Here is a 143,318-nt window from a genome sequence, read left to right as displayed (position 1 = left end):
AAATATCACCTCTGACACATGTAATATCAAGTTCCCATCCATGCTTGGGCCTGTTTATAGACACTCTGTTCAATCTCACTAATGTACCTCTCTGCCTTTTTACAGGAAAAACACTATATTACTATAGCTCTGTAATAAATCTGATAAGCAAAGTCTCTCACTTGGTTTTACTCAAAATTTTACTATCATTTGTGACCTTTTAGTTTTCCATATAAATCTTAGAATTATGATTTGTTCCATATAATCATCTATTAGAGTAATTTTTGCAAATACATTGAATTTATAGATTAGAAAAGAACTAACATTTTAAAAATATTCAATCTTCCAATCCAATATCAAGATATGCCTATTCATTTACTTAGATCTTTTATGCCCTTCAATAACACATGACATTAATTTTCATAAAGTACTTGCACAACTTTATTATATTTACTCCTAGGACATAGTTTGTTGCTACTACAAAAGGCATATTTTGCCTATTACTTTTTATGATTATTATTACTATTGTATAGGAACACTATTGATTTTCAAAAGTTGATCTTGTGTCTGGAAATTTTTCTGAACTCTCTTATTAAGTACTACAAGTTTATACATTCTTAGATTTTCCTTGTCGATAATTGGGTCTTATGTAAAAAATAATATATTTGTCTCTTCCTTTCAAGACTTAAGCCACCATTTCTTTTCTAGTCTTAATGCATGGAGGACCTCCTGCACGATGTGGAATAGAAAATGATAAGAGTGGGTATCATAATCTTGTTTCTGACTTTAGCACGTATATCTAAACCTTTCAGAATTTATTGAGATATTTGCTATCAGTTTTTGGTAGGTTTCCTCAATCACATAGTGGAATAAACAGCTAACTGCTTCCCAAAATCCAGTCTCTTCTTTTGCCTTGGTAACAGAATTCTGACAAGTATCCTCAGCTAGAACACAGCCTTCCCAGCTTCCCTTGCTGCTAGGTGTGGCTTTATAACTAAATTCTGATTAAAAGAGATATAACTAGAGGCATTTTTATGACTTTCAGAAAGCTCCTTAAAAGAGAGGAGGCGAACTATTTTGAGTTCTGTTTTAACTCCTCCATCCAGCTTACCATGCAAATGAGACAGATGGAGCAACCACCTTGGACTATGAGGTGACAGAAGCTGTGAATTAGGATGGTGAATTAGAAAGACAGAATTGATGGGTTCCTGATGATCATAGAACCACAAAACTTGGCCTAGACTGCCTATCTTCAAAATTAATTCACACAAAGGAGAAATAAACTTCTCTTGTGTTTAATCCCCTATTATGTTGAAGTTTTGTTAAGTCACTGGTCTTTATGTTAGCAGATACACAGGTTTAGAAACTTCTCCTAGTCATGTGCTGAGCAGCAGAGCCTTCCCAAAGCAGCAATTAAATCTAGTTTGCATTTTTTCCGCACTTGCAGAACCAACTCCTTCATGATTTTACCCTAGAAACACCTCTACTAGCCAGCCATAATCACCTCCTAAAAGTCCAAGTTTCAGCTCCTCAGGACCCCTCCTTCCAGGTCTTTCCTTTGTACCTCCAGCTCTATCTAATTATAATTATATCTGCTTCCTGTAGATCCTACTGCTGTGAGACCTTAATGTTCTCTGTTTACCTTTTCGGTTACTTAGTTAACAGATTAATACCTACTTCATAATTCTCTATATTATATTATATCTACTAATTTATCTCTATTAAAATAGTGAGAACTTCCAGCTCAAGCTTGAAGATATAGAGAACTGGAAACAGCATTGCTCCCACCCTTATAAGAAAAAAGCCAAAAAAGTAGTGACTTTTCTTAAATCTATGAGAGAACTGAGATCACAGAGAACAACTAACCCAATATCTGGAGAGAAACAGGTGCCTGTAGGGAAAAACAAGACCGAAGCATTTGCTTACCTAGGACAGATGTTGCTAAATACCATATAAGCCAATGAGAAGATTTAACTAGAATTTTTTCTTTTTTTTTTTTTCTTTTTTTTTTTTTGAGACAGAGTCTCACTCTGTCTCCAGGCTGGAGTACAGTGGCGCAATCTCGGCTCACTGCAACCTTCGCTTTTTGGGTTCAAATGATTCTCCTGCCTCAGCCTCCCGAGTAGCTGGGACTATAGGCGTGTGCCACCATGCCCAGCTAATATTTGTATTTTTAGTAGAGACAGGGTTTCACCATGTTGGCCAGGATGGTCTTGACCTCCTGACCTTGTGATCTGCCTGCTTCAGCCTCCCAAAGTGCTGGGATTTCAGGCGTGAGTCACAGCACCTGGCCTAACTAGAAATTTTTAATAAATTGTAAAGTACAATGGGAGGGTAGCATGAAAGAGTAAAGCCTGTAGGGAGCGGAGAGGCACATAAACAGAGGAGTCTACATTCTCTTGCATCTTTTTATTCCGGGAACCCCAGCTGGTTCTCACAGGGAACATGGGTAAGAAACTTGCTAAAGCTCTCTCCCCATCTTTGCCTGGGGAAGGGAAACAGCAGTCACTGGAAAAAAAAAAAAGAAAAGAAAAGAAAACCTCTACCCAGACCCATGTTCCCTATCTCCCCTAGTTTTTTTTTAAAAAAAGCCCTAGTCCACAGAGGACAGGTAACAAAATGATAGCCTTAAAACACTGGTGGAAACTCACTGCAGCCAGGGGAGGTCAAATAAATAAATAAAACCAAACAAACAAAAATCCTGTATCCCCAGAGCGGAGGAACTGGAGTATAACAAGGCCTAGTATTATAAGAAGCAGCAAGAATACTTTTGGAGACCACACTTCCAAGACCCAGGTTCTCAGTACCTGCCTAAGAATGAAGCTAAATTCATACATCAAAAAACATTTCCCTCTCCTGTCCACTAGCACCATGCTAACAAGTGTCATGTAAAAATAACAGTGGAATACAACTGAGAGCTGCAAGAAATTCATTCTCTCTGAGGGGCAGCACAGGGAGATAACTCAAAGCCAAGTGGGGAGCAGCCCTCAACCCAGCCCAACTACTAACTAGATTAACACAAAACCCCAAACTAAAGCCCTAGCAAAAACAAAAGCATGTGCATGTCCAAGCATAAAAATATTTACCCCAGTTTCTACTGACTTACACATTGTGCCCAGCTTTTAATAATAAAAAAAATGTGAGGCATACAAAATGGCAAGACAAAACATAACCTGAAGACAAAAAGCAATAACCAAAACTAAACTCACATATGACATGGAAATTGGAAATATCAGACAGGGAATTCAAAATATGTATGGGTAATATGTTGAAAGGTTTAATGGAAAATATAGACAATATACAAGATCAGATTTCAGCAGGAATGAAAACTGTAAGAGTCAAAGGAAATAGTATAAATTTAAACCACAACAACAGCAGTGAAGAATAACTTCAACTGTTGCATTGGTGGATTCAAAACAGCTGAGGAAAGAAACAGTGAGTCTGAAGATAGGTCGACAGAAACTACTTACTGCAAAGAAGAGTCACTGCAATAAAGAGTCATAGCCTGTCACCCAGTTTCCAAACCTTAAGCAGTTCACAAACTAAGATTCCTTTGATTGTAGAGACACAGTGCTATTGAAAAAAGATTCTGCAGAATTTCCAAAAGTATATACTATAAATCTTTCACCAGGCTTTTTCCAAAGGAACTTGCAATCATTTACTATAGTAATTGTGCACTGGTGAAAAAGAAATATCCAGAGGGATTAAAAGACACTGACTCTGAACTGACAGTAATTCCTGGGAACCCAAAATGCCACTGCAATCTAAATGGAAAACGGGTACTTATGGAGGTCAGTGATTATGGAGATGTGACCAAAGTTCAAATCATAGTGGACGCAATAGGTCTATTGACATACTTCATGGTTACTGGATCTAGATCTGCATAGTCCAATATAGTCACCACTAGCCACCTGTGGCTACTTAAATTTAAACTTCCATTATCATGCTATCACAGAAAGTTTTATTGTATAGCGCTGGTCTAGACCAGAGGTTGGCAAACTACGACCTGGGCCAATTATGGCCTATAGCCTTTCTTTCTTTCTTTCTTTCTTTCTTTCTTTCTTTCTTTCTTTCTTTCTTTCTTTCTTTCTTTCTTTCTTTTTCTTTTTTCTTTCTCTCTTTCTTTCTTTCTTGGTACATCTTGTGAGCAAAGAATAGCTTCTATCTTTTTTAAAGGCTGAGAAGAAGAAGGAGGAGGAGGAGGAGGAGGAGATGACAACAATGTGGCCCACAAAGCCTGCAACATTTACTATCTAGTCCTTCACAGGAGATGTTTCCTGACCCCTGACAGCTGGGAGAGGCATACCTGGAAGCAGGCAGAATCCTCATATTGGCTCATTGACACATGGAGTAAGGGCTATTACTGTAGCCCTTTGAAACCCCTGGGAGAATTTCAAAGATTAGTGCCACTAACAAAGACTTTAAAGTTGCACAGGTAGTGTTATCTATCACATCCCATTTAACTCGCTAATTTAGCTTGTTCAGAAGATAGGCAGATCTTAGAGAATAACTGCGGATTACTGTAAGCCTGATTACGTAGTTACTCTAATTGCAACAGCTATTTAAGATGTAGTATCTTTACTGGAACAAATCAACACAGGTTCTGAGTCCTGGATGCAGTTATTGACCTTGCAAATGCTTTTTCCTTCACATCAATTTGCAAAGATCAACAGAAGCAGCCTGCTTTTACCTAGCGTGACTAACAATGCACCTGCAGTTTTGCTACAGGACTATTTAAACTTGCTTTCCCTGCAATTATATAGTCTGAAGAAATTTTCATAATATTGGTATTCTACATAACAGCAAACTGATTCACATCATTCTTGATATTATGCTGATTGGATATGATGAACACAAGTAGCAAGTTTTTTAGTTGCCTTAGTAAGACGGATGTGAATCAAAAGATGAGAGTAAACCCCATTAAAATGCAAGCACACGTAATCTCAGATTCCAAGAGTCCAGTGATCTGAAGCATGTTGAGATATCCCTTCCAAGGTGAAATATAAACTGAAATTTTAAAAAGTAAAATTTATAACAGCACCAAAAATCATCAAACACTTGGTATAAATCTAATAAAGTATGTACAGGAGTTGTATGTTGAAAACTATAAATATAGATGTAAAAAATCAAGTAAAATCTAAATAAATGAAGAGATATACCATGTTCATGAATTAAAAGACTTAATATTGCAAAGATGTCAATTCTCCCATAAGCTGATTTATAGATTCAACACAATCTTAGTCATAATCCAAGCAGGATTTTTTGTAGAACCTGACAAGCTGGCCAGACACAATAGCTCTTGCCTATAACCCCAACACTTTGGGAGGCTGAGGCAGGCAGATTACTAGAGCTTAGAAGTTTGAGACCAGCCTGGGCAAGATACGAAAACCCTATCTCTTAAAAAAAACACAAAAATTAGCCAGGCATGGTGGTGCATGCCTGTAATCCCAGGTACTCATGAGACTAAGGTGGGAGGATAATATGAGCCTGGGAGGCAGAGATTGCAGTGAGCTGAGATCATGCCACTGCACTGCAGCCTTGGCAACAGAGCCAGACCCTGTCTCAAAAAATAAAATAAAATAAAATAAAATAAGAAATTGACAAACTGAATCTAAAATTTATATCAAAACGTAAAGTAACTAGAATAGTCAAAAGAAGTTTTCCAAAAAAGAAAAAAGGAAAGAAATTCTTGTTACTTGATTAATTTATTATAAATCTTTAGTAACCAAGACAACACAGCATTGATGAAAGACGAGACATACAGATCAATGGAAAAGAATATAGTTTCCAAAAATAGACCCACATATACATGGTGAATTTATCTTTGACAAAAGCACAAAGACAATTTAATGGAGAAAGGATGGCCTTTTCAACAAATGGTGCTGGAACAATTTGATATCTATATGCAAAGAAAAAGAATTTCTATTCGTGTTTCACATCTTATACAAATATTAAACTATGCCTAATATATGCCCATATGTCTAAATATAAAACATAATATTATAAAATTTCTAGAAGAAAATGTAGGAGAATATATATTTTTGACCTTGGATTAGGCAGAGCTTTCTTAGATATAAACTCAAAAGCAATAAAATTTAAAAGAAAAAAATGATAAATTATAAATCATTAACATTTAACATTTCTATTCTGCAAAAGACACTTTTTATTTGCTTGTTTTGTTTTGTTTTTTGTAATCAAATTTTTTATTTTTTAAATTAATTATTTTTTATAGTGGTACATAATAGCTGTACATATTTTTACAGTACATGTGATAATTTGATACATTTATATAATTAAATCAAAGAAACTGGGATATCCATCACCTTAAATATTTATTTTTTCATTATGTTATGAATATTTGAATTATTCTATTCTAGCTATTTTTAAATGTACAATTAATTAATGTTAACTACTGTCACCCTAATAACTATCCAACACCAGGTCTATCTATCTTAGTACGTATTTGTATCCATTAATCAACTCTTCATTCTCCTCACTCTTACCCTTCCTGGCCTCTGGTAACCGTTAATCTACTCTCTATCTTTAAAGAGATTCACTTTTTTTAGCTCCTACATATGAGTGAAAACATGTGATATTTGTCTTTCTGTGCTTGGCTTATTTTACTTAACATAGTAACCTCCAGTTCCTTCCATGTTACTGAAAATGACAGGATTTCATTCTTTGGTGGCTGAATAATATTTCCTTGTGTTATTGTGAATAGTGCTGCAATAAACATAGAAGGGCAGATATCTCTGATATATTTATTTCCATACATATGAAATATATACATATATGTGTATTATATATACATACATATATATGTATACTCAGTAGTGGAATTGCTGGATCATATGATCATATCATAGTTCCATTATTAGTTCTTTGAGGAAACTTTATGCTATTTTCCATAGTGGCTGTACTAATTTACATTCCTGCCATGGGTCGGAACAAGGGTTTCCTTTTCTCCAGATCCTCACCAGCATCTGTTATTCCACATCTTTTTAATAAAAGCCATTCTAACTTGAGTGAGATGGTATCTCACTGTGGTTTTGATTTGTATATCTCTGATGATTAGAGATGTTGGGCATTTTCTCATATACCTGTTGGCCATTCATATGCCTTCTTTTGAGAAATTTCTATTCAGATATTTTGCCCCTTTTTAAATCAGATTTTTAAAATGTGGCTATTATAGCTTTGTAGTGTATCTTGAAGTCAGTTAGTGTAAAAATTCCAGCTTCATTCTTTTTGCTCAAGATTTCTCTGGCTATTCAGGGTTTTTTGTGGTTCCATATGTATTGGACCATTCTTGCATTGCTATGAAGAAATTCCTGAGACTGGGTAACTTATAAGAAAAAAAGGTTTAACTGGCTCATGGTTCTGTAGGCTGTACAGGAAGCATGACACACATCTGCTCCCAGGGAGGCTTCAGGAAGCTTAAAATCATGGCAGAAAGTGAAGTGAGAGCAGTCACATCACATGGAAAAAGCAGAAACAAGAGAGAAAAAGAGACAAAGTGAGTGAGGGGGCAGGTGCTACACACTTTTAAATGACCATACCTCAAGTGAACTCACAGCGAGAACTCACTTATCACCAGTAGATGGCTCAAGCCATTCATGAGGAATCCATCTTCATTATACAAACACCTCCCGCCAAGCCCCACCTTCAACATTGGGGATTATATTTCAACATGAGATCTGGGCAGGAACAAATGTCCAAACTATATCACCATATAAGTTTTAGGATTTTTTTTCTACATCTGTGAAGAATATCCTTGGTATTTTGATAGGAATTGCATTGAATCTGTACATTGCTTTGAGTAGTACTGTCATTTTTAACAATATTAATTCTTCTATTCCATGAGCATGAAGTATTCTACCATCTTTTTTATTTATTTCATCAATGTTTTATAGAGTATTTTTGTACAGAACGTTCATGTCTTTGGTTATGTTGATTTCTAGGTATTCTATATTCTTTGTAGCTATTTTTAGTGGGATTGCTCTCTTGAAATTTTTTCAGATTGTTTGCTGTTAACATATGTATTAGTCCGTTTTCACACTGCTATGAAGAAATACCCAAGACTGGGTAATTTCTAAAGGGAAGAGGTTTAATTGACTCACCGTCCACCATTGCTGGGAAGCCTCAGGAAACTTACAATCGTGGCAGAAGGCAAAGGAGAAGCAAGCACCTTCTTCACAGGGCAGCAGGAAGGAGTCGGTGCAAGCAGAGGAAATGCCAGGTGCTTATAAAGCCATCAGATCTCGAGAGAGAACAGCATGGGGGAACCACTCCCATGATCCAATTACCTCCACCTAGACCCACTTTTGACATTGTGGGGATTAAGAGGATTACAATTCAAGATGAGATTTTGGGTGGGAACACAGCCAAACCATATCAACATATAAAAATGCTACCGATTTAGTGTGTTGATTTTGTATCCTGCAACTTCACTGAATTTCTGTATCAGTTCTAACAATTTTTTGATGTGCTCTTTAGGTTTTTCTATTTCTTTCTCTTGACTAATTTTCTGACCAGGACTTCCAGTATTGTATTGAATAAAAGTGGTGAAAGTGGTAATCCTTGTCTTGTTCCAGATCTTAGAGGAAAGACCTCATTTTTTTCCCCCATTCGGTATGATGTTGGCTGTGGGTTTGTCATATATGGCCTTCTTTTCAGGTATGTTCCTTCTATGCCCAGTTTGTTGAGGGTTTTTATCCTAAAGGAATGTTGAATTTTATTGGATTTGTCATCTACTGAAATAATCACATGATTATTGTTCTTGAGTCTTTAATGTGATATGTCACATTTATTGATTTGTGCATGTTAAACCATCCTTGCATCCCTAGGATGAACCCCACTTGATCATAATAAAAGATCTTGTTAATATGTTGTTGACTCCAGTTTGCTAGTATTTTGTTGATTATCAGGGGAACCCTACCTCCGATACTCAACGTGGGTTCTTTTGTATTTCCCTAAGTGTTGGCTGGTCTGAAAAATAAAGGGAAAGAATACAAAAGAAGAAATTTAAAGCTGGGTGTCCGGGATGAACATCACATGTCGGCAGGTTCCATGATGCTCCTGAGCTGTAAAACCAGCAAGTTTTTATTAGCAGTTTTCAAAAGGGAGAGAGTATATGAATAGGGTGTGGGTCACAGAGATCACATGCTTCACAAGATAATAAAACATCACAAAGCAAATGGAGGCAGAGCGAGATCACAAGACCACAGGATGGGGCGAAATTAAAATTGCTAATGAAGTTTCGGGCACACATTGTCATTGATAACATGTTATCAGAAGGCAGGGTTTGAGGGCAGACAACCGGTCTGACCAAAATTTATTAGGCGGGAATTTCCTTGTCCTAATATGCCTGGGAGTGCTATGGGACACCGGGGCTTATTTCATCCCTTTGTCTATGACTATAAAAGACAGCCGTCCCCAAAGTGGCCATTTTAGAGGCCTCCCCTTAGGGACGCATTCTCTTTCTCAGGGATGTTCCTTGCTGTGAAAAAGAATTCAGCGATATTTCTCCTATTTGCTTTTGAAAGAAGAGAAATACGGCTCTGTTCCTCCCAGTTCACAAGCAGTCAGAGTTTAAAGTTATCTGCCTTGTTCCCTGAACATTGCTGTCATCCTGTTCTTTTTCCAAGGTGCCCAGATTTCATATTGTTCAAACACACATGCTCTACAAACAATTTGTGCAGTTAACGCAATCATCACAGGGTCCTGACGTGACATACATCCTCCTCAGCTTACAAAGATGACAGGCTTAAGAGATTAAAGTAAAGACAGGCATAGGAAATCACAAGGGTATTGATTGGGAAAGTGATAAGTGTCCATGAAATCTTCACAATTTATGTTCAGAGATTGCAGTAAAGACAGGCATAAGAAATTATAAAAGTATTAATTTGGGAAACTAATAAACGTCCATGAAATCTTCACAATTTATGTTATTCTGCCATGCTTCAGCCAGTCCCTCTCTTCGGAGTCCCTGGCTTCCCACAACAGTTGATAATTTTTGCTTCTGTATCCATCAGGGGTATTGACCTGTAGTTTTGTTTTTTTGGTTGTCTGTTTTTGGTATCAAGCTAATACTGGCCTCATATAATGAGTTTGAAAGTATTCTGTCTCTTCAATGTTTTTCAGAGTTTGAGTAGAATCGGTACTGGTTCTTCTTTAAATGTTTAGTAGAATTCAGCAGTAAGGCCATCAGGTCCTGGGCTTTTCTTTGATGGGAGACTTTGTAATTACAGTTTTGATCTTGTTACTCATTATTGACTTGTTGAGGTTTCTATTTCTTCATGGTTCCATCTTGGTAAGTTGTATGTGTCCAGAAATACATCCGTTTCTTCTAGGTTTTCCAATTTGTTGGCAATAATTTTCCATAATGGTCCTCAATGATTCATTGTATTTCTATGGTCTCAATTGTTATGTCCCTTTTTTCCTTTCTGATGTTATTTATTTGGGTCTCCTTTTTTTGTTAATCTAGCTAAAGGTTTGTTGATTTTATTTTTCTTCTCAAACAACCAACTTTTTATTTCATTGATCTTTTATAAGTTTTTTAGTCTTAATTTTATTTATTTCTGCTCCGATTTTTAGTTTCCCTTCTGCTAATTTTGAGTTTGGTTTGTTCTTGCTTTTCTAGTTTCTGCAAGTGCACCATTAGGTTGTTTATTTGAAGTCTTTCAACTTTTTTGATGTGGGCGTTTATTGCTACAGACTTCTCTCTTAGTACTGCCTTTGCTGTATTTCATCTTTTTGGTATGTGGTATTTCCATTTTCATTTGTTTCCAGGAATTTTTAAATTCCTTTTAATTAATTTTAGTTAATTAAAATTAATTAACATTAATTAATTTTAATTCAGGAGCATGTTGTTTAATTTTGATGTGTTTGTGTAGTTTCCAAAGTTCCTCTTGTTATTGATTTCTAGTTTTATTCAGTTGTGGTCAGAAAGTATCATTGGTATGAATTCTACTTTTTTTAATTTGTTGAGACTTGAGTTGTTCCATGTACTGATGAAAAGAATGTGTATTCTGCAGCAATTAAGTGAAATGTTCTGTAACTGTCAATTAGGCCTATTTTGTATAGTATGTACCTTAACTCTGGTGTTTCTTTGTTGTTTTCCTGTCTAGATAATCTGTCCATTACTGAGAATGGGGCATTGAATTCCTCTATAATTATTGTATTGCAGTCTAACTCTCCTTTAGATCTATTAATGTTTGCTTTATATACTTGGGTACTCCAGTACTGGGTGCATAGACATTTGTAATTGTTATATTCTCTTGCTGTACTGATCCTTTTGTAGACTGTTTTATCTGATACAAGTATAGTTATTCCTGCTCTTTTTCGGTTTCCACTGGCATTTCTTGTAAGATGGGTCTGGTGATGGTGAATTATCTTAGCTTTTGTTTGTCTGGGAAAGATTTCACCCTTATTTCATATTTCAAGGATCACTTTTCCAGATAGAGTATTATTGGGTGGCAGTTGTTTTCTTTTAGCACTTCGAAAATGTCATTCCATCCCTCCTAGCCTCTATGGCTTCCATTGAGAAGTTTGTTGCCAGATGAATTGGAGTTGCTTTATATATCATTTGTTTTTATTTTTCTGCCTTTAGAATCCTATTTGTCCTTGACCTTTGAGAGTTTGCTTATTATATGCCTTGACGTAGTCTTGTTTGGGTTGAAACCGTTCGGTGCTCTCTGACCTTTCTGTACCTAGATATTTATATCTTTCTCAAGTTTTGGAAAATAACCCATTATTATTGCTTGAATATGCCTTATACCCTTTGCCCTTGCTCGACTCCCTCTTGAACACCAATAATTATTAAGTTTGGCCTTTGAGGTAATTCTCTATATCTTGTAGGAAATCTTCATTCCTTTTTATTCTTGTTTCTTTTTTCTCCCTTGACCATGTCATTTCAAATAGCCTGTTTGTGAGTTCACTGATTCTTTCCTCTGCTTGATTCATTCTGCTGTTGAGAACCTCCAGTGAATTTTTCAATTCAGCAAGTGTATTTCTCTATTCCAAGATTTCTGTTTGATTTTTTAAAAATTATTTCAATGCCTTAACTAAATTTCTCTGATTAATTTCTGAATTATTTTTCTGTGTTACCTTGAAGACCACTGTGTTTCTTTAAAACTGCTATTTCGAATTCTTGGTCAGAAAGCTCACATATAACTGTCTCATTAGGGTCATTCACTGTTTCCTTGCTTTGTCCATTTGCAAAGGTCATATTTCCCTGTATACAACTGTTTTTGCATTGAAGGATTAGTTACTTACTTATGCTTTGTATGACTTGCTTTCATTCTTGTTGGGTATATTTACTTAGACATTCTTCATAATCTACCTGTTGAATTTCTTACTTTTTTTCTACTAGGTCACTGCCTCCCTTTTGGCACTAGATGGCACCTTAAGTCCAGGATTGCCTCAGCCCTAGCAAGTAATCAGAGAGCTGCCAGTCAGGAAGAGGTCCCAAAGGGGATATTCAGCAATGTGGAAAGGCTGACAAGGGGTTTGTGCCCAGAGGACCTGTGCAATGTACCTCCTACGATGCATCGCTGCTGAACAACCACTCTGATTTGCCATCTCCTTCGGCTAAGTTACAAAGCAAATTTTCTAGAGCCAGGGGTGATAATCCTACCTCCCCACTTTGTCTCTTGCTGTCCTCAGGAATATGTCCCCTTTAGGCGCTCACACTACTTCCTGTGGGTTGAGGCATGGACAGAGCTCCTGCCAGGGAATCTAGAAAGTGGGGAAGTTGGTTATCCACCTTGGTATCACTTTTCCCAATGTAGAAACTATGATTTGGCACCTGTAATCCCAGCACTTTGGGAGGCCAAGGTGGGATCACTTGAGGTCAAGAGTTTGAGACCAGCCTGGTAAACATGGTGAAACCCCGTCTCTACTAAAAATACAAAAAGTATCCAGGCACCGTGGTCTGCACCTGTAGTCCCAGCTACTCAAGAGGCTGAGGCATGAGAATCACTTGAACCCAGGAGGCAGATGTTACAATGAGCTGAGATCGTGCCACTCAAGCCTGGGTGACAGAGTAAGACTCTCTCAAAAAAAAAAAAAATTTTTTTTTTTTAGTTAAGAAGGCGTGGAATTTTGCATGCTTGCTGCTTGGCAGCTTGGGGGAAGGGGCATTGCAGATATGAAAATCTGGTTCTCCTACTGTCTGCTTGGAGTTTTTTCACTCTTTGTGGCCCCAGGAATTGACTCATTCTCATATTTGAGTTCTGGGATATTGCTGGTGATAATCCTAGCACTGTATAATTTGGGTTTGGTTTTCTGTTGTGAGGAGGGCAGTGAAGCTAGCTTGAATTTACGCTGCCATTTTGAAACCAGAAGTCCACAACACTGTAAAAAAAAAAAAAATGGAAAGACAAGCCACATACTGGAAAAAAATTGTAAAACACAAATTTGATAAAGGATTCAGAATATATAAAGAACTCTCAAAACTCAATAATAAGCAAATGATGATCAAATATTAAAATGGGTAAAAGATTTGAACAGACACTTCAAAAAGTAGATACCAGGATAGTAAACAGGCACACAAAATGATGCTCAACATCATCAGTGATTAGGAAAATGCAAATTAAAATCACAATGATATACTATTAAACACTCAGCAAAAATTTTTAAAAACTGACCAGACCAGACCAAGTTTTGGGGAGGTAATGGAGGAAGTAGAACTTGCCACTGCTGGTGGGAATGATGTAACCACTTTAGAAAATAATTTTATGATTTCTCAAAAAATTAGACATTCCTCTACTATACAATCCACTCATTTCATTCCTTGATATTTACCCAACACAAATGAAAGCCTATGTTCATACAAAGATTTGCACATGAATGTTCATGGAAGCTTTATTTATTATAGCTAAGACTAGAAACAACCCAAATGTCCATCAACAGGTAAATGAGTAAACAAATTGTGATACAACCATACAATGAAATACTACTCAGCAATAAAAAAGAATGAGCTATCAATACGTAAAATGACATAAATAAATCTCAAAATAATTATACTTAAAAGAGACAGATAAAAAATAATAATAATAATTATCCCATTATTGAAAACTCCAGACAAGTACAGACTAATTTGTAGTAACAGAAAGCAAGGGCAGTAGATTAGCAGTTCCCTGGTGACAGGCGTGAGGAGGTGGGTGTGCAGGAAGGGACAAGAGGGAAGGATTGCAAAGGGGCACAAGAAACTATTGGAGGTAATGGGTATGTTCACTATCTTGATTGTAGTAACAATTTCATGGATGTACACATGTGTCAAAATTTACCAAGTTGTACACTTTAAACATTACCCCATGTAAATTATGTCTCCATTTAAAAAAGAGTACTAATTACAATAGCTTTAATCCAAGCATCAGTGTTTCAGTTGTCTATTGAGATACAACAATCTATCCCAAAATTTAATGGGCTTTAAAAAATTACCTTCTAGGTTGGGCACAGTGGCTCACGCTTGTAATCCCAGCATTTTGGGAGGCCGAGGCTGATGGATCACCTGAGGTCAGGAGTTTGAGACTAGCCTGGCCAACATAGTGAAACCCCATCTCTACTAAAAATACAAAAAAATTAGCCAGACGTGGTGGCGGGTGCCTGTAATCCCAGCTACTTGGAGGCTGAGGCAGGAGAATTGCTTGAATCTGGCAGACAGAGGTTGCAGTGAGCCAAGATCGCACCATTGCACTCCAGCCTGGGTGACACAGCGCGACTCTATCTAAAAACAAAAAACAAACAGAAAAAAAACCTTCTAATTTGGTCATAAGTTTGTGTGTTAGGAACCTGGGCAGGTTCAGCTGAGTGGTTCTTTTGCTGCATGTGGCATTAGCCAGGGTCATTCACTCAGCTGCATTCAGCTGTTGTTTAGGATGAGCTAGAACATCCAAGAATGCTTTACTCCCATCTTGGCATCTCATTGCTCTTTCACATGGACCATCTCTCTACCTATGGCAGTTCTGAGCTTCCTCACAGCATGGTGATCAAACTTTCTACATAATGTTTGACTTCCAAGAGAGTGCTTCAAAACATGAAGGGAGAATTCACCATGATAGGAAAGCCATTACACCTGCTACATGTTATTTTTTTATACTCATAAATCTAGTCACAGGTCACTGGAATACTGATAGAGAAAAGCCCAACATCTCTCTGACTATGCTTGCCAGGAGAAACAGCCAAAACAGTAGGAAGATGATTTCTGCTTTAAACTGCTATTCAAATCTCATGCCAGCACATCTAATTGGTGGAATCTAAATTTAAATCCAGAACTCTATCTGCAAAGGAGTCTGGGAAATCTAGTTGCTAGCCTTCTGGCTTGGGTTCAGAAAGGTGCACTAGAAGGATGTTGAAGTTGAGGTTGAGTGTCCCATCCACTCAGCCTCAGAAGCATTAAACAGTTCAATTTTGCTTCTTAGTGTGATCCAACAGGTATAGACCAGGCACATGAGCCAGGAGGCAAATGGAGGGCCTCTCCCTGCTATCCACCCCCAGAGGCTTGACAACAACCATAGGAGAATGCATTTCTATTGGATATTTATCTGCCTGGGAGAAGCATCCCAGGTGGGGCCCTAAAAGGCATTACAGCTAATGTCTGCACCCTGGAAATGAATGAGAGCTATTCAGTGGAAACTTCCAAAAGAACAAACGGCAAGCCCTGTGTTCACCCTGTTCCCATGGAAAGGTCCATCAATAAGGATGTGGTCCCACAGTTGGCCCAGGGCCCAAAGTTGGCCAACCTCCCTGGGAGTTGTGGCTGATTGGGCCCCCAACACTCCTTTCTCAGAATGGGAGCCACAGGGATTCTGTTCTCCACAGCACTCAGAAATTACAAGGCTGCCTCCATTTCACAGCTAAGTCCAGAGTAGCTCCACTCTTCCCCAGTGCACATTTAGGCGGACAGGTCCCCAGACTCTCCCCAGGGACCCCAGCAACAGCCGCTGCCACTTGCAGGCCCTGGGTAGGTCACTGCCGGTGCCCAGACCTGTCTCCCTTCATCAGAGCAGTGTGGGGGCTGGAATGGTTGACGTCTCCGCCCTGGCAGCCTGGATCTCCGTGCTGGTGAGAGTGGGAGGCAGCTCTTCTGTTCTCCTGTCAGCGTTCACTTGAGAAGCCTGCACTCCAGCCCCCTGCCTCTTATCTCTTTCAGAAGCCGATACACTTGCTGACAACAGGCAGCTTTTGTCAGCCACTGCCAGGTCTAAGCATTTTCTGGCCCGAAGCATTGACTTCCAGTAAAAAAAAAAAAAAAAAAAAAAAAGAACCAAAGTCTCCTGAATTCTCTTGTCAGGTCTAACACCTTTGTTCATTCACTAATCTCAGGCAGCACGGGGTAGGCTAGGACACCCGGGACTCCTGTTAGCATTTGGCTGCAGAAGTGAAGGAGGTAGCCCCAGGCAGGGGAACCGCAGCAGGAGACGCTGAGTTGCTCCCTGTGTGCCTCCTTCATTCATTATGACTGCATTCTTGCTGAGTGGGGTGGGGCAACTGGAGGATTTCAGAATCCCACAATTTTGCCCCTAGAGATGGGGAAACTGAGGCCTGGGGCAGCCTCTCAGCTATCCTATGTAGTACTGGGACTTAAGTCAATGGTTCTGCTGACCCTGTATCCAACCCTCTTTCCAAATCCCTAATGTTTTTATTTTTAGAAATCTGGATGCTGGGGAAGGAACGGAACTGAGGGGGAGGCTCAGGAGTGCCCCCAGCGTGGGATCACTGGCTCCCTCGCTCATCGGCTCCCTCCCTCTTCTCTACCACCAAAGAGAGAGGGAAGAGTGCGTTAGGGAGAAAACGTCTGATCAACAAAACAAAACACAGTCTTTTGTTTCAAAGTCCAAACTCCTGTTTCTGGGCAACGAGAGCCCCTAGACCAGGCTTATGTACAGAGCAGCAGAGATGAAATACCTGAAATCCAGGGACTGTTCCAGAACGGCAGCTCTGACCACCATCTCTCTAAGAGCCAGAGATATCTCCTGTTTCTCCTCCACTCCACACACACCCACACACTCACACATTCCTGAAGGAAGCACCACTTCCGCTCACAAAGGTAAAAATGCCTCCTTTCTTGTTTTTTTAAACCATTTATTTATTTATATTTTAATTTACATTCAGGGAAATTCATTCCTTTTGGTGTCCAGTTCTGTGAGTTTTGACAAATGCAGAGTCATGGAACCACTATCAAGGTCAAGATATAGAACATCCCATCACCCTAAAATGCTCCCTCCCTCACTCTGCCCCTCTGTCGTCAGCCTACACCTCCCTCCATCCCCAGCCCCCACGGCCACTGATGTTTTCTGTTCCTTTAATTTTACCTTCCCCAAAATGCCACATAAATGAATTCATAACATCTACAAAACCTTTTGAGGCTGGTTTCTTTCACCTAACACAACAAATTTAAGATGCATCCATGTTGTGTGTGTGTATCAATAAAAACACTTCTCAAATGTATAAAAATAAAACGCTGGTAGAAACCCAATGCCCAACCACAGTTCCCATCCAGTGAGAGTCTCCAGCTCTGAACACAGCTCAGTAGCTCCTCTGTAACCAACGTCACCCTCCCCTCCATCCTCAGCCCCATTCCTGTCCCTGTCTGCTTGCTCATTGCAGCATGCAGCCTGCCCAGAGCCTACCCACCTCCTTCTGAGCCTAGTTCGTGTGGTCACACTGGGTGCTCCACAATCCTCTTGGTGCTGCTTGGTCTAATCCAAGAGAGAAAATCGCAAATGCTGGCAGAGCCAGGCAGGTAATTTAATAAACATAATACAACACGGAATGGTGGGGATCAAAGAGACCCGGCGAGTGCATGTCACAGACAAAGATATTCACATTGCTATAAACTATTTGACACACTTTACCTACACACCAGTCTCCCTGCCCCCAAAAATACATCTGTGGGATGAATTCAGGCACCAGGATTCTGGATCTGCAGCCTCTAAATCTCTCACCCTGACCCTCTTACACAACTACACTACTGCCCTGATGTGAAATATGACAAAACAAAGGACAACCATCACACCTTTATGAAGGTGGCAGAACTCAGGGTGATCATATGTCCCCAGTGGAATGTAATGGAACATGGGGAAGCAGATCACCCCATGTGGACTTGAGAATATGCTTTGAATAGAATATGCTTTGAGCAGAGTCAGCTGCCAGAAAGGCCAGCTGAGTGAAAGGGATAATGCCCAGGAGACCCACCCCGGCCACAGCAGTCTGGTGCTTCTTACCCTACAAAGCTCAGACCCAAGAAGGCTGTGTAATGTACAGAATCAATGGTTGGCTCTTTTTCTTATGGCTTCCATATTGTGTGCACAAACAACACCCCCGACTCCACATATCCAACCAAGGGAAGAGAGCATGCTGCAGTGAGTTGCCCAGAGCCCCTCTTAGGATGGAGTTTCTCCATCTTGCTCCTCCTCCAGCTGCCAGGAGTGTGGCTGTAATCCTCTGTGCCCCTCTCTGGACATTGCCCTTGCCTCATGGGAGCTGCTCACCCAAGGTTATGGCCTCTGATCAGGAGCAGGCCACTGCTGATGACTGGTTGAAATGGAGGTAGACAAGCTTGCTCACACGACTCTGGCCTAACATTGGGACAACTCCAAGGGGTCATCCTGATTCCTGATCATCCCAGCTTCTAGGAGGCTTGGCTGAGGCTTTGGTTGCAACTGCATTAGAGTTCAACTTCCTCTGCCCAACCCTGCTTCTCTCACATCCTTACAAATATTGTTTCCAAGTGCACTCCCTAGAAACTTCCTGTGTGCAAATCTCCATTTTAGAGTCTGTTTTTAGGGTTTTTCGGGAACCCAATCGAAAGCAAAGGATGAATAGGCTTTAGATAGTATGACTGTCAAATTCAATCTGTAAAATATTTATTTTTAAAACATCTTCCCATATTATTTAATTTGCTCCTCTTAACAACTCAACTAGGTAAGTATAGAATTATCTCATTTTATATATGAGTAGAGTAAGACCCAGAAGGGTTGTGTGTTTAATACAAGGTCACATGGGTTATAAGTGAAGAAACCTATCTAGGCTTCTGGCCCTCCAAATCCTGCTCCCTAGTCACTACAATGGCCAGAGCTGATGGGTGAAGGACTGCATTTTGTAGCAAGGAGATGAGACAGGTGGAGGCAGGAGCCGATGCCAGGGACCGTCATGCTTCACATAACCTGGGTTACTATGCACATTCCTACTCATCAGAGATTTTTATTTTCTCTCAACTTTCCAGCAGATGGCAGTCAAGTGTCTTGAGGAAGGGGCGACTCCTCCTCATTTGCATATTTGCAGACTGGCATTATTTGAGTTACTGGGGCCACCGGTAGAGGCAAGAGCATGTGTGTCTGACTTGGGCTGAGGCTACATGTAAGAGACAGCAGATGCTTCCCACATGGGAATGGTCCCTCAGCTAAGAGCATTACCTTGTCCATTGTCTAGGTATAAAGGCAGGATCGGGTCACCAGCCCTTTGGCAGCAGGTCATGGCCTCGACCTTGAATACATTTATTTTTTCTCTGCTCCTTCTAAGATAGAGGGTCTCAACTGCTCAGGCCTTCAAAATAAAGCAAGAATGCTCATAACCCATGAGGGTAGTATCTGGTTACTACTTAAAACTACCTGGGGTAGAAACTGAAATGGAAGACTTTCTTCAAAATATAGTGGAAGATAACTATTGAAATGTCACTAAAATGACAGTGAAATAATTTTGTTTGTTTATTTGTTTGTTCTGAGACAGGGTCTCATTCTGTTACCCAGGCTGGAGTGCAGTGGTGCGATTTCGGCTCACTGCAATTTCTGCCTCCCAGATTCAAGTGATTGTCCTGCCTCAGCTTCCCGAGTAGCTGGGATTACAGGCATCTACCACCACATCCGGCTAATTTTTGTATTTTTAGTAGAGACGGGTTTCACCATGTTGGCCAGGTTGGTCTCGAACTCCTGACCTCAGGTGATCCGCCCGCCTCAGCATCCCAAAGTGCTGGGATTACAGGCATGAGCCACCGTCCCCAACCAACAGTGAAATCATTCTAAAAGGACAAAATGTACGGAAGAGGGGCCAACAGCGGATATGATGACAACTTCCTGGAAGTTTGAGCCGTAACTGCCAGAGCAGAGTGTGCCTGCAGAGGGAAAGCTGGCAAAAGAAAGCAAGGGGTAGCCACTCTCTTCAAAACCCTGGAAAGTTCTCAGGATTCCAGGCATTGGGTATCTTCAAAAATGGGGAGGAAGAGTGAGGTTAAAAACACGAGACCTGGTAAACAGTTTGTATTCAGAGCAATTGAGCTACCAGGCCCCTCCTCACCCAACACAATCTGGCTGCAGGCGGCAGAGAATCCTGTCTTATTTGTTTAAACAAAGAGTGAAAGAGATGGCTGGGCGCGGTGGCTCACGCCTGTAATCCCAGCACTTCAGGAGGTTGAGGCAGGCAGATCATGAGGTCAGGAGTTCGAGACCAGCCTGGCTAACATGGTGAAACCCTGTCTTTATTAAAAATCCAAAAATTAGCTGGGTGTGGTGGCGTATGCTTGTAATTCCAGTTACTCAGGAGGCTGAGGCAGGAGAATCGCTTGAACCCTGGAGGTGGAGGTTGCAGTGAGCCAAGATCGCACCACTGCACTCCAGCCTGGGCAACAGAGCAAGACTCCATCTCAAAAAAAAAAAAAAAAAAAAAAGTGAAAGAGAAGTACAAAGGCATTAGTTCTATGGTTCACTGTTATCAGGGCCAATGTTTCTGCAAATCTCTCAGCCTTCCCTTCAAGGCTGAGAGAGGTTTTGTCAGCTCCAAGCATCACGTCCTCATTCAAGGTGGGGAGAATCAAGAAGAGGACGACAGTAGAGTCAGCAGCTCTTGTCCTCTTTTACCAGGAAAACAAATGCTCTCTCAGATGCTGCCCTTCCCCAGCAGAGGTTTGCTTCTGACCCTTGGCCCTCATCAAGTTACATGGCCACCACTGGGTACTGGAAAAACTGGAAAGGCAAATATTCTTTGCCTCTTACAGCCTTCATGGGAGAGGCAGGCAAGGAGAAAGAGGGGTGGGGATGAATGTGGAGCAGGCAGAGTCTCTTGACAAGTGGGCAGTATAGATGGTAATGTTGGTGCCCAGTATCAGAGATGTTTTCTCTTGGGCTGGTCAGTGTCTCAATGTGAAATTTCCCAGCCCCCTGCCTAGTGGGAAGTGCACGTTAAGAGTCAGAGTTCCAGCACTCAGCAGAAGGAGGAAGCCAGGGTTCTCACTAGACTCCCTTACTTTCAGTAAGGCTCCTCGAGTCTGCCTCCACTGCGCCAGATGCCCCCCATCTAGAGCTCAGAGATAGCCATCTGTATGAGGGAGGACCAGCCTCTGCCGGGGAGCGCTGAGCAAGGCATTTCTGGGTCTGCTGGCCTTTGTGTGGCCTTTCCCCCAGGCCTCCTGTTCTCAGCCTCAACCTGCACCTCCACAGTCTAAGATGCCTCCTGGTCCTGACTGTTTATGGATCTGAGACCCCACTTGCTTCTTCGTCCACCTCCACTCCTGGAATTAGCAGAGTGAAGAAAATAGGAACACAAAACAGTTACTTACCTTCTTCAATCTCTCACGTTGAGGGGAATGGATTAATAAAGTGTCATGGATGCAGAATACAGAACATTCTGCAGCTATCACAGATACAACTCAAAAGCAGGGTGTTGAGGGAGAAACATAAGGAAAAGAAGGAAATCTAGAACAATACCCATTCATATAAATAAAAAGCACATACACACCAACGGCCATTAATCATAAAAAATGTGCTCAATTTCATTAGTCATCAGGGAAATGCCCATTAAACCCAGAATATGAAACCTCTGCACACCCACTGAAGGGGATAAAATGAAAATGACAAAAGTATTAAGTGTTAAAGAATGCATACATTCACTGCTGGTGGAGTGAATATTGGTGGAACCACTATGGAAAACTGTCTGGCAACATCTGCTAAAAGTGAACAAACACTATCCTGTGACTCAGCAATTCCACTCCCAGATATGTACCTGACGGAAATGGGTACATATGTTCATCAAAATTTCTGTACTAGAATGTTCATAGGTGTGCTACTCACGAACCCCAAACTAGAAACTACCCAAATGCCCATCAGCAGTAGAATGGGTAAAGTCTTGTATATGCATACAATAGGATTCTGTACAGCAACAAGAATGAACTACAACAAGCAGCAACATGTGACTCTCGTGAGCATAAAGCTGATCAAAAGAAGCCAGATGCAAAAGAGCCTATTATACAACTCCACTTTAAATAAATATCAAAACCAGGCAAAACTAGCAAGGGGAATTTGATGTGACTGTAGTAGTTAACTCTGGGTGGGTGTAGTGGTGGTGACGGAAAGAGAGCACAAAGAGGTCTTCTGTGGTACTGATAACGTTTGGTTTCTGTGTTGTACTGGTCACACGGATGTGTTCAACAACAGAAAACCCTTTCAAGTGAACACTTAGGATTTGTGCACTTTTCCATTATGTAGGTTCAATAGAAGTAAAATATAAAAAGGAAAGCTTTGGGCTGCTAGAAGAGAAAACGCATATGCACAAACAACAATACTACCTGTTTTACAAGGATGTGCACATAAAGACCTACTTTAGCTCTTAGAGAGGTGCCTGTGTGGAGAAGGAGATGGCAGTGGAGTGATGATGGGGGAAGAAATAAAACAAAAACACAAGAGAGGAGTAACGATATGGTTAACCCAACTTTGAACCTGAGGCAAAGTAAAGGCAAACCTTGGGTGGAACTGAGGGGTGAATAAAGGAAATACTAGTTTTTAAAAACATTTATCTCTGACAGCCAATGACATGTTCCTCTTATTGCTTTAATTAAAAAGGGTTAGCCAAGCATGGTGGCTCACGCCTGTAATCCCAGCACTTTGGGAGGCTGAGGTGGGCGAACCACGAGGTCAGGAGTTTGAGACCAGCCTGGCCAACATGGTGAAACCCCGTCTCTACTAAAAATACAAAAAATTAGCTGGGCATGGTGATAAGCACCTGTAATCCCAGAGACTCAGGAGGCTGAAGCAGAAGGATTGCTTGAACCTGGGAGGTGGAGGTTGCAGTGAGCCAAGATCACGCCACTGCATTTCAGCCCCGGAGATAGTGCAAGACTCTGTCTCATACAACAAAACAAAAAATTTAAATAGGGTCTGGCAAAGAGAAGGGAGTAGCCAAGATCTTGGCAAGGGCTCTTTGTAGGAAGTGCCTGTCTCCAGACACCTGTTGCCTTTCTCTGCACTCTGAGGCCTCTCTTGGACCACAAGGTGTGCTTTTATGGATGAACTTCTACAGGGTCAGAGCTCTGGTTCCCCATCCCCTGGGCTTCTCTCCCCCTGTTTAAATTCAGGGTGCATGTAGACTTACCAGGCTCAGCCCACCTCTCCTGCTGGCAACATCCAGTTGCCCAATACTAAACAGGAGACTGAAAACTCCACTTCTGCTACGTATGGAAGGAGGAGAGGCAGGTCTCCAACCCTACCCCCAGCAGCTTCTATCCGAGCCTTGTCTCCTGCTTGACCCAATGTCAGTTTGCAAGTAGAATCTTCATTCTGAGGCCGAGAAGCCCGTGAGGGAAGTTCTTAGGGGAGGTAGGACCTTCCTGCTACTGTACTCTCCTGCCTGGTAGGTGTGACTCTGGGAAGGCGGTACCGCACGGGGGCTGAAACGTTGACATTGCCTGCACTTCCCCTTCTGGCCGATAGTGGGAGCTGCTAGCCAACCTGAGGCTCGTCAGGCGCTAAAGACTGGCAGCCGACCTGTAGTCCATCCGTCTGTACCCCAAACACCCTACTCAATTCAGGGCCGGAAAGGCCCGTGTCCTGAACTTTCCCGTAGACTGACTTTCTTACTGATCCGTTCCCGCAAGCAGAGCAGCCCCTCCGTATGTACCTAAGGTGTCCAACGAAGCCCCACACCCAGGTCGCAAACTGATACTGTCCCTCACCCACCTCGTTGCCCTCCCACCTCTCCAAGATCCCCATCATGGAGGAGCAGGTCCCAGCCTCTGGGCTCCCAAACCCAGCACCTCTGTGCCCATCCTGGCACCCATTTGGCTCTCTAAGAGCGGTTCTTGCTTCTGGGAGCCCTGAAAATGTGGCAGAAAAGTGTACCATCACTACCAATGACTGTAGTGATCTGTGGGCAAAAGCTGATGACCTGTTTTGTTTTGTTTGTGTTTTGTTTTTGTTGTTGTTGTTGTTGTTTTGAGAAGCAGCAAGATTTATTGTGAAGAGGGAAAGAACAAAGCTTCTACAGCGTGGAAGGGGACCCAAGCGGGTTGCCCTGATGGCCTGTTTTGTTTAAACAAGAAGTGTGTCCCCATAGGTCCTGGGCATGGGCGTGTGAGCAACTGTTTGTCAGCATATGTCTCCGTGTGTGTGTGCCTGTGACCATGTCTCTGAGTGAGAAACAGTTGGTGTGTGGGTATGTGACTCCAGGCACACATATACATACATATATGTGTGTATACATGTATATATGTGTGTGTGTGTTTGTGTGTGCGCGTGTGGGTGTCTCTGTGTTGGTTGCCTGCTTCCTTCTGGGTCTGGGTGTGTGTTTGGTTCTGTGAGCATGTGCGTCAGTATGTTCAGGTAGTGTGTACCGTTGTGCAGATTTCTGTGGCATCACTAAGTGTGTCTCCAGGAAAGTGTGGTTCGAGTGAGTGTGTGTGTCTCTGTGTCAGTGTGTCAGTGGATGTGTGTCTAAGTCATGTGGGTGTCTAAGTTTGTCAGAGTGTCTTCCTCAGTGTCAGTGTGTGTCAATGATGTGTCTGTCTGGGTCTGTGTGGGTGTGTGGGGGTGTGTATCTGTCTCAGGGTGCATGTGTGTGTCTGTGTCAGTGCAGGTATGCCTATGGCAGCGTGTGTCTGTCTCGGCATGAGTGTCAGTATACGCCCATGTCCACGTGGGTGGGTGGGTGTCTGATGTAGCCTTTCCAAGTCAGCAAGGTTGTGTGTGTGTGTGTGTGTGTGTGTGTGTGTGTGTGTGTGTACTCCGGCGTGTGCTGGTGTATATGCCAGTGTTTGTTAATGTGTGTCTGTCCGCGTCCGCGTGGGTGGCCATCTGTGGCAAAGCGTCCCCGGGTCGGCGTGTGTGTACCCCCGCCTGTGTCTGTCTGTCCGCGGCCGCGTGGGCGGTTGTCTGTGGCTGTGCGCCCCCGGGTCAGTGTGGGAGTGTGTACCCCGGCGGGAGCCGGTGTATCCCCCACCTCCGAGCGGGCGGAGCGCCACGTGCGGAGCCTCGGGCGCGTCGCTCTGGGGCGGAGCCAGCCCGGGGCCCCAAGCCCCAGGCCGAGCCCAGGCGGGGCCCGCCCCGACCCCGCCCCCGACCCCGCCCCCAACCCGAGCCCGCGCGCCGCCTGCCCAGCCCGGGAGCCCGAACCGAGCCGCGGAGCCGAGACGGCGGCGGCGCCCGTAGGATGCGGGGATCGCTCCCCCGGGGCCACTGAGCCTGCGCCCAGTGCCCCGAGCCCCGCGCCGAGCCGAGTCCGCGCCGAGCAGCAGCCGCCCACCCCGGGGCCGGGCCGGGGGACCAGCAGGTGAGCGAGCGCCCCCGCGCCCGGCAGCCCTGGCCCGGCCGGAGCCCCCTCCGCCTGCCGCCGCCCAACTTTCCTCCCCGAGGGCCGAAGCCTCCAGCCCCAGCGTGCTCCTCCCCTGCCCGGGTCCACCCAGCCGCTCCCTCCCCGATCAGTGCCCCAGAGAAACGGAGGGGGAGAAGGGGCGCAGATCCGCCCGGCTGGAGGGGATCCCCGGGGGAGACGTCTCTAATCACCGTGCGCCCCCCTTCCCTTCTCTTTCCTTCCGGGTTTCCCGGTGCGCTGTCGAGGGCCGGGGGAGGGGGAGCTGCGGCCCCAGCTTCCCGGTCATCCCTGGCGCAGGCTCGGGGAGGGTCTGGGATTGGGACCCGGATTCCGGAGGCCGGAGACCCCAAGGTCAGAGCGGCGACTGGGCGCGCAGTGAATGTGGTTTCAGAGAGCGGGAGCTGCGGGGGCTGACTGAGCAGGGCTGGATATGGGGGAGGAAGCCACGCACCCCCTTTCTCTGGGCCCAGGGGGAACCGTCCGCTGGGGCTGTCCTCTCTGTGGGACGAGATCTCTGCGCGCTTAGACCACGTAGAGATCTCGGTGCCCTTTGACGCCCTAAAGGGGCCACATCTCCTCTATCTGATCTCTGTGCTTCTCGAAGGGGTAGAGATCTCTGTGCGCTGAGATTGGAGAGAGTTCTCTGCCCCCCTCTCTCTGAGCCGGACAGATCCACGCACCCTGATGGGAGGTGGCTCTTGACCTCTGTGTTATTTGATCGTCTTTGGTGGCGCCCTGGAAGAAAGTAGAGGTGTCAAGCCTTGTCCGAGACGCCAAGGGCTGGTGGGGGCCAGAGGTGTGGGCACTGTTAGTGGTGGTGATGAGGATGGGGGGAAATGATGTTGGGGACAAGTCGCTGGCTGTAGGCCTGACTTGCAAACACCTGTTGGAGAGCAGCGCACAGCCAGATCAGGACGCCATGGCTAAGATAGTGCAGGACTCACTCTTGTGCTCCTTAGTGCCTTCAGCCGAGCCCCGGGCCATGGGATCTATCTCCTCTTAAGGTCCTGGGCCTATGTTCCATTCCCAGGCATCTGCTTGCCTCCTGCTGAGACCCCAGGTGTCTCTCCCAGTGAGCCTAGGCAGTATCATCCCGACAGTCACACCACGTGACCCCCACCATGCCATGGCATCCAAAGCCCTCTCCCAAGTTCCAACCATCCTTCAGGATCTAGTGGGACCCTGAGCAGCAGAGGCCCCAGCTACTGGGGGCCCAGGCCCTTGCCACTGCCCTCAACTCCATTCGGTTAGAATTGGGCAGGTGCACATGAATTGATGGTAATGAGTGAGAGGTGGAATGAGGGTGGTCAGGCTGCTGTCGCAGGAGCACGGAGAGGGTGAAGTCAGGCGACAGACAGCCAGGGTGTGGAACACAGCTTCTATGTTACAGTGTCCAACTCTGTGCTGAAAAGAGCCTCATTAAACTTTTAATCATATCATCACCACCATATTGTACAAGTGGGGATACTGAGGCCCAGAGGAGCTCAAGGACTTATTCAAAGTCATCTAGAGAATCAGTGGATTGGGGGCACCACTCAGTGTGAAGATACCTTGAGATCCTAGAACTGAGCCAGGAGGATCTGGGCAGAAGGGGAACTGGCCCTGGGGTGCCAAGAGCCAGCATTCAGCCCAATGCAGCATGGGCAGCTGCTGGGCTCTAAGGTGCTCAGCCCCCTCTCTGTGTGTTGATCAAAGCTCCCCTGGAAAAATTCTAGGATTGACTCACTTAGCATGAAGATTGGGCTCGGAGGACTGGTGGGAAGCACCAAGACAGCTGGGGATGGGGGAACAGCGGAGGCTGGTGCCCAGGCAATCCAAAGAGAAGGGAGTCCTGAGGGCAGCCAGGGACAGTGCCAAATTGCAGTCTGTGTTCTGTTCAGAGGAGGCTGGCTTCTGCTCACTCTTGGGAAGGTTATTGGAAGGGTGTGCAGTGATAGAAGTGTGTCCCCAGAGCCCACTCACAGGAGAGGTGGTTACCTTTGACTGGGATAGTCAAGAGTCTTATTCTAACAAAAATAACCTTCCACACTGGGTTTTGAAGGGTGAATAGGAGTTTTCCAGGCAAGGACAATGTAGTCTAGCTGTTAGGACCAGTGTGTACAAAAGCACAGAAATGTGAAACAGCACAATTATTAGTTGAGTGATTCGTTGGGCCCCATGGTGTGAGGAAGAGAAGAGCGGAGTTAAAGCCAAGGTCACAGTCACGGGGGCCCTTGTGAGCTCTGCTCAGGAATTGGGAATTTATCCTCAGTAATGTTACTAAAAATAGCTAACATTCACTGAGTGCTTTCTGCAGGCCAGGCATGGCACTAAGCGCTTTATAAGGTTAATCTCACTGAATCCTTGCATCAACCCTAGAGATAGGGACCATCATAATGGCCATTTTGCAGATGGTGAAACTGGGGGTCCAGAAAGGTTAAATAGTTGCATACCATCACATTTTCTAAGTAGCAGAACTTGGGTTTGAGCCCAAGTGTCAATATCTGCTGTGTACTCTACCACCTCCCCAGCTCAGACCATGGGTGCCATCTGAAGTCTTTCCATTGAAGGAGAGGTGACTGGCAGTTTACCACAGGTAATAGAACTTATGGTGTCCCATCTTCCTTCTCTGTCAAGTGACATGATGCTCTCCCATTCCCCACCTCCAATGTCTTACTAAGTGAGATGTGCTGCCCCCTGGCGCACCATGAGAAGAAGAATGGGCAAGTTAAATTTGGGTTGGCAAACTTGATGAAGAGCAAAGGAGAAGTGACAGATGTTTCATGGTTCTGATTTGAACCTGGTGTACTTCCGGGGACAGATGCTGACATCCAGAAGGTAGTTGGAGGGAAGGGCCCAGGAAGGAAGTATGTTCAGGATGGAGATCTGGGCTGGAAATGGAAACTTGGAGTCTTCAGCAGAGGTTGGTCATTGGAGACATGGCACTGAATTAGATTGCCCAGCGAGAGTACAGACCTGGGGTTCTCAATCCTGGCGACATTAGCACTTGGAAAGCTTTAAATAAAAATACCTATGCTCAGGCTCTACCCCTAGACGTGCTAATTCATTTGGCCCTGGGATGGGGCCTGGGCATCAGGAGTTTTGAAAGCACTCAGGTGATTCTAACGTGGTGTAGAGGGTAAGAAGGAAGGGGGTTGAGTCAGGAGCCCAGAAACACTCCAACCATCAAAGCAGGAGAAGTCTGCAGAGAAGGCTGAGAAGGAGCAGCCAGAGAGGTAGGAGGAAAGCCAGGAGTAGGAGGTGCTGCAGAAGACAAGGAGAGTGCCCCGCTCGGGGGGGAGGGAAAGTGCCCTGTTTCCTTCTGCTGAGAGACTTAAGGTGCATTCTCATAAGTTCATGAATAGATAGAAAAAGAATGAATAATTTAAAAAGAAGTGTCCATTAGATCGAGCCACGGTGAGGGTGCTGGTAACCTTGGTAGGAGAAACTCTACTCAGCGCCCGCAGAATGTATGCCCAGCACAGACAGGTTCTTGTTGAATGAATGAATGAGTGACTTGGTGGGAATGGAACCCAGTTTGGAGTGGGTTGAGAAGCGAGCTGGAGGTGAGGACGTGGAGACAGCATGTGTAGACAGCTCTTTCAAAGAGTTTGATGGTTGAAGAGGTAGGAGAGAGATAGAAGGGAGCTGGCGAGGGGTGGGGTCAGGGAGGGCTGTCGGGAGAGCCTTGAGTGGACACTGTAGACATGCGTGTCCATGCAGCACATCGCCATGAGGGAGGAAAGCCTTTCCCTCAGCCTCAGGTCTGTGAGTTAAGATTGTGCCAGTGAAGTGTGTAGTGGTTACTATTTGTTCATGGGGCAGTTGGGAAGGCCTGGGTAGGGGGAATAACTCTTTCTGTGAATCCCCGAGAGGGAGATTTTGATGGCAGGAACTGTGATTCCTGCTGTGGGTGATGGGCAAGAAGGGAAGGGAGCCCTTGCTCTGCAGAGAGAAGGGTGTTCCAGAAAGCCCTGTGTGGGGACAAGATGAGGTTGTCTAGGGCAGGTATCCAGGGTGATAGGATTAGGAGAAGGGAGCTGGAGGAAAAGCCCTGTGGCTAAATACATGAAGAAGGCAGAGAGAGGAAAAAGCAGGGCCAGTGGGTAGCCTGTGGACAGAGACTGGGCCCTGTGGGAAGCAGACCCACTACAGGGCTGGCCAGGGCTGCAGGGGAAGCCTGGGATGGGAGAGCCCCATGGCCTACTGCCAGCCCAGTCTGCCCTGATGCAGAGGTCTGAGGCAGAGTTCATGCCTTTGGGCCACGGAAGGTTCTAGAAGGTGGACAAGCTATAACAATTGCTCTCATGAAGTTTACATGCAAGTAGGGAGATAACATTAAACCAATCCATGCAGAAGATAATTTGAGATAGGCGCTAGTGCTATGAAGGAAATACAACAGGACAATGTGATGGAGAGACATGGGGGTGACTCTAGACTCGGTGGGCAGGGAAAGCCCCTTGAAGGAGGAGACTGAACTGAGACCTGAATAACATGAAAAGAACCAAGCCTGAGGAGATCTAGGGAAAGAATGTTACAGAGGGAACTGCAAGTGCAAAGGCCCTGAGACAGGGGCGAGCTCCGTGGGTTGGAGCAGAAGGAATGGGGTGGGGACGGAGAGGTTCTGTGCCTCTGTTTCTGACCCGCCCCTTCAGACTGCCCATTCGGCTATACACAGCTTACACCACTTGCCTCAGGCTGGCAGCGGTTCCTAGGGATGAGACTATTTTTAGACACAACTCTCCTCTCCGTGGGCCTAGAACATACCGTGTCTTTTTAAGATGATCAATATGGAATGACGCTATTTATAGAGACCCCACGTCAATTCTCGGAGCCTGGGACCCCCAGTGTGGGGAAAGTCCCAGGACCAGGCTTTGTGGAGGTAGGCATCACCCCTGGCACATCACTGGGGCCGTCTGACATCAATTCTTTAACACTTATCTTACCTTCTCCACCCTGCCTGCTGTCACCTGCCTTCCCTGAAGAACCACAGCCATGGGCTGGGGAGCTTGGTACCACAGCCTCCCCCTGCAACTTCATTTCCCCAAGGGGTACCTGGTGTGCCCCAGGCCCAACATAAAATTTAGCTGTGATTTTCGAAGCCAGAGTCTGATAGAACAGTTTCTCAACCTCTCTTGTCCATTCCTCACTCTGTTTACTATTCTGGAGGGGCAGAAAAGGACAGTGAAAATCCTTAGGACCGGCTAGGTTCGCCTCAGAGGGCCAGGGAGAGATCTGCCCAGGACAGGAAGAATGCAAGGTTGAACTTAGGGGCTGAGCTTCCCTGGTGGGAAGTCAGTGTGGCCCAGAGCAGCCAGGGGAAGCTGCCTGGAAGAGGTGGGACTGGAACCCCTCCACAGAGGATGCACAGAATTCGGAGAGGTGAGTGCTCAGATTATGTGGCTGGGCCTGTTGTCGAGAGAGAATGTCTGTGCTCTGAGGCTTCAGTTCTTTCTCTCCTCTTCAGTTTCTTCTCCTGATTAAATCTCCTAGGGTGGCAGTGGAAAGTCATGTCCCCACAGAGCTATTAGCAGAGTGGAGGGATGGAGATGCTCTCAGCGTCCGTGTGCACCCAGGAGGGTCCCTTGTCCACTCACAACCCCCTGTCATCATCACCAAGGGCTTTCCCTGGCCTCTGAACAGCCCTGGGTGGCCGAGGCTGGTGCTGGCTGCCCCATAGGCTCAAGGTCACACGGGGATGTGGGCAGAGCTCAGACAGGACCTCACCCTTGCGCTTGCCCAGGGAGCCCCCGTGGTTTCTGGGAATGGATTTTGAACAGGAGAGAGGCTTCTCCTGGCACCAGGAGAATGGTAAATGCCATTCTGGTGGGTATTGATTCCTCGAAGGCCTGTGCGAGGCAAGAGGCTGCTTTCAAAGAGAGGCAGAGCAGAGAGAGGTAATCTGGCTTCGGGCACCAAATCAGTTCTCAGGGTACTCAAGCTACATTAGCCATTCCCCTACACTCAGGCTAGGCCGGGAGGTACCCCAAATGATCTAAGATGGGGGAAAAAAATCAGACTATGGGTGGGACCAGCCCAGCCCAGCCCAATCAGTGCACCCTGCCTGGCCGTCAAAACCCCAGCCTCATCGACCTGGGCCAAGCGCAGGAAAGTGGCCCAGACAAGCCCCTCAGAGCCAAGGCGCCAGCCCTTGGTTGCCCAGCTCCGCTGCCTCTGGGCTTGCTCCTAGGAAGAACCCCAGCCCGTGTTCATTCTCTACTGAGCCCAGGGCTCCACTCAAGGGACACCAGCGGGTGTGGAGTACAAGGAGACTGAGGGCCAGAGGCTACCCACCCCAGCCTCTGTTCCTCATGTTCTGCTCATAGACGTGATCGGAAGAAGACACAGAGCTCAGGCGGCCGTTTGCAGCGACAGCCCTACCACTGTGCTGGGTTAGATGCAGCACAGACTGCCAGTTCAATAAAGCGACAGCTAGTTGCCAACAAAACTGAAAACCCAAAGAAAGCCCCCACTTGCTTGCTGAGCCCAGGTGCCTATTAGATGTCTAATTACTGAGCTTCTGTTTCAGGAAGTCTGAGGAAAAGAGAGAAAAAAATCTCTCTAAGGATCCCTTGAGGCCTACGGTCCCCAGAGATAGCTGGACTTCAGGTCCCTTCCAGTCCTCACCTTTTATGATCAAATTAAGGACATGTTCCCAGATGGGTGACTTGTATTCACAGTGCATTACACAGGGAGCTTAGCTCACACTCGCCAGCAAATAAAAAGTAAAACTCTCAAACATAGTGTTGAGCAAAAGCAGCCTGACACAAAAGAGCCCATAAGGTAGGATTCCATATGCATGAAGTGCTAGAACAGGCAAAACAAACCTAGGTGATAGAAATCAGAGCAGTTGACTGAAAGGAATAGTGGGAAACTTTCTGGGGTGAGGGGATGTTTACTGTCTTTTTGGAGTGGCACTTACACAGGTGTATGCGTTTGTCAAAACTCATCCAACTGTATACCCGAAGCATTTTCTTGTGTTTAAAGTATACCTCAGTATAAAAGAATATTAAAAAAAAAAGGTTGCACATTTGGCTATAATACATCATGGACACCTTTGTGGCATAAGTTTAGTGTATTGGTTGATTGGCTTATTTCCCTCTGGACACTAAGAGACCCTAGAGGTGGGCCTCCCAGGTTTCCATCTCCCTTAGTGCACACAGTAGGTACCCCATAAATGCCTCAGTTGCCATGGCATCAATGCACAGTTCCTCTGTGAAGCTCTTTTTCAGCTCAAGTATTGAGAAAAATGAGTTGGAAGGAATTGAGCTAGAAAGAGACTTAGAATGCTGATTGCTGTCTCAGGCACCTGTGTGCCATGAGGGTGTTTCCTGGGCCACATGTGGGCACCTTTTGGCCTGATTATGTGTACCATGTGGGTGTACACAGAGATGGTCTGGCGTCTGGGGTGAGATGCCCTTGGTGACTGAGCTGGCTCTCCAACTCTGGATCTCTGTGGTTTCAGGGTATTAGACCATCCAGGTCCCCACTCTGGAGACCCAGGGCCAGGGCAGTGCTGCCTTGGCTGACAGCGAAGTGCCACTCAGCATATTCTAGATCCCCTGTGGATGGACCTGGGCATGTGTAAAGGGACTGACAAAGAAGACTCGGGCCTGAGGGAGGGGGATGCCCTGTACCCTGTGGAGGAGGTACCTGAACGATCTGGGCCTTTTGCAGTTCCCCTGGCCTGACACTCAGACACTGATGAACAGTCGAGGGGTTGAATAAGCTGCTGCCAAGCCCCCGACCCCCATCCTTACTGTGGGGAAGGGCTCTGAAGAAAAAATCAGGGCAGCCCGCCTTTCAGGGAAGAGAGTGGCTACCCCTAGGCCAGTTTGTCCTTGGGAGGTGGGCTAAATTCAGGGCTCAGGCCGAAGGGCCCACTATTCCTCAGTTCTCACCTCTGGAGGAGGACCCTGTCTTAGGGACCCCCATTTCATTTCATCCCTGCCGGGGGAATCACTTCAGCAGAGCAACAGAGCTAAAGTGGGTAGGGTTTTCCTGTCAGCTGAATTAGCCTCGGTTTCAGCCTGGGTGTTGGAATAAATGAGATGCAAATGCATGTAAATGAGGGCATTCCCCGGCTTCAGGGTGGGTGTGTTCTCCTCCACCTCCGGGAGGGATGGGGATGATTCTGAAGGACTTAGCAAGATCGCTGGAGGCAGAGATTAAGAGTAGAGAAGGACAGGCTCCTCAGACTCCCAGCTCCCCTAGAACTGGGCTGCAGACTGGACAGGGTTAATGCCTATGCAGCCTCAAAGGAGCGGAGCCTGTGGGGAGCTGGTTAGCTGAGGCCCCGTGCAAGGACGGACCAATGTGCCTTTGATCTGGGAGCAAGGACCTGAAAGCACAGGCCACCAGCACCAGCTGGCACCCCTACCGAGCCTTTGTCCAAGCTGTTAGCCCGGGAGAGCCGAGACTGTGCAGATAATTGCCTGGGCGGGAGGGATGGTCTGAAACTTACTGTCGATCCCTCCTACTTACATCCCCCACCATCCCAACCTGTGGCTTGAGCCTCCACAACCACCCACAGCCACTGCCAGAAACCAGGATGGCCACTTTCTGGTCTGTGGAGGACAATGTTCTTTCAATTCTTCCCTACAGCCCCAGCCTCCCAGCTCCACCCCCACCCATCACTTATCTCCCCCAGAGACTAGCTTGAGGTTCAGCCCCAAAGCAGGTAGAAATCTTTTTTTTTTTTTTTTTTTTTGAGATGGAGTCTCGCTCTGTCACCCAAGCTGGAGTGCAGTGCAGTGGTGCAATCTTCGCTCACTGCAACCTCCACCTCCCGGGTTCAAGCGATTCTCCTGCCTTAGCCTCCCGAATACCTGGGATTACAGGCACCCGCCACCACGCCCGGCTAATTTTTTATATTTTTAGTAGAGAGAGGGTTTCACCATGTTGGCCAGGCTGGTCTCAAACTCCTGACCTCAGGTGATCCACCTGCCCTGGCCTCCCAAAGTGCTGGAATTACAGGCGTGAGCCACTGTGCCCGGCCTCAGGTAGAATTTTTTAAGGGCTTAGGGCCTGGTGGCTGGAACTTGATGTCAGTGCCATCCAATAGAAATATGAGTCACAAATGCAAGCCACATTTGCAATTTTAAATTTTCTAATAGCCATATTTTTAAACCAAAAAAAGTGAAATTAAACTTGAACACATTTTATTTAATCCAGTATAATACTATCAAATATTATCTGTTTAACCTGTAATCAGTATTAAAAATTATTAACGAAATAGTCAACATTCCTTATTGTACTAAGCCTGCAAAATGGGTGTGACTTTACAATAGCACAACTCAGTCCACAGTAGCACTTGGTCGCCACATGCAGTGAATGAGTAGCCACCCTGTTGTTGGATAGTGCTTGAGCTGGAGAGAAAAACTGCTAGGGAATCGGTTCTGCCAGGAAAACTGCTGACTCTTCGGGCATGGGCAGAAATCAGCTAGGTCTCCCTGGGAGCATCTGGGCTGCATAGAGGGAGAACCAGGCCCAGATGAGGCTGACAGGGCTGACTCTTAGCCTTGAAGTGGGGGTCACAGACCCCGTCCAGGCAGGTGGGCCATAGGCAAGCCATGAGCCTTTATCCAACTCTCTGCACGCAGAGGTAGGAGGCAATGTGGTGCAATGGGTAGGCTCACAGGCCTGGCTTCAGACAGACTGAGACAACTTCATCCGTCCTAGAGTCAGATTTCCCATCTGTAAAACGAGGCTAATAACCCCCATCTTCCTAGGATTGTTGCAAGGATGAAGTAAGGTGATCCACCAACAGTACTAAGTGCAGCGCAGGGCACAGAATGAGCATGTGATGCTGCTGGGGCGGTCCTTAGTCCAGTGCCTGGGATTGGAAAAACTGAGGTCTAGAAAGGGCACTGAGTCACAACAGTGTGAGTGTGTATCCAGGCAATAGGAAGGTTAATCTCACACTCCCTCATTCTTTCATTCCTTCATTCACCAGTCCCTGCTTTGGGAGACCAGGACAAAAATCCAGGGGAGAGACAGGCATGCAAGTAAACTAATCCATCCTGTGCTGAGGTAGGAATGGGAATTCAAGTGTGCCAGGAATACAGAGAGGAGGGAAAGAGCCCAGGCAGGGAGGGCTGGTGTGGGCAACAAGGAGGCCTTCTGAGGTGGATCTCTCGTAAGAATAATAATAACAGTAACCACAGTCGCAACTAAATTCATTTGGCACTTTCTGTGTGCCAAGCATGTACAAATATCAATACATTTATGTTTCACAGCAGCCCTGTGAAATAGATATTATTATTAACCCCATTTTACGAATGGAAAAACTGAGGTAGAGAAACATCAATCAATTCATCTGCCCAAAGACACAAGACAAATGCATGGCCAGGGCCCAGATTCACTCAGGTGAGCTGACTTCCAAGCACAGCCCTAACCACTTCCTTATCCCTAAGAACAGGAAATCTTCAAGAGGGTGAGTTGAGAGGCCAGAGGGGGAGGCAGAGGTGGATGCAAGGCCTGGTTCTCTGGCTCAGGGCATTTCCTCGTTGCCAATGTCAGCAAATCTGGGTGAATTTCCTTGCCAGCCACCACAGACTCTCTTTACTGATGACTCTTCCTCATCCCCCCATTATGCCTTGTTGATTTGGGATCCATCACTTTGGGAAGAAAAGTATTCTGTGTAGTCATTTTTAGGACCGTGTACATAATGGGTGCTGATTAAATGTTCACTGAATCATTCAATTAATAAAATGAGTCTGTGAGGTGTTGATGGGTTGACATGTTCTCAAGGAAGAAATGCAGTTGCCTTACAAGCAGGGCTAGAAGTTCTGATGGGCGACTCCCGGCAAGGAAGCCTGGAGTGAGCGAGGTTCCTAGCTGTCGTCTCCCCATTTGGAGGCCCGTGGATGACTGGGGTGAAGTTACAGCTTGTCAAGCTACATCTAGTCCCATTCTCCTGTCCCTGGTGTTGCCAGTCCAGGAGCACCCAGACTCATCTTTGGAGGGTTTCCAGTCAGCCAGGGTAGAGAGCAGGGGCCCTGTGCTCATTTGTGGAGTGTGATCAGAGTATGATCAGGGAGTCCTGACCTCCACCTTTGGGGAGTGAGCTCCTGTTTTGAGGGCATCCACACCCTTTTCCTGAGCCTCTTCTTTAGCACTGAGGGGCAGGCAGAAGGGGAGTGCCCTGTGGCCGGGCAAAGCTGCACTGTGTTCTGGGGTTGGTGAGACTGCAAACCCTAGGTGCTGGGTGCTCCAGCCCAAGGTCACCCCAGCTGCAGGGCAGGAGAGAGGAGCACAGAGTGGAGGAATCCCACAGAGATTTTCTAGGAAGCCTGGGAACCACTTCCACACAATGCTTTGCATAAATTTACGTGGCAAAGAATATTCTTTGCATGCTGTGTTCCAGAGGCTCCGATTCCAAGGAGACCAAAATGCCAGACGTGACTCAGGAAGTTGAAGTGTGCTTTCCTTTGGGATCAGGGAGGGGAGTGAATAGGGAGGGGCTGCAAGGAAAGGGAAGGCTCCCCAGGGTGACCAGCTACCCTGGTTTGTCCAGGACTGGGGGTGTCCCAAGGTGCAGAAATTTTACTGCCAAAATGAGGAAAGTCCCATGTAAACCGGGACAAGTAGTTCACCCCACATCCATCTCCCACCTCAAACAGTGCCTACAGCTGCACTCTACCTGCCTGGCTGTTGTGTCCATGTCATAGCAGTGGCACCATTGCTGATTGAGCACCAGCTCTGTGCCTTTGCATTCAGAAAACCCTCCTTCAGGAAAGCCAGTTGAGAAAACAGTGCAGGGGGGTCTAGTTTCTGGTGTGAACAGTTAATATTCTCCCTGTGTAGCATCTCTACCTTGATGTGAATACACGTACTACAGGGCCTGTCAGTAACCAGCAGAGGCCAGGAAGGGGCCAGAGCTGGGTGAGGGGGCACACAGGAACGAGTCAGTTTGGGTGAGTGGGCAGTCAGGAGAGGTGTCCTGGAGGAGGTGGAGTGGAGAAGAGAGCAGGAGGTGACTCTGGCGTCACTCAGGGCACACAGAATGTTGGAGAATGTCTAAATCTAGGAGCAGGGGGCTGCATGTGTGGGATAGAAGGATAGAGGGAGGCACTGCCATGGTCCAAGCAGGGGCAAGGAGGCCTGTCCCAGGGCAGTGATGTTGGGTGAGGGTTGGAAGCTTGTGGCCAGTGCCAGAAGAAAGGATGCCAGGAGGAGCCAGTCTGGAAAGGAAGATTCACAGTCTGCTCCCATCTTGTGCTCTCAGGAACCTTCAGGATGCAGGGAGGGATGCATCCAGTTCCAGAAGCTGATGAACCTGGGGCAGGATGGAGTTGGGGGTGGAGCTCTAGAGTGAAGCCCAAAGGACAGGAAAGCCTGGCCCGGGAAGAGTGCATAGCCGGATGGAGCAGTCCCAGCCTGATGAGCTGCGGTAGGGCTGGTGCAGATGGCCAAGCTGATGCATATGGAGCAGCTGTCCTGGGGGGTGGAGAATCATGAGGTGCTGGCATCTAGGGGATGAGCGACTGTGGTCTTACAATCAAGCCAGGTCCAGCTTCCCCAAACGCTGGGGCTATGTGAGACCAAGACCAGGGGCCCCTGCTTACCTATTTTCCCCTGCAACCTTCCACAGCCAGGGGATGGGTTCTGAAATCTGCAGGCCTGACCTCCTAGGCCTGAGAGGTGTGGCTGAACCTGAGCACAGAGCATCCTCAGACCACCCCTGAGCCCTCTTCACCCTGGCAGCACCGGAAACCCTGCAGCCAGGACTCAGCCAGGCTTGGCCACAGCAGGGCGTGGGCCCTGAGTTGCTAAAGGAAGGGCAGGGCTGGAGCCAGGTGCAGGTGGCTGGAGAACAAGGGAGAAAGCAGATCCCACCCACCCACCAGGAGCTGCCTGGGGGCCCCAGAGACAAAGGACACTCTTGGTAGGTTTACTTTGGAACATGAGGCTGCCCAGCTGCTACAGCAGAGAGCTTCATCTGGAATCTGGTTTCAGCAGCTCCCCTGGACAGACTATACCCCTCCCAGGCCAGGGCCCCGAGGGGGTGGATGCTCTGCTGGAGGCCAGCCGGGATAGGATCTTCCTTAGGACCTAGGGCTTCTTCACCAGGCCTTGGATGGAGAAGATTGGAGAGGTTATGGAAGTGCTTGGACATAGGACATCTGCCTCTCTGGTCTTCGTCCATCCCACAGGGCTACTGCAAGACTCAGAACGGAATTTCTCAGGTCCAAGGGTGGGGCAGACTGGGGTCCCAATCCACACCCGGAAATGACACAAAGTCCAGGTAAGTCAGAGCCAGAGGCCAGGGTAGTGGCTGAAACCACTCACGATAAAGAGCGTTATAGAATCCCAGAAAGGACTTGGAGGCTCGCCTCATCCTTCTTTACAGATGAGAAGCTAAGGTGCAGAGGAGGGGACCCCACGGTCAGCATCTGAGCAAGGACCAAGCCAGGGTCTTAACCTTCCTCTACCAGTTGAATGAAGCCTATCTCAGAAGCACATATTTTGAGACAAAAGAAAACACATAGGATTTAAAAGGAAACCACCTATATTGAAATACAGCTCTCAGAACACAGAAACCAATTTTTGATAGATAGTATATGTCTTTATTCATGTTTTAAATATTGAGATCTAGCAGCAAATCTAAGTGCTGTAATTTTGAAGTCGTGATGAGTATTAATGTTATTTGAGAGGCCAGCAGCAACTGTAACACGACAGGGAAATATCTGCAGTTTCTTTTGGTCACAATTTCTGCTTTGTTGCCTACATTCACAACTGAAGGAAATGGTCAATTTGAATGAGAGGTTAATGAGAAGGAGATGTGATTTCTCCCCTAAATCTCTCCACCACCCCTTCACGGAGTCTGTTAAGAAGGGCCCCCTGAACTATTAATACATAGACAGGCAAAACTAATCTATGCCATTAGCGGCGAGGAGAGTGGTTCCCTGGGCAAAGGAGGGTGTTTAGTGACTGGAGGGCAGCCTAAGTCTGAGAGACTGGGAGCATTTTATCTCTTTTTCTGGGTGCTGGTTACCAGGTGTGTTCCGTTTGTGGAAATTCATCCATCTGTACACTTATGTGCACGTAACTGCGTGAATCCTTTGTTTAATACAAATTAAAAACACACCTTTACTGGAACAGACGTATGTGCAGGTGTCAGCTTGCACCCGCACAGGCGCACTCCCTCTCTCTCTCACACACAAACCCTTGCCAGTGTGTACCAGTGAGCCTCTGCAGATCCATGGGCGTGCATGTGTCCCCACAACCCTTGCAGGCATATGGACACAGATGGATACAGTGAGACAGAGAACACTATTTTTAGGAAGTCAGTCTAAGCAAAAGAGGTGGCTTCCCAATTTATGGAACTGATTGCTCATAGCGGGGAGGGTTGCCCTGTAAGAAGCTGCTGTCATCCAGACTTTTTTTTTTTATTTTTAAAATAAAAAGACGAATGAGTTTTATTGTTTCTGTAAAAATAATGCAAGCTCATTTTAAAGAATTCAAGTAGTGAAGACAAGTATAAAGAAAATAGTTTAAAATTAACCCAAATTTCCACAAGCTAAGAAAAAGAAGTCCTCACTCACATGCGTTGATGAGTGTTACGGATGTCTGTCTGTTCACGCAAAGATGGAAGGGAGACAGGGAAATGCTTTTATAGAGTGGAAACCTACTCCCTCACTTGCTATTTTTAACAAAGATGTTCCTTTAACTTTACTTGAATGAAACAAGAAAAAGACATAGAGTGGCTCTTCACGTGCAAGTCCTGGGACCTCTGTCCTGCCTCCCTTCACAAATTTCAATCCACACTTCCCCAGGGACCAGAGGCGCCCTTGTGAGGTCTGAGTGTGTTGTGTTCGCTCACCGTTTACCTGTCTCTTGGCCAGGTGCCTGCTTCACAGCAATCCAGGGCTCAGGGCTGCGGCCCCAAAGTCCAGGCCCTTTGGCGGCCATGTGCAGGGGTTGCTACGGCAGCAGCTCGTTGGGGTCATCAGTGACGTGTTTTGCAGGAGTAAGATCAAGGCAAAGCTGACCCTCGCGAGGGAAAAGGATTTTGTTCTGGCAGAGATGTCCAACAGGTGTCCACCGTGCCCTCTTGAACTGGTGCCCACCATTCCCTGGTTTGATGTGGTCATTAGCGATGCAGCCTGCCGGCTTGGTGTCACGGTCAGGAGCTGTTCTGACCACATCCTGTTTTGGTGGGGCAGTTGGGGCTGCATTCTTTTGCCTCGGTGTCATAGGCAGAGTGTGTTCACACCAGGTTCTGGATTGTTTGAGGCCACCAGGGGCCACATTCTCCCGGTTTGGCGTCACATGCATGTGCCGGCTGGATGTCCTCGCTGATGAGTGGTCACCGTTTTCCAGTTCTGCTGTCACTTGGGATCAGCATTCATTTGTTCTCATTTGGAAGGAGGGGAGCAAGGAGCAGTGTGAGGAGCCAGAGATACTCCATCAGCTCTTCCCTTTTTTTTTTTTTTTGCAATATGATTCAATTTATTGCTAGAATTTTATTTGGTTATTACAAAATCTGTAAGCATGTATGTATTTTTAAAAGGGATGGGGGAGATGGAAGGCAGAGTTACCTGAAGTTCAAGTTACCTAAAGTGCCAGGCTAATTTTAACCTTTCCAAGGAAGGGAAATAGCTCAGATGGGCAAGGGAGGCATTGCCCATTTTTTGAGCCAGATTGTTTCAGAAGGTTTCTGCACCCTGGGGATTTCCTTGGGAGCCTCTCCGCAGGGGCTCCACCACAGCTGTGTACACCAGGGTGCCAACATCTGGATGACAACTCCAAGCTGAGAAATGTCTCAGGTGATGACAGCTAAGAAACCAAAAGATGCAAGTGTTTCCTCTTGTGTGGAATGGGACAAAAAGAAGGTGCTTGGATGACACAGTCACTCTTGCCTGCTTGAATTCAGACATGCTTGTTAGGAGGGGAAAGAGGAGGTGACCCTGCTGCCTGTCCACATGTGTGCCCCATAGCCTGGGGGGCCTTGGGTTTACCCACGCCAGTGTTGCCCAGGTGTGCCTGTGGAGTTGTTGGCATCCTGGGGTCTGGAGCCTCTCTGCAGATGGTGTCCCTCCCTCCATCAGCACAGCCACCCCCAGGAGGTCTGCCCACCCTGCCCTCTGTCCCTGGGCATAGCATCAGGCCCATTGTCTGTGTCTTCCAGCTTCCCCGCAGGCAACGTGAGGAGAGCCTGTGCCCAGAAGCAGGATGAGAAGATGGCAAACTTCCTATTACCTCGGGGCACCAGCAGCTTCCGCAGGTTCACACGGGAGTCCCTGGCAGCCATCGAGAAGCGCATGGCGGAGAAGCAAGCCCGCGGCTCAACCACTTTGCGGGAGAGCCGAGAGGGGCTGCCTGAGGAGGAGGCTCCCCGGCCCCAGCTGGACCTGCAGGCCTCCAAAAAGCTGCCAGATCTCTATGGCAATCCACCCCGAGAGCTCATCGGAGAGCCCCTGGAGGACCTGGACCCCTTCTATAGCACCCAAAAGGTGACTACCACCCACCTCCAGCCCTGCCTACCCTTCTGTGCAACTCCCTTGTCCATGGAGCAGAGAGGAAAGAGGGCCTGGCCTGCATATGGGGCTCTGTTTAGGGGGGCTCACCAGGCTTTGGGGGAATGAGTCACTGGAGATCTATATTCCAACCACCTTAATTTTGGAATTTGGGAATAAAAGACAGGAATTATGCAGCCTGAGATGCTGGTTTGGTGTCATGAAGAAGAGAGGGTACCCTCAGGGAAAACATGCCTCCTGTGACTACCTTCTTTGGGAATTACCTGTGGTTAGATTTTCACCCCTGAAGGACTCCTCCCCGTTGTGTGGTGTGTGTGTGAATTGGAGTCAAGCCCTGAGTTCTGGCCTGCGTTTGGGCCCTGCCTGAGTTTGGGCCACAAAGCGTAGCACGTGGTCCCTTCTCCCTACTGGGGACAGCATGTAGTCCCCACACCCACGAACTATGCATGGCTACGCTGACTGGCTCAGGCCACAGCCACAGCAGCAGTTTCCTGAGCTTTGAGGGCTGGCAACGGGACCAGGAAGACCAGTGGAAAATCTAAGAGGGATGGAGAGGGCAGTGATCACTGGGGGATTTTTGGAGGAGGGTGGCGTGTGACATTCTGCCATTGTCCCTTCTGATCATAGGGAAGGGAAGTGGCTTTTGTCCACTAGGGCAGGGAGACTCAGGCTTCCTCCTAGCATGGCTCCGACCCAAGAGGTAACTGCCCCTGTCTGAATCCCCTGCCTGGCCTCCCTCCTCCAGATCTCAGGTCCGTTTGTGCCCCAGCCCTGCACCCTACCACATACAGAACTCCTGCAGAGGCTTGGTCTCCAAGCTGCCCACGCTTCTGGGCCTTACTTCCAGAGGAAGGTGGATTTGAATTTGGGGGAGGTCTTTTTCCCAGAAGGCTGAGTACAAGGAAGACAGTGGCCAGGCACAGTACTGCAGTCAGCACCAGGCTGAGGAAGCCTGTGGGGGTCAGACAGGGCTGGTGTGGCCAGTGCAAGAATGTGACTGCAAAGGTGTGTGACTGTGGTTTAAGACCAAGCGCCTGGGGATGAGCCTGGGGTGCATCTTTGGGTGTGCATGCGTGCATTGGATGTGTGAGTGGGTGTGTGTGTGAAGTAAAAGCCCACCCAGTCCACATAAACAGGTGGGGGAGGAGGCCTTGAACTTGGTCCTGCTCCCAAGCCCCCAGCTGAACTTTCCCTTGGTACAAGTGACTCCAGTGGAGTCCAGGCAAGGTTGGGGCCACAGCTGGGGTCAGAGTGAGGCTGGAAGGTGGGCTTAGTCAAGGTGGGCAGGCCTAGGTCATGGTTGGTGAGAGATGGAAGTAGGAATTGGGGTTGGGGTTAAGGCCACAGCTGGTAGTAAGTCAAGGTTATGGGGAGAGGATGAGTGGCAATTAGGCTGAAGTTAGCTGGGACAGGCAGGCTCCACCGCAGGTGGACCCGACTGAGGTTGAGGTCAAGACTGGGCTGGGCTTTTGGGGGCTGGTGGCAGCTGAGCATGTGAGGGGTCAGGGGCACCATCTCTTCTGGCCTTGGGTCTGGGAATGCTTGAACAGCAGCTCCAGGGATGATCCCGGCCTCTCACTTGCTGTTTCCACTTGCTGATCCCTGGCCACACTGCTTGCAGCCTCCCAAGGCAATGGAGGCACCACAGCAGAACTTTTGGTCCTAATCTATCCAGTCAGCTTGTCTCTCCAGACCAGATTAGGTAGAACCTTGTCCCACCAGCTCATTCGGCAGGCCAGTGGACTCACTGCCTTGCCCTTGGGTGGAGGTGAGGGAGGTCTCAGGGGAATGTCAGGTTGTGATATTCCCCTAGACCTCTGTGAGGCCACAGAGCTGTGACCACCACACACCGGGGCAGGTGGGGAGGCACCGCTGTCCTCAAGGGCTGCTTGGGCACCTGATGTGCACATGTCTCAGCATTCAGCTCTCGTTGTCCGCTCCTGGGCCCCATTGTGCTGTGTAGAAAGGATCTTCCAGAAGCTCAGGGAGAGGTTGCATTGCTGTTCATGATCCCCTGGAGGGAGGCAGTAGGCTGTGTCCTGTGGGATGGGGCTGACATTTGTCCCAGACTCCAGGAGACAGGGTCCCAAGAAAAGCTCTCGGGGGACTGCTTCTGCATTTTCCTTTTCTCTTCTCCTCACCTGTAAGTCCTCCCTGCTGACCCAGCTTCCCTATCACGTCCTCCCTCCAGGTGGGCCTGGTGGGGACCCCACGCAGGCTGAGGAGGGGGTCAGCTAAGGGAGAAGGGGAGGGAGGAGGCATCCCCAGGTCTGCTGAGCCTCTGCTGTGACAACAGCTTGGCAAGGACTGGAAAAGATCCCTTCTTTTTGTGACTATAATTTTGAAACTACATCTCAACCAAACTGACATTCCCCTGAGACCTCCCTCACTTCCACCCGTGGGCAAGGCAGTGAGTCCACTGACCTGCCAAATGTGCTGGCAGCCGCCCGTCCCCGTCTCCTCCCTCAGTCCCTCTCTTCCTCCTCCCACCCCACCCCTCAGCCACAGTCCAAGGGCTCTGAGCCAAAAGCTGCCCCTGAAAGCCTTTCTACACAAGGGCCTAATGCTACTGTCTGTCCCCAGACTTTCATCGTACTGAATAAAGGCAAGACCATCTTCCGGTTCAGTGCCACCAACGCCTTGTATGTCCTCAGTCCCTTCCACCCCATCCGGAGAGCGGCTGTGAAGATTCTGGTTCACTCATATCCTTTGCAGTTAATACCTGCTGAGTACCCCCTGGGGGCCCACACTGGGGATGTGCACGGGGTGCTGCCCCCAGCCCACCTGCATTCTAGTTTAGGAGAGTGGTGCTGATTCCCTGCTGGTCCTAAGACAAACTCATGGTCATGACCTGGGAGCTGGTTGGAAATGAAAAACCTCTGACCCTCCTTCAGACCTGCCAAGTCAGCATCTGCATTTGCATTTGATCCCCAGGGGATTCTTGGGCACGTGAAAGTTTGAGAAACCCTCTTCTGATTCTTCAGGAGAACATTCTAGAAGCTAAGCTACTGAGGATCCCAGAATAAATGGCATCTGTCAGGCTCTGATATTGGCTCCAAATGTCCCTTCCCACCACACCCCCTTGGGCCATCCTTCTCCCCACCCACTTGCAGGGACCTTCGAGCAGGTCACCAGAACTCAGCCAAGGAAAACTCATTTCCCAATAAAGAGGCCTCCAGTTTATTCACATGTGGGCATCTTTCGAGGGCGGCAACACTCGCTTTTTGATTAGGCGTTGACAAAATGTTTGCAGTTTCAGAGTATCTCAAAGAACTCTGGTTAGCATTAAATTATATAAACCACAGCTGAAAAAAGCTCCAGCCTGCAGAGGAGAGCCATTGGAGTGATGCAGTGTAATGAGGGACTTACCGGGCTTGGGCCTGAGAGGGGCGTCATTTGGCCAGCACACGGCATGGGGCGCCAGCACCTAATCACTCTGTTCTCTGGACTTCAGAGAAGGGGCACCATAGATGGAGCCTTCCAGGAGGGCGGTGCCAGCTGCAGAGTCAGAGGCATGAGTGTTTCACTGCGAGGGCCTGGGCAGGCCTCCCTTTGGCCAGTGGCAACCGGGGTGAGTGCACGCGTGCAGGTGGCCCTGCTGTTCATTTAAGTGATGCCGCTAGGCTCAGCAGTGCGACTGACTGTGGGTCTAGTGGGCTGGCCCCACAGTGCCCCTCAAGGTCCCCTTCAGCCCCCTCTCTGAATGGACTTCTTTGAGGCCAAGACAAAGACTTCACTCACTAACCTCCAGCCAAGGTAGGAGGCATCAGGATTACAGATACCTAATGAGGGACTAAGTAACTGGGACTGAGGCTGGCAGGTCAGGAGCTTTTCCTGTTGGGGCAGGGATGGGGGATGCTCCTCCTATGGCTCCACTTTCTTCCCACCTGTTCCCAGTGCCTGATCCTGACCCCAGGGGTTCATTGGAGGGGCATGCACAGCAAGTAGTGTCTGCATGCAGATGTGCAGTAAAATGCATGCTTGCTTCCAACCACTGTCTGCTCTCCTCCGGCCCACCCTTGCCTTCCTGGTGGGGTTCCTGAGACAACCCCACATGCAAACCATGGCTGTGGCATGAGCAAGGTGGGAGGCAGACACTGTGGAGAGAGACCGTGTGTCGTGGGCAGCCTGCCATTCACAGCTGCATCTTATTCTGTGGGGCAAGTGTGGGCAAGTGTGTAGATTTCGTCTTGAGCCATCCTGAGTTTCCTGTAGGTGTCAGACTGTTTGCTGGACACGCTGGGGTATCGAGCCAAATAAGACCTGTCTGGGCCCTTGGCAATTTTATCGTCCCCTAAAAGTAATAAGGCAGCATTGCAAATAGTTACCATTTCTGCCAGAGTGTGGTCACAGCCTGGTAAGAAGAACAGAGCAGCAGGAGGAGGAAAAGCCAGCTTTTCTTGCTCTGAGCCTGTCTCCGGCCTCACTCCAGGGGCGTGGCCTCTCTAAAAGCATCCTCCAGCTCTCACCTGGGGCTTCTCCTCCAGGTATCTAACCAACCCAGTACTGTTTGGCAGCCACAGAAGCCCTCAGGGATGTAGCAGAAGCTCCAGGGCTCCTGCAAGGGGCTGAGCTGGGTCTTGAGGGAAATAAAAGGTCAGGGAGGTAGGTGGGCAAGGGAGGGAGTGGGGGGTCCTTGAGTGCCCAGCCTGGCCAGAGTGTCCATTGAGCAATGGCTCTGAGGCTGTGAGGTGCTGCTTCCACCTGGAAAAACTGGCCCTGAGGGCTCGGAGCCAGCCTCCATCCCCCAGGACAGCTGCCCCAGGGAAGTGTCGAGCATCAGTGAGGACCTGTACTGGGTTCCCAGTGGCTGCCTTGACACTGCTGCTGCCTGGGGATGGGAGCACATTGCTGGACCTCGACAGCGCCACTTGGTGGGCTCAGTGGGCACTGGGGGGAAGAAGAGGTCTAGATTTGTGGGGTTTGGGAGCAGCCCCTCTGCAACACTGTTGAGCCTTGACATTGAGTGTGGTGTGTGGACCAGTAGCATCAGCTTCACCAGGATGTTATAGGAGTGGCCAAATCTGGAGCCTCACCCCAGAACCTGTGTTTTAGCAAGGTCCCATGTGCATGCCACCCTAGGGCAGTTGCTTCCAAATGCCAGTCTGAGGGCCACCTCAGTCTCACCTGGGAAGTTTGTAAAAATGCAAATTTTTAGCTCTGGAAAGACCAGAATTACCAGTGTGAGGCCTAGAAATCTATAAGCACTCCATGAAGGTTTTTAAAATTTGAGGTATACTACTTCATATACCATCAAATTTATCTTTTTTTTCTTTTTTTGGGAGGGGAGTACGGAGTCTCACTCTGCCACCCAGGCTGGAGTGTAGTGGTGCAATCTCGGCTCACTGCAACCTCTGCCTCCCAGATTCAAGCGATTCCCTGCTTCAGCCTCCCGAGTAGCTGGCATTACAGGCACTCGCCACCACAACCAGCTGATTTTTGTATTTTTAGTGAAGATGGGGTTTCACCATCTTGGCTAGGCTGGTCTTGAACTCCTGTCCTCATGATCCATCCGCCTCGGCCTCCCAAAGTGCTGGGATTACAGCCATGAGCCACCGCACCCAGCCAAAATTTACCATTTTTAAGTGCACAGTTCAGTGGTTTTTAGTATATTCATAAGGTTGTGCAACCATCACCACTATCTACTTCCAGAACATTTGCATCACCCCAAAAGAAATTCCATGCCCCTTATCAGTCACTATGCATTTCTAAAGAACATCAGATCTCATGTTTTGAATGGTGAACTTTTGCTCTGCTTGAATTTTTATACTCATTCAAACATCTACTAAGTTCTATATGTGCAAAGTTCTGTGCTACGCCCTTTGGGAAGGGTAAGTGGGGCAAAGACAAACTTAAAAGTGGACAGGAATGCAGCCTGGTGAGAAAACCTGCTCACTCATGACGATCCAGGAGCTCACAGACTACAGCAAGTGTGCGGTGATTCCACTTGGCTTTGTTCTTGGCTCCATGCTTGCAGTGTGTCTCTGGGAAGTTACCAAAAAGTAAATATGGGCATGTGGAATGATTTTTTGTATGTATTTTTGTTATAATCCTCCAGAATGTGTTCCTGCTGGGGTTAAATAAAAGAAACCAACTGAACTCCATATCCTACCGCAGTCACATTCAGAGAGGCCTCACACACACACCAAGAAGCATTTTGCCTTCCTGGTTGTACAGGATCTGTGCACAAAATCCTCCCACATTCCTCTACCGGATTCAAATGGGCAATCAAACCACATGTCCGTGTGTGTATGTGTGTGCGCATGTTGATTTAATAGCACAAATACATGAAAACACCCCTCCACAGTTAATTACCTTTTCTTTGGGAATTTTTTGTTGTTGTTGTTGTTGTTGTTGTTTTAACTCCCTGGGATCTGAAGACTTAGGCAGCCCAAGTGTCAGGCATTCCCTACAACTCAGGCAGTCCTTGCTGGCATTTTTTTTTTTTTTTTTTTTTTTTTTTTTTTTTTTTGAGACGGAGTCTCGCTCTGTCGCCCAGGCTGGAGTGCAGTGGCGCGATCTCGGCTCACTGCAAGCTCCGCCTCCCGGGTTCACGCCATTCTCCTGCCTCAGCCTCCCGAGTAGCTGGGACTACAGGCGCCCACAACCGCGCCCGGCTAATTTTTTGTATTTTTAGTAGAGACGGGGTTTCACCGTGGTCTCGATCTCCTGACCTTGTGATCCGCCCGCCTCGGCCTCCCAAAGCGCTGGGATTACAGGCGTGAGCCACCGCGCCCGGCCCCTTGCTGGCATTTTAATCACGAGCCTCGGAGTGGGTGTTTGGGGACAATGACATGACAAGATTGAAGATGTTCAGCTGAGCATAGACCTGGAGAGCTGGCGTTTGCCTCAGCCCACACAAGGGACCAGCTCAATCATCAGCCTGAAATTACGAGGCAGTGCAAACAGGTGTGCCCCGGCCAGGAGTTCAGTTGATTCATCTCTCTGGTGTTGGCTACATCCTGGGCGCCATGGGGGACCTGGGTATGCTTTAGGCAGAGTCATATGGACCAGGGGCTCAGTCTAGGAAGGAAGAGATCTCATACATGCAGAAGAAGGACTGACAATTGTGCAAGTGCTGTCCTCAAGGCCATGGGAACCAGGCAAGGATTTTGAGCAGTGAAGTGGCAGAGAGACAAGAGCTTGCTACACGTCACCCTAAGCCATTGCTGTGTCTGGAAAAGATAAAACCCAGGTAGATAGCTCCTTGCCCACCATGGGACCCAGGCCCTGACTGGTGGGATTCAGAGGGCTGTATACCCTGGCTCTTCCCTGAGTCTGGGTGTTCAAGTTCTCACTCACCTCTGTCTGGGTCCAGCCAAGTCCTGTAGTACAAGGCAGCCTGTTCACACCACTGCTCCCTGCAGTGGGGCCTGTTCCCCACTCTAAGGAGAGCTGTGAGTGGTTCCCCTAGAGGGACTTGGCTCTATCGAGAGGAGTCCACCACCCAGCCTTCAGCCCACGCTGCTTCACCATGACCAACTGGGCTGACTGGTTGCCGGAGCAACCCTGGCCAGCCTTGGTGCTTATCTAAACGCCTCCTCCAGGAAGCCTTCCTGCCCAGCCCAGCCAGAGGCCTGTCTGGTTTTTTCATAACATCCCATGTCAGAGCGTTTTGGGGACATGGCTCCATTGCCCCCCTGGCTCCCACTCAGAGCCAGATACACATGCTCAGGTGGGATTTCCTCTTACAAATAACAAATAATTTCCTCCTTCCTGTACGGTAGTCTCCCCACATTCGACGGTGCTCTTTACCTCGTTTGGTTTTCATACCGCCCCATGGGTGGCAGAGGTCAGGTGTGGAATAGCTTACCTGCTTGGCACGTGAGAGCCAGAAGCAGCATGACTCATGCAGGCCCTCCAGTCCGGAGGCAGGAGAGTGGACCAGGTGGCCTTGAATGTCATCTTGCAGAGGTGGTGCAGCATGGGGCCTCAGAGTGGGGCCCGGATCAGGAGAGCCAGGGTGCGGGCTGGCTCAGCCATTGATCAGCTTGGTACCGGGAGTACTTTCCCAGGACTGCTGTAACAAATTACCACCAACACAGTGGCTTAAAGCAACGCAAATTTGTCATCTTACAACTTTGGAAGTCAGAGGTCCAAAATGGTTCTTGCTGGACTAAACTCAAGGTGTTGGCAGGGCTGCACTCCTTTTGGAGGCTCTAGGGGAGAATGTGTTTCTGAGGCTTTTCCAGCCTCTGGAGGCTGCACCGGATTCTTGGTCTGTGGTCTCCTTTCATCATCAAGCCAGGAATGGCCGGTTGAGTTTCATGTCACAAAGCTCTGCCTCTCCCTCTTCCACTTAAAAGGACCCCTGTGATTACACTGAGTCTACCTGGATAAGCCAGAATGATCTCCCCACCTCAGGATCCTTAATTTAGGGCCAGGAACAGTGGCTGATACTTGTAATCTCAGCACTTTGGGTGGCCGAGGTGGGAGGATTGCTTGAGCCCAGGAGTTCAAGACCAGCGTAAGCAATGTGGTAAGACGTTGTGTCTACAAAAAAAAAAAATTAAAAATTAAAAATTAGCTGGCTATGGTAGTGCGCATCTGTAGTCCTAGCTACTCAGGAGGCTGAGGCGGGAGGATCTCTTGAGCCTAAGAGTTCAAGGCTGTGGTAAGCTATGATAATACCATTGCACTCCAGCCCCAGTGACAGAGCTAGACCCTGTCTCGTGGAGGCCACGGGAGATCCTTAATTTAATGACGTCTGCACAGTCTCATTTTGTCCTACAAATTAGCATATTCACAGTTTCCGGGGATTCATCCATGGCTACCTTGGGGATGGTAGGGGCGTTATTCTGCCTACCACAGTGACCTTCAATTTAACCTCTTTGTGCCTCAGTCTTCTCATCACCTAAAACGGAAACAAAGTCTGCACCACATATTGTTGTTGGGAAAATTGAATTAGCTGATGGACACGGAGAGCAAATTCTGGTACCTAGGAAGGGCTCAATAAATATTCACTCTTGGTATCATTGCTTGCATATTTTAGGAGTCACCTGGACTCCTCAGTAGACGCTTAGCAGTAGATCCGTGGGGATGAACAAAGGCTGGTTGGGGGGCTTGTTAACCATCTGCCCAGTGAGGAAAGCCTTGGCACATAGCCCGCGTGTGGGCAGTATGTGTTTGTGTGTGTGTGTGTGTGTGTGTGTGTGTGTGTGTGTGTAAGGGAGAAAGCGTACTGATACTGAGATGATTTTCTGATCCTACCTTGAAAGCTGGAGAGGGACATAAGCCTGGCCCTGGAGACCCTCACACAGACAGAGGACTGGACAGATACCAAACTGATGGAGAGACCCCAGGGCCTGAAGTGATGCCTTCTGGTCAGGGAGAAACCAAGTCTTCCTGGAACCATGGCATTGGAGCCCAGCAGTCCTGTTGGCTCAGTCCTCATTTGACTAAGGGAGATTCCCAAAGCCTAATTCCCTCTCGTCCCAGATGAGAAATTAGATAATTATAAACTGGAGGCTGGTTTGAGATGCTGATTTCCTGATTGCCTGACTCCCTAGAAGAGGACTGGCAGCACGGAGGGCATCTACCTGGTTAGATTCCTGAGAGGCCTTCCCACTGTCCCCAGCTGGGGCAGTCGGCACCGCAGCCTGGCCTGGTCTGTGGTCTGACTGCACCGGCCTCCCCGTCGGGTGAGGTGGAGCTATGCTAGGGAGGAAAGAGGCAGTCCCTGGAGCTCAATTACTGCAGCTCCTGGGCGGCCTGAGGGAATCACCAGTTTGGCAGCTGTGCACACGGGGCTGAGGCCAGGCGTGGTGTTGAGTGCTTGGGGGCTGGGGAGGGATTTGTGAGAGAAGTACAGTGTCCCTGCTCTAGGCCAGGCCCCAAGGGGTGGTGAAGCCCACAGGAGGCCCAGAGTCTGCCCCTTTGTTCCTCTGCAGGCCTTGCAGAAGTGAGGCAGAGGTGGAGGAGGGTGGTCAGAGCTTTGTCTAGCCTGAAGCAGCAGCTAGGAATTGTAGCCAGAGTCAGGGTCAGAGAAGGCCTGGGCAGTTCAGTTCAAGGCCAAGAGCCCACAAGTCGACCTGAAGCACAGCTCTGGCATTGGAAGCACTCCCTTGTGATGGGAGACAGACGGACATTGCCGTTCAGTGAGCCACCATGGCTAAAAGAGGGGTGCCCGAAGCCCGCAGGGCACAGAGGTAGCACTGTGTTACCAGAAAGGCAGGACAGGCTGCTGGGGAGTTGGGTGGGGTCCTGCTGAGGGGCTCCTGCAGGGTGAGAAGGAAATTCCCAGGTGGAGCAGAGGGCTAGCTTGAAGAGTAGGTACACAGGCAGGGAGCAGCCAGAGGAACGGTCCCCTGCCTCCCCAGGGGTAGCAGGCCCTGGCCAGGTGTGCAGTTGGTTGGCAGCAGAGCATTCTGAGAGAACTTCTAGAGAAAGCCTGGCCTGGGCTGCTCCCCTAGAAGTCGGGGAGGGAACTCAGAGCCCTGCCACTCTGGCCTTGCCCTCCCCTGAGGAGCAATTTATAAATGCCCATTTCTCTCCTATGTGACTGAGGACAGGGCCCCTCGCCTGACTGCGGTTAAAAGCCTTTGAGGTCTAGGGCCCACCTTTCCTGCCTTCCCTCCACACAAGACCCTACCAGCAGTGTGGTTTCAGGTCTCTGGTGCCTATTAGGTGTCATGGAGCAGGCCGGGGGCCAGCTGTCAGTGCCGGGGAAGGGACAGAGACCAGCCTGGGTGGAGGGGGGTTGGCATGGACTGGTCACAGCCCCAATGTGTCTCCTTGGAGACCCTGTTTATTGCTGTGGTAGCACTGTCCTGGCAGTGATGACTCCCAGGGGCAGGACCCCCCAGCGGTGGTGGCGTGGCCGGCCTGCACTGCTCGCTTTCCTTGACCCCACACACGCTCTTCAGCATGCTCATCATGTGCACCATCCTCACCAACTGCGTGTTCATGGCCCAGCACGACCCTCCACCCTGGACCAAGTATGTCGAGTAAGTAAATCTTCAGGGCCTCTTCTCCATGTGGCCCTCTCTCTTCCTTTCCATTCCATGCCATGGCTCCTGAAGCTGCCCCGGAAGGGGGCTGTGTCCAGGCCCAGGAACTTACCCGCGGTGGTGGGGCAGCCCTTGGCTCAGCTTCTACCCTCTTTTGCCTTTCCCAGTCCTGCCAACTTCTGGCATTCATTTGAGTCATGCCTTCTAGGGAGGAAGCTCTCCAGATTGGCAAAGCAGGGAGTTTCTCCCTGTTCTGCCTAAAGAGGAATGATGACATTGGAGAAGGCTCTGAAATAATAATAATTTATCGAGCATTTTGTACACGCCAGGCACTGTCATAAGAACAATAAGCATCATCTCCTTTAACCCTGATGGCCACCCAGTAGGGTGGGGGCAGCCACCTTCCCCATTCCACAGATAAGACTAAGAATTAGAGAAATAGCTGGCCTGATGTCATGCAGCTAGGAAGTGGACAGCTAGGAGGTGCCCCAGGGCTATCCCCACTTCAGTAACACAGTCCGCTGCCTTTTTTCCCAAGTCCTGCCTCCTATAACCATTTGCACAGTTCCAGAAACTGCTTCTGGTCTTTTCTTCCCAAACAAAAGTACCTTGCCTGGAGGTTCTAAGCAGATTTGATAGGCGCTTACTGCATTTGCCTGCAGTTTTCAGGAGACCAGCAGAATGTTGGGGCAGCCTCTCTTCCCAAAGCAGCCTGCCTGGTTGTTCTCCACGTTCACATAGATCCTAGCAGTGCTCTCAGCTGGTACGTGCAGCTGCTCTGAATCCTGGGATGCAGTCCTATCCCGCTTCAGCCCTGGGGGCCCCAGTCCTAGCATCCAGGCATTTTGGATTCTTCAGGCTGCCCTAGGCAGAGAGAACAGCACCCCAACTCCCACCAGCCCCATGCATTATAACATCACCCTTCAAGCCCAAGGTGGACAGCTGGACCCACCTACCCTGTAAGCAGTTGAGGATTGACTGGGCCCATTGCTAGCTGCTGAGGACCCACAAACAGAGGTGAGGGTCCATGTATATGTCCTATAGCACAGACCCTGTGGCCACTGTATGCCTGTTAGATGCACAGCCCCCCACGGCTAGGGTAAGGAGATTGGGAGGAGGTCTTCTTCCACTAAGACAACTGAGAGAGAACACAGAGAGTTCAGATGGACACATGGCAGTTACACGATAATATGGAATAAACAAATTGGACGATGGATTCGTTAGCCAGATGTTTAGAGCAAAGCTCCATCCCCAACTCCAGCTCTACCATGGGGGCATTGCAGAGAGCCCTGTTTGATGGCCCCTGTTGAAGGGAGCTGTGTGGGCTCGCACCATGTAGGGAACCTGGAGAACCTGGCCTGCTCAGGCCTCCCTGAGAAACCCCATCGGCCTCTCCTGCCCAGGTACACCTTCACCGCCATTTACACCTTTGAGTCTCTGGTCAAGATTCTGGCTCGAGGCTTCTGCCTGCATGCGTTCACCTTCCTTCGGGACCCATGGAACTGGCTGGACTTCAGTGTGATTGTCATGGCGTAAGTATCTCGTTTGCCATGCTGTGCTATGCCATGCAGGCCACACTAGGGTGGAGTGTGCACACCCCAGGTCCCGGACCACCCCTCTCTTTCTGGCTTCCTCCCTGCAGTCCACATGCAGCTCTGTACACAGGCTGGAGGAAGGTAGGGTGGAGGCCCTCAGCTCATCCTGGTGGGGAGAGATGGCTCAGGCAGGCCTTGGTGGTCAGGCCTACTGGCTCACCTGGGGCTCCACAGCAGCTCTGGGCTCCAGGGACACCATTAAGATTCTGGTTTTGCATCCTCTGCTCTTTCCACCAAGAGAAAACAATATTTCAATCCCTGGCCCACTGCAAATGGTGACCTGGATTTCAAGATGGTTAAGAATGAAATTGCAGTCAAGAGAAGGAGCCTGGAGAAGTGACTAAGCATCCCCAGGAACTCGCACCAGGCACACCAGCACATCAGCTTGCTCCATCCAGAGACTCAATGCTTGGCACATTTTAAAGCACCCGGCCACTGACACAATACAGTGGATCCTCACACCAGCCAGAGAAGTAGGGTACATGGGGATGGCTTAGCCCATTTTATGGGTGAGAAAACTGATGCCAAGAACACAGGGAGCCTGCCAGAAAGTAAATGTGACCCCAGGCCTGCCGCAGCCCAGGCCGAGGCCCCGCCTCTTTGCCTAGGAGAAATTCTTGCTGAGGGGTCAGTGTTGAGGCTGCACTCCACCATGGAAGTGTCAGGGAACAGATGCTGGGTTCTGATGGGACATCTGCAGAAGTCGTGATCAGAGGCTCAGCCACCAAAGCCTTTTTGAAGGCTGAGTGCAGTGGCACATGCCTGTAATTCCAGCACTTTGGGAGGCCGAGGTGAGCAGATTACTTGAGCTCAATACTAGCCTGGGCAACATAGCAAGACCCCATGTCTATGAAAAACACAAGAATTAGCAGGGCATTGTGGCGCACACCTGCAGTCTCAGCTACTCGGAAGGCTGAAGCAAGAGAGGATCACTTGAGCCTGTGAAGTCAAGGATGCAGTGAGCTGTGATCACATCACTGCACTCCAGCCTGGGCAACAGAGCAAGACTGTCTCAAGAAAAGAGAAAAAAGAAAAAAGCCTTTCTGAAGCAGAGGACCTAGTGTGTGCAGGGTTGAGCACTGCACCTCAGCAAGGAGCAGAGCTGGTGAGTCTCATACCCCCTGCCCTTGCAAACCTTCAGTTTCCCAACATGTGAAAGGATAGTGTTGGGTGCTGTGGTATCAGAAGCTCAGTTCAGCTCTCACTTTCTAGGATGCTTGGAATGCCTGAATCTACCTGTTGAAGACAGCCTTTAACCCCAGGCATAAACAGCCCTGAGCTCAGCCATGCTGTCGGGGAGAGAGGACAAAGAGGGAAGCTATACCCTGGTGAATGGGGCACTTTCAAACTAGATGGAGAACCTGGTAGTGGGAAAATGCATCAGAATCTCTGTTTCTAGGTATACTATTTGTGAGCCAACTCTAGCCCTTCATTTTACAAGTGGGAAAACTGACTCTGAGAGACAACATCACTTGCCCCAAACCCAGTATGGATTTAGGCCTGGGTGGAGTTGAGCGAGCAAGGAAAGAGTGACGGGAGATGAAGTTGCAGAGTAGTGGGATGGAGGACAGATTGTGGTAAAAGCCAGGTGTGATGGGAGTCACTGGGGTGTAAGAACAGGCAGAGCTGTGACCTGCTTTACATTCTGTAGAGACTTCCCCAGCTATGGTGTGGACCACAGACTGGAGAAGGTAGAGAAAGACGGAGTAGTTAGGAGGCTATATCTTGGTAGCCAGGAGAGAGAAGATAGTGACTGGAACCAAGGACCAAGTGGAGAAGGGGAGCACCTGGTCAGATTCTGGACATATTTTGCAGGTAGGGCTGATGGGAGGCCCCCAAGGTGGTTTTTGGTTTGAGCAGCTGCTGGGTGGACGGTGTTCCCATTGGTTGAAATGGAAAATTGGAGAGAGCGGCACTAGCTGAAGTAGGAAGAGAATCAAAAATCCAGTTAGGGATGTATGACATTTGAAGGCACCCAGGGTGAGATATTGAGTAGGCAACTGGATATTCCAGTATAGGGTTCAAGAAAGAGGTCTAAGGTGGAGGTATAAATTTCGAAACTGTGGGGATACAGATGGTGTTTAAAGCCAGGAGACCAGATGAGATCACCTAGGCATGAGTGTAACCTGTAGCCTGAATGTACTGTGGGACGCTTCAACATCTGGAGGCCAAGAGAGAAGACTGGAGGGCAGAGGCAAATCAGAAGAGGGTAATGTCTAGGAAGGAATGTGATTCCAATGGAAACCTGCCACCAGGAGGTTGGGGAAGGTGATGACTAAGAATGGACTATAGGATTTCACAGTGGGAAGGTCACTGGTGCCCTTGACAAGAGGGATTCCAGTGGAGAAAAAGGACATGCACCTGGTTAAGGAGGGTTCGAGAGAGAGTGGGAGGAGAGGAGGTGTGGCAAGTAGAGACATCTGTTTTGTGGGGATTGCTATAACATGGGACCGAAAATGGTGTGGTGGTCCGTGCGGAATGTGGGTCAATCAAGGGAGGGCTTTTAAAGAAGGGGGGTATCTTTGCAGGCTGGTGAAAATGATCCAGTAGAGAGGGGATGCCAGATGATGTAGATGAGCAAGGGGATTGCAGGAGCAAAGCCCCTGAGCTGGCCCAAGAGGTTGGGAATCCAGTGCCAAGGGGGAGCGTCAACCTGAAGAGCGGGGAAGGCAGAATTTCAGGTGGAGATGGAGGTAGATTGATAGAGTTGATGATGAAAGAGAAAGGAATTTCTCTTCTGATTGCTTCTGTTTTCTCAGTGAAGTAAGAAGCTGGATCATCAGCTGAGAACAGAGTGGGGGGGCACATCTGAAGTCTCAGAGAGAGGGAGAACTTTTCATGTCAGAGCCGAGGAGGTTGCACTGACTTGGGAATGGAGTAAGATTGCCAGGCTGGGCCCTGGGGTGCCCTGTGGGTGGGAAGCAGTAATCCATGGGGTCCTGAGGCTGAGTGTCACAGGAAGGAAGGTGGCTTCGGGCAGGAGAGGATATAGCATCTGCCTGAGCCTTTCCTAGCTCCCCAACCTGGAGCCTGGGCAAGACAATGTCACCACAGAGGCAGCCCCAGATCCCAGGAAGTCATTGCCCTGGCCCAAGCTTTGGCTCAAGCTGTGTCTCTGGGAGATGCCCTGAGTGACCTCAGGCCCTTAAGCAGTCTTCTGCCCTGTCTTCTGGGAGAATCCTGGTTTCATTTCCAAACCACTTCTTCCACTGGGAGTCACAAAGCAGGTGTGCCTTCCTCGCCAAAACCTGCTTGCCTTCGCTGTGTGCCAGGGCCAGGGCTGACAAGGCAGAACTCAGCCTCAGAAGCTCAGACACTCTCCATGTTTCCAAGCACCTCACAGAAATGGCACATCCACTTCCCAAAGGGCTGTGTGACCTATTGGCACATCAGCTGTTGGGCCCTTGGCTGGCCTGGCCTGGCAGCTTCGATTGATGGGGATTCTGGCTTGTGAAAACCAGTTAATTACTGCATTTGAAATGCATTCTCTTAGAGATGCAATGGTTCAGTAACAAGGGACTCCAGGATAATCAAAGGAGACTTGAGTGAAGGGAAACATTCCATTCAGTGAAATCCTCCATCTGACCTCCATTACACAGATGGAGAAACTGAGGCTCAGAGAACCTCACACTTGTCCAAAGTTATAGACTGAATCAGAAGCAATGCTGAGACTAAAACCAAGTCTCTCAACTCCAAACCATGGGATGGATGGGAGAGGCATGCCGAGTCTGATGTTTCTGCTGGGGTGATCCTCCACCCCACTGATTTAGAGGCTGTGGGAGGGTCTGGGGCAGGGTGCTGGGAAGCCTGCCAGGCTCAGCTTGCAGCCCTCCAGCCAGAGCTCTTCCTGTGGCCCCACTCACAGAAGGGCATTACCTGCTAGTTAGCACAGCCTCCCACCTCCTGGGGTTGTTATGGAAACCAAACCTGGAGGGGAAGGGAGGAGGGCAGAGAGGAGGGTGGCAATTCCTGCAGTCACTAACGGCGTGGGCTTCACCATCTCAAGATAAGGGTGGGCAGGAAGAAGGCTTCCCTGCACTGGGGCTGGTGATGGGATAGGATTCTCACCCACCACCCTTTGCTCTTTCTGCCCCTGTCTGTTGTCCAGCGGTCTGCCCCTGGTCAGCAGCTTAGCCATCACTGAAGGAGCAGACTGGCTTGGAGGAGAGTTTTGCCAGCCTGAGAGGGGCAATGCTCTGTCTCCTCACGTGACCCCACACTTGCCACCTCTGCAACTGGCCCTGTGTCATACCAAGCATTCCTCCTGCCCTGCCACACTCAGAGGACCCAAAAGAGGCCTCGGTGGGGATCTGGGTGGAATAAGAGAGGCAACAGCCCACCATGTCACCAACATGGTCCCAGACATTCCACACCCTTACCCTGCAAGTCCTCTTTTAAGACTTCCTCTAACTCATGATTGCTCTCCCAGACAGACACACGGCCACCAGCTGCACTCCTATTTCCAGCCACTCAGCTGGCTTTGCAAGCCTGCCAGGAGCACAGATATGGTCCTCCCTTATTCTGTCACTAAGCTGTCCTTGTCACCTTGGGACACCAGCTGCCTAGAAGGCAGACAATGAATGGAGGCCAAGCACTGTCTGTGCTGGGGACACTGTGCTGGGGGCAGGTTCCACCCCAGGACAGGCAAAGATAGGCAGAATCTAAGCTAGAGATAGGCAGAGTTTTCAATGGAGACACCAGGGGACAGACTGGGTCTGTAAGGGACAGGAGGGAAGCAAGGACGGTTGGTTCCCTCTCTGACCTGCACAGTATTCCACTCACTCCCTGTAATTAGAAGAGACAGCCTTGAAACCAGTATCCTGGGCAAGGGGAGCTGCTGTCCCCAGGCACAGTTGGTAGAACAGCAACCAAAAAAGGAGCCCAGAGCCTCCAGCAGGCCAGAGCCGTGGTTTCCATGGGATGGCAATGTCAGCAATATCCCAGGCTCAGCCAGAAAGTCCTGTGGCAGCACCATGTCTGGAGAGAGACCGAGAGAAGAATGTGGGACAGAGGCCTTAGGGTCTGAGCCATCATGGAGAATGGAATAGCTCTCAGAAGTTGAGAGGGACCTTGGATCAAATTAGCAGGTGTATGTGGACCAAAACAAGCACGGTGACTTCTGCTCCCCAGCAGACGATGGGACTGCATCTGACTGCCACACTGGAGAAAGATGTACATGCTGAAGTGAATACAGGAGATGGAATGGAAACCACACCACAGAAAGGGTCTGGTGTCGCCAGAGGAAAGCAAGCTTTGGCAATGTGTCTGCTGACATCATCTGTGTAGGGCTTTGTGAGTAAGGAAAGATCAGCGTGGTGCATAGGGCCATGTGAAGATGGAGGGGCTCCTCCAGTGGACGTAGAGAAATCTGCTGTCAACCCAGTGTCAGTTAGAGCTGGACCTATGGACCCCAGGGCATTAAGCCCCTTGACTCAGCTGGCCAAGTTCTTTCCTGTAGATATTCAAAGCCCGAAGGGGAATTGGGAAGCTGGGAGCAGACTGGAAGGGCCTGGAGGTCCAGACTGCCCAGCAGAGTGAGTCTGGCAACAGTGCCAGCCCACCCTTGCACTCACCCAGAGCCACAGGGCTGACGTCCTATGTCTGACATCACTCAGACACCTGCGTCAGACGCACTTGGTTAAACATCAGACATCCCGAGTCCAGTGTCCTTTGTTAAACACCAGACACCTTCGGTTAAATGTCACACACCCTGGATGCAAAGCCTTTGATTAAATGTCACAAGTCACTTGCCACTGTCCCGATGGCCTTGGTTACACACTGTCCATGGTCCTCGTGGTCATGTGGCCCATCTACTGCATGTTCTCATGCTCTGCTTGGGCAGGTCCCTGCCCGCCAGCGACCACCTTCTTTCTCCTGTCCCTGTGGAGGCCACGGATCAGCAACTCTCCAAGTTCCAGGAGGGGGCCCACAGCCGCTCACCCTGTTGAGCCTCGCTCAGACCCAAGTAGGACAGACCCCAGGAAGGGCATCTTGCCTCTGGAGGCCAGTCCTCCGGTGGAGATCCAGAGCCATCCCTGGAAGATACCAAGGGTCTGGGGGTGGGACCGGTAGACTTGTTGGGAAGGCACTCCACTGCCTTGGGGCCCCTCATCCTGCCCTTTTCTCTTCTTGGGTTGCTCCTTGCCTGTGAGTAGTTGAAGAACTCAGGCAACCTCTCTTCCCATCTTCCAGCGCCTCTGTCTTGGGAACTCTGTTTTTTCCAATAAGTATTCAGGCCACCTCCGCCTCGTGACTTCAAGGACTTCTGAGCCAGGCACAAGCTGATCAACAGATGGAGGTTCCACAGAAGATGTAGACCAAAACTAGGACCAGAAAAGCACTTGCTTCCTGTATCACCTGACCTGAGCCTCTTGGAAAACAGGCTTCTCTCTTCACTCTGATGTGTCCCCAGCCCCAGACCCCACATGTGGCTTCATGTCATGGATCCCAGTGGTGTGGAGAGAGTGGCAAAGTGGTTGCCTCCTAGCACCAGTTATCCATGGCACCATCACGAAGAGAGTCGCCGGGAAGCTTGCCGTGTGGACATCCTTACGGCACTGAAGCTGAAGTCCTGTGTTAGGAGGGTTGAAATCCAGAAGAAAACCTGAGGGAGGTCCTGGGCTATCCACAGCACTGCCCCGCACCCCCATGGGAGGGGGCCAAGGGAGAGGGCTGGTCGGGGAGGGCAGGCGGAGGTTCTGCTTTGTAATTCCCAATAACTGTGGTTTGATTCTGCAGGTATGTATCAGAAAATATAAAACTAGGCAATTTGTCGGCTCTTCGAACTTTCAGAGTCCTGAGAGCTCTAAAAACTATTTCAGTTATCCCAGGTAAGATGCCCAGGTTTGCCTCTCAGATCTCAGCTACAAGTGACTCTCTCTCTGTCTTCCCCACCCCCTTTCCTCCTCTGACTGTGTGTCTCCTATTGGCGTGTTGTCATTGTCTCGTGTGTGAATTTCCCTTGTTACAGATACACAACTGAATTTGTGGACCTGGGCAATGTCTCAGCCTTACGCACCTTCCGAGTCCTCCGGGCCCTGAAAACTATATCAGTCATTTCAGGTGAAAATCAGGTTAAACGCCAAGGCTGGAGGGATACGCCTGGGCCTTTCCAGCCACCTGGGAGCCAAGGCAACCCTCCAGAAGGCCCTTCAAATGTGCCTGTCACCAGAATACCTTTCCTAGGGCTCAGGTGCCAGGGGCTAGTGGCAGTGGACATGCCTGTCCCCCTGGAGCCTCAGAATGGGCTTCAGGCTGCCCACCACAGCAAAGCCCACTCTCACAGACACCAGGGGGCACAGAGCACCCCACAGTGGGGCCCACATTGAACCCAATTTTTTTCCAAGATAGTGGACTACTTTTCCAAACCACACTCAGCTATTTGAATAGCTAAAAGTTTTACATGAATTGCTTCAGCCTGAAATGTCAGCTTCTGATGACGAAACCAAAAGAAATGCATTTGCGGGAACCCCCATACACACCTGGAATGAAAGAGGAAAACTCCAGCACGGTCTTTCATGACTGAGTGCCTCGGCCCGCCTTGTGCCCCATCTGGTGATATAAGTAGGGCCAGAGCCCCAGCCCCATTTTGCGAAACAAAGTGTAATCTGTGGACAGGCATCAGCGGGCCTTGGTGTCTAACAGCCCTCGCTGCATGGTGCGGTAGAGGTTTAGCAAACCATGCATGGTAGCCTCAGGAAGAAATTCTCCTTGACAGATGTTGGCAATTGCATCTGGGAAATCTCCTAGGCCCAGATGACCTCTCTAGAAATCATTCCACCCGTCCATTCAGGAAAACTCTGAAAAGACTTGTGATTTCTGAGCCTGCTTGTGCGATGTGCCGGTGCTGAAGCTGAGTTCCACCCAGGAGACATTCCTGTCCTAAGTTTGTATTCCCTCTCCCCAGACTCAAAGCTCCTCCTGTTTGGAGGAATTTGCTCTGGAGGGGCAGTGCCCAGAGGTTCATTCCAGAAGTCTTTTCCAAAAGCAGCCACACTTAGAATTGGGGGAGGCACTTCTTTTAAAAACGCAGCTTGGCCGGGCGCGGTGGCTCACGCCTGTAATCCCAGCACTTTGAGTGGCCGAGGCGGGTGGATCACTTGAGGTCAGGAGTTCAAGACCATCCTGGCCAACATGGTGAAACCCCGTCTCTACTAAAAATAGAAAAAGTAGTTGGGCATGGTAGCGCACTCATGTAATCCCAGCTACTCAGAAGGCTGAGGCAGGAGAATCGCTTCAGCCCAGAAGGTGGAGGTTGCAGTGAGCCGAGATCACACCACTGCACTCCAGCCTGGGCAACCTAATGAGACTCTGTCTCAAAAAAAAAAAAAAAGAAGAAGAAGAAGGCGGCTGGAAATAGGTTGCATGCCATCATTCTGGGGAGGTGTGAGAGCTGACAGGAGGATCGGTTGAACCAGATGGCTACATCCACTCCTGATGTGGAACCTGGTGGCTCCCAGGCCTATTGCCTGCTTTGAGCTATGTTGCCCCCAAGGAGTCAGAAGCACTGCTCTAAGCTCCAGTAAGAAATCTGGACTCCCCGTGGTAGGGCTAGTTATCTTGCCAGAGGAGTCCCCAGTTATGCTATGTTCACACTGAGCTTTCTAACCTCTAAACCCACTGTTTGTAAGGGCCGCATCTCCCCCAGGGCTCCTACAAGTGGCCCAGACCCCTGCCAAGGGCCAGTAGCAAGGGGACAGTCTGCTCCCGCTCAGTCCCACGGAGCCACCTGCATTGAGACAGACATCGTGGGCCTTGGCATGCATAGACTCAGAAACCACATGGTCTCTCCTCTAGGGCCAGGGGACGGCCTCACAAGCACACACCCCACCAAAGTAGACAAACACTGACCACAGGACTTAAGGCATATTCCTGGTGTGTTTTATAAGAAACATTTACAAAGGGAAATATTTCTCTGTCCTGGGGAAAAGGAGGAAGCCCACCAATCTCAGCCTAGCTCCATGGGACCTCTTCAAAGCTGCCAGCAACCTAGTGAGCCAGCAGGCTCTGAAAGTGGCCAATAGAAAAATGCTGTGGTTGGCATTATGGAAGGCTCTCGGGAGGAGGTGTCCTCTGATCTGAGTCTGAAATAGCCCTAGTCCTCTCTAGACTCAAGTCGCTTTTCCATAAAATGAGAGTGAAATCAGAATTGGTGGTTTCCAAGGGCTCTTCCACCCAGCCCGTTAATTCAGTGGCAGGAGGATTTCCCAGTTGATATACTGGGGCGCATCCCTTCCTGGGTCTTTTCAGAAAGAATCCTGCAATTCTGTTGCAACCATTCTTGCCAGAAGTGAAATCTATCATCAGTATGAGAAATGTTCAAAGGGGTGAGTTATCCTTGGCCACTATGTCCACAGACCAGGTCAGGGGGTACTTTGCTGGCCTTGAATGGGATACTTCAGGCCAAAGAGACTTTAGCCTAACAATTGAGGCAGAGACCAGTTTGGGTATTCGAGCTGCTGTCCATCAGTCTTCACTTCGTTCCCCTCGAGACATGCAGGTGTCCAGCCCAGTAAACCCACCAAAGGGTACAGGAAGCTCCGTTACAGATGAGGAGCACTGGACCATGAAGAGCTTGTGGATCCCACCACCACCACTACTCTGGGCCCAGACCTGCGAGGTCCACCCACTGCCCAGGCAGTTGCCAACATCTGCCAGGACGATTTCCACAAGGAAGGCTGAGTGCCTCTGAGCGCTGGGCAGGCAGCAGTGTCAGTGGCACCATGGGGAGGTCATCGTCTCCCCATCTTGTATTTGCCCACCATGGCCTCCTTGCCTGTGGGTCACAGGCCCAGCAGCAGCAGGCACAGAAGCCACAGATGCTCCTAACACATTAACCAGCGGGACAGTGGATGGATGGAGCTTAATCTGAGATCTGGCCGCTTGGGACAGGGGCATGAGGGGCAGGGCCCTGCTGCTGGCAGAGGATCCCCCTCATTCCCCATGCTCTGCTTGCACTTGTCTTAGGACAGTCGCTAAGGGCCAGACTGGTGTCTACACATGCTTTTCTGTCATTCTGCTATGTGGTGCTGGCTTCTGCAGGGAGCTAGGCTGTGCAACTAACAGATCACAGCCTCTCAGCTATGGAGAATGGGATGGATGGGGGCGTGGGGAGGTCCTAGAGGGACAGGGTAAGTGGGAAGATGCAATGCAGGTCAGCCCTGTTTCTGAACCTTCCCTAAAGGTGGGCCTGAGCCAGCGCAGGCCCCTTAGACATCACCTACCATGACCCTGCCAGACCCTCACCCAGAGCCCCCAGCACACACCCGACCACAGCCCCTAGCCCCTACCCGATGAGACCCTGGGCCCCTAGTTTCCTCCAAACAATCCACACTCCCTGTGCATCAAATAGAACCAATCCCAGCTGTGGGGCAGGGGGAACCCCAGCAGGAATGGCTCTATTTCTCCCCATCTCAGGATCAAGGCTGAGGCCCCTCCATTGCCTCCATCTCCTTTTCCATGGACTACATTAAAAGGGGTAGGTCTGGCACACCTTCAGATCAGCCAAAGGGGGTGATGCTCTGAGTATGTGTTTTCTCAAGAAAACAGCACTTTCCATGCCCATGCCATATATTTGGCTGGTGGGCAGCAAAGAGGAGCAGGTTCCCTCTGAAACTACAAAGCCAGCCTAGACTCCTGCCCAGGGAAATCAAGACAGAATCTCAGCTGCTGAGGAAAGTGGGGCTTGGGTCTCCAAGCCCAGGAGAAGCCGCCCTTATTCTGTCCCCACCTCTGGTTGCCTACTCAGGTCCCAACCCAGCTCATCTCAGGCCCAGCCCCCCACCAGTGGAGCACAGAGCTCAGCGCCCCTGGGTGACCCCATGCTTGTTCTTGCCTTCCCTAGGGCTGAAGACCATCGTGGGGGCCCTGATTCAGTCTGTGAAGAAGCTGGCTGATGTGATGGTCCTCACGGTCTTCTGCCTCAGTGTCTTTGCCCTCATCGGCCTGCAGCTCTTCATGGGCAACCTAAGGCACAAGTGCGTGCGCAACTTCACAGCGCTCAACGGCACCAACGGCTCCGTGGAGGCCGATGGCTTGGTGTGGGAATCCCTGGACCTTTACCTCAGTGATCCAGGTGCGAACTCTCTCTGCAGCTGGGGAAGGCTTTGCGAGACCAGCAGGGCGGGGTCACCTCCCACACATGCGTCACCAGCGGGCAGGCCTCCAGGGTTGTTCGAGCCCTGTCTGATCCCCCAGAGACCCAGACAGAGGACAGATGGGGAGCAGACTTAGGGCCTGCCTTGTGACTTCCCAGGCTAGATGGGGAGGCGATGCTTGAGGAGTGGGAAGTACGGAGTTAGATGGAGGGCCAGCTGGGGGAAGAGCAGCTGCAGCATTTGGAGATGGGACTGACCCTAGAGTGTTGCAATGGCAAGGTGACCAGCCTGCCCACAGACTGTCAGCTTAGGAAAGGGCTGGACACGGAGCCGGAGTAGTTGATGAGGCTTCAGAGTGAAGCCCCACCTAGCTGGCATGGAGATCTCCCGGTTGACATCAGTGTTCCTTGCCAGGATGCTAATTCCATGTACGTGTACCCCAGAACCCTGCAAGGGAGTTGGAACAAGCCCAGTGATTGTGCCAAGTTGTGTGAGCCCCTCTGTTGTTTCACCGCCCTGTGGCTCACACTTCCATTCTCCAGGCTGAGGGCCAGCACCACTCTTGACGAGAGCCATTGGTCTGTTTCAGAGGTACATGCTGCTGCGAGGCCAGATTCCAGGCCACAGGACCCTGGGCCAGAATGACTCTGAGGGCCATTCTGAGGTTAGGGCCTCTTACATACACCAGCAGTCCACTTTGGAAAACGAAACATAGACACTCAGTGAGTAGTTCAGCAGTGGCCTCATAACAGTGGTTCTAAAACTTCCATGTGCACCCAAGTCACCTAGAAGGCTCTGGAAAACAGATTTCTGGGCCCCACCACCCCTAGAGTTTCTGAGTCAGTAGGTCTGGGTGGCAGTCAGGAAGTTGCATTTCTGAGCAGTTTCCAATTGACACTGATGATGATGGTTCGAGGACCACGCTCTGACAACTGTCGCCTAAGACAAAGCCAGGTAATGGTGAGTGTTGGGGACTGATGACTGCCACAGAGAGGAGAGGACAAGACAGGCAGTCCTGTTTGGTGCAGCTCCATCCAAACAGACCACAGCATTAGCATGGTGACTATGGCAGGCATCACTTCTACCATTTTATGTGATGGAAGTGAGTACAGAATTGGGCAGTAGCTGGCCAAGGCCCCATGGTGACTCGGCAGCCAAGCTGGAACTCTGCCCAGACCCTTGCCTCCTGACCTTGGTGGGCCCCCTGAGTGGTTTCGGGTGGGGTGCAGAAGCTTCCTGTGGGGACAGCTGAGGCCCTGCCTAAGGCTTCCCGTGTCTTCTGAGAGCATGGGGACACTGGCAGCAGGATGTCTGCAGAGGAGGAGGAGGAAGGCCAGAGGCACAGCCAGAGTTGCCTGAAGCCTGGCCAGGCAGAGGGTAGGGGCAGGGAAGGGGCAGAGAAGAATGAAGACCACTAGTGAGGTCTCCACCTCCCCAAAACCCTGGATGCAAGGGAGAAACTTTTGGGCCAGCGTGCCCCTCACCAGCATGATGTTTCTCTTACAGAAAATTACCTGCTCAAGAACGGCACCTCCGACGTGTTGCTGTGTGGGAACAGCTCTGACGCTGGGTATGTGGCACCCACCGCCCCGGGTCTCTTTGTCCCGATAGGGGAGTCTCCTGGTGTTTTCTCAACTGATTCTATTTTCTATTGATGCCCTGACCCCAGGGACAGTGAGGCCTTCTTTTGTCTCCCTTCCCTGCCAGGACCCTTCCCCAGCTTCCCACCTTGCCCCCAGCACAGAGGAGACAGCTGCTGGAGAAAGGTCAGGGACAGAGCTGCAGGGAGAGCTAACGGAGCCCTGAAGGTGGGCTGGGACTGCGGGATAGCTCGGGATGCCTTCTACAGCCCCCCAGCCAGCCCACCCCCAACTCCATCCCTTCCAGAAGCTCCCCAGAACTGCTCCCTCCAGCTCCAGTCTTCCCTCCCTCGCTGCTGAGCTGTCCCTTGGAGTGAATGTGGTTTCCCCAGCAGCCTGGACTTTCCTTGAGATGCCCCAGTAGCCACGTGCAGCTTCCAGGGCCCTGTGCACACCAGGGTCTGGATCAGTGTGACAGTGCCATGGAGTGTTGGAGAAGGGGGTCACAGAGGGTCACCTCAAAGGAGAAGTACCAAGTTTGTTGCCTCCTTCCTGTCACCAAAGAGATTGTCTGAAAGGTCTTGGCACATTAACAAGACACAGAGGTCCCTTGGATGCATCCATCCACTTGCTAAGTCCGTGTGTGTGTGTATGTGTGTGTGTATCACACACACATACATGCACACATGACTCCAGACCAGCATTTCCTCTTTGGGAGAGAGGCTATCACCTCCAGCTCTGTGAACTGTGGATCTGCCTCACTGAACCAGTGACTGTGTGCACAGTTGTGCAAATGGGCTCCTGACATGGCCAAGCCCCAACCCATCCCCTCCAGAATCATTTCTCAACCCCATGGCCCTGCCTTTGCCCTGGGCTCATCCCGTTCAGCTCAGCCGAGGCTCATTGCTCTCCCCAACCCTGCTCTTCCCCATGCCCGTGCTGTACTCAACTCCTCATGGGGTAGACAGGCAGAGGAAGAGACATGAGCCAGGCTTGCATGCTTCCTCTCTGTGAGGAGAGGCAACTTAATAGTAGCTGGGGATGGTATGTCATATGGGCAGAAGGGAGCTTGATTTAGGCCTAGCAGAGTACAGATAGGTAAAGAGGAAGATAGTGTCCCAGTGGGAGGCATGCACGAACAAAGTCACGGAGGCAGGATCCAGCCATGTGGCACTAGGCTTGTGAAGCTCAGCTTCACAGAGCAGTGGGGCATACACTGGGTTGCCCAGGGCGACAAGTCCAGCCCAGCAAGGGTCTCAAGGGCAGCAGACCCCTGACAGCATGGAACAAAGTCTCTGTGTGTGGCTGCAGGACATGTCCCGAGGGCTACCGGTGCCTAAAGGCAGGCGAGAACCCTGACCACGGCTACACCAGCTTCGATTCCTTTGCCTGGGCCTTTCTTGCACTCTTCCGCCTGATGACGCAGGACTGCTGGGAGCGCCTCTATCAGCAGGTGTGTGTGCCCACAGAGGGACAGCAACTGTGGGCTCAGGGTCCAGGCTACACGAGTGACTAGCCAGAAGCGGCCCCAGCAGCCTCCCCACTGGTGAGAGCTTTGGAGGGGACAGGGGACAAGGACCTTTGCTTCTGAGGGAGAAGGGATCCGCAAGCAAAGGAACTTTCTTTTTGCTGGTGATGAAGCACCAGTCCCTTCATATAGGATGCTGTCTGCTCTGTGAGTGGGACACTCTTTCTCCCTGTAGGATGGAATATTCTCCCTCTGTGGGCACAGCATGCCCTGAGTTGGGTGAGACATTCTGCCTCCCTCCTTGGGTGGGACACAGCCCCACTGTGTGCAGGTCATTCTCTGCAGGTCAGTACATGTCCCTCTCTATAGGTGGGACATCTCTACCCTCCTCCCTAGGCTATGGCTATTTGAACGCCTGGTACAACTAGACCAGGTGACTTGGAAATGCCATAACCCAGTAGGGGCCCCAGTGAGGGTGACCTCTGCCCCCTTGCTCCCCCAGACCCTCAGGTCTGCAGGGAAGATCTACATGATCTTCTTCATGCTTGTCATCTTCCTGGGGTCCTTCTACCTGGTGAACCTGATCCTGGCCGTGGTCGCCATGGCCTATGAGGAGCAAAACCAAGCCACCATCGCTGAGACCGAGGAGAAGGAAAAGCGCTTCCAGGAGGCCATGGAAATGCTCAAGAAAGAACACGAGGTGGGTGAGCAGTGCCACCAAGGAGCCTCTAAGCCCTCACCTGACTGTGGGTGCTTATAGGTGGGGTATATGCTGGGTAAAGCTGGTGCCTGCAGGCATGGTGCAGTCCCTGCTGGGTAAAGGTATTTTCTGTGAATGTGGTATCTGCTGAGTAAAAATTTGGAACCTGCTGGGTTAAGACATGCCTGTTAGTGAGGAGCCTACCAGGTAAAAGTGACATCTGCTGGGTAAGGTGGGTCCTATGAGTGGGGCTTGTGCTGGGTAAACTTGTTCCTATGGTCATCCTGTCTTCCAGATGAAAGTGGCGCCAGCTGGGTAAAAATGGTGCCTGCTGGGTGGTAGCTCCTGGGTGAAGATGGTCTCGGTGAGCACAGTGCATGCTGGATAAGAGATCCGTGTGTCCATGCACATAGTTTATTCCGGTCAAGGGATGCCTTCTGGTGGGGTAGTGAAGAAGGTCCAGTGTCAGAGAACAGAGCTGTCTCAGAAAATAAGCACTGACAATGCTGCCCTAGCCATCCCCAGTCCCCCACATGGTGGAGCCTGGAGGCTGGCTATAGAGTGAGCTATTAGAAGCCAGGCTGTGGGCACCCACTTGTTCTTCTCACTGCCCCATGCCACATCTTCCAGTACACTTTTGGCCAGCTAAACCTTCTAGGAGAGCCTCTGCCCTCTGGTTCTGCCACTTCTCTGCTCATCCACACCCACCTCCCACCTGTTCCACACACTCCCCTCTTCCAAGACTGCCCACTTTAGCCACTCCTATTTTCCTTCCTGGATCTTGATCTTTCCCAGAATATTGTGGGGCTGTCTGAGTTTATCTCCATGATGTCCTCATTTTGGAGTAGGTGTGCAAGTCCACTTACTGATAGAGAAATCCAAGTCACTGAGAGTTGCCTGGCCTGCCTGAGCCTGAGGCTGCACAAAGTCTCAATGATGGAAACATCCCTTCCTCCACTCTTTTCCAGGCCCTCACCATCAGGGGTGTGGATACCGTGTCCCGTAGCTCCTTGGAGATGTCCCCTTTGGCCCCAGTAAACAGCCATGAGAGAAGAAGCAAGAGGAGAAAACGGATGTCTTCAGGAACTGAGGAGTGTGGGGAGGACAGGCTCCCCAAGTCTGACTCAGAAGATGGTCCCAGAGCAATGGTAATCCCAGCTGTGGTTCTAGCTTTTCCAGGGTGGGTCTGGCATGAAACGCCCATCATGCTAGGCCCCTGTACAGTCACAGCCCCCGCGGTTGCTCCTCTCTGCCCTTCCTGTTTCCCATGGCCTTCCTTAGAGTAGGGGAGCTCTGGGCAGAGGGACAGGCTAGTTTTGGGTGTTGTGATATCCCCAACCTGAGGCCAGTATCCCAGCACTGGAGCTGGGGCCGGGGGATGAGGCCCCATGGTATGGGTTGGTAGGAGTTCAAGGACATGCCCATAAGAGTGAGGAGCCATTCCGAGTGCCCCAGGTCCTGCTCAGACCGGGCCTGTCTGCAACACCAGGAGCCTTCCTGCCTCCTTCTCCCTTACCCAACCTGAGCTCTAACTCCAAGCCCAGTTAAGTTTCAGGCTCCCAGCTCCAGAGACATAGATTTGAGGGGAGTAGAGATCCCAGAAGATACAGGATTATCTCTAACCCCACATCCCCTTTTCCAAGTACCCCTGGCCCAATGCTTTTTTTCCTGTGTGGCAAAAAAAAAGCCCTCAATGCTCCGAGAAGTTTGGCTGAGGCCAATGGCACAAAAGACAGGCTGGGAGCACATGAAGAGCACATGTCATGTTCGTGTCCCCTCTCCTCGTGCCCTTAGAATCATCTCAGCCTCACCCACGGCCTCAGCAGGACTTCTGTGAGGCCACGTTCCAGCCGCGGGAGCATTTTCACCTTTCGCCGGCGAGACCTGGGTTCCGAAACAGATTTTGCAGATGATGAAAACAGCACAGCGGGGGACAGCGAGAGCCACCACACATCACTGCTGGTGCCCTGGCCCCTGCGCCGGACCAGTGCCCAGGGACAGCCCAGTCCTGGAACTTCGACTCCTGGCCACGCCCTCAATGGCAAAAAGAACAGCACAGTGGACTGCAATGGAGTGGTCTCCTTACTGGGGGCAGGTGACCCAGAGGCCACATCCCCAGGGAGCCACCTCCTCCGCCCTGTGATGCTAGAGCACCCACCAGACACGGTGAGCCAGCCCCGAGATGCAGGCACCAGGGCAGTTCTGGTCTCTCAAACCGATCACCAGTGCCAAGTCCAAAAATACTCACCAAATATTTGTTGAGCACCTATTATGTGCTGGGCTCTAGGTGCATAAACTTACAAAAAAAATCTCTGCCCTCATAGAGCATCCATGCTAATGGGGACAGACAAGACAAAAATCAAAAGGTAGCCAGGTGCGATGGGGCATGCCTGTAATCCCAGCACTTTGGGAGGCCAAGGTGGGGAGATCATGTGAGATCAGGAGTTCAAGACCAGCCTGGCCAACATGGTAAAACCCCATCTATACCAAAAATACAAAAATTAGCTGGGCGTGGAGGTGCATGCCTGAATCCCAGCTACTTGGGAGGCTGAGACAGGAGAATCACTTGAACTCAGGAGGCAGAGGTTGCAGTGAGCTGAGATCACTCCATTGCACTTCAGCCTGGGCAACTCCATCTCAAAAAAAAAAAAATCAAAAAAGAAAAAATGTCTATATTGTGTGTGGTGGGGATAAAGAAGGATAATAGTTAAATATGTCACAGCTAGTAACGCTGCCATGACCATCATCTGGGGAAGCCTGTTCCGGGCACAAGGAACAGCAAGTGCGGAGGCCCTGAGGCAGAATCTGCCTGGCCTGTTGGAGTAGATGCCATGAGGTCAGTGTGGCTGGAACAGAGGGAGCGACGGCGAGAGAAGTTGCAGTGACTGTTCCAAAGGTGATAGGAAGGGACTGGCCAGATTGTGAAAGGCCAATCAGAACTTTGGTCACTTAGTCAATCCTATGACAGACTCATGGCTGCCCAATCAGCCATCAGGTGTCCTTGAGGACCCTGGGCCCCCAACACAATGACCAGAGCAGCCCACCCAGGAAAAAGCTGAACATCTGGCTCAGCCCCCGAGGCCTGCAGGGTACACTTGGAGAGGAAGGTAGAACGGATGGGAGGCTTGACCAGGAAGGTGGAGGGTGGCCTGAAGATGCAGGGCTCCCAGCCGCATGGCTTATTTCATGCCACTCAGACTCTTGCTCAATCTGTGGAACATGGTACAGGTTAATTAATCTCTTTGTGCCTCAATTTCCTCATCTGTAAAGTGAAAATTATACGCCAGCAAGTTGTGGTGAGGACTGAAAGAGTGCAACTAGGTCCAGTGTTGAGACCCGGACTTGCCTGGTGTTGGAGTCATCAGTATTATCTGTTACCGGTATTAGTGAGCAGGAAGGAGTGAGGTTCCTGGGGCACACTGCAGAATGCCCAGGGTCCCACACTCCTCTGGAGCACAGTGTGAAGGGAGGAAACTGGGCACCCCTGGGGGCAGACCACAGCTTTAGGTAAAGCTGGGGAGGCCCTGGCCCATCTGAAGGGTGGGGTGTCTAGCTTCCAGGAACACTAAACCAGGCAGGTTCAGCCCTGGAGCTTCAGCCTCATGGAATCAGGTCAGCAGCTGCGAGCGCTAATAGAATTTCCTAATCTCGTTAAGGAGAAAATCATCTCATTGTACTGCACATGTCGGGAGGAATCCAAGTTCAAGCACTTCATTACCAGGAATTCTGACTTCACCCATTCTCACTTCTGTGGGGCCCATTTGTAACCTTAAAGGGATTAGCAGGCCAAGACAGGGTCATTTGCAAAGTTAAAGGAATTAGCGAACCAAGATGGAGACATTTGAAGAGTCAAAGAGATTAGCAGGCTGCAGGCCCTGGGAATGCCTTCTGTGCTTTCACTGGGTCCCCAGTGACACATTCCTGCCCACTTCTAGTCTGAAAACAGAGCACAGTGTTGGGCACACTGTGGATGCCTAATCAACAAGGATGGGGAGGAAGGGCCAGCCCAGCAGACAGCTCACGTTCAGTTTATCCAGATTGGGAGGTAGGGACTGAAGACTTACTTTGCCCTCTGCTTGTAAGAGACTGCCTGGTTCCAAAAGTCTAGATGTAGGTGGGAGACGCACACTGAATATCCATTCCTTTTCTCCCCCTGCATGTTAAATCTTCATCCTCATTTCCTGTGGCCACCTAGCAAGTTAGGAACAGAGCTGGAACTCTAACCCAAGCCTTCTGATTGATTCCCAAGAATTTATCCATCTAATATTTATCTAGTGCCAGCCTGCCATGTGGAGTGCCAGGCAGTGTTGAGACTCCAGGGTTATATCAGCAAACAAAGAAGGCAAGATCACTGTCCTCTTGGAGTTTATACCATAGTTAGGAAAACAGTAAACTAATCAATATTTTCAGGTAGCAATAAGTCATGTGATAGCAAGTTGCTAAGGGGAGGGATGAGGGTGAGGGCTATTAGAATACTTGGGAAAGGCCTTCCCAAGGAGGTAACATTAAAATTGACAGGCAAATGATTTTAGGGAGCCAGCCCTAAAGATGCAGAGGAATAGCATTCAGGTAGAGGGAATAGCAAGTGCAAAGCCCCTGAGGAGGACACATCCAAGGGATGAGAGTGACTAACAGGGCCAGGTGTGGTGAAACATTAAAATGAGTTTCATGAGTTAGGATTTGGACTGTGCAGGACCTTCTAGACCATAGAAAAGTTTGGATATACTGTGTGAGTAAGATGGGGAGGAGTAGGATGGGAGGAGTTGTTGAACAGAGGAATGACATTATCTGATTCACTTTTTAAAGGAATCCCTTTCTACTATGCAGAGAATAGAGGGACGAGAAGAAGGAAAGAAGCCAGTTAGGAGGCTGTTGTAGTGGTTTTGGGAAAGGGATGATGACCACCTGGACTAGGATGGTGTATTAGTCAGCTACTGTCATAATAATGCCATGTAGCAAACTACCCCAGAAGTCAGTATCTAGCAACAAGCCTTTATTCTCATGCTCACTTATCTGCAGGTTGACTACAGTGTGGCCCATGTAGGTTAGGCTTAGCTGGGAAGCCCTGCTCCAGACTGCACACTGGCTGGGCTGGGCTCCATGCTGTGGGTTAGGCTCAGGGCTGCTGCACGTCTTTGTTCTGAGGCCCAGGCTGAAAGGGTGACAGCTACCTGGGGAAGCTCTTTTCATGGAGAATTCCTGGAGCACAAGAGCAAGATAAACAGCACTAGCCCAGTTGAGGTTTCTGTTCACAGCGTGTCCACTAACATTCTGTTGTCCAAAGAAAGCCATTCATGCCCAGGGCAGGGAAGTTTAATTCACCCTCAGTGGGAGGGGAAAGAGAGTGCATTTGTGCCAAGTGATAACCAAACTATGATAGATGGCAAAGAAGGAGGGGAGAAGTTGGAAAACTTTAAAACTTGCTTGTGAGTTAAGCTGGCCAAATTCATGGTTGCGTTGGACCTAGGGTAGTACCGTTGCACCAGCCACCTCAGCCCTCTCAGGTGCCTCCACTTGAATACTTCCATGACTGGGAGTTCACTACCTCCCTAGGCAACATTTCAGAGCAGTCCTACCAATGGCCGGGATGTCCTTAACTTGAGCCCAGATCTATTTGGTACCCACCCTATGCCCTGCTTCTTCTGCCCTGGGTAGTCTAGGCCCATCTTCCCTCTGCCCTGCGAAGATTACAGAGTCTTGCTATTGCATGCTGAACAGCTCAGCGCCTGGGCTGTGGTCATGCAGGGCCCTGCTGAAGTGAAGGCTTTGTTGGCCCTCCTTCTCCCTCTCCCCTCCCCAACAATCCCATTCCCCAGATATGTCCACTTTAATCATTTGGTATGCATTTTCCAGATCTTTTTCTTGTTTTTTCATCAAACTGTTTGCCTTGGAGATGTCCCCATGGGAGCATACAAAGAACTGCCTCATTCTCTTTGTTGTCTATCAGAGCCCAGATTTGGATTGTGTCTATAATTGATTTGAATATGGTTGCTATTGATTGGTTGTTTTGTTCTTATGGTATTAGGAACAGTGCTGCAATGAACATCATTTATGTGTATTTCTGATGCATATATGTAATTATTTATGAAGTTAGATTACCAGATGAGGACTTGGAGGGCCAATTTAAAGTTTTCTTGGTAAATCCAGCCTAACTGCCCCCACAAAAGACACAGCCTCCCACCAGCCACGTGTAAGCATTGTACTTTATCCTTCTATTAGCATTATCTTAGAGCATGTTAGATTTTTTTTTCAGCTTCTTTATGCTCTTGACGCTAGGAAGCTTGTGGTCAATTAAGACTCCCAGATCATTTTTGCATGTACTAATGTGTATGACAGCATCAGGCTCAGGGAGGACCTGTGATATATGTAGCTTCCTGAACACACTCAGGAATCACTGCTGATGAGAGGCAGTGAAGAAGAAACGAGAATGAAGGAGACAGTGATTGGCAGGAGGGGTGGAGGGAGTTCTTAACTGCGAGGGAGTTGGGAACAGAGAAGCCCAGCATCCAGTGTCCCATCAAGACCTTCATCTTGATGGCATCCCCAGCCTGAGTCTGGACTGGCCACCCCAGCTCCAGCAGGACTAGAGCTAGAGTCAGGACCCCTTTCCCCAGGCTGACGCAAATCTCCTGATTGCACTCAGACCACACCATCGGAGGAGCCAGGCGGGCCCCAGATGCTGACCCCCCAGGGTCCATGTATAGATGGCTTCGAGGAGCCAGGAGCACGGCAGCGGGCTCTCAGCGCAGTCAGTGTCCTCACCAGCGCACTGGAAGGTCAGCACCCCCAGGTCATTTAAATACTCCCTACCTCTGCTGCAGGCACCCTTACCTTCATCCCAGCCTGATCCAGGCATCCCCCATTTGTCTTGGCCTGCTTTGGACATCCCCACACTGTCCCAGCCTTCTCTGTTCTGTGGAGCCTTGCCTGTCCTTCCGTCCCTTCTCATCTGTTTCAGCTTGTTCTCTCCTGGGCATCACTATGTCTGTGTTTCTCCCAAACACTCCCACATCTGGCCTGTCCCAGATGCTTATCAGTCTCATTCCATCGTCTCCAAACCATAACCATGTCTGTCTAGGACCATCCTGTCCTGAGCACACCCGTATCTGTTCTAGCTATTCCCATATCTACTTCAGGCTATTCCAGGCATCCCACATCTTTCCCAGCCACTCCTGCCCTAGGCAACTCCACATCCCTTCCAGTCTGAATTTGGCACCCCCATCCTGATCTTGTTCCCTCCTATCTCAGATGTATTCTCATCATTTCCAGCCTGTCCTCGGCATCCCCTCTCCCATTTGTCCTGACACATCCCAGATGTCCACATCTGTCCCTACCCATTCTGTCCCAGGTGTCCTTGTGTCCGAACTTGCCTGTCCCCATTACTGTTTCATCATTTTCAGCCTGTCCTCCCCTGAGTGTCCCCAGGTCTATGTGGGACTGTTGTCTTAAGCAGTTGTACGTTTGTCCTAATAATCTCTCCTGTCCCCATTTTCCCCGCCTCCATCTTTGTTTCCTGTCCCTATGGCCCTCTTCTCTCATATTTCCAGACTAAGGAGCCAAGACACAAGCCACCCATTCCCTCGGCCTTTGCTGCCCCCACTGTCCCACTGTCATGTAGCAGCCCTGTCATCTCCCAAAGCAAGTCATAAATCTTTTCTGGAAGGTATTCCAGATACCTATGGCTCAGTCAACAGAATCAAACTAACTCACTGGCTGTCCCCTCAGAGTTAGAGGAGTCTCGCCGCAAGTGTCCACCATGCTGGAACCGCCTCGCCCAGCGCTACCTGATCTGGGAGTGCTGCCCACTGTGGATGTCCATCAAGCAGGGAGTGAAGTTGGTGGTCATGGACCCGTTTGCTGACCTCACCATCACTATGTGCATCGTGCTCAACACACTCTTCATGGCGCTGGAGCACTACAACATGACAAGTGAATTCGAGGAGATGCTGCAGGTCGGAAACCTGGTAAGAGCCACCTGCAGCTGGCTATCAAATGGGCATCCTGGCAGGAGGGAACCTCGGGCAGCTGGCACAGCCTTCATGGGTAAGGGAGAAGGGATCCTGCACACAGAAGGATCTTTTGAGGGTGGGAATCATCATAGAATTCATCTTGGAGGAGGGAGGGAATCTCAAGGTCGGCTTCTAAGGAGCTGAGAAATGTAGATTTGGAGTGGGAGGGTGGAGTGAAAAGTTTATGCAGATGTTCACAGTCTAGAAAACAAAAGTGAGCTGGGGGTAAACCTGAAATGTGTGGAGACTTGAGATTTTGTAATTTGTAGATGGAGGAGAGTGTGTGCAGGAGGTAGTTCTCTTATGGACCGAGCTTGCATCAGTGTTGTTGGATGGGGGAAATTGTGGATGAATGGTTGGATAGAAGGAGGGAAAGATGGAGGGATGGGTGGGTGGATGGGTGGATGGATGGATGGATGGATGGATGGATGGATGGATGGATGGATGGGTGGATGGATAGCTGGGTGTAGTAAGTAAATCAGGCAGAGCCAGATTTGAATTCTGACTCAGCTCTTACTAACTAGCTGATCTCAAGCAATTTACTCAGTAATTGGCCCAATAAATATTTGTTGAATTCAATAAATGGGAAATTAGTATGACAATATCAACCTCATAGGAAGGTAATGAGGATTGAATAAGATAATATCTATAATCTGCTTGGCTCATAGATTGATAAGCAGTAAGCACTCAAAACAAATGATAGCTGTGCTATTGTTGTTGTTGTTAGATTGCTCCTGGAAGTCAGAATGTCTGGGTTCTAATTCTGATTTTTTTTTTCTTGATACTAAATCAAGTCCTGCCTCTTTATTATATGGATAGGGAAACCGAGGCCCAGAGACCGGAGGGATGACATGGCAGGGGCAGAGATGGGCATCTCTCAACTCCCAGGACAGGTCCATATTGGATCAGTCCAGGTAAACAGAGTCAGCTCATCTTTAGAGGATCCCAGGGCAGAGTTGCCATGAGCCCACTGGCCTCAAAAAGGAGCTTCTGAGATCACCACTGAGGTTGGTGTGAGGATGGTAGGGGGACTTCTGGCCCCATTTGATCTAAGCTTGCTCTTACTGCAGACCCAGCCTGTCTCAGGCCCAGCTGTTCAAGTGACCCCCACAGGCAGGTAGGTCTCTCACACTGTGGGGTATGAGGATTTTCTTTTCTTCTTACTTTCCAAACCCAGGACTCTAGATAGTTCTCTGCAGGGCCTATTGAGATTTTTTTCACCAATTTGAGTCCACTTGCTGTAATTTTACTTTTCTTTCCTTCTATGTGCAAACAGAAGGGAAAGCTACATCTCAGTGGGTAGAAGTCTCATGGCACTGTTGGGAATGTTGGGTGGTCTTCAGATGGTAGTTATGCAGGGTTTCAGTTGAGTGTGGTTTATCGGGTTGTGACCATTGGGTTGGACTGAGCAGCAAGTTAGGTGTGATGAACAGCACTGGTGGCTTCACTGGGTCAGCAAGTTGTGGCTAAACTGCAGTTGTATTAAACTTGTCATTAAATTATAGATAACAGGCGGTGTAGTTGGGTTATAGCTATATTTTGTTCTGTTTGAATAGCTTTATTGCTAGTATGTAAGATTTTGATTTTATTGCATTTAATATATTCTAGGTAGTTTAAATATTAAGTGTTAAGAAATAATACCATAAAAATAAGCATGAGTAAATAATCAGCTTAGGAAAAGCCTTTCTAAGCATGTGTCTGAAGACAAATTCCATAAAGGAGAAGATTGATAGATTTAACTAACTTTTTAGCCCATCACACAAATAAAGATAAAAGGCAAATGAAACTTCTGTTTCCAGCAATATTATGGACAAGAAAATCTGAAAAGTCTCCTATTAATAAACAATTTAAAATACAGCAAACAGTCTTTGAATTATGTAGCTAAGTGCATGAGAAAGTATAGTAGTTCCTCCTATCCACAATTCTGCTTTCCATGGTTTCAGTTACCCATGGTCACCCATGATGTGAAAATATTAAATAGAAAATTCCAGAAATAAACAATTTATTAGTTTTAAATGGCACACCGTTTTGAGTATTACAATGAAATCTCACACTGTCTTGCTCCATTCTGCTCGGGGACATGAATTGTCCCTTTGTTCAGTGTATCGTGCTCTATATGCAACCTATCCATTAGTCATTTACTAGCGATCTCTGTTATCAGATAGACTGTTGTGGTATCACAGTGTTTGTGTTCAAGTAACCCTTATTGTACTTAATTGTTATTCTCCAAAGCAGAAGAGTAATGATGCTGGCAATACAGATGTGCCAAAGAGAAGCCAAATATATAACAAAGAGAAGTTGTTCATCTCTTATTGTGCCCAATTTATAAATCAAACTTTATCAGAGGTATGTAGATTTATGAAAAGGCATAGTATATATAGGGTTCAGTAATATCCATGGTTTCAGGCACTCACTAGGAGCCTTGTTGGAATGTATTCCCCATAGATAAGAGGGGGCTACTGTAACGGAAACCCGAAGTGCCAAAAACAAAAAGAAGCTTAAAAACCATAGCAGTAAACTTGTGAAATGGCTCTGTAGCTGCCGTGGGTAGGGTGGGGAGGTGTTGATTTGCATAATCTGGAGGCTTGGATTTTAATGAGCATGTAGAGACAAGACACTCAACCTTGGGACAGTGTGAGTAGGGGTCGAAACTGAGTAGCCCCATAAGAATATGACCATACATTCAGAAAAATGGTGATCCAGAAAAAACCTACACACAAACCCTGGGAAATGATAAAGAAGCCCTGTCTTAGCCAGGGCTGGAAAGGAAAAAAGTAACCCCTGAAAGGCTGTGACTATGGATTTGGCCTCATACAGATTTGGGGTTCATATTTACACCTGAGTAGTCCTGGAACCTACATCTAAAAAATTAACATAGAAAGTGATCCTAGAATAATGTCTTGGGGCCCCTAAAAGGGAACAAAACTTCTCTGGAAGGACACACCTTTAGCCCAGGTCAAACTGGATTTCCCAAATTATAAAACACAGAAGGAAATATTCCACCATGAGGAAGAGTCAGCAGACACACACACGGACAGACACAATCAGGCTATCCCCTTTAAAATGTCACATAGTAGAATTGCTTGATAGAGATTATAAAAATGTTCATAATTGGCCAGGTGCGGTATTTCACACCTGTAATTCCAGCACTTTGGGAGGCCGAGGCGGGCAGATTGCTTGAGCTCAGGAATTCGAGACCAGCCTGGACAACATGGCAAGACCCTGTCTCTACTACAAATACACAAAAATAGCCAGGTATGGTGGTGTGCACCTGTGGTCCTAGCTACTTGGGAGGCTGAGGTGGGAGGATCACTTGGACCCCCCAGTGGGGCCGAGATTACAGTGAGCTGAGATCATATCACTTCACTCCAGTCTTGGTGACAGGACGAGACTCTGCTCAAAAAAAAAAAAAAAAAAAAAGTTCATAATAACCAGAGACATAAAATAAGAGATTAAAAACATAAGAAAATAATACAGCTTTGAAAAGGAACCAAATAAAATCTCCATAAATGAAAAATATAGCCATTGAGATTAAAATTTCAATGTACACATCAAATAGTATATTAATACAGTTGGGGAGATAATTAAATGATTGTAAATTTAGATCTAATACAGTTGCCCAGAATGTAATATAGAGAGATGAAGAGAAGAAATAGAAGAAAGAAGGAAGAAAAACATATCTGACATTATTTTCCAGATTATGTTGTTGTCTATTTAAATCATTTTAGAAAATCTACAGAGAGGCTGTTAGAACTAATACGAGAGTTCAACAATATTAGTGGGTACAGCTTCAGTATTCCAAATAGTGTTCCTAGTCACCATCAACAATCAATTGGAGAAAATAAAATTTTAAAGTTATCACTTATGATCACAATAAAAACATGAGAAACTTAGCGATAAATATAACAAAAGATATGCAAATTTCATATGAAAAAATATGAAATTGCCAAAAAACATAAAAGAAGACATAAAAGTGGAGAGATGTGCCATTTTCATGAATGAAAGTATGACTATTGTAGAGATACAAATTCTTCCCAAATTAACCTATAAGTTCAATGTAATTCCAGTCAAAATCTCAATACTTTTTTTAATGGAACTTGACAAGATAATCCTAAAACTCATATGGAAAGTAAAGCAGATCAAGACAAATTAAGGACTAAGGTAGGGAACTTACCATAGTATGTTAAGATATCTTAGAAAGCTAAAAATATTATAGTATTGGTGCAGGGATGGAAAAAAAGATTGTGCTACAGAATTGAGAACACAGAAATAGAACAATCCATATTTGGTAACTTGATAAATAACAGAGATGGTATTATAAATCAGTAGGAAAAGGCCGAGTGTGGTGGCTCATGCCTGTAATCTCAGCACTTTGGGAGGCCAGCCGAGGCGAGCAGATCATCTGAGGTCAGGAGTTAGAGACCAGCCTGGCCAACATGGTGAAAGCATGTCTCTACTAAAAATACAAAAATTAGCTGGGTATGGTGGCATGCACCTGTAGTCCCAGCTACTCAGGAGGCTGAAGCAGGAGAATCACTTGAACCTGGGAGGTGGAGGTTGCAGTGAGCTGAGATCGCACCACTACACCCCAGACTGGGTGACAGAGTGAGACCCTTTCTCAAAAAATACAATACAATACAATACAATACAATACAATACAATACAATACAATACAATACAATAAATCAGTAGGAAAAGGATGGGACTGTTTAATAAATGATGCTGGGAGAATGGTTATCTGTGTGGAAGAAAATCAATTTAGATCCCTACCTCACATCATATTCATAAATTAGATGCAGGGGAATTGTACTTAACACCTAAATGTGACAAAGCAAAACTTTAAAGTTTTTAGAATAACAACAGGAGAAAAAGCTTTAAGATCTTGGGGTTGGGAAGGCCTTCAATAATCCAAAAAAGCTTACATCATGAAAGAAAAGATTGCTAAATTATAAATTGTTAAAATTTGTAATCTCTGTACAACAAGGGATATTACAAACTAAGTGAAATCACTACCACAAACTGGAAATTGATATTATAGTAAGTATTTAACTAGAAATATATGGAATCCAGGCAATATTGAAGATTTACACATCAATAGGAAAAGAGGGATAGTGATAAAATGATAAAAACACAACCACAACAATGGACAAAGGAAATGACAAGCAAATCACAGAAGAGGTAATTCAGATGGTTATAAACAAATGAAGAGAAACAGAGGAATGGAAGTTAAAGCAACATTGAAATACTGTTTCTTGCCCTAACAGAATAAAAACTAGGCTTCTGTGTGTTGACAAGGATGTGAAACAGTGGGAATTCACAGCTTGTAAGAGTGTGGATTTGGTACAACCATTTGGGGAGCAATTGAACAATATCTGCTAAATCACAGATATATACTGTATACCCTACTACTCAACAATTCCATATATATATATATATATTCTTAAGAAAGTCTCACACATCTGTACAAAGAAACATGTATAAGAAAGTTCTTTACAGTATGTTTAGTCATAGGGGAAATTAGAATCAATATAAATGTCCATTAATTTTATAAAGTGGATAAATAAATTGTGGTGTACTCATACAATGAAATACTGTACACAATTAGAATGGATACATATACATGTGTCAATAAATCTCAAACACAATGTTAAAAATAAAAGGAACTTGAAAGAGAATATATAAAGCATAGCTTATTTACATAAAGTTAAAAGAATACAAAAATACTGGCCGGGCGCGGTGGCTCAAGCCTGTAATCCCAGCACTTTGGGAGGCCGAGACGGGCGGATCACGAGGTCAGGAGATCGAGACCATCCTGGCTAACTCGGTGAAACCCCGTCTGTACCAAAAAAAATACAAAAAACTAGCCAGGCGAGGTGGCGGGCGCCTGTAGTCCCAGCTACTGGAGAGGCTGAGGCAGGAGAATGGCCTAAACCCGGGAGGCGGAGCTTGCAGTGAGCTGAGATCCAGCCACTGCACTCCAGCCTGGGCGACAGAGCGAGACTCTGTCTCAAAAAAAAAAAAAAAAAAAAAAGAATACAAAAATACTATGTGGTGTTGTTATATACATTAAAAATGTAAAAATCTGTAGAAATTATAAACATCAAATTTGGGATAGTGATTACCTTGGAATGAATACAGTACTATGGGTGGCTCCTGGTTTATCTGTGATGGCATATGATAGGTAAGAATTCATAGTGGAAGCCATTATTTGAATTACTGGTTTAACTCCTTTATATCTCAGTTTCCCTATCTGTAAAATGAGGATGATAAACATTACATATCTCATAGGGTTACTGTGAGGGTTAAATGATTTAATATATGTAAAACACTAGAACAGTGCCTGGCATACATCAAATGCTATTTAAGTATTTGCTTTTTTTTTTTTTTTTTTTTTTTGGTAAGGAAAAAGAAAACAAGATTTGAAACAAATATGGCAAGATGTTAACATTCGTTAGAGTTTGGTGGTAGGTGCACAGGTAATCATCTTATTATCCTATACTTAAAAAGTATTTTAAAGTGTAAACAAATACAATAAAGGTGAATGACAAATCAGGAAAATTGTGACGATACAAATAGTACTAATAGACAAAAGGGTAATATCCTTAATATATAAAGTATGTTTATAAACCATATAAAAAAGGAAACAGCTTAATAGAACAATTAAGAGCAAAGGATATGAACAGAAAATTTCACCAAATAAGAAATACAAAACAAAAAGAAATGTCCAATAAAACAAGAATGTCCTGTTGGATGAGAAAAGGTCATGGGAACGGAGTACCCAGTATTAGCATAGTTAAAGGGAAGCAGTTACTCACATGCAGCTCGTGGAATTGGTTAAAACCTTTCTCCGAGGATCATTTAGCACTATGTGTCAGAATCTCTGAAAAACATTCATTGACTACACAATTTCATCTCCAGAAATCTTTCCTAAGAAAAGAATTAGACAAGTTGCTTTAAAACAAGCATGTAAAAGGATATTTATTGTGGCAATGTTTTTAATAGGGGAAAAGGAATGACTATCACAGGGAAATGGCTAAACCAGTTATAGCATATCTGTACAGTGGAATATGCCACAAATGTAAAAAAAAAGAAAGAAAGAGAGAGAGGGAGGGAGGGAGGCAGGAAAGAAAGAAGGAAGGAAGGAGAAGGAAGGAAGGAAGGAGAAGGAAGGAAGGAAGGAAGGAAGGAAGGAAGGAAGGAAGGAAGGAAAGAAGGAAGGAAGGAAAAATGATGCTATAGATTGTGTTTAATTGGCATGGAAGGATGTTCACAAGGTACTATGTTTTAGATACAGGTCTATAGTGCATGGAATATGGTCCCATTAAAGTCATATGCCAAGGTCAAAGAGAATTTGGGGTTCCCCATAAGTTCCCCCAATTCCTGGAAAGCAGCCATTTGCACTCATTGCTCAGTGAACCTCCTGCCAGGAGTTAGGGGAAGTGGGTCACCATGCTCAGAGCCTCCATCTGCCAGATCCCAGTGAGCCTATAAAACATGCAGAGTTGTTTATATCTGAAGGCAGCCCCTGCCTGGGTCTGGAGCTCTTGGCCACTCTCAGCAATCACAATAAATGCTGCTGACAGTAACAGTAATCACCCTCTCATGCAGAGTATCCACTTCACAGCCATTAGCTATAACTCCTAGAAACCTCCTATGGAGTTGTTATTATTATCCCCATTTTATATATGAGGACCCTCAAGGCTCAGAGAGCTGAAGAAACTGGCCCAAGATCACACAGAGGCAGCCCCTGCTCTGGAATCCGGGCCTGGCCACCATTCTCTGCATATCTTAAACCATCCAGCTTTGATCACATGGCCTTAGAAAGCCTGGCATGAGCCTGTGGAAGGAGGAGGTCTGTTACCAAATTGTATGTACTTCTCAAGCTTAGCTACACATTAGAATCACCTGGGAAGTTTTTTTCTCTTTTTAATCCCCATAACTGGGTTCCACTCCAGTCCAATGTAAGTAGAATCTCTAGGATGCGACCCAGGCATCCATATTTTTAAAGCTCCCTACGTGATTACAGAGTGCACCAAGTTTGAGAGCTCATGGTCAAAAACAGCACTTGAACTTTAAATCCCAGGAATCTGGTCAAAACGTAGATTCTAATTCAGCAGGTCTGGGGCCTTACAAGATTCTGCATTTCCAAAGAGCTTCCAGGTGATGCTGTCGGTCCCTGAAAAACCTTTTATTGTTTCCCCGAAGGGCGCTCCCCAAGAGCCTCTCCTGTCTTTTTTTCCTGAGTCCTAGCTCCACCTGATCACTGCCATCTCGCCACCAAAACAGCCGCGAGCCTGGACAAAGTGAGGTGCAGGGCTTTTCCTGAGCTGCCTTCTCTAGAAATGAGTGTCGGCACTCATGGGTGTCAGACCCACCCTGGTGCACCCCGGCAGTGCTGGGGAAGATCAGAAGTGGGGGTCCAAGGGAGGCGCTACCCGGGCCCCACCTGTAGGGGCTCTCAGAGAAACTGCGCAGGCTGTGCTGCTGAGTGAGGGCTCTAAGCACAGCTGTGTGTGTCTGAGGCTGGGTAGGGAAGGCTCCTGGAAGTAAGCAGAGCAGCACAGGACAGGCAGGACGTGGCGCACGGAAGGTCGAAGGCTCAAACATTCGTTCATGTATTCAACAGATACTAGTGGACCACCTATGGGCTGGGCATCGTTCCAGGTACAGTAGGGAAAGGTCCCTGCCATCACACAGCCTATCTTCTAAACAGACGAGGCTCGATAAACAAATAGCTGTTAGATGGTGGTGTGAGGCAGAGGAAAATGAAGCAAGGATGGGAAATAAGGAATTTGGTGGGAGGGAGGCACATTTTAAGTTACCAGGACACCCATGGATCAGGTGGCTCTGAAGGGAGTGAGTTATGCGGCTGGGGAGAGGCATGACCCAGGGAAAGGGAGCAGCAAGTGCAAAGGCCCCGAGGAGGGGACAGCAAGGAACAGGCGTGGCTGGAACAGGAGAGCAACAGGCAATGGGGCGGGGGTTGGAAAATGTATGGAAACAGGTTTGGGTGCTGGGGAGAGAAGCAGGTCTCAAGGCTGTCTCTCTATGTGAGGAATGCAAACTGAGGCTGGAGGATTTCAGGGTCCCTCCCTTTCCCAAGACCTGGCTGATGGAGGAGCAGTTCCCTCTGGGCATAAGCACTAAAGGGACCCCTGAAGTCAGGAGGGCTGGGCTGGTGGGTGGTGCCCTGTGTGGCAGTGCTGAGAAGCCCGCCCACCTGCCCTCCTGGTGCCTACCCCTGAGCCAACAGCATCCTGCTGCCCTCCAGCCCACCTCCACAGGGCCTCTTCTGAGCTGATGGGGAGAGGATGGCACTGGGGTGGCCAGCAAATGCCTCTCTTTCTAGGACAGAGCTCTGTCAGGGCGGGTGCCCAGACCAGAGTGACCTCCCCACCTGATTGCCAACCCCGGTGAGGTGCCTCGGCAATGCCCGTCTCTGACCCCCACCTCCGCACAACTGCTGCAGGCCTGACACTGTTCTCAGGGGTCCTCTGGCCCTCTGGCTTTAGCCCTCCCCTCCAAAAGACCCTGAGTGCCTCCTCACTGCCCTCAGGACAGCCCCCCAGCTCCTCAGCATGGTCAAGAGGCCCTGCATACAGGACCCCAACTTCCTGCCATCCACACCGTCACAGAACATTCTCTCCTCAGTTGGCACACTGCAGGGCAGCTGGCATGGCTCTCTGGTCCTCTGCACCTTGGGATCCTTGACCACAGGGTTCTGCCGGCCAAGGCTGGGCAGCTTGGGACTCGTAAGTCCAGGCAAAGTTCAGCCTCTGCCCACTCAGGAATGTTTCTGGAAGAGAAAGGAGGTTTCCCTAAATTCTGGAGAGCAGCACTGGGTTCCTCTCCTCATTCTCAAACCTAATAGCTACGTGGCCCCAGACAAGTTACTTAACCTCTCAGTTCCTCAGTTTCCTTACCTGTAAACTACAGGCAATGATACTTCCTAATGGGGTTGTTGGATGAATCAAAAGAAACCACATGTGCAGAGTGTTGTGACCAGCACTTGGCACGTAGCCCTCGGGAGGCAGTGGCTGCTGATTATCACAGCGGGCAGAGTCCAGTAGGTGGATGAGGAGGAAGGGCCTCCTGAGGAGCAGGAACAGCAAGGACAGAGACTCTGGGTCAGGGAGCCATGAGCGTCATGGTGATGCGTGGATTCGGCATGTGTTGGGTGAAAGCCCTTCCTGTGGACACACAGATCAGAAGTCTAGCGCTAGGTCATGTCACTGTCCACTGCAGGTGCCCCCTAGAGCTGTGAGTCTCTGTGGAGCCTGCAAAGGGCCCAGGCCCTTCCCGACAGCCAAGCTGTGTGCCTGGTGTGCTTGGTGAGCAGCTGCAAGGGCTGGGGGAGCAGGCTGGAGAAGAGAGCTGTCCCCAAGGGCTGGGCCATGGCCAAGCAAACCCCCACTGGGAGCCTGGGCACAGTCAGAGCTGGCAGCCCTGGAGGGAGCCCCTGCCACAGCGAGAGTCAGGAGGCAGGTGCCCCTGCTGGCCAGGGGCTCTTTCCATCCTGAACAATGCCTGCTCCCTCCTCAGGTCTTCACAGGGATTTTCACAGCAGAGATGACCTTCAAGATCATTGCCCTCGACCCCTACTACTACTTCCAACAAGGCTGGAACATCTTCGACAGCATCATCGTCATCCTTAGCCTCATGGAGCTGGGCCTGTCCCGCATGAGCAACTTGTCGGTGCTGCGCTCCTTCCGCCTGGTACCTGGCTGGACCCACCGCAAGCGGGGGTGGGCGGGGTGGGGTGGAGGGCCGGGCACAACCCAATCTGAGGTCATCACTTGGTCATCCCTACTTTGATCTGTCATGCCTTCACCCAACAGCCATTTGCTAGGTACCCCTGGATGCCTGGCCCGGTGCTGGTGATGGTAGGGTACAGAGGCAGGCAAGGCAGGAGACATTTCTCCAGAGGAGCAATTGTGGTGGCCATCCTGATGAATTGCAAAGCCCTTTGTGGTCCAATGTGACCCCTTTAGCCCTCACAGGATCCAGGAGTGGGGCTGGTATTACTACATTTCCATTTCACAGATGAGGAGACTCAGAGAGATGACACAAATTTCCCACAGCTACATGGCAGATAACAGAGGGAGCTGGGCTGCTAACTGCTCATCCGAGGTTCTGCCTGCTGGTTTCTGAATCAGCATCTTTAAAATATTAATGCACACACACATCACCTGGGGATCTTGTTAAAATGCATATGCTGATTCAGTGAGTCTCAGGTGATGTCAAAGCTGCTGGTCTGTGGACTACACTTGGAGCTTGAAATGCTTGAGAGGTCCAGACATGGGGAGGGAGGTGTAGTCAGGGAAGGCTTCCTGGAGGAGGTCCTGAGCACTGTGGGTTGCTGCACATACAGTGGATGGGTGTGGAGCAGCGGGGAGTGTGTAGGAAGGCAGGATGGTGGAGGCAGGAGGGAAAGCTAAGGCTGTGGGTTCTAGTCCTGACTCCACTGCTATGAACCAAGGGACTTAGACCTAAGTTACTCCACCTGTGAGGGTTGGCAGCTTCTTCTGTCAAATGAGGTAATGCCAGTGCCAACCTCATGTGGTTATTGGGAGTTCTGACTGAGTTCATCCATTCTAAGCACAAGGCCTGGCACGCAGACATTCAGTAAGTGTTAAGCACCTTCCCCCCTTTCTCTGTGATGACTGAGAGGCAGAGGTGACTGGACGACTCAGAGATGGTTTGAGCTGCCCCAAAGGATACCTGATGAGGACAGGTATGAAAGAGCAAGGACACTCCCTGTTGAGAGAATGTAGTGGGCAGTCCCTGGAAGTGAGGCCAAGGCAGAGAGGAGGCTGGTGTGGGGACGAAGAGAAGGGCTGAGCTGGGGAGGTGAGGCTGGAGCTGTTGACCTGACTCCCAGAGCAGTGCCCAGTGAAGCTGCCCTCAGGCTGTGGAGACAAACAGTAGTGGGTGCTCTGGGAAAAATGGGGGGAAAAATAGGTGTCAGTGCCCTCCAAGGACTCCCTGGACTTTCAGGCAGGAGTTAGAGAGAGTGAGGATGACCGTGGGCAGCAGGAGCCAGAGACCCTCACAAGGTCCCCTGCTCTTCCTCCTTCCCCAGCTGCGGGTCTTCAAGCTGGCCAAATCGTGGCCCACCCTGAACACACTCATCAAGATCATCGGGAACTCAGTAGGGGCACTGGGGAACCTGACGCTGGTGCTAGCCATCATCGTGTTCATCTTTGCTGTGGTGGGCATGCAGCTCTTTGGCAAGAACTACTCAGAGCTGAGGGACAGCGACTCAGGCCTGCTGCCTCGCTGGCACATGATGGACTTCTTCCATGCCTTCCTCATCATCTTCCGCATCCTCTGTGGAGAGTGGATCGAGACCATGTGGGACTGCATGGAGGTGTCTGGGCAGTCATTGTGCCTGCTGGTCTTCTTGCTTGTTATGGTCATTGGCAACCTTGTGGTAAGTTGGCCAAGGGCCTCACACACACACACCACCACTCATCTACACAGCTACCCACCCATCCAATTATCCATTTACTTACCCTTCTATCACTCCATCTACCCATCCATCCATCCATCTATTCATTTACCCACATTTCCATCTAACTACTCACTCATTTATTTCATCCACCCGCCATGCACTCACTTACTCATCCATCTATATACTTATCAACAAACCATCTATTCAATGTACCCATTTATTCTTGCACCTATATGCTCATACAGCTGTCTACCTATTGATCATCCACTTTTCAATCACCCACCCACCAACAAACCCACCCATCCATCTATTCAGCACTCCAGCAATCAGAAGGATCAGCAGATCCTTCCCTAGTTACCAAGCCACCCATCCATTTTCCACTCATTCACCTTGTCATTCATCCATCAACCCCCTTTTGCTCATTCACTCATCCGTTCACTAATCTGCTTATCAGTCATCCATTCATCAACCCCCATTCACACACGCATCCATATGCCCATTCATCTATCCACCCATCCATTCACTTACACAACCATCCATCCCTTCCTTCATCCATCACCCATCTGTCCACTCACCCAACCATTCACTCCTCTACTCATTCATCCACCCCCATCTATGAACTCACCATTCACTCATTCACCAATTCCTTCTATCTACTCATCCGTCTATCTAGTTGTCTACTTACTCACCCATTGACCCATCCATCTATTCACTCACTCTTCACCACATTTTTTTTTTTTGAGACTGAGTTTCACTCCTGCCACTCAGGCTGGAGCGCAATGGCATCATCTCGGCTCACTACAACCTCTGTCTCCCAGGTTCAAGTGATTCTCCTGCCTCAGCCTCCCAAGTAGCTGGGATTACAGGCATGCACCACCATACCTGACTAATTTTTTGTATTTTTAGTAGAGACAGGGTTTCACCATGTTGGCCAGGCTGGTCTCAAACTCCTGACCTCAGGTGATCCGCCTACCTCGGCGTCCCAAAGTGCTGGGATTACACGTGTGAGCCACTGTGCCTGGCCTCTTCACTGCATTTTGCTCATTCATGCATTTACCCACTTACTTACCTATTATTCATTATTTACTCATTTTGTTTTCATTCATTTACTTATCTGTTCATCTACCCATTGTTTTACTGTCACACACTATCAATAAATTATCACATGGTTTTTCAATTTATCTTAAACATTTGCTAAGCCATTGTTGCATGGAAAACATTGTGCCACATGCTGTTGGGCATACAGAGGCAAATGAGGTCTAGCGCTAGCCCTGACATCACTCACCAGCTTGAGAGATGACTGGGGAGGTGGAGAGTTCAAACAGTCCTGAAATAACTCTCAGACTGGTCAGAGTGATCAGAGCCATTAAGGAGGAGACCGTGGGTACTGTTCCCACTCAGCTAGGAAAATCAAGGAAAGCTTCCTGGAAGGGATTTTGGAGCTGATCTGATAAACAGGCAATGCTGAAGAGGGAAGGAGCAGGATGAGCAAAGCACAGGTGCAGACAGGTGGTGGTCCAGGTAAGGTGGGGCCCATAGGAGCTTTATATGTCATCCTGAGTAGTGTGGTAGGAGTCTCTGCTGTCCCATCATGAGGGGCCCACACCGTTGCTCCTGTGGGTACCTGTCTGTCCTTGGGCAGGTGCATCTTGTCTTGTGTCTTTACAATGTGGGGAATTCTGGAACTGAGAAAGGTCAAAATTTAAATACCAGAGAAGGTGCCTTAGGAAGAGGCAAGGTTGGGGTCAGTCTGGTTCAGGCAGCAATCAGTGTCCACTTTGGATGTGAAGCTACCTTCCTGGGTACACAGGTGGCCCACACATGCTCAAGCAGCATACCTTCGTTGTCTGGCTCCCACCCATAGCTGTATGTCTCTGTTGTGGGCAGTGCGGTCACATCAGCTCATAGAGAGGTTTTACATTCACTTTTTCAGCCTGCTGTGGGGCAAGTACTATCGGCTATAGATTCCAGAGTCTTCCCCCAAACCTGTCTGACTTCTTCTCCCATGTGCCTTATCCAGGCCAGGACAGGGCCAGCCAATTTGGGATCATTCCCCCGCCGGCCCATGAGCCCAGAGGCCAAAGGAATGTGGAGCCCAGAGACAGCGGAGCCAGGGCTCAGTGCACAATGCCACTAGAACCCTGCTCTTTGGCTGGCCCCCAGCCCCCGCTTATGTCCCCTCAAACTATCCCTTGGGGTGGACGGTTGCTCAGCCCATCCCAACCCCAGGGCCTGCCAGGCTGTCTATTCTAGGGAGAATGAGAGTTGCCAAGCACTCAGCCCAGGGCCACGCTGAGCCACCCCTCACACGGAGCCCTGCGATTTCCCAGCAGATCTGCCTGAGGATGAGAAAATTAGAGGCTGCTGGAGGAGGGAGCTAATGCCAGCCCACGCAGCCCCCTCCCCGGCCGCCTGAGGAATTGGGCCTCTGCTGGGCGTGGGAGGAAGCAAGATTGCCATTGAAATGGGAAGTGATGATCAGGCAGGGCTGGGAGCAGCAGCAGCACGATTGATGGGGAAAGCACTGGAAGAAGCTGAACTTCTGAAGCCAGCGACAAGGAGGGCCCTAGACTCCTGTGTGGGTGGGCATGGCTGTCTAGGTACTCACCCTCCGCCCCCCCACCCTACTCCCAGCCTAGGCCCAGGACTCCTGGAGGTTGGAGGATGCATGGCCTGGTGTGAGTGAGGGCTGTGGGGGAAGGATCCAGTGGGCATTCTTCCTGGGAATAGAGGCGGCCATGCCTGGGTCCTTGTGGACAAAGGCCAGGGGCCAGGCCAGAGGTCGGTGTAGAGAGCAGCTCAGAATTGCATCACATGCTCTACCCCGTATTAATGATAAAGAAGGCTGCCAGGTGTCAAAAGTGATCATCTCTCCGTAGAGAGAGTATGGGAGAGCCTACCTCTTCACCTTCCATACTGTCCGCATGAATATGTATTACTTTTAAGCCAAAGGCATGTTTCTGAGGCTGCTTTTGTCAGAATTCTCATTCCCAGCCTGCTGATAGGGATGAAGTCCCTGGTAGTGGCGTGTTTTAGAGGCTCTTGAGAAACCAGAACAGAGTCTCAGAGTGGATTTCCAAACAGAACTGTGCACCCATCCTCACACACCATGCTGCCATAAAGGCGCTGGGAGGGAGGAGACACCAAGCCCATGGTGGCCTGGCGGCCTGGTGAGCCATGGGCCAGTCTGACCCATGCATGTGGGAATCAGCCCACCGCCATCTTAACTGACCCTCCATGACACTGGGAAATGGACACAAGCCCAGCCCCTTGTCACACAGCAAAGGCCTTCTTTTTAAACAAAAGCTAAAGCTTCACTCTTGTAGGAGGGCTTAACGGCAAGCAATTCTCCAGAACCATCCAAAGGCAGAGGGTTATGCAACCCCTCTTAAGAAGTCTCAAGTCCCTAAGCCCTGATGATAGACCTCAATAAAATACTGCACCCTGTGGAACCTCCAACACTGCACCCTCCCCTGGCTCCCTGCAGCATAGCAGGCCTTGACCTTCACACAGTACCCTTCCTAGCCTAGACTACCCTTCCTAGCCTACCCTCACAGCCTAGATACGGTCAGCTCTCAGTGGCCTGACCCCATGGTTAGTCCAAGTGCCTGAGGGCTGCGTGTGCCTTCCTGACCTCTTTTCCAGTAATTGCACCTTTCTCTGCCCAGTCCCAGCATCCCTCACCTGGAAAGCGTGGCAGACCTGGGCCTCAGGTGGCATGTGCCCTACAGCAGCAGCCCCAGGCCTCTGAGCACCAAGCTGGCTTCAGTGGGGAACTCAGAGGCAGGTCACTGCTCCCCCTCTTTCCAACAAAGTCCCAAAAGCTCTGGGTGGCTTCTCAGTGGGATTCTGTCTTGTCCCTGGACTCACACTTCCCAGAAAGGAGACCTGTGCCCATCCTAACCCCACTGCCCCTCACTACTCATAAGGCAGCAGGAAGAGGAAAAGGGAGAAGAAGGCTTGTGTGTAGAAGCCACTGGTGCCAAGACAGGGCTCAGCGTGTGTGACTGGGCTAGCCCCTCACTTTGACACTGAATGCACGCATAGTTCTCCCATGAACCTGAGCCAGGACACGACATCCTCAATTCAGACTGTGTCTGAGCCCTTGGAAAGAAGAATTCGAGTTTGTATTTTCTTTTATAGCCAAACCTTCCATATTCAAGAAAATGAGGGGTTAGGATGAGGGCTCAGGGCCCTGGATTCGAGCCTCGGAGCTGTTTGTCACAGGCAGTCTTAAAGGTCTCTAGCCCTCAGTTTCCCCATCATAGAACCGGGACTGGATGGCTTGGCGTGACGCAGTGCCTTGGTGAGCCTGACCCATTATCTCAACAGGTCCTGAATCTCTTCCTGGCCTTGCTGCTCAGCTCCTTCAGTGCAGACAACCTCACAGCCCCTGATGAGGACAGAGAGATGAACAACCTCCAGCTGGCCCTGGCCCGCATCCAGCGGGGCCTGCGCTTTGTCAAGCGGACCACCTGGGACTTCTGCTGTGGGCTCCTGCGGCAGCGGCCTCAAAAGCCCGCAGCCCTTGCCGCCCAGGGCCAGCTGCCCAGCTGCATTGCCACCCCCTACTCCGCACCACCCCCAGAGACAGAGAAGGTGCCTCCCACCCGCAAGGAAACACGGTTTGAGGAAGGCGAGCAGCCGGGTCAGGGCACCCCCAGGGATCCAGAGCCTGTGTGTGTGCCCATCGCTGTGGCCGAGTCAGACACAGATGACCAGGAAGAGGATGAGGAGAACAGCCTGGACACGGAGGAGGAGTCCAGCAAGCAGGTGGGCCCCCACCCCTGCATGTATATACAGGGCCCAGAGCTCTGCTGTCCGGGCCACCCAGCCTCGCTCAAAGCGGCTGCCTCTGCCAGACTGCCTTGGCAGTGGGTAGGGGTAGAAGGCAGGCCCTCCGCACAACAGCCAGCCTCTCAGAGCGGTGCTGAGACCAGCCCTCAACCCTCTCTTCCTAACTCAGTCCAGAAGCCGACCTGGGGAGGCGCTGCTGTCCACCACTCACGCCCTGGCTGGGCATGGGGAGCTCATTGTACGACAGGGAGACTGAGGCATGGCAAGAGAGACTTGCTAGGTGTTCCTCATGAGTTTAGAACAGAGCCTGTAGCCCCCAGTCCCCACACTGACCATTGTCCCCCTCCAGGACTGGCAAGGTAGTGTCTTGGTGAAGGAGAAGTACAGTTTTCTGACCTCCAGACTGCCCCTTCCCCTCCTCCCACGGCCAGGGCTCATTCTGAGATTTAAAAATAAGCATCCCTAAGACTGAGGTGTCAGGGACAGCACTATCTTATCTCCCAACCTGTTATTTTTAACACTGGGGACCAGAGTCTGCACAAAGCAGGCAGGGCCCACCCCTCCCCTCCCCTCCATTTTCCCTTGGCCTGAGCCAGGCTCAGATGGCTTCTCCTTAGGGCTTTAGGTCAAGCCCCCAGGAGTGTTCTCCCTGTTGAGTCCGGCCCATCTTGGCTGCTTCCTCTGGGGCTGCACTGGGTGGGCCTGGCTGTGGAGAGCAGCGGCTCCCCATGTGTGGAACTTGATCTAAGGCTCTGGGCTTGGTTTCACGTCCTCCAGCCTCCCTGTGGTCCCAGAGGCCACCCTTTCAGTCAGGTTGTGGGGCAGTGGCAATGTCTGCTCAGGGAGGGGGCGTGTTGGTGTTGCCAAGACCACAGTTTCCAATGATCTCTAGCACAGGAGGGGAATTCCAGCTGCCTCTGCTTTCCCTTCTCCGTTCCTTCTCTTGAGCCCGTCGACTCTGGCTCTCTGGGGGATGTGTTTGTGTTCTCATCTGAGAGTGCCACGGGGACTTACGAGGGAAGTCAATGTGCCCTTCCTACAGTGGCCAGCATTTGTGAGCTGGATCGCGGCCCAGCTGCACCCTTCCAGGGAGTCTGGGGAGGGGGAGTTACGCCAGGCTGGCCAGGGGCTTCGTCTGGCTCTAGGCCCTTTGCCTGAACCTACCAGGAACCTCCCACCTGCCTGCTCAGGCCCCCTGAGGGAGGGGTCTTCAGTGAGATGGAGGCTCCATGAAGAGAGCTGGAGGCAGTGAGCGAGATGCACGGGCAGGGTCTGAAACCCCCAGGGTCAGGGCCCTGGAGACCTTCTGGCTGGGTGTGTGGACTCAGCTCATAGGCTGGGATCTTTTCAGCAGGAATCCCAGCCTGTGTCCGCTGGCCCAGAGGCCCCTCCGGATCCCAGGACCTGGAGCCAGGTGTCAGCGACTGCCTCCTCCGAGGCTGAGGCCAGTGTATCTCAGGCTGACTGGCAGCAGCAGCAGCGGAAAGAGGAATCCCAGGCCCCAGGGTGTGGTGAGGTAATGCATGCCTTTGTCCATGAAGCCAGCGGGGCACTGCTGCTTGGGTCAGAGCCAGGCTGTGAGAGGTGCACGCCTGCATTTGCTGTTGGGAGCCACAGCCACTGTCACAGGCAGCGTGGAAGACCAATCTGCAGAGGGGAGAGTGGGCATCCCTCTCCTGACAGGGGAGAGATGGTGCAGGGCCCAAGGCCAAGGGGAAATTCTGGAAATTCTGGTCCCAAACTCTGATGCAGTACTAACCTACTACCTCCATGTGTTCACCTTCTCCACACACTCCATCCCTGTGTTTTGGTCCTGTTTGGCAAATGTTTGTCCTGTGAATCTCCTCATCCAAAGACTTCAGGAGGCTGGGCACAGTGGCTCGCACCTGCAATTTTAATACTTTGGGAGGCCAAGGCAGGTGGATCACTTGAGGTCAGGAGTTCAAGATCAGCCTGGCCAACACGGTGAAACCCCGTCTCTGCTAAAAATACCAAAATTAGCTGGGCATGGTGGTGCACGCCTGGTAATCCCAGCTACTCAGGAAGCTGAGGCCTGAGAATCACTTGAACCCTGGAGGTGGAGATTGCAGTGAGCCAAGATTGTACCACTGCACTCCCGCCTGGGTGACAGAGGGAGATCCTGTCTCAAAAACAAAAACAAAGAACAAAGAAGACTTCAGGGAGCTCTGAGAATGAGCACATTGCCCACCAGCAGCTTCTTATCTGCACCAGAGCAGAGGCCACAAGTGGGAGGCCCACCCAGCCTACCACTGCATTTTGATCTGGTCACAGAAAGGTTTTACTTTAAAATAGCTGCCACTATTTAAAAATTGGGAGCTTTTATGTAAAAATCTGCATTTCCGGCTTCTCTTGAAAAATCAGAAGACGTGCCACCCTGCCAGAGGCAAGTGAGAGCCACCTCCTGGATGCTGGCTGGAGTTCTCTAGTTTGCCACAGAGCCACCTGCCTGACGGCATTTTGTTACCTGCCTGATTCTGTAAGCACTGGAGTTTGCAACCCCTGAGCAAGAGGCTGGTGGCATTGCTGACTAAGCCGCCCAGCCTCACTCACATCTAGCCCACAGAAGGTGGAGGGCACATGTTCAGAATGCTTGGTGGCCACTGTCCTGCAGCCCGACCTCACTCAGTGCAGCACTTGTGCCTTTTCCTCTTTTGTGAGATGGGCCCATGTAAGTTTTGCAAGCATGGTCAGTTTTTGGAGCACAAGGGCCTACTAGAGTCATCTTCCTGACTGTGCAGATCACGGTTCTCCACTTGATGGTCTGAGCCGTGAAGGCACGTGGGGACAGGAAGACACAGGAGAGAGGCAGAATGTCATGGGAGAGAAGAGGCTCTCACACGGATGCTAACCTTTGAATGAATTTTAAAAGTCTTCCTTTCTTCAAATCAGTTCATGGGGGAGCCTATATAAGGGAGAGATAGGCTGGGGTTTTCCTGGGAAAGGGACTCCCTCGTCTCACCTGCAGTAGGACCTGAGAACATGTCCTCTCACTCCTCTCACATGACAGCCCCATGGACTTCAGACAGCTCCAGTGTTTGGAAAGAAAAAATAAGCATGCTGCTCTCCTCTGGCCTGCCTCTTTCATCCCCCAACTCCTTTCATCCCCTAACTGAGCTGGGAGGAGAGGGGAAGGAACCCTCAAAGCCACGGGGGACCACGAAAGGCTGAGCCCCATCTCTCTGGCCAAGGATCCACCTGCACTGAACAGTAGGCTCTGTTTTCCCTCCAGAATCCATCCCTTTCCCATCACAGATCTCAAAAATGGAAAAGAAGCCCCTGAGGCATCAGCAGATTGATTCATCAAAGGAAAAGAAAAGAAAGAAGGCAGCCGTAGGAGCATAGCCATGCCCAGGAATTCAGACAAGCCCCTCTCTAAATGGAGCCTGGGCCTGAGCTCATGTGAGGTGGTGGCAGCCAAGGTGGGGGCTTTGGACCTGACCTGAAGGGAATGATGGATTTTCCCCCAACATACCCATCTTTACGTCCCGTTCCCTAGAAGCAGAGGGATTCCTGTGCAAATGACTTGTTGAGGGTGTTCTCAGGAGAAACCCATGAGAAAGTAAGAGAAACAGGATGAGGCAAAGGAGGAAGCTACGGAAGGGCTTTCCAGCTGGAGTCAGCCTCATCCTGTCCCAAGTAGAGCTCTGGGGCACGAACTGCACCACAGCGTTGTCCCAGCTCAAGGCTAGGGGCTGGCCTTCTGTATTCCTGTATCAGTGGCTGCTGGGCACTGGCCACCCCTTGGGACGGCAGCCCCCAGCTGAAGATGATTTTCTGGAGGAGGGCCAGCTGAGCAGCTAGTGTTCACAGTGGCTGGGAATGGGTGCACTAGTCTCATGCAATGGAATTGAGCAGGGTACCCACAGTGGCCCCTGTAACACCCCTCCACACCCACACCCACAAGTGACACACACGGACACTCACGAGGGCACACCTGCATGCACATGCCTCTCTGTAGCCTCCCTATAATCAAGTTATTGAGGTCAAGGCAGCAGACTTACAAGGGCAGGAAGTGGAGGGCTCCATCACCTTCCCAGTCTCCAGGCTCTGCCCAGCACACCAGAACCCATGGGAATTGGGCAAAACGTGTGGGTGGGGTTGCTGGCCTGTTCTCTGCAGTCTGACCTTGCTTCCTGTGTGTTGCCCGGGATCCGGGTTCTGACTTGTTCTGGATGTGGCACGCCTGTTTCCACTGTGTGTGCCATGCCACCACGATGTGTCCATGTCCCACCGTGTGTCCACGTTGCTACCCCATGTCCATTTTGCTCCCAGCTAGATGCAGTCCCCATCCCCAGTGGCTTCTCAGACCCCTTTCACAGCCCCCACACCCTAGCCCCAGACTCCAGCAGACCAGAATCACAGACCCGGGAGCTCCCAGGTCCAGCCTTGGCCCAGCCCTGACCGGCCAATGGTGGCTCTGTGGCAGGTCCCAGGGTGCGTCATGAAGATGCTGCCTCCCGTCAGGGAGCCCCAAGCTCCTTCAGACTCTGGGCTCGAGGCCAAAGGCTGCTACTCAGCCCACACTCACACCCTTTCCCACCCTGCCCCACACCCCTGTCCACAGACCCAAGAGGACAGTGGCTCCGAGGGCAGCACAGCAGACATGACCAACACCGCTGAGCTCCTGGAGCAGATCCCTGACCTGGGCCAGGATGTCAAGGATCCAGAGGACTGCTTCACCGAAGGTAACGGCCCGGGCAACCCTCTGCCCCAGTCTCAGTTCCACCCAGAAGGGACAGGAGGACCAGCAGCTCTTCGGAGCCCAGGGCCACGTGGCACCAACACCCTGCCTTAGATATCTGCTCACCTCCTCCATTCCTCTGCTACCCTGGGGGTTCCTCCAGCTGCCTGACGTGTCTGCCTACGGAGTGCTGGGCTGGACAGCTGCACCAAGGACTGGAAACACTGTGTTTGTGGTGTGTTAGCATCACTGTGTGCCCCACAGCAGCAGGGTCTGGGTCTAATTCGCTCCTGTACCACCAGGCCCTGGCACAGTGCCTGACACATAGTAGGCCCTCTGTAAATCCTTGAGGCAGGTATGACATGTGGCCATGCTGACTGGCATCTATAGTTTTTATGGATTGGTGGTATATTTGGAGGGTAACTGGGGATAAAATGAGAGCTTGGCTGGGCGTGGTGGCTCACGCTTGTAATCCCCACTATGGGAGGCCAAGGCGGATGGATGACCAGAGGTAGGAGTTCAAAACCAGCCTGGCCAACATGGTGAAACCCCGTCTCTACTAAAAAAACAAAAAATTAGTTGGGCGTGGTGGCGGGCACCTGCATTTCCAGCTACTCGGGAGGCTGAGGCAGGAGAATCGCTTGAACCCAGGAGGCGGAGGTTGCAGTGAGCCAAAATTGTACCATTGCACTCCAGCCTGGGCAACAAGAGTGAAACATCTCAAAAAAAGAGAGAGAGAGAAAAAAAAAATGAGAGCTTGCCCTCCATGGGGGGTCTGCCCTTCCCAAGGCTCAGGAACTACAAACATGGAGAAGGCCCAGGGAATGCCCAGGAGTTCCTATCATTTCCCCAGGGGGACAGTTTCCCAGATGAGCAGCAGACAAGCTGGAACCTATCCCAGCCCAGCCTTGTCCCTGCCCAGGCCTGCCAGGCTATTCACCCACTCACTGGATGCTCAGTCCATCCATCCTCCTCACAGGGTGTCTGCAGAGTGTGCAGCCCCCTTGGGTGGTGCCCACGGCCCTCGCTTACACGGCCCTGCTCACCATATTGCCCTGTTCGCCACCCCCACCATCATAGCTCTTTCTGTCAGTCATCTCTTCAACCATTCAACCTTCTGCCATTAGACGTGGGCATTCACAGGTCCTGAGCTGGGCCTGACCCTCACCCTCTCCCATAGGCTGTGTCCGGCGCTGTCCCTGCTGTGCGGTGGACACCTCGCAGGCCCCAGGGAAGGTCTGGTGGCGGTTGCGCAAGACCTGCTACCACATCGTGGAGCACAGCTGGTTCGAGACATTCATCATCTTCATGATCCTGCTCAGCAGTGGAGCGCTGGTACCCTCCTGGGGATGCAGGGCTGGGGCAGGGACGGCTGGAGGAGGAGGGGAGGGCAGGGAAAGGAGGTCTCCAGCTGGAAAGTCAGATCAGAAACTGGGGCAGAGCCTCTGCTGAAAATGTGCTCCCCAGCCCCCGAGAGCAGGGAACAGCTCACAAACTCTCAACACCCACGGCACATATGGAAGCCAGAGCAGGAAGGGCTCGCAGAGGGCATGTGTCCAGGCCTTCGTCTTTGTTCCACAAAAGGGAAATGATTTGCCCCAGATCACCAGCCTCCTACACCAGAGCTCTGGTGACACACCCACCTGCACACAGCATCAGTGTTCGGTCAAGCTGTCACGGTGCAGTTAACCACGCTGGCTCATAGTACAGTGCTGGCTCCACTGAGTCCATGTCTTCAGGCTGGAGGCTGCGCCCTGTAGTTCACACATGGTGATGTTTAATCCCCATGACAACTCTTTGTAGAAACATTAAGTAACTTGCTCAAGGTCCCACCACTCAGGAACCACAGATCTGGTATTTGAACCCAAGCAGTCAGATTCCAGAGTCCTTTGTCTTGACCTCTCATTTGTTCGGTCAGTCTTCTAAGCTCTCTTTGTATCTAGTTCTGTGTATTCAGCCATGTGGGAGCCACAGGAGGAGGCCTCAGCCCTGGCCTCAGAAACACCCAAGCAGGGTGATGGGAGGTCAGAGAAGGTGGAGCAATCAGGGTAGTCTCCCTGGAGGGAGCAGATAGAGCTGGACTGTGGAGAGCAGGGAGGTGTTGAAGCCAGGAGGAGCAGTGAGGCCCTCCAGGGTTGCCCCATCTGGCTCCTAGGCACGCCGCTCTAATCTCTCAGAGCATTTCCAGGAAGAGATGGAACAGCCCTGAAGGGGGTTCTGAAAGATGCTAGTGAAGCAGGGAGAGGGGTGATTAAGAAGGCAGAAGACGGCCAGGCGCAGTAGCTCACACCTGTAATCCCAGCACTTTGGGAGGCCGAGGGATCACCTGAGGTCAGGAGTTCGAGACCAGCCTGGCCAACATGGCAAAACCCCATCTCTACTAAAAATACAACAATTAGCCAAGTGTGGTGGCGGGTGCCTGTAATCCCAGCTACTGGGGAGACTGAGGCACGAGAATCACTTGAACTCAGGAGGCAGAGGTTGCAGTGAGCCAAGGTCATGCCACTGTACTCCAGCCTGGGGGACACAGCGAGACTCAGTCTAAAAAAAAAAAGAGAGAGACATGGAAACTTTGCTGGACCAGGGGAAGTAAGAGCCTGTGGAAACTTTGCTGGACCAGGGAAAGCCTGTATTGCTGGGGAGGTGAGAACCCCATAGATGAGCAACTAACAGAATGCTTTAGACCACAGAGTGAGAGAAAGGGCACTTTGATCCAAAGCTATGTGCCTCCATTCCATGCTGCCTCCTCCTGTGGGGTTAGGCCATGGGGAAGCACTGTGGCTGTCACTTGGAAACCTCTGGGCCTCCCACCCGACCCCGTGCTGCCCCGCCCCTGTTCCAGAATGGGCCTGGAGCCATGACTTGCAGCCTGCCTGCTGTTTTACCATTGGCAGCTAGAGCCAAATCTCTGTAGGCTTCAGAGAAAGATGGTTTGACAATATGTTAACGAGTTTTGTTTTTAAACAGCCACAAACAAGGGCAGCCAGAGCCATTTCGTCTGGGCTGTGGAGGGAAAGCTCAGCTTGGCATAAGTGAGGAGGAGTTTTGGCAAGCATCTGGTGAATCTAATCAGGGTAGACAGCCAAGCTCTGTTGTTAAAAAACCACGTCAATGATATATTGAGAAAAAGAGAAATCTGAGTGTGTTATTTAAAGTTGTAAACTTGTTTAACAGAAAGCAAACTATATCCTTTCCAAATTGCTGAGGGATTTTTTTTTTTAAAGGAAAAACAGAGATCTCACAGCAAAAGATAGAGGAAAAAAGAAGCAACAAGAAAACATAAAATCAGAAAACAAAATAGTATAATAGAGGCAAGATCAAACATGTGTTTTAATAATAAATGTAACTGGATAAAATTCGTCTTTTAAAAGGAAAGGACTCAGAATGGATCAAAAAAAATCTTCAGCCATGTGCTCTCAAATGACAAACCTAAAACAATGTGACTCAGAAATATTAAAAGCCACCAGGCATGGTGGCTCACGCCTGTAATTTCAGCACTTTGGGAGGCTAAGGCAGGAGGGTGACTTGAGCCCAGGAGTTCAAGACTAGCCTGAGCAACATAGTAAGACCCCACCTCCACAAAAAGATTTTTAAAAATTAGCCGGGCATGGTGGCATATGCCTGTGGTCCCAGCTACTCAGGAGGCTGAGGGGAGAGGATCGCTTGAGCCTGAGAGGTCAAGGCTGCAGTGAGCCCTGTTCACACCAATGCCTTCCAGCCTGGGTGACTGAGCAAGACCTTGTCTAAAATATATATATATACACATACACACAAATATATATATATAAAACATATATATATGTATATATGTTATATATATAGTGAACTAATAAAGTAGATCAGGCAAATGCAAATAATGACAACAAATTCAGGGTGCTTTTTGTTTATTGAATTCAAGGTTAAAAGCTTGAGATGAGACACAGAGGGTCCAACCTATAATGAAAATATAACTATTGGCTGGGTGCAGTGGCTCATGCCTGTAATCCTAACACTTTGGGAGGCTGAGACAGGAGGACCGCTTGAGGCCAGGAATTCAAGACCAGCCTAGGCAACATAGTGAGACCCCCATCTCTACAAAAAAGAAAAATTAGCCAGGCATGATGGCACATGTCTGCAGTCCCAGTTTCTCAGGAGACTGAGGTGGGAGGATTGATTGAGCCCAGGAGGTGAAAGCTGTAGTGAGCCATGAACATGCCACTGCATTCCAACCTGGGTGACAGAGCAAAACCCTGTCTCAAAAAAAGAAAAAAAAATGTGTGTGTATGTGTGTGTGTATAAAATACATATATATTTACACACATAAATATAATATATAAATATCTATAAAAGAATATGGATTTATACAAAATATATAAATATAGATTATACAAAATATATAAATATATGTAGAAATATATAAATATATAAAATATATTTGTGTATTAAATATATAACTATAATCTATATAAATATGTTCATATAATATATGAATATATCTTTATAAAAATATATATTTATATAATTATACGTATAATTATATATACATATATATTTATATAATTATATACAATTATATAAACCTATATAAATATAAGTATATATTATAATATATAATCATGTATACCTATGTAAGTTCATATATATTATTATAGGTATAGCTATTATGTATACATTTGCTTGGGATTGCATAGCACTTCAATATACAAAACCAAAACCACTGGAGAAAAAAAACAGGAAAAAGTGACAACAGTGCACTAGTACTGGGAAACACTGCCATATTTCTATTAGTTCTCGACATTCCAGTGGAAAGAACAAGACAATCAGAGATCTAAATACATATATATTTATATATAATAAATTTGACCTAACATCATAATAATAAAGACAATAGCTAACTCTTAAATAGCACTTGCTATATTCCAGATACTGTTTTAAGCATTTTATAAGCATTAATTCATTTAATTCTCACAATAACCCTATAAGATAGGTACTATTATTAATCCTATTTTACAGATATGGAAAGTACTAGAAATGGAAAAAATAGGAGGATAAAAACAAACATCTGACCAGGCCTGGTGGCTGATGCCTGTAATCCCATCACGATGTCAGGAGATCTAGACTGTCCTGGCTAACACGGTGAAACCCCGTCTCTACTAAAAATACAAAAAATTAGCCGGGCGCGGGAGCGGGCGCCTGTAGCCCCAGCTGCTCGGGAGGCTGAGGCGGGAGAATGGCGTGAACCCGGGAGGCGGAGCTTGCAGGGAGCCAAGATCGCGCTACTGCACTCCACCACTGCACTCCAGCTTGGGCGACAGAGCGAGACTCCATCCCCCACAAAAAAAAAAAAAAAAAGAAAAGAAAAAACGCAGCTAAAATATAAAACCTTGGATCAAACAGAAAATAGTTTGGTGGTAGTTTAAGGGGGTTCAATTGATTGATTAACTAATTAACAAAAGAAGGCCATTCATGCACCAAAGGTGATAGTGTGCTGTAAATCAAAGATTGAGATTCCATTAATTCTGTCCACATGAGATCTGGAAAAATAAGAAAAGTGTAGAGGTAGAGAAAAAGCTGTGACTGGTAGAAAAAAACTAGAAAATAACAGTATTGAGAATACTGCATGTGGAATACAGCCAAAGTTGTAATAAAAGGAAAATTCATTACTTAAATATTTTTATTATTAAATAGAAAGAACATAAATTATTTAACTCAAGAAATTAAAACTATAACAAAATAATCTTAAAGAAACCTAGGCAAGTAATTAATAAAATAAAAACATGTTTTCTTTGCCCCATATGATCTGCAGTAATAAAAACATATATTAATGAATTAGAAAATAAATAGTAAAATTGACATGAAATTCCAAAGCTGATTCCTTGAAAATGTAAAGCAACCAAATTGATAACCACTAGCTCATCGAATTTCTCACATCTCCAAAGACAGATTCTTTCACATTCTCAAGGAAGAAAATAATTCCAATGCTATTTAAAGTACTCTAGTGCATGAAAAAAGAAAGTCTAGAAATTGTTTTTTGTGTGTGTTTGTGTGTTTGTTTTTGAGATGAAGTTTTGCTCTTGTTGTTGCCCAGGCTGGAGTACAGTGGCATGATCTCAGCTCAATGCAACTTCTGCCTCCCGGGTTCAAGCCATTCGCCTGCCTCAGCCTCCTGAGTAGCTGGGATTACAAACGTGCGCCACCACACCTGGCTAATTTTGCGTTTTTAGTAGAGATGGGGTTTCTCCATGTTTGTCAGGCTGTTTTCGAACTCCCGACCTCAGGTGATCCGCCCACCTCGGCCTCCCAAAGCGCTGGGATTACAGATGTGAGCCACCGCGCTCGGCCTAGAAATTGTTTTTTTAACAGCTAAATAATGCTGATTTTTAAAACCTCACATATACCAAAAGAAAAACCTAGGCCAGTTTTCATGCTTCATACTCCGTACTTCTGATTAGTGATGCAAAAATCTTAAACAAAATACACGCAGATAGGATCTAGAAATATATTTAAAAGATTAGGCCGGGTGCAGTGGCTCACGCCTGTAATCCCAGCACTTTGGGAGGCTGAGGCGGGCGGATCACAAGGTCAGGAGATCGAGACCACGGTGAAACCTCGTCTCTACTAAAAATACAAAAAATTAACCGGGTGTGGTGGTGGGCGCCTGTAGTCCCAGCTACTCAGGAGGCTGAGGCAGGAGAATGGCATAAACCCGGGAGGCGGAGCTTGCAGTGAGCCGAGATGGCACCACTGCACTCCAGCCTGGGCAACAGAGCGAGACTCCGTCTCAAAAAAAAAAAAGATTGAGTACATCATATGACAAATGTATCATATCCTAAAATGTGAAAATAGTACCATATTAAGAAAACTATATTAATAGGACAAAGATGAAAAACCATATAATTATTTCAATGAATGCTTGATTTTCAAAACTCTTGTAAGAATAGAAATAAAATATATTTTATCCTACTGAATCCAAAGAACAAAAAAAAAGAAATAAAACGTGTTTTCTCAATTTAGTAAAAAACTGACTCTGAAATTAACTTATATCATCATTAGTAGTAAAACCACTTGAAATGTTTTCATTAAAGTGAAGAATAAGAAAAGGATGATTTAACTACCTTTTTAGCTATTGCTCATTATTTAATAATAGTATTGAATTATAGCCAGTGTAATTAATTAAGAAAATTGAACACATGATATAAAAGTTGGGTAATAAAATAATTGAAGTTAATCCAGTCAAGTATAAAAGCAAGAGTTAAAAATGATAGAAATATATCATTATTTATAGATAATATGATTGCCTAGAAAAGAATTTAAACCTATTTTAAAAACATTATATAGCCAGTTATGAAATAAATATGCAAAGAATTGTTACTATTGTTGTTGTTTTATCCTAAGAGAAACCATTTAGTCACAAGTAACATCTCTCAAATATTTCTTACATGCCAAGCACTGCAAGCATAAAATAACTGGGAATAAATATAATAATAAATGTATAAGAGATGCATCAAGAAAACTGTAAAACTTTGCCAAGCAGTGTAAAACAGAACAAATAGATAAACATACCTTCATCTTGGGTAGGAAGACTTCATATTAGTTCCTAAAGTAATTAGTAGATTCAATGCAATAACAAGTTTGCAACATTTCTGAGGAAATCTGACAAAACATTGGTAAAGTTTATCCTGAAAATCATTTAAATGTCCAGGGAAATTCATGTGATACTAATTCAGGAATAGACAGAGAACAGTAGAACCACACAAAGAGATCTGAAGTAGATTTAAGTAAATAGAGAAATGTACTATATGATAAAGTTGACTTTTAATCAGTGGATTTTAAATGGATTATTTAATAAAGTGTTGGGGCATTTGATGAGCCACATTCTGAAAAAAAGTATTAAATGGATATTTACTCCCTAGCAAACTATATTTAATGTTTTTAATGGTAATGTAAAACAATGAAACCACAAAAATTGTTTTCAGAAGCTCAGTTTTTCCTAGCCTCGGAATAGGGCTTTCTAAATGCAGCACCAAAAATTTTACTAAATGAAAATTATAATAAATGATATGATAATATTAAATAATATAATAATTGAAAATGAAGTACCTAGAACTTCAGTATGGTAAACAAAAGCAAGTGAGATTTACAGGCAGGTTGGTGCCACAACCCAGGCTTGTGTTACCAAACAAAGAGTTAATGTTCCCAAATAAACCAGACACCCAAGTACAAAAATAGGCAAAGGATATGAAGAGGTAATTCCCCCAAAAAACACAGCAAATATCCAAAGAAGCGATGTCAGCATCACTCCTAATAAAATAAATGAAAATGTAACGAAATACAAGTTTCTTTCATGAGGCTGGGAAAAGTGAAAAAGGAGAAGTGACAGCAATGTCGGTGGGGCGGTGGAGAACGGCCCCCTTCCTGGCCCAGAGATGGAGTGTCAATTGGTGTTGCCTTCAGAGAGGTCCATTCCCAGACTGTACCAAAAGCGCACCTTTCGCCTGGCAACCCAATTTATCCTCAACAATCCCCTATCCATGCAACTTTATTTCTACTAGAGATAAACTGTAAATAACCGAAATGTGCGTTATTAATAAGGTTATTGGCTAAATAAATAGCAGTGTATGCAAATAATGAAATATGCAGCCCTTTAAAATAGTGATAGATATTATTGTATGTATTCATATTATTGAGTGGATAAATGTTGATAACATATTGTTTGATGGAGAAAGTAATTTCAAGGCAAATATTGAGTGTGTCTCATAAAATTGTGGTGATTGTGTGTGCACACATGTACACACTGTCAAAAATAATACTCACCTAAATGTTAGCAGTGGTTACTTTGGTGTCATGAAATTAGAGATGCCTTTTACTTTCTTTTTTATCATTTCCATATTATTTAATTTTTATAAGATGCACCCATTTTTATACTCAGAAAAAAAAAATACAATACCCCTACTTTTTTTTTTTTTTTTTTATCTTGAACAACTCCCAAAATCCATTTTGGGAGCTGAATTATCCTGTTGTGCCGTCTACAGTGACCCAGTGAGCCATATGTATGCCTCGGCAGTGCCAACAGCACTGGTCTCTTGGGTCACTGTCGTTCACAGAGGCCCTGAAGTCGGATAGGGAGGCCCAGGAGTGGGAGGTGGAGGCAGCTCCCCCAGAGCCCTAGTGACGCGTTCAGTTGCCTAGACAGGAACCTCAGAGCACACTCTGGACAGAGACAGAAACAGGAACAAATCAGTAGGCTGGAGGGAGAAGCCATCTGGGAGCCACTGGAATTTTTCTGTCAGCTCAGGAATTTGAGTTGAGGCAGAAATGAGGAAGTGGAGAAAGACTTACAACTCCTAGGATTTTGGAAACTGACTCTTAGAGCCTGAGAACTGCAGATTTGACTTTATCTACACCTGTGGTTCCTAAACATCATATCTACAAATGACTTTTACTCTAATTTCTTTAAAATTCAGCTTTACATCAACTCTCATTGGTTTTTGCTTATTTAAATAAATGTTTTGTAAAGTGAAACTTAATCATTATTATTAATTGGAAACCAATATTTTTCCCACGAAAAGTAAGTAACCGTATAAACAAAGCTAAAGCAAAATGGAGTGAAAACAAAAAATATTTTATGTTGTTTCCAACAGAAAGCTGTGAGCTGAGCCTGCATACCCTCTCTCCTTGTTAAAATGGCAAGTTTTAGAAAGGCCTAGCCCAAAACTCAGACTTGATCTTTATTGCGCAGGGAGAGGGGATCACACCATTCATTCGCCTTACTATCCATCTACCATGTAAGGCCATCTCATGGCCTGCCAGTGGCACAGGCCCCGCTTGGAGGGCATTCTCATCTAGTCCAGCACTGCCCAGGAGGAACCCTGTCCACAGCATTCCTCACCCCTTCCCTGCTCTCCTGGGCAGCAGTAGGTATTGTCAGAAACAGTGCCTAGGCCAGGTGCGGTGGCTCACGCCTATAAACCCAACACTTTGGGAGGCCAAGGTGGGTGGATCACGAGGTCAGGAGCTCAAGACCAGCCTGACCAACATGGTGAAACCCCTTCCCTACTAAAAATACAAAAAATTAGCTGGGTGTGGTGGTGGGCATCTGTAATCCCAGCTACTCAGGAGACTGAAGCAGGAGAATCGCTTGAACCCGGGAGGCAGAGGTTGCAGTAAGCCAAGATTGCACCACTGCACTCCAGCCTGGGCAAAAGAGCAAGACTCTGTCTCAAAAAAAAAAAAAAAAAGAAAAAAGAAATGAAACGAAACAGTATCTGGTGCAGGGTGGAATCGGCAGTGGTCCAGACTTCATGTCCGCCTTGTCCGGCCTTGTCTGCAGGCCTTCGAGGACATCTACCTGGAGGAGCGGAAGACCATCAAGGTTCTGCTTGAGTATGCCGACAAGATGTTCACCTATGTCTTCGTGCTGGAGATGTTGCTTAAGTGGGTGGCCTACGGCTTCAAGAAGTACTTCACCAATGCCTGGTGCTGGCTCGACTTCCTAATCGTGGATGTGAGTGTGGGCACCCGAAGGGAACAGGAAGGGGAACCCCATTGCCGGTGTGGGAGAAGGAGGTGAGGTAGAGGGCCCGGTGGGAGCCAGCAGGCTGAAGGGGAGGCACGAGGCAGTGCTGCAGCGCAGACAGAGAGGAAGGAGGATGTGAGTCTGAGACTCAGGCCTTGTCCTCAGGTTCCCAGGCTCAGAGGAAGACAAGAAATAGGAGACAGGTCCTGCCTCTAGAGCCCCCAGTTTGGAGCCACAGCAGGCAGAGACCTAGGCCCCTGCTTCTAGGGGAGATCGTTCGAGAGTAGTCAAGGTAGGGTTGTGAGCCAGGGCAGGGGCTGGGGGCTCAGGGTCCAGAAAGGGAAGTGAGCAGACAAGCTTGTGCTCTAGCACACACCACAGCAGACTGTAAGTGTCCATCGGGCCCACTAGACAGATGGCCAGTTCAGAGCCTCCATGCACACACGAGGGGCACAGTTCAGAGCCTCCATGCACACATGCCAGGGGGAGAAGGCTGCTGAAGGGATGCTGGGCAGGCAGGGGAGAGCCTCCAGCTCAGGGGGAAGGTACTGGCTGGGGAGGATGAGAGAGGGGTGGAGTCACCCCAGAGGAGGAGGAAGCCGTGAACACTGGCTCGGGGGCTCTGGGTTGCTGCCCTAGACGATCAGGTAGCTGTGAGGGCTGCCTGCCCAGGCTGTGTCCAAGGAGGGCCTGGGGCAGGAGGTCAGCGTGGCTTCTGAACATCCGGTTGGCAGATGGAGTGTGAAGCCCCTGCCCCACAGCTACCCAGGCCCCAAGACACTGCTGGGTGCCAGGCAGCATGAATGCAGGGTTACAGGGAAAGTAACCAAGCAGGGAGAAACAGGTCGGTGCAGGGCAGCTCTGGGTCTGCACTCACTGAGGACAAAGAAAGAGAAGGCAAAGGGTGCAGGCAGAGGGACCTCTCTGGGGATCAAACAAAACAGAATGGGGGTCAGGATCTGCAGACTGAAAAGGGCTTTCCAGAAGGCTTTGTTGATGGCTTCTGGCCTTGACATCGGGCTCTGCACACCAGCAGGAGCTATCCTTCCTGTGCTTACAGGACAGGCTCAGGCCTGTGCGGTCTCCATACCCCACTCAGAGGCTCAGTCCCCATTAAGCCTGGTCAGAGTCCAGGTTGAGGCTACCAAGGCTGGATGGGAAGTCAAAGTGTGGGTGACCGTGGTGGCAGAGGCACCTTGGGCTAGAGGGATGCGCAGAAATGCAGATCCAGGTCCTTGGATCTGCAGTTCAGGCCTCTTCCTATCACCCCAGGTGGCCAAGAGGATGCTGATGCTGGGGTGAGGGTGTGTTGTGGGTGGAAGAGGGGCGAGGAGAGCTCTAGACACACTGGGCTGCCTGGCCCAGCCCTCAGAGCCTCCCTGAGATGAAGGAGAGGCCCCTGAGGACTCCCCGTTGAGGGAACATGGGAGGGCCTGGGATCCTGGCTGCTCAGCCCTGAGGCTCCCTGACCCGCTGTTCCTGAAGCATCTTGGGCAGTTGGGTCTGCTGAGGGTCTCCAGCAAGGCAGGCCAGAGGGAATCTGCACAGACATCTGCAGAAGCCCATCCACCAGCCGCTGGCCACCTTGGGGAGCTCAGAGCCAAGGCAGGGGAAAGGGAACTGGCAGTGCTTCTCTGCTCAGGCCCAAGAGAGGAGAAGAAGCCTGTGGAGAAGGCAACCAAGGCTCACAGCAGGGAGGGGCCTTGCCCAAGGCTGAGCAGAAGGAAGTGGGTATGGAATGCAGCTTTCCTGACACTGGCCACACTGCTGTGCCTCTACCCCATCCACATGCTTCATGGGAAAGTTTGTCTCCCATGACAGAGTCTAGGGAAGGATATTTCCAAGAAGAATTCTGCATTATTTTTCAGTAAATGCTATTAGGTCTCTACTGTGTGCAAGCACGGTTATGGTGCTGGGGATCTTAGGGAACAAAACAAGAACGCTTCCCCACACGGAGGAAGGTGGCTGCAAACAATCAGCATAACAAACAAGCCACTTTTACATTATGTGGAAAAGTGGTATCTATCATGGAGCAAAGAGAATTCGGGAAGGGAAGTGGGTGGGGTGGAGGGGAAGGTGCAGGTTACCACGTTAAATAGGACGATCCGGGTAGGCCCACTTTGGTAACATTTGAGCGGGTTTGAAGTTGGGGTTAGCCAGGCCAGTGTCTGGCAGACGTTCCAAGCAGAGGTTGGAAGAGCAGTGCAAGGACGGTGTGTCGGGAGCACGCCTGGCATACTGGGGGAAATGCAGGGAGGCTAGAGCCACTAAGCAGAAGGAAGTGCAGGAGATGAGGCCAGATTGCAGGGAATGCAGCCAGATTGCCACCTTTGAAAAAATATGGGCTTTGATTTAGAATGAAATGACGGTAGCGGGGCAGAATTAGAAGGCTCTGAACAGAAGAGTGCCGTGAACTGACTGATTTTCTTTAGGGCTCACTCGGTCATGGAGGCCAGGGGAGACAGGAATGAGTAGAAGCAGGGAGAAGAGTTAGGAGGCTCAGGCCATGATCCAGGGAGAGACAATAGAGGCTGGGCCAGGATGGTGGCAGTAGAAGTGGTGAGAAATATTTGGACTTCAGATGTATTTTGAAGGCACAGCCAACAGGAAATCCTGACGGGTTAGACACAGGGTGTCAGAGATAGAGAGGAGGCAGGGAGGACGCCAAGGATCGTGGCCTGCACAGCTAGAGGGATGGAGTTGCCGTCACCTGAGACGGGAGGCCATCACCGGGGCAGATGGGGCAAGCTTTGCAAAGAACAGACCGCAAGGCAGCCTGTTAGGAACTGGGCAGACGGACCAGCTGGACCTGGCACTCTGGAGGTCCTGCCCTCAAGGAGAGGTCCCTGAGAGATGCCCCCCGACTCTCCAGGATTGAGGGCCCATAGCCCAGCATCCTTGAGGGGTGAGTGCGGGCAACACCGAAATCAGTCTGGCGTGTCTTCCTCCCCTCGGCCTCTTTGCTCAGCTCCCTCCGACCTGGTGCTGCCAAGCCTGGGAGGAGGCTGTGGGAGTCAGGCCCCTGCCCCTAGCCTCTCCGAACCCCAGGCTGGCCTGAGCACCAGGGCAGTGTGAATAGTGACTACAGGGGAGGTCAGGCAGGAGGCCATTTTTGGCCTGTAATCACAGGCCAGCGGTGAAGTAAGAAGGGAGTGGATACCCACGGAGCTTAAGAAGGACAAAATCCACAGAGTGGAAGTGCCCTGGGAGGGGTGGGCCAGAGGGAACAGAGAGCTGAGGCTCCTGGTGCCACCAAGTCCCCACCTTTGCTTTCCTCCTTTGAAGATGTTGAAATGCTGCACAGTCTGGCCTTGGGGAAATGCCCCGCAATTGTCTATTTGCTCCTACTCAACCCAGGACTGTCTCTCCTTCCTCAAAAAAGGCTTCTTTGGCGAAGAAGGAGATAGGTCCAAGAATTGGAATTGAAGGAAAGAATGTGGAGACCAAAAGCCTAGGCTTTGTGTCCCTGCTCCACCACACCAGCGAAGTGGCTTTGGAATTCAGTTTTCCCATCTGTAGAACAGAGGTGACACATCGCAACATCGCAGGGTTAGTGGGGTTATTACAGAGTATGTATGTGAAGTGCACATAGCAGCCTCTCAGTAAAGGCCCAGAAGCCAGGACACTCTTGGGCTCGCCCCAGCTTGGGCTCTGGGAAGCCTGGCCCAGTGCAGAGCTGGCCTGTGATGACAGTCCACCCCAGGACTAATAAAGAGTGGACATGGGAGGCCTGTGGCTCTCTGGCACCCAGCGCCATCTTAGCAGGGCCAGGAGCCCTACTGTCTGTCCCCAACAGTGGGGAGCTGTTCCCATCCTCCCCATTTCTACTTTGCCTCCCCCAGGTCTCTCTGGTCAGCCTGGTGGCCAACACCCTGGGCTTTGCCGAGATGGGCCCCATCAAGTCACTGCGGACGCTGCGTGCACTCCGCCCCCTGAGAGCTCTGTCACGATTTGAGGGCATGAGGGTAAGAGAGGCGGCTGCCTTCCCACCAGGGAGTGGGAGGCGGTCCCACGGAGGGACCCCCAGCCTCAGCTTGCTGACCCACAGGCCCAGCGCACTGCTACCCAGGGCCCCTCCCTGTGTTTCTGATGTCCTGTGGCCACGGAGACTGTGGCTGAGGCTGACTTGGTAGGAGCATGGCCCAGAACCTCCAAGAGAGGCACAGCTGGACATGGAGGCACCCTGAGGGTAGGCAGCTGTGAGAACCCACCTCCAGGGCTCACCCTCCAGCCCTGTGAGCTCCTGTGCGGGCTGGGAGAGCACTGGACAAAGGAGAGGAAGCAAGAGACTTGCTGGGCACAGGGGTCTCAGCTGTACCCCAGGCCACTGGCACCAGGGCCCCTGTGCTTCTGCTGTCCCGTGGGGCTGCATCTCTGTGTGCCCACTCGGTGTGCCCCTCTGCATACCCTGCCTCCTGGCAGACACAGGCTGCCAGCCCTCTGTGATGGGCAGTGGGGCTGTGGTCGGGAGGGTGAGGGAAGAGGCATAGAGCAAGCTGCATTCCCAGCATCAGACAGAGGCTGTACAGGAAATGACCACGTGCTTAGTGATCTCCTGTGCACCATTTTCCTAGTGCAGATCCCTAAGCATTTTTCAAGTCACCACATTTTACCGAAGAATAAGAGCAGATAAGTCAGATTTGAAAGCCCACCAAGAAAAACATCAGCCGTGATATATAGCAAGAAAACAAATACACATGTGTGTGTTTGTGTGTACTTGTGTGGGGTATTTTTTTTTAACAAAACATACACAGTTCTGTGTGGCTTCAGAAGACATGTTTGTTTGTCTCTCACTGACCCAGCAGGCACCACACACAGCTCAGGTTGATGGCTTTGAACCTTGCCCACGCCCCCAATCCATGGAGACACACAGAGCTCATTCCTGGTGGGAAACCATCCACAAGATATTATTCAGAGTTAAATATCTCTTTGGGAGCAAGGACATTTGATTCCAGAGGGACGCAAGGAGACACTAGGTGCCAGGGATGCCTCTGCGGTGGCCGTTGGCCACAGAGCCAGCCAAGGGCAAACTCCCAGGGCTTCCCCGCCTCACTCTACACCCAGATGTTCGGTGCCCTAAGAGCTTGTTTCCCACCCGGTTCCAGGGTTCAGCATGCCTTCTGGGGACCAGCATCCCCCAACCTGGCATCTGGGCCACACCACACGGTCCACACCAGCTTCACCTCCAGTCTGTGTGGCGCTCGTGTTCCTGGTGCATGGACAGCTGGGGACTTGGTCCATGAGTGGGGTGGAGGGTCCCGAATGCCTCTACTAGGGAATCTTCTACAGGGTGCTCTGAGTTTAGATGCAGAACATGAGGCTGTGGCTCCATGGGATCTGAGAGCCCCTCACTAGGGAGCGGGTATCACAGGGAGTGCCCATGCCACCTGCTCTCTGGCTCTGCTCTTATGGGAGCACTGGAGAACTGCCACAACACCCTCTAGACACTGCACTGAGGTCCCCTGGGTTACTTCAGGGGAGAACACACATCCATCCCAATAGCAACAACCTAAAATAAACCAGAATTTAGCTCCAAAAATGTAAGGACTCTTGGGATTGTTAGGAAACCCAGTCTTGGGGACATGTTTTGAGAGGTCTTTCCCATCAAGTTGCTGGCATCCTCAACCAGCACACACCGTGGTGAAAATCAGGTTTTAAAGATCACAGAATCAGGGCAGGGCCAAGAAGGGAAAGCAGATGTTCTGAAGCCACACCAGACTCTAGTGTGTACTCCCCTCACTCCCCACCAGGGCTTCCAGCCATGGAGCTGGCCTCTCCCATGAGTGTGGGATCTGCACACCCACCTGCACAGCCCCCTGCAGCCAGGGAGTTCATTCTTTCATGGGGGAGGGTCTTGAAAAAGGCATGCGCTTTGGGCCCCCCCAGGAACTGAGCCACTTCTCTGTCCACTTGAGGTGGTGGTCAATGCCCTGGTGGGCGCCATCCCGTCCATCATGAACGTCCTCCTCGTCTGCCTCATCTTCTGGCTCATCTTCAGCATCATGGGCGTGAACCTCTTCGCGGGGAAGTTTGGGAGGTGCATCAACCAGACAGAGGGAGACTTGCCTTTGAACTACACCATTGTGAACAACAAGAGCCAGTGTGAGTCCTTGAACATGACCGGAGAATTGTACTGGACCAAGGTGAAAGTCAACTTTGACAACGTGGGGGCCGGGTACCTGGCCCTTCTGCAGGTGGTAAGTCCTGGAGAGAGGGACATCCTTCCTCCCAATAGCTGTCAAGCAGCATGGCCATCACCCATGATGTGGGCAGGAGTGGGGCAGTGGGGCCATGCTGGATTTTCACAGGAGGATCGTAGTGCCCAAAGGAGACTCAGGACTCTCCAGGGATTTGGCTCCTTGGGAAATCCCCAGACTTTCAGTTCTAGAACCAATACCACATTCTCCAAATTGCAGAGTATAGGGATGGCTCCGTGGTGCTATAGAACCAACTCCCCAGCCAGTAGTCAAGTTGACCTCTTCAGGCTATCAGTTAGGCAGTGTGATGGCACAGATTAAAAAATGAAAGACCATAGACTACTCAGGAACTGAACTGTTAGCAAAGTTGTGACTGTGGCCACCCTCTGTTATAAAAGATAGTGTTAGCTCTTGTGTTATTTAAAAGAATATATTTCCATCTTTGATGTGCAATGTTTAAGCACACACAATCCTTCTAGGGTTTTCATTGATTTTGTGAGTACGATGGCTTCCGTGATTATAGCACATTCCATAAAATTAACCTACCATTAGCCTTGACTAATGCAGCAGAACCACAGTGCAAAAAGCTACAACTTGCTTGTCTTGCTATTCCAATCTTAAGCCCAGACACCTGTCTCTGGTTCCCAAAGCAGAGGAAAACTCAGCAGACTCTTACCTGGAAACTTGAGGCATCCACTCACACCTCCACCCATCCCTTAAGCCCCAGTGGTAGTCCCACAAAGACTCACCTGCACTGCCTACTGGAGAACGGTAGATTAGTGCCAAACCCAAGGATCTGTCTATTCCTGCAACTGTCCCTCAGAATGTTGGAACTTTGGAATAAAAGGCCTCGTTTTGTAGACTAAGAACTGCTCACCTTTCCAGACACAGCCGCTCGGTGTTTGGGAAGAATTCAGTCATAAGTATCTCATACCCTTGGGTGGTCCCCAGCAGTTTCCAAAGTATTTCCGGGCCTATCTTTATAGGCAAGGGCCTGTTGGTACAGGGAGCTGGAGTAGCTTGCCTAATATGGGCGACCTCAGCTTCCCCTTCTGCCTTACCTGCCTCATAAGAATTCTTAGACACAGGAAGTTTGTGTTACTGAGCTTGTGCTTAGAAAGGAGGCTTGGGGACTGGCCACGGTGGCTCACACTTGTAATCCCAGCACATTGGGAGTCTGAGGTTGGTGGATCATTTGAGGTCAGGAGTTCGAGACCAGCCTGGCCAACATGGTGAAACCCCCGTCTCTACTAAAAACACAAAAATTAGCTGGGCATGGTGGTGTACGCCTGTAATCCCAGCTACTCAGGAGGTTGAGGCAGGAGAATCACTTGAACCCGGGAGGCAGAGGTTGTAGTGAGCTGAGATCACACCATTGTACTCCAGCCTGTTTGACAGAGTGAGACTCTGTCTCAAAAAAAAAAAAAAAAAAAAGAGGCTTGGGGCAGGACAGGACTGGATTTGGCCAAAAACACAAATGAGACTTCACTGGGGAGTCAGTCTCACCACCAAGCATGTCTCTTGGGCTCTTTCTGCATAGCAGCCCAGACTAGGGCTGGTGCCACCAGCACCAGGGCCCTCTCTGGTTCATCCCCCCTCTTTGCTCCCTTGGTGTAGTGTGCTGGAGCCAGCTTGTGCCAGCTCACAAGAGCTCATCGTTACATTTTCAGAAATTTTGCAAGCTGTTAACATAGCCATTAAAAAAAATTAATTCTATAAACTTACAAAATTAACTAAATGATATTAAAGCAAAGGTAATAAACACTCAAGATTCATCATTACTTTTTAGTGTTATCATCTATGCTTTTGAGGTTTTTTACATCTAGTTTGTCTGTATAGTGGGAGTACCATAATGCTAAGCTCCTATGCATCTCTTCTCAACTCCATTGAGTAACTTCACATTGGTAACCTGAAATCAACCATGGTGGGAATATTTACACAAGAGAAATTGGCAAACCAACAATCAGGGTTTTTTCTTTTCTTCTGGGAAGTCAGCTGTTAACTATTTACCAATACACCGTTGACAAAAGAACCCCCTTAAGTACAAGGGAAGGTTGAGATTCTTCGGGAACTTCCTTTGAAAGTCCATGGAGCAGAAGCCACATGGTTCTCTGAGACATAGGACAAGAGGGACCAGGTCAGCCCTGGAGTCTAGAACACAGAGTTTAAGCTCCACCTCTGTCTCCCTGACAGAATCGCTGGCAGGATTCTGTGATGTTTTAGAAATGGAAATGAGTGTGGATCTGAAGGACAGACCTCCTGCAAGCCCCCTCAGACTCTTGGCCTCAATCAAGAAGCTTATTCCCTGCTGCATGGCCTTCTTGGGGCATCCGCTCAGTTGCTTCCCCTCCACCCCTAGCCCTAAACAAGGTCTTTCTCTGACCACCTGGGCATTTGGATGCTGCTGAAGGGGTGAGGTGGGGTGGCTTGCTTTTCATAAGAAGCTTGCTTCTGGCTTCATCCATCCAGACCAGAGCCCTAAGTAACTCAAGCGAGGTGCAGAATTAAATGATTGTCCTAATCTTGTCTTTTCCTCCCAGGCAACATTTAAAGGCTGGATGGACATTATGTATGCAGCTGTGGACTCCAGGGGGGTAGGTTGCCACAGTGGCCCCTTCCACCAAGTCAGGCACCTGAGGCTTCTTGTTGCTAGGCCACCAGGGAATCAGCGTCTGCATCTGAAAGCCCAGCCCACAAGGGCAAGATCTCGTGTCACTCTGGAGTACAACCTCTCTGGAATGCCCAATCCTGGCTCTGGGGCAAGGTTGCTTGGTCTCCTAAAAAGTCCCAAAATTCTCAAATGTCTTTAATTAAACTCACTGTAGTTTACTGACTTTTACCCCCAGGAGGATGGGGTGGAAGCAACAGAGATGCAAATCAAGCTTCTTCTTTGTCCAGCACCCCACCCGGTCACACTGACAGTTCAGTGAAGACTGAAAGAGGTCCCCATGTACTCCAGCCTCCCATTGACCCAGGGCCAGAGCCAGGCACTGATACTCTGCCAGCCCTGAGCCCAGCATGTCTGCTGTCCTCACCTGCCACCATCCACTCCTCTCACCTCTATCGCCACCCACCTCTGGCCCACAGACTCACATAACTGGGCTAGTGACCTTCCTCTAGATACATCCTCTCTCCCACAGAATGGATGCCCCTAGCCAGCCCTCTGCCTCCACCCCCCACCCCTCCCCATGTGACCCCCGAGACCCCAGCCTGTCTGATCTCCCTGTGTGATTTCTCCCTCACAGTATGAAGAGCAGCCCCAGTGGGAATACAACCTCTACATGTACATCTATTTTGTCATTTTCATCATCTTCGGGTCTTTCTTCACCCTGAACCTCTTTATCGGTGTCATCATTGACAACTTCAACCAACAGAAGAAAAAGATATGTAGAGCACCAGCTCCCCGCTGGGCTGGGCAGAGCAGGGCTGGGTGCCAGGGGATTGAGGGGCCATTCGGGCTCCGGGCCCCATCTCACCTTCCCTGCTGGGGATGGTTCTCTTCTTGCTGCTGCTGGAATGAGGTGGGGAGAAGGGTGTGTCCAGGGATGTAACATGTCTAGGCCTGTAAGAACATAAGAAGGGGCTTTGGTGGGAGGCCCCATGTCTGCCCTAATCCACCTGAGAGATGAGACTCCTGGGAGAAGCTGGTGTGAGAGCTGCATCTGTTCACCTGGTCCATGATCAGAGGTCATGGGTAAAGCCTGTGCAGAGGCCCTGGGTCTTCCCAGAGCTTCATCAGAGCGGCTACAACTGGGTTGTAGACAAACTAAGTGAACAGAGAGAACATGAAGGCTGGTTGAGCTAGGAGGGGGAAAGGGCGGGGGGTGGATACTGGATTTGCAGGTCATAAAGCCAGAGAGATCTCAAGGTGAAAGGGGACAGGGCTCCTGGATAAATAGATTTGGGGAAGAATCTGTGGTGCAAAATAAGGACATATTTTGTCCAGGAGAGGAAGCCAGGAGGTGGTTGACCCTGGCATCCTCATCAAGGAGGCAAGATCCTGGTGCCCTCCATGTTGGGGCCTCTGAGAACCCCAGAATGAGGTTGGTGCCTTCTCTCTGCACTTAGGGGGCCAGGACATCTTCATGACAGAGGAGCAGAAGAAGTACTACAATGCCATGAAGAAGCTGGGCTCCAAGAAGCCCCAGAAGCCCATCCCACGGCCCTTGGTGAGCTAAGCTCCTGGTTCTGTGGGAGTGGGGAGGATCTTCTGGGGTCCCTGGGAAGCTTTCATGCCACACGGCCAGCCATCAGGGCCACCTCACAGTCTTTCAGCCCAGCCTGAGGGACACTATCAGATGTCTGAGCATGAAGAGAGGTCCCAGCCTCATACAGATAGGGAGGAAGGTATGAGAAGGATGTAGCATCCCGGGACACTCTCCTCCCACAGGAACCCTCTGTCTCTGAGCAGGTCTCCTCCTTCCCCTCAAGGATGCAGGCTTTCCTCGGGAAAAGCAGGGCAGCCTTCACAGCCCCACCCCACCCCACTCAGAGCCTCATCCTTGGACCCCCAGAACAGTCAGGGAGCCAGATTCCTGAGTTAGCTGGTGGGGAGAGCCAAGAGCTCTGGAGAGTGGGGTCCTCTCAAAGACTGACTCCCTTGGCCCAATCAAGCCATTATCCAAAAAAATGTGTGTGTGTGTGTGTGTGTGTGTGTGTGTGTGTGTGTGTGTGTTTGTTTATAATATTTTCTAAGTGGGAGAACAGAAAAAAAAATGTGTATATATATATATAAAAAATCTTATTTCTTTCCCCAAATAATCTGGGCTGATTTACAATTAAAGACACATGTAAATATGGTTAGTACAATAAATAAAATAAATTACATTAAAAAGTAGAGAAAATATATTAATCTAAGCACTGACATAATTACTAGGGTTGAAGTTGAAATTTACCCTTGAGCCTTCAGACTGTGGCAACTGAAAGGGAAGCACAGTGAACAGTATGCTAAGGATGCTCAGGGCAGGAAAAATCTCCCCCTGAAGATCCATCATGGAAGTCCTCATGGAAGATGGAGCCTTGGAGCTGGGCCTTGAAGCCCAGGAAGCATTTCAGCAGGAGAGCCAATGGCTTTAACCTCCAGGAGTTTTTCCTCTGCACTCTCTGTGGCAGTGTGGCAGGGGTTTTGGGCTCACTAGAGGGTAGAGTGGGAGGGTGGGTGGCCTGGGATGAGAGGCAGAAACGGGCATTTGCCAGCCTCCCAAGGGCCCTGCTGAGCGCTTTCCATTTGCCTCTCCTTTCAGAACAAGTACCAGGGCTTCATATTCGACATTGTGACCAAGCAGGCCTTTGATGTCACCATCATGTTTCTGATCTGCTTGAATATGGTGACCATGATGGTGGAGACAGATGACCAAAGTCCTGAGAAAATCAACATCTTGGCCAAGATCAACCTGCTCTTTGTGGCCATCTTCACAGGCGAGTGTATTGTCAAGCTGGCTGCCCTGCGCCACTATTACTTCACCAACAGCTGGAATATCTTCGACTTCGTGGTTGTCATCCTCTCCATCGTGGGTGGGTATACAAGTCAGCTGGACAGAAGCCCTCCCCAGCCAGGCCTCTCGTCCGGCCCCTGAGTCTCTGCTGAATGCCACGTACAACCCTAGGTTCTTTCATTCTTTTTTCAGTGCATTTCTCACCCCCCTCCCCTCATACATACATGCACACACACACCTCTCCAGAGAGAACTTATCTGGAAGGGTCCACTTGGGTCAAGGAGACCAACCTGGCAGAGGACCCAGCACTCCCTCCTGGCCCCACCCTCCAGAGGACCTGGGAACACAGTTCTCTAACTGCTTAGATAGCTTCAAGGATGAGTCTGGGAATGGGAGTGGGTGCTGTGGAGGCTAGTTCTGCCCGCACTTAGGTTGAAGGAGAAGGAAGCTCACTAAGGATGAGGTGGGTCCCCAAGGATGGGGAGTAGGTGGCCCTCCAGAGTAGAAGTTATCCCTGAAGATGGAAAATTCTGGAGCTAACCGCCAAGGTGTATGCCAGACTCTTTCAGAGATACCTGCCTCATGCAATTCACCCAGTCAATTCAGCACTAAAGGAGGGAGATTGTACAGCTAGGGAGAAGCAGAGACCCAATCCTGACCCATGTCTGTTTGACCTCAGAGCTCAGATCTTTTTTTATATATAACAGCTTTCCTGAGACATAATTCACATGCCATAAAATTCATGGTTAACTTTAAAGTCACTTTAAAGTATACATTTCAGTGTTTTTTAGTATATGCACAGAGCTTTGCAACCATCACCACTATCTAATTTTAGAATATTTTCCTTTCCCCAAAGGAAACTCTACCCATTTAATAGTCACTCCCCATTCATTTCCCCTCTCCCTCAGCCCCTGAAAGCCTCTTATCTAAAATTTTGAGGGACCACCAAACTGTTTTTCAATTTGGCTGCACCTTTTTACATTCTTACTGTCAATGTATGAGGATTCCGATTATTTCGCCCTCACCAACACTTGTTATTGCCTGCATTCTTTTTATGGGAGCCCTCCTAGTGGGTGTGAAGTGATATCTCCTTGAGGTTTTGATTTGCAAAACCAAATGACTGATGACTAACGATGCAGGACATCTTTCCATGTGTGTGTTGGTCATTTATATATCTTCCTTGGAGAAATCTCTATTCAGATCCTTAGCTCATTTTTTAATTGGGTTATTTCTCTTTTTAGTGTTGAGTTGTAAGAGTTTACATATTCTGGATCATAGTCTCTTATCAGATATATGACTTGCAAATATTTTCTCCGAGTCTGTGAGTTTCTTCATTTCCTCGTGGTGTCTATTAAAGGACAAAAGTTTTAAATGTTAATCAAGTCCAGTTTACTTACATTTTTTCTTTTGTCACTTGTGCTCAGAGCCCAAACTCTTAACTCCACCCCCATGGGGCTCTGCCTTACAGGGACTGTAACTTTCATCTTTCTGCCATATACAACCTCTGCCACTAGTAAATGCAAAGGATAATGCAGGGGCTAAGGCAGGCACTGCTGTGGCTATAGTGATGGGCAGATGGAAGCACAGAGTAGGGTCAGGAATCTCTGGGGGGGTCTCAAGCAGGGTGAGGGTGAGAGCGTGCCTCATGGGACTGGAGAGGAAGTTTAGAGAATGCAGGATGTGAGCAACAGGAATGGAACCATTGAGGGACAGTCTCAGAGGCTTTGGAAGGTGCAGCATGTACTTTAGGATCATCTCCTGGCCCGGGGTTTGGGCAGTACCAGAGAGGAGTGGTTAAGAGATGAACTTGGAGCCCGAATGTCTGAGTCAAATCCCAGCTTCTCACTCACTAGGTGGCAACTTGGGTAAGTTACCTCACCTCTGTTTCCTCTTCTGGAAGATGAGAATGATGGCATCTGCTCACTTCCTAGGACAACGGGAAGGACTAAATGAAATGATGGCTATAAAGTGCTTGGCCCATTGCTCCACTGACCGTAAACCCTGGACACATGTCAGTCAGTGACATTTTTATATGAGGAGTCTGGAAAGGGCACTTGGGCCATATAAGACAAGTTTATTTCACTCTTTATTCTATCATTTATATCCATGCCCCTTAAAACTCCAAACCCAGGTAGTCACTGGAGACCCAGGGGTAGTGAAGCCCTCAAAGGTGGCAGAGTTAGGAGGGTGATAAGAACCATCACAGACAGGCTGAGAGAAGACACTGGCCATGGTGTGGCATCAGGGAGCACTGACTTCTGGGCCAGTGTTTCATGCCCTTCGATGGGCCCATAAATCATCCGGGTGTATTAAGATGCAGCGGGCTGCGGTGGAACTGAGATTCTGCATTTCTGATAAGCACCCAGGAGATCCCAAGGCTGCTGGTCCTCACACCACACTTTGAATAGCAAGGAGCTAAAAGGCCTGAGTGCTAGTCCAAGCTGGGCGGGCAGGATGCTAAGCAGAGCCCCTCTGGCCTGAGAACCCAAGACACAGAAGATGGGCCTAGGACAGCTCTATTGTGCAGGTACACACTGAAGATTAAGGAATGAGGGGGCTGAGAAGGAACCCTGCAAAGGACCCATTTTTCTGGGTGACAGATGCAGACCTGGAGACTCAGACAGGCAGGAGCAGGCAGAGTCCTAGCATGCCCAGTGGACGCAATCCTCCTGGAAGGGCCACCTCTCCTTGGCTCCTTGCCTTACAGAGACTCCCCCACCCCTGCACAGTGATGCTGGCTAGAGGACCGAGGTACCACCAGTAGCCACAGTCTCTGTTGTTTCCCACAGGCACTGTGCTCTCGGACATCATCCAGAAGTACTTCTTCTCCCCGACGCTCTTCCGAGTCATCCGCCTGGCCCGAATCGGCCGCATCCTCAGACTTATCCGAGGGGCCAAGGGGATCCGCACACTGCTCTTTGCCCTCATGATGTCCCTGCCTGCACTCTTCAACATCGGGCTGCTGCTCTTCCTCGTCATGTTCATCTACTCCATCTTTGGCATGGCCAACTTCGCTTATGTCAAGTGGGAGGCTGGCATCGACGACATGTTCAACTTCCAGACCTTCGCCAACAGCATGCTGTGCCTCTTCCAGATCACCACGTCAGCCGGCTGGGATGGCCTCCTCAGCCCCATCCTCAACACCGGGCCCCCCTACTGTGACCCCACTCTGCCAAACAGCAATGGCTCTCGGGGGGACTGTGGGAGCCCAGCTGTGGGCATCCTCTTCTTCACCACCTACATCATCATCTCCTTCCTCATCGTGGTCAACATGTACATTGCCATCATCCTGGAGAACTTCAGTGTGGCCACAGAGGAGAGCACCGAGCCCCTAAGTGAGGACGACTTCGACATGTTCTATGAGATCTGGGAGAAGTTTGACCCAGAGGCCACTCAGTTTATTGAGTATTCGGTCCTGTCTGACTTTGCCGATGCCTTGTCTGAGCCACTCCGTATCGCCAAGCCCAACCAGATGAGCCTCATCAACATGGACCTGCCCATGGTGAGTGGGGACCGCATCCATTGCATGGACATCCTCTTTGCCTTTACCAAAAGGGTTCTGGGGGAGTCTGGGGAGATGGACGCCCTGAAGATCCAGATGGAGGAGAAGTTCATGGCAGCCAACCCATCCAAGATCTCCTATGAGCCCATCACCACCACACTCCGGCGCAAGCATGAGGAGGTGTCAGCCATGGTTATCCAGAGGGCCTTCCGCAGGCACCTGCTGCAACGCTCTGTGAAGCATGCCTCCTTCCTCTTCCGTCAGCAGACGGGCAGCAGCCTCTCCGAAGAGGATGCCCCTGAGCGAGAGGGCCTCATCGCCAATGTGATGAATGAGAACTTCTCCCGGCCCTTTGGCCCACCCTCCAGCTCCTCCATCTCCTCCACTTCCTTCCCACCCTCCTATGACAGTGTCACTAGAGCCACCAGCGATAACATCCAGGTGCCGGGTTCTGACTACAGCCACAGCGAAGATGTCGCCGACTTCCCCCCGTCTCCGGACAGGGACCGTGAGTCCATCGTGTGAGCCTCGACCTGGACACATCATGTGAGCTGGCCAGGACACACCAAAAAGCAGCCTTTTGCACCGCGGCAAACCCAAATGCAGTCAGTCACAAACAGCCTGGGGCCTTCCTGGCTTTGGGAGTAAGAAATGGGCCTCAGCCCCGTGGATCAACCAGGCAGAGTTCTGTGGTGCTGCGTGGACAGCCGGAGCAGTTGGCCTGTGCCTGGAGGCCTCAGACAGACCTGTGACCTGGTCTGGTCAGGCAATGCCCTGGGGCTCTGGACAGCAACTTCATCCCAGCTGCTGAGACGAAATATAAAATTGAGACTGTATATGTTGTGAATGGGCTTTCATAAATTTATTATATTTGATATTTTTTTACTTGAGCAAAGAGCTAAAGATTTTTCCATGGACATGGGCAGCAATTCACGCTGTCTCTTCTTAACCCTGAACAAGAGTGTCTGTGGAGCAGCCGGAACTCTGTTCTCAAAGCAGAAGTGGAATCCAGTGTGGCTCCCACAGGTCTTCATTGCCCAGGGGTCGAATGAGGGCCCCTCCCACGTGACCTGAGACACTGGGAGGGCTGAACCCCCCACTCACACAAGCACACACACACAGTCCTCACACATGGAGGCCAGACACAGGCCATGGGACCCAGACTCCCACTCTAAGGGAGACAGGCCTTTCCCTGCCGGCCCCCCAAGGATGGGGCTCTTGTCCACGGGGCTCACTCTGGCTTTCTGTTGTCTCCAAGGTCCCATTTTCCCCCTGCATTTTCACGCAGGTCATATTGTCAGTCCTACAAAAATAAAAGGCTTCCAGAGGAGAGTGGCCTGGGTCCCAGGGCTGGCCCTAGGCACTGATAGTTGCCTTTTCTTCCCCTCCCATAAGAGTATTAACCATAAAACCAAAGGGCACAAGGGTGCCAGCCCCACTCACGGCCTGGCATACAGCTTGTCCTTGCTCCTGGAACCTGGCAGGCCCTGCCCAACAGGCCAAGGGAAGAGAAGGCTGAGCCATGTGGGTTTGGGGCTAAGAAGTTCACCAGCCCTGAGCCATGGTGGCCCCTCAGCCTACCTGAAGAGAGGAAATTGGCCATCTCCCAGGGCTCTCTGGACCATGTGCGGAGGAGTGTTCTGTGTGGTCCCCAGCTCCCCTCCAGACACAGAGACATGGGAGTGGGGAGGGGAGCTCGGCCCTGTGCCCTCTGCAGGGAAAGGGATGGTCAGGCCCAGTTCTCGTGTCCAGAGAGGGGAATGAACCATGGCTCCTCTGAGAGAGGGGGCACTGTGGTCAGGCCCAGCCTCTCTGGCTCAGCCCGGGATCCTGATGGCACCCACACACAGGACCTATTTGGGACAAGGTCCAGGTGGTCCTATAGGTCTTGTGAAAAGGCTTTTTCAGGGAAAAATATTTTACTAGTCCAATCACCCCTAGGACCTCTTCAGCTGCTGACAATCCTATTTAGCATATGCAAATCTTTTAACATAGAGAACTGTCACCCTGGGGTGACAGGGTCAACTGGCGGAGCCTGAGCAGGCAGGGGCTTGGCTGCCCCATTCCAGCTCTCCCACAGAGCCCCTCCATCAGGCGCATGCCTCCCAGGCCACCTCAGTCTCACCTGCCCGCTCTGGGCTGGCTGCTCCTAACCTACCTCGCCGAGCTGTCGGAGGGCTGGACATTTGTGGCAGTGCTGAAGGGGGGGCATTGCCGGCGAGTAAAGTATTATGTTTCTTCTTGTCACCCCAGTTCCCTTGGTGGCAACCCCAGACCCGACCCATGCCCCCGACAGATCTAGTTCTCTTCTCCTGTGTTCCCTTTGAGTCCAGTGTGGGGCATGGTTTAACTGTCCCAGCGACGTTTCTCCAAGTGGAAATCCTATTTTTGTAGATCTCTGTGCTTTGCTCTCAAGGTTTGGAGAGGTGTGTGCCCCTGCTGGGCGCTCACCGCCCGCTGCACAGGCAAGAATGCGGTTGGGAGGCAGGCCAGGCTGCCAGCCCAGCTGGCCGGAAGGAGACTGTGGTTTTATGTGTGTGGACAGCCCGTGAGCCTTGAGACAGGTGCCTGGGGCTGGCTGCAGACGGTGTGGCTGGGGGCAGGGGTGAGCCGGACCCAACCCTTAGCTTTTAGCCTGGCTGTCACTTTTTTGATTTCCAGAACTGCACGATGATCAGCAGGAGGGAAAAGAGAGTAGGAAAAAGGAGGGAAAGACAGACATCAAGTGCCAGATATTGTCTGAATTAATAGAGCACTTCTCACCAAACTTCATGTATAAATAAAATACATATTTTTAAAACAAACCAATAAATGGCTTACATGACCTGGTCTAGGCTCTGTCCTTATGCTGAGATTTGACAAGAGTGGTAGCAGAGGCCCGAGGGCCTGGGAGATGGCCTCATCCCAAGCAAGTCTGGGGAACTTGCTGAGAGAGCATAACACTGACCATCATAACCATGGTTTAAGCCTACAGTTCTGTGGCAGTAAGCACATGCATACTGTGGTACCACAATCACCACCGTCCATGTCAGGAACGTTTGTGTCAGCCCAAATTACAACCCTGCGCCCATTAAACACTAACTCCCCACTCCTCCCTTCCCCCAGCCCGGGGAACTGCCATTCTGCTTTCCATCCCTACAAATTCGACTACCCTAAGTGCCTTATATAAGTGGAATCATACAATATTTGATGAATTCGACTATCCTAAGTGCCTTATATAAGTGGACTCATGCAATATTTGTCCTCTTGTGACTGGCTTATTTCACTTACCATAATGTTCTCAAGGTTCATCCAGGTTACAATATATTTCCTTCTCTTTTAGGATTTTTTTTTCAGAATTTTCAGAATTTTTTCTTAATTTTTTTCATAAATTTTCAGAATTTACATCCTTTTTAAGGCTGAATAAGATTCCATTGTATGTATTTTGCTTACCCTGTCACCCACTGAGGGACACTTGAGTTGCTTCCACATTTTAGTTATTGTAAATAATGTTGCTGTGAACATGAGTGCACAACTCTCTGAGACCTTGCCTTCAATTCTTTCGGGTAGGTACTCAGAAGTGGAATTGCTGTTTCATATGGCAATTTTATTTTTAATTTTTTAAGGAACTGCCATACTGTCTCCCACAGCACAAGGGCTCCAGTTTGTCGACATCCTCATCAACTCTTGTTATTTTCTGTTTTGTTCAAAGAGCAGTCATCCTAATCTGTCTGAGATGGTATCTCATTGTAGTTTGTTTGTTTGTTTTTTATTTTTTGAGATGGAGTCCCAACTCTGTCACCCAGGCTAGAGTGCAATGACACGATCTCAGCTCACTGCAACCTCCGCCTCCCGGGTTCAAGTGATTCTCGTGCCTCAGCTTCCCGAGTAGCTGGAACTACAGGCACCAGCCACCACCAGCTAATTTTTGTGTTTTTAGTAGAGATGGGGTTTCACCATGTTGGCTGGGCTGGTCTCGAACTCCTGACCTCAGGTGATCCACCCGCCTTGGCCTCCCAAAGTGCTGGAATTACAGGCATGAGCCACTGTGCCCGACCTCATTGTAGTTTTGATCTGCATTTCCCTAATGATCAGTTATGCTGAATATATTTTCATGTGCTTATTGGTCATTTGTATTTCTTCTTTGGAGAAATGTCTATTCAGGTCCTTTGAATGTGGTTGTTTTCTTTGTCACTGTTGACTTTTAGAAGTTCTCTATATATTCTGGATATTAATTCTTTATCAGATATATGATTTGCATATATTTTTCCCCATTCTGTGGGCTGCCTTTTTACTCTGTTGATACTGTCTTTGGATGCACAAAACTTTAATTTTCATGAATTCCATTGTCTATTTTTTCTTTGTTGCCTGTGCCTCTTCCCATCTTATTGACTGTTTTTTCAGCCTCCCTTGGCAGAACATCCTCTGGTGTCTAATGTTCAAGTTCTTTTTTTTTTTTTTTTGAGACGGAGTCTCGCTCTGCCGCCCAGGCTGGAGTGCAGTGGCTGGATCTCAGCTCACTGCAAGCTCCGCCTCCCGGGTTCACGCCATTCTCCTGCCTCAGCCTCCCGAGTAGCTGGGACTACAGGTGCCGCCACCTCGCCCGGCTAGTTTTTTGTATTTTTAAAGTAGAGACGCGGTTTCACTGTGTCAGCCAGGATGGTCTCGATCTCCTGACCTCGTGATCCGCCCGTCTCGGCCTCCCAAAGTGCTGGGATTACAGGCTTGAGCCACCGCGCCCGGCCCTAATGTTCAAGTTCTTTAGGCCCTGTACTCTATCCTAGAAAGACTGGAAAACACATTCTTTTCCCTTCCCATGGCTTTGAAGAGTCTTGATCTTTTCCTGAGGCCAGGTCTCTCCCTGGAGCCCCAGGCCAGCAGATTCAGCTGCTTACTTTGGACATCTCCAGAGCTTTCAGGCCCAGCCCAGCCAACTCTGAGCTCCTCTGCCTTACCCTGAGCCTATCTGTGAAGGTGCTCCTACAAATCCATCCTCAGCCACATGCAGCCCTCACCTCTCACCCCTCACCTGGTCCAAGCCCCGTTGGCTCCACCTCCTTCGTGTCTTTCAAATCCCACCTTTTGGCTCCATCTTATTGTCCCTTCCTTGGGTGAGGCCAGCATCTCACCTCATGGAGGCCACCAGGGAAGCTCCTTCCTCTAACCTCATCCATTCCAAACTCTTCTCCACTCAGCTACCAGAGTGATATAATTACCCCCTGGAGAAGACTGCACAGTGGCTTTCTGTTGCCTTAGGATCAAGGCAACCCCCTCAGAGGTCCCCCCAGCCCTGCCAACCTCTAACTGCATCTCTTCCAACCCCTCAAAGGCTCCAGACTCTTCCTCCTCCCAGCCTTGCCAGAACACTCTTCTCCTTTCCACTTGGCCTTCAGGCCTCCCTGCGTGTCCCTTCCTCTGGGAACCTCCCCTGACACAGCCCGGCCCCTCCCCACAATGTGCCCACTCTCGATGCTTCCCTGCAACAGCCCTCCACGCTCTGTGCAAACCCTGCAAAGCCATTGTGTGAACAAACACGATCCCGGATGTAATAGAACCCAGGCTTGGTACTCTATCCCTTCCTGTCCCTTTCAGCTTCATTCAGTGGTGATCATCTTCCCTGACCCTGGGGAAAACCTGGGCAGATCCTGTAGCTTTGCAGCTCAGTCTTAGGTTATTTTACCTAATTAGTCAGTTTGTGTTGTAAATACAGACTCAGCCAGGCCAAGAGAGCATTTGATCCCATGACTTGTCAGAGACAGGGTGGCTGGTGGCTTCTCCTCCCCAGGCCAGGCAGATGGTTAGGGATGCTGTCACACAAGGCATGTTTGTGGGATCTCTCTTCTGGGTGCCCCCTTATGATCTCTTCCTTTGCCCATGGGAACCATGAGCCTAGCCCTTCCTGGCAAGGCCCCTTGTCCCTCCAGGTGGCCCTGTCATAGTGGTGCACACTGGCTCTCTCTCCATCTGCCCACCTCTGGCCCATAAGAAACACTTGGAGCACTTGCCCACCTACTCTGGGTAGTGGCCATGCCCTGACAGCAGTGCCTTCTGCAGCCAGCCCCAGCACTGCTGGCCCACAACCCTTCCTCTGGGTTCTCAGGGCAGGAGTCAGGCCACACTCGCTCATCCAGTTGAGCTTTCTTGGATCCTGCAGGCCCAGTTCTCTGTGTCTCCAACACCTCAAAGCTCTCTGAGAAGCTCTGGAGGCCCCTTGGCCTGCCCGGAGTTAGAAGGTGGTGTGTACCTGCCACAAGCCTTGCCAGAACCTCCTGCAAAGGAAGGCTCGGGTCCTGGAAACAGCACAGCAGCAGCTCTCTCCGAAGAAACTGGCTCCCAGGGTCCCGCAGCTCTCCACTCTCTCAGACCCCTTTTTATATCCTTGATGTGCCCAGGGGCCCAAGTGGGTGGCACCATTTATTTCCCTTGCAAACCAACTTCATAGGAGAGGCATGTGGTTCAGTGCCCTGAAACCTCCGATACTGGTTCCTTGGTCCAAACTGGGACAGGGATAGTCCATTCACCACTGGGTTAACCATCTTTCTCCAGCCACACAAGAACTTTTTCAAATGGGAGACTGTGTCCAGTTTTTTGGGTTTTTTTTGTTTTTTAAAGAATATCAGAATTTAAAATAGCGGTGTATCTCATGTGGTAAGAGTGAGTGTTGTTTGGCGAAAATGTTGATTCAGCTCTATATAAAAGTTGGGTGAGTGCCCATGTGTGTGTCCTGGTGAGTGACAGAGAATAAACTTTTTACTAGGAATCTCAGTGAAAAGAACTTAAAAGCAGCACAAGAACAGAGTCTATGTCTGCTTTACTCAGCACTGCATCCTGGGACTAGCTCAGTGGCTGGCACATGGTGGTAACTCAATGACTATTGCGTGTGGGAGGAGAGGAGGGAAGCTGGAGACTACGACCCCACCGTGAGGCTGTTGGGGAGTCAGGTCTTTCTCACAAGCTCCAGGGATCCTAACTACCGCCTTGGTCTGGGCCAGCGGGAAGCTTCCTGCATTGTTCTTGAAACCAAGGCTTGGAGCCCGGGCTTCTCAGCCCCTTGGGTGGGGTCTTCCCTGGCTGCCTGAGGTGGGCCCTCACCTGGCCTGGGATGTGGGCGGGCTCACCTGGAAGGAGGAGTGAGTGAGGCTGGGACGTGGCTGAGGCCGGGAAAGGAGGCCTGTGCTTGCAGCAAGGCTGCAGCTGCCACTGGGTCACTCTGGGGTGAGGCTGAGGTCCAGGCAGCGGGTGGCTCTGTGAGTGATGGATGCGGCTCCTGTGTCAGCGGGAAAGCATGCAGCCCAGAGATCTCAGCCCTTGGCAGGGAGAGAGATGCTCCTGGACAGACGTCAGCTCTCACCCTGGGGGCCACGGCAGTGTTGGCAGCTTCCCTACCTCCATGCCAGGAGCTCCTCTGACATCAGCCCTGATGGCCACGAGACTCAAAGCCCAGGAGGTTGGGAGGGGCCAGGGAGACAGAAGCCCAGGCACTCCTACAGGCAGAGACAGCAACTGGGGACAGTAACTGAGAGCGAGGCAAGGGTGTGGTGGCAAAGATGCCAAACAGCAGCCACTGATGGGCTCAGAGAAACAGCAGGGACTAGTGTCTCCTGACCCTGGCTGCTTCTGAGACTCTGTGTGTGCTGGCATGGTGCCTTTGCACCCTACCATTGCTCTAAGCACACTGTTACTGTGCAGCCCACCTGTGAGTCTAAGGGCTGTGCAAGGCCAGGCCAGACCTGTTTGTTCATAACACAGTCTTCAACCCCTGCCCCAGCACCTGGCACAGATAAGGAGCTGGGAATATTTACAGAAGAAAAACTGATTCATCAGCCAATTCACTCTCTGCTGAGTTCCCCTGGACCTGCTCCTCTGTTTGAACCCTTCTTGTCCCCTCAAGTTTCCTGCCCCTTTTCTCACCAGCAGTCCCACCTTCCACTCTGTTTTTCTGGAAGGAGGTCAGACACAGGACCATTTGAAATTCTCGCCAGATGGAGAAACACACGTGGATTCACCATGCACTTGTGCACACACAAGGCACAGAGGCTGTAGTCAGTCTGTCAGGGATGAGGAGGGGCACAGGGAGATCCCTGAAATCCCAGGAATGAATGTCAGGCTTCCTGTCCCAAACCTCCTTGGGCCAGGGCCCTCAGGACTTTCCCAGGGACAGAGGCAGGCAGACAGGCCAGAGAACAATCAAACAGAGAGGATGGGTGAGGAACTTAGTTCAGAAATGATACTTAAAGGCTGGCAGTTGCCAGGTTCCATCTGAGAGCATCCCAGAGGGACCCCAGGGTTCCTTCAGGAAGCACCACCCTCCCAAGCCAGCCTGAGTGGCAGGGGTCAGGGCCAGGCCAGCCTGAGCCCAGCACATGTAATGGCCATCCTGACAAGCACTTCCTCCCATGCCAGCTCACGGAGCTGGCATCCCCGGGCAGCTGCCAGGCACCTGCTGCTGGAGAGAAAAACCCCATCATCCCGGCCTTTGTGGACAGACAGGCCGGCTCGGATTCCAGAAAGGCGTGCAAGGTCAGAATGGAGCCCCCTTCCCCGGATGTGGGCTGAGCAGCCAGCGGTATATCCTGTCATCCCGCCTGCCCTACTCCGTGCTGGCCTCTGTGTGAGGCAGAGCATCAGGGAGTGTACACTGGGATCTTTGGTGCAACTGGCCAGGGGGCCGAGCTTGCCTCCAGTATTTGTCCTGGGAGCTGTCTCCCCTTGGGGCCCATGTCTGCCACTCATCCTCCCAGGCATCACTCCCTCCCTGGCAGAACCAGGCCACTTCTGTACGGAAGACTGTAGGACTTGTGGCAAGGAAGGCAGAGGGCAGGGAGGGCTTGCCCAAGAGCCCTCCCTGTTTAAGAGAAGCCAGTTTAAGAGAGATAATTGGGGCTCCTGTATCCTGTATCAATCTGTCACATTTATAGCCATCACTCCAGACAGGAGACGAGGAAATGACAAAAGCCAATAAGGCCAATAAATAAAGGGTAATGGAATAATCAGTATGTGCAGCCTATTCCCTGAGCCCCAGAGCCAGGAGCAGGGCTTAGCCCCTCCCTTCGGTCTCTGTCTCAGCTTCACCCACAGGCCCCAGGAGACAGTTAAAACCACTCAACAGCCCCCACGGGGGTGCCTGGCTGGATTTCCAGCTGCTCAGGCCAAAACCTTTGACATCATCCTTGCCTCCTCTCTTTTTCTCACACCCCACATCCAATCCGGCCGGAAATCCTGTTGTCTCTGCCTTCGAAATATATCCCAGGTTCAACCCCTTCTCAACATCTCCACTGCCACTGCGTTCGTCTGCACCGCCATCATCTCTCTCCTGGATTCTTGCAGCGGCCTCCTCACTGGTCCTTGTCCCCAACTGCTCTCAACACGGCAGCCAGCATGGTCCTATTAAAATCAAGTCAGATCATGCTCACCGAGAGCCCTCCAGCAGCCTCATCTCACCCAGAGGAAAAGCCTTTCCACAGCCCTCACCCAGACCTGATCCATCCCTTGCCCATTTGCCTGGCTGAGCCCCGCTATGGCCGGCCTCTTGCTCCACTTCAGCGACACCAACTCCTTACAGGTTCCTGAGCAGGCCGAGCATGTCCTGGCCTGGCACTGAAGCGCTGACTGTTCCCTCCCACCTGGAATGCCCTTCCCCCAGGGATCAGCCCTAGCTCCCCTGCTTTCTTTTCCAAGTCTTAGAGGTCACTTTTGCAATAAGGCCGACCATGACCATCCTATTTTCTTTGGTTTCCCAGCCCATTGTTTTTATTTTTTAATCAGTTTTAAGAAAGTATAACTTATATACAATAAAAGGCACCCTTCTTAAATGCACAGTTTGATGAGTTTCGACAAATGTTTAAGCGGTACAGCTGCCACCATAATTAAGATATGGAACATTTCCATCACATCAAGAAGTTGTCTCATCTCCTTCATGGTCAGTCCGCTGTTCCTGCCAATCACTGATCGATTTTCTGTTCCTATAGATTTGCCTTTTCTGGAGAGTTCATATAAGTGGAGTAATTTTCATATGTAGCCTTGTGTGCCTGGCTGTTTTCACTTAGCATAATGCATTAGAGATCCATCCATGTCATTGTCTGTATCAGTTGTTCCTTTTTATTGTTGAATAGTATTCCATTATATGGGCATACCACAGTTTGTTTTCCATTCAGTAGTTGAGGGACATGTGAGTTGTTTACCATTTTTTGTTATTGTGAATAAAGCTGCCATGAACATTTGTATATAGATGTTTTTGTGGGCTTATGTGTTTTGGGCATTTTTTTGTTTGTTTGTTTGAGACAGTCTCTGTCACTCAGACTAGAGTGCATTGGCACGACCTCTGCTCACTGCAACCTCATCTTCCCAGGCTCAAGCAATCCCCCCACCTCAGCCTCCCAAGTAGCTGGGACTACAGACATGCACCAACATGCCCAGATAATTTTTTTGGAGAAGAGACAGGGTTTTACCATGTTGCGCAGGCTGGTCTCAAACTCCTAAGCCCAAGTGATCTGTCTGCCTCAGACTCCCAGGCATGCTGGGATTATAGGTGTGAGGCACCACACCTGGCTATGTTTTTATCTCTTGGGTAAATACCTAGGAATTGAATTTCAGAGTTATATAAGTAGTGTATGTTTAACTTTATATGAAATTGTCAAAATGTTTTCCAAAGCATTTGTTTGCTTTTCATTCAGCAATGAGAGTTCCAGTTGCTATATATCCATGCCAGCATTTAGTATTGCCAGCCTTATCTTTCCTTTAACTTTAGCCATTTGAGTGTATCTTGTAATTTTAATTTGGATTTCCCTGATGACTAATGATGTTGAGCATGTCTTTTTCTTCTTCAAGAGACAGGGTCTCACTCTGTCACCCAGGCTGGAGTGCAGTGGCACAATCATAGCTCACTGTAACCTTGAAACTCCCAGACTCAAGCGATCCTCCCACCTGAGGTTCCTGAGTAGCTGGGACTACAGGCATTAGCTATTTTTTTTTAAAATTTCTGTAGAGATGGGGGGTCTTGCTATGTTGCCCAAGCTGGTCTCAAACTCCTGGGCTCAAGCAGTCCTGCCTAGGCCTCCCAAAGTTCACGGATTACAGGCAGGGGCCACCGTGCCCATAATGTGAGCATCTTTCCATGTGCTTACTGGCTATTCCTCTATCTTCTTTGGTGAAATGTCTGCCACTGTTTTAAAGAGCTCTCAACAATGCTTATATGCTTACATCATCATTGGAAGGAGCAAGCCTCCCTGTGTGTAATAAACTCCCACTGCTCTGACACGGGCTTTCTGTGTGATCTGGGGAAACTGAACTCACTGTTCCGGTCTCTGTTCCCTTGTCTGTAAAATGGGGAAAATAACAACAGCTGCTTCCCAGGGTAGTGTGAGGACTATGAAAATTAAGATTTGTAAAGAATTTACAATGATCCCTGAAATACAGTAAGCACTTAATAAATGTCTAGTATGATGACAGTGATGATGATTACTAACCCCTATGTGACCCGTTCATGTCAATCCTATTTCCTTCTTAAAGCCTGATGTTTTCATCTATAAATGGTTGTGGGAGAGGGTGGGGGCTGGACAATCTCTAAGTCCTGTCCACAGTAGCATCCCTGAGTTCTAGAATAGCTCTGTTTATGGACACACCCTTACAGGTCCCTTTCCCCTCCCAGGGCACGCCCAGGAGCCACCCACCTACGGGACTCTAGAGTTACACACACAAGGCAACAGGAAGCTCACCTCGAACTACTGCCCTCCAGAAATGGCCTAGGGCCCAGCTCCTTAATCACCCACAAGAAGAACCATGAGAAACTGAAAGGATCAGGGGGAGATGGCTAAGTCAGAGGCAGAGCTGGGAAGGGCAGGTGACACCAAGCAAGACCAATAGACAGTGGGAAGCTGGGGAGAGCAGTGTGACCTTACAGGGCCGCATCTCCTGCCCCGCAGTGGCTCCGCATGCTCTCCCACTCCAGTCCTCTACCTCCCACTAGGCAGCTCCACAAGTCTGCAGGCCGAGGCCTCCAGCTGCCCTGCCTGCATCCCTCCCTGACTCAGGGGGAAAGCTGGGCCCCCCAGGGAAGTGTCTCAAGTCCTTGAGCCCCTCCCTTGGGGGCAGTGGGGTAGGGAGGAGGACAGGAATGTTGGGAAATCAGTGCACACAGATCTGGGGCTGGTGCCAGGGTGCCACAGGGAGCGAGGAGGAGGTGATGAGAGAAGGGCACGGCAGCTCAGCAGGGCCCAGGCCGCAGGCAGGGCAGGAGGAGCGGCGGGGATGTGACTGGGGGAGCGGAGGGGGCTGGGAGGCTGAGAGCAAGGGGTTATAGAGTTTCGAGGCCAGAGATTTCTGAAAGACCAGATCAGGGAGAAGAGGAGTTCCCGAACAGCCAGGGTGCAGGAGGGGTGAGGAAGATGAGAGCAAGGAGCAAGGGCGCCATTACGCCCAAGGAGCAAGGGAGAAGAACTTCTGGTCCTCCCAGCCTCCCAGGCCTTCACTTCCACTAAACATACTCTTCACACTCATTGTCACCTCCTTGATCATGGGCAGCCCTACCCAGCCTTCCCAGCTACCAGCCCCCGCCAGGACTCTCCTGGCACCCCAGCCACCCAATGTCCTCCTCCCTTCCAGGCCAGCCTCCACCTCCATGCGGCCCTCACCACCCACCTGCTGCAAGGCCCCCAGCACAGAGCCCCCCTAAGCCAATTTCTCTGCTCCCACACCCCAGCTGAAACCCACCCAGCCCCAAGCATAGGCTCACTATAAAGCCATGCATCTGCCCCCTGCCAGCCCTACCTGCCACCTTCTCTCTCCTGTGGACACTCTCACATTTGAAGAATCAATGAATACTGAGCAGCGGGGCCAAACGAGAGGCTCCAGAACCAGAGGGTCCCCTTCCTCACTCACTCACTCCCACCAAGTGAGATCAGCCCTCATAGGGACCAGCTGGGAAACCAAGGCATCTGTCCACTCTTTGTTTAGTAACCACATATTGAGCATCTTATAGATAAAACCAGACAAGGTCCCTGTCCTCAGGTAGCTCACAGTCAAGTTAGGAAAACAGGTATTCACCTCCAATCCACAAAGAAGGCTGTTTATAGTTACAAAACTATATGGCGGGGTAGGGGAGTACAAAGTGCAATGAGGGAGAATAACCAGTCAGGTGATCTCTATAGGGAGAGATGAGCGTGGCTTGGACCAGGATGGGGATAGTAGAGAATAAGAAACCTGGGAGCTATTTTGGATGCAAAATTGGTAGAGTGCTCAGAAGTGGGAGAGGAGGTATCTCTGGTCTCTGGCTAGGACAGCCGTGAAAGTGCCACAAGAGGCTTCCTCAGATCACCTCCCAGGCAGCCCCTCAGGCCTCCTACACCTGCCCCACAGAGCCCTTGGCAAGCAGAATGGATGGCCATTTGGGGACCTATTCTAAGAATGAATCCCAGGTCCCATCCACCCAGATCCTGCCTCCTACAGCTACCACTGGGAACCAAGCTGTAAAAAAGAGCAAGTTCCCAACACCTGTTGAGGCAGCGCCCATACATCGCTGGTGATGGTGAAGACACTGGCATCTCTGGTATCTGTGAATGCAGCTGTTTGAACTGTCCCTTGGGCACAGAGCACAAAGGTGGCCTCAGTCCACTTTTAATTTTTTCTGTTAACCAATCAGGAATTTACATGACACATCCAGTCCCTCCCTTAAGGAATTTTTACTTTCTGTTTTTTTGTTTTGTTTTGTTTTGTTTTGTTTTTTAATAGAGATTGGGGGTCTGACCAGCACTGCCACATCACTATTGAGGACACTCATAGCATCCTCACAGGGACAGTATCACTCCTCAAAGTCAACTGGAGCCCAGGGGCTCCCCACTATGACTCATATCTAGGTGGCAGTCCCTGGCCAGGAACACAGGTACAATGTCAGCATGGCAGAGTCTCCAGAGCTCCCAGCAGTTAGCCTCACGCCATGCTAAGGACAGCCTTACCCCAGGAAACACATGTGGGTCCTTGTTGTAAGCCCCAGTCACCACCCTAGACTCACGTGTTCCTCATATTAATCTCATTTCAGAAGCCCCATGGCCCAACGCCTTTATTGTGGCCACCTCACTCCATCTCAACAAATTCCCTTCACTTCAAATCCCAGGAGCAGCAGTTGGATAGTGTTTTCTTCCCTCACAGAGGTTCTGGGCTCCCTGTGTCAACTGATGCACTTCCTCCAGGGAACAGCTTCACATACCAGAGATCTCAGGGAGAGGAGGCTTTGGATCTAGTCTCAAAACAATAAACTAACTCCAAGTGGGGGACCAAGACTACTCATTCTTCACCCTATGTTTGCACAACTAAGAAAGCTATTTAAGTGGCTTTCACTAAACTCCAGTTATTTCATTTATGAAATATTTTCAGTTATGTCCCTGTGACTTGTAGACACAGAGAGTGAACTTCACCAGGCACATAAATCCTCCTCATTGGTCCCCAGAGCCTTGAAGAGGCTTATCTGGAGAACAGACCTCCCACAGCACCCCATCCCAGCCTCCACACAGGCTCTGCTCTGAGTGCTTTTCAGGCAGGGAAAAGGAACACGTCCAGGTGGAAATCTTCCAAATGTGTCTTCCCCAATCACCTTGTCACCGGCTTGTTCTCAGCAAAAATTTTCTCATAAATTATCTTTGCCTTTGGCTGTTCACACACAAAGGTCACATAGTTGTCTGCCTCTGCCGTGGTATCACACGTGTAGCTGTAGAAATGGTTTCAGAGGTTCCCACAGCTGGAATCTCCAGAGGAATTTTGATCAAGAAAAGGGAAATGAGGTCATGATGAAGAAAGAAAGGGAGGAAAAGATAAGGTGGGGAAGACCTGGAGAGCTAGAGGAGGAGAGGGGAATCTCTACCTAGGTCATCTGGCTCCTTTCCCCCTTTCCATCCCTAAGCCACACTTTCTTCAGTGGCACCCTCACCATCGCATCCAAATGAATGGATAATAAAAAAGGCCAACTGGAAGCAATAACACACCAGTATGAATGAGCACCCACAGCACCCAAATCTTGGTTTCTAAATATCATTCTCCATTAAAAGGAACCAGGGCTTCTTGGTGAAATGGCTGATTCAGGGCTAGAGCCAGGAAAACACCAGAAAACCTGGAACATCTTATTGTGCCAGAAAGCAAAAAAGTGCTCAAAGACAGATAAGGATAAATGTCAAAAGACACAGGAGCCAGTATGAATGGGCCCACTAGTAAGTTTAGAAGTAATGATGGTGTAAAAATTATTAGTGGGCAAAAACTAGTGGGTAGAAGTTTGATGAGGAATACAGTCTCAAAGTATCTCCCCACAATTACTTAATAATTAGAAAGAGAACATAGTAATTCTACAGGAGGGAGAACAGACACCACTTAAACTAAGTGATCAAAGATGATATCACTAACAAATGGAAAAATTGACATAGTGTGCCTCCTGATGTAAGACTCTGAGACAGACACACCTTCAGTAATCATCCTCAAACATATCACCTGAAAGTCATAATGAGGACACATCCAACAGGATTCAAGCAACATTATTCTTCAAATAACTGGCCTGCACTTTTCAAAATTGTCAAATTCAAGAAACACAAAGAAAGGCTGAGGAACTCTCCCAGATTAAAGGAGGCGAAAGAGACATGAAAACTGAATACAATGAGTGGCCCTGGAACATTAAAAAGAAATAGAAATAGGCTGGGCTTGGTGGCTCATGCCTGTAATCCCGGCACTTTGGGAGGCCGAAGTGGGTGAATCATCTGAGGCCAGGAGTTCGAGACCAGCCTGGCCAACATGGTGAAACTACATCTCTACTAAAAATATAAAAATTAGCTGGTTGTTGTGGTGCATGCCTGTAATCCCAGCTACTTGGGAGGCTGAGGCAGGAGAATCACTTGAACCCAGGAGGCAGAGGTTGCAGTGAACCAGGATCACGCTACTGCACTCCAGCCTGGGCAACAGTGAGACTCTGACAAAAAAGAAGGAAGGAAGGAAGGAAGGAAGGAAGGAAGGAAGGAAGGAAGGAAGGAAGGAAGGAAGGAAGGAAGGAAGGAAGGGAGGAAGGGAGGAAGGAAAGAGAGAGAGAGAAAGAAAGAAGATATGATGAGACAACTGATGAAATGTACATATGGGCTGTGGATTCGATAACAGTATTAATCAATGTTAGATTTTCTGATTTTGAACTGCACTATGGTTTTGTAAGAGAATATCCTTGTCCTTACCAACACACACAAGTATTTAGGGCAAAAAAGGCATGATGTATTCAACTTATTCTCACGTGATTCCAAAAAAATATGTGCGTGCATGTGCGTATATGTATATATACTATATATAGTAGATATGTAATATAGAGTACATCATAAACACACACATATATATGAGGGAAGAGAGAATAAAATAAATGTGCAAAATATAAACAATTGCTGAATCTGCATAAAGGGCATATGGGAATTTCTTGCAACTTTTCTGTATCTAAGTTTGAAATTATATTAAAATAAAATTTACAAAAATATTACTAATGGCCAATGATTACATTGTATCCGATATGGTTTAAAACACTTTATGTATTTTAGCTCATTTGGTACTTAAAACAGTTCGACAAGGTATGTGGTATTATCTATCATCCATGTCATCATCTTCATTTTACAGATAGGGAAACCAAGGTACGGGGCAGTTACGCTACTTGCTCTAGCTCCCCCACCTGGTTCAGATGGCAGAGCTGAGATGTGACCCCAGGCTAATCGGCCTGGGTCAAGTCTGTGCTCTCAGGATGCTCTGATGCCTCCTAAGCTATGCAGAGGCTGAGAATGGAACCCATAGACAGGAATGCACACAGGGGAGGACAGGCACACCCTTCCCCACAGACACACACACAGTAGGGCTGCCTGGAAAGGTATGGTTACAGCCTGCTAATCAAAATAGTCTTCAGATCTGAACACAGAAGAGAGCCTTTTAGAGCATGGGAGGAAGTTCAGAGTTCAGTGTCATAGAGCTTGGGGGCTGGACACCTGGGCCAAGACCCTCCACCCTGAAGGGTTTCCTGTAGCCTCTGGCTTGGTCCTATTTGTCTTCTCCTTCCCCTTCCCTAGAGCTCCAAGTTTCTGTCTCTCTTTCTCTAAGACTCTTCTGCTCCCTCCACCCCATCCCAATGAACCCAGAAATAAGAAGTTTCTGGCATGGCCTTCTGGTGAACAGTAGCCTTAGAGGAAAGAGGTGGGCCCAGACAGAGAAATGGCCCAAAAGCCAGGGAGTTGGAGGGGGAAGACTGGAAGCTGATGGTCACAGTGATAGAGGAGATGGGGTAAGGAGAGGAGACAAGAGGATCAGCCATTCAAGTTTGCCCAGGGATAAGAAGCACTGTGTGTGTCAGGACCCAGCATCAGCAGTCACTGCAGGAACAGGTCTGATGGGGGTGGGAGGTGGTCATCCTCCTTGGCACTTCGCCAGAAAGGACTGAGGGAGATCTGTCTCCTACCATCTCTGAGAAGGCTGAGGCCACATGGAGCAGAAAGAAATCTCCAAGCCAGGGGCTCTCAGGAAGGGTGCTTGGTTGCTAGGGCCTGTCTAGTCTGACAGGGCAATGGGGGTTGGGGGAAAAAGATGCTGACATCTGAATTCAGAAGTGGAGTGGACCCCCACCATCACCCTCCCTGCCGAAGGGCCTGTCACAAGGCGGCCGTGGCTCACACCTGCTTATCAGCACTGGGGTGTGGAGAGGGTGTCGCAGACGGGAGATATGGCTGGGACAGGGCTGTCCACACCGGCCCTGCTCTACCTCCCTCATTCACACCTCCTCAGAGGCCCTCGGCCCACTTTGCCCCTGCGGCCTCCAGCCTGCCCCACTGTGCCTCTTCTGCAAACCACCCCAGCAGCCTGCCTTGCTCCAAGGATTGCTTTGCCCCGGACAATTAAGAGACACCAAAGAGGAGGGACGCTGGACACTGTCTAGCCCCAACCCCTCACTTTACAGATAGAGGAACTGGAGAGTGAGGAGCAGCCACTTACCTAAAATCCTATCGCAAGTACACCGAGGAGCCAGAACTAGAAGACAGGCTCTCACCCCAGACCAGAACATGAAAGAGTCTGAGTTTCAGCGGGGGCACCCCCGAGAGCAGGGTTCCAAGGGTCATAGTGAAGGAGGACTGAGGGGCACATTGATCCCTGAGGAGGGCATCTGTTCATATTTTAGCCTCATGCAGGGAGAGAGAGCACAATCACATCATCATATCATCGTGAGCTCCACCTGCCTTGGATGAGACCCCCCAGGGCAGGGCTCTTCCATCTCTGCCTCCAGACAAGCTCTCTTCCATCTGGGTGGTGATGGCTGGCAAGGGGTCAAAGGCTGTCTCTGAAGTGGTGGGCAGAGTAGGGG

At 49.3% G+C, this 143,318-nt stretch overlaps 1 protein-coding gene across 15 annotated transcripts; it reads left to right on the top strand.

Moving 5' to 3' along the window:
• The first annotated feature begins 25,311 nt into the window (after positions 1–25,311).
• Positions 25,312–127,823, top strand: SCN5A (sodium voltage-gated channel alpha subunit 5). 15 transcript variants are annotated; one of them, XM_015131332.3, is made up of 28 exons: positions 25,312–25,512; positions 41,669–41,993; positions 44,601–44,719; positions 52,874–52,963; positions 54,370–54,498; positions 61,532–61,623; positions 65,405–65,635; positions 67,164–67,227; positions 68,549–68,690; positions 69,208–69,405; positions 70,374–70,553; positions 71,200–71,571; positions 76,049–76,181; positions 77,131–77,369; positions 87,957–88,130; positions 89,497–89,847; positions 94,201–94,641; positions 96,020–96,181; positions 99,251–99,371; positions 100,548–100,702; positions 109,677–109,850; positions 113,705–113,827; positions 115,778–116,059; positions 118,600–118,653; positions 119,305–119,442; positions 120,124–120,228; positions 121,303–121,573; positions 124,284–127,823. In XM_015131332.3, exons 2-28 carry the CDS (start codon positions 41,721–41,723, stop codon positions 125,519–125,521), a joined length of 6,051 nt encoding a protein of 2,016 aa, XP_014986818.2. In that variant the 5' UTR covers positions 25,312–25,512; positions 41,669–41,720; the 3' UTR covers positions 125,522–127,823. The 15 variants fall into 15 exon arrangements, with proteins under 15 accessions (XP_014986818.2, XP_077848313.1, XP_014986820.2 ...); XM_077992187.1 differs by having other exon boundaries at positions 119,305–119,446; positions 120,128–120,228; XM_015131334.3 differs by having other exon boundaries at positions 96,017–96,181.
• Positions 127,824–143,318: the final 15,495 nt, after the last annotated feature.

This window comes from Macaca mulatta, chromosome 2 (genome assembly GCF_049350105.2).
Source record: "Macaca mulatta isolate MMU2019108-1 chromosome 2, T2T-MMU8v2.0, whole genome shotgun sequence".
Lineage (NCBI taxonomy): Eukaryota > Metazoa > Chordata > Mammalia > Primates > Cercopithecidae > Macaca > Macaca mulatta.
This window is presented reverse-complemented; position numbering and strand designations above follow the sequence as displayed.

Bases quoted from the DNA above. Each gene is read 5' to 3' on its own strand.
- SCN5A (XM_077992184.1), top strand. From the start codon at position 41,721: ATGGCAAACTTCCTATTACCTCGGGGCACCAGCAGCTTCCGCAGGTTC. The intron at 41,994-44,600 runs GTGACTACCACC...GTCTGTCCCCAG, and splicing joins CCTTCTATAGCACCCAAAAG to ACTTTCATCGTACTGAATAA. The intron at 65,636-67,163 runs GTGCGAACTCTC...TTTCTCTTACAG, and splicing joins CCTTTACCTCAGTGATCCAG to AAAATTACCTGCTCAAGAAC.